Raw genomic sequence first — 137,779 nt, 5'->3', positions numbered from 1 at the left:
ATTTAGTGTACCTGTAGAGTGCGTTTCAGAGTGTATATCTCTGCCCCCAGTGCAGTGCTCTCGTGAATGGCTTTGTCCTTCAGTTCTCTCTCTTTGTCTGCCTCTTCTAGGGCCTGGGTCAACTCACTGTCAAACCTGGAAAAACACATGCATTGGAACGCATGCAAACTCATTATATGGAATCCCTACATACCCTTGTTTGAATGAAGTTTCTTACACATACACACGTGCACACACACGTGCACACACACACGTGCACACACACACACACACCAATACAAACCTACCTCCTCTGTTTGCGGTCCAGCTCGTGAGCGCGACCCTGTAGGCTGTCGGTGAGAACGCGGGCGTCCTGGAGGTCAGAGGTGACACGACGAACCTGACGCTTCAACTCTGTGGCGCTCCTCTTAGACTGCTCCAGCTGGGCCTGTAGGGAGCCCACCTACCCCATGGGGGAGACAGAGAGTCAGCAAGAGACTGGACAACCCTGGACTGTGTGTGAGCTAGTGTTGAGTAATGCTGTGTGTGTGTGTGTGTGTGTGTGTGTGTGTGTGTGTGTGTGTGTGTGTGTGTGTGTGTGTGTGTGCGTGCGTGCGTGCGTGCGTGCGTGCGTGCGTGCGTGAGAGAGAGAGAGAGAGAGAAAGGGTGAGTGTGAGAGTGTGTGAGAGTGTGTGTTTTTGTACATGTGTGTGTGAGAGAGTGTGTGTGTTTGTGTATGTGTGTGTGTGAGTGTGTATTTGTGTATATGTGTGTGTGAGTGAGAGTGTGTGTGAGAGTGTGTTTTTATATATGTGTGTGTGAGGGTGTGTTTGTGTATATGTGTGTGTGTTTGTGTATGTGTGTGTGTGTGTGCTATATACCTTGGTGTCCAGCTCAAGGTGTGTCTGTCTCTCTGCCTCCAGTCTCTCCTCTGTGTGTTTGAGTCGTCTCCTGACATACTCTACCTCAGTCTGGCAGCACTCTAGCTGTAGTGCCATCTCACTCTCTGTAGGGGGAACAGGGGTGGGGGGGGGGGGACAGTGTTTGTGTGTGTGTATGTGTGTGTGTGTAGAGAAAAGTCATGAAGAATTCCAATTACATCAGACCACACCCCATCCTCCCAGATTCCCCACACCTGTTCCCTCCTAAAACGCTAATCCAAACCCCTTAACCGCCAAACCCTAAACTGCCATTACCCAACCTCCATCCAAACCCTCCCCCATGTGTTGCCTGTTCTGTGTGAATAAATGTCAAAACTGTAATTCTGGCATTTATTCTGCATTTTCCCTGATGCCTCATGGTGGCAGTATAACCCAGATCAACAGTTAGTAACATCCAGTGCAGTCAAACCTTCAATTCAGTGAGAGTGAGTTTCACCTATTGTTCAATCCAAATGACAGGCAGTTACCTATAGTAGTTCCCCAGCTTGTCCCTGTCCCAGCCTGGGACTCTTTGCTCTGGACTCTCTGTTTCTCCTCCTCCAACTGTTTCTCCAGCATCACCATGGTGACCTTACACTGGTCCAGCCGAGCCTGAGAAAGGGAAGGAGAGAAAAGAGAGAAAAGGAAAGAGAGAAAAATACTGTACTGTATGGGGCCAGGCACACAACACCTTTAGTCCTTGTGTACTGGAGAGTTATTAGGGTGCTGTTGTAATACTACCTGTAGTTCCTTGTGCACTGGAGAGTTATTAGGGTGCTGTTGTAATACTACCTGTAGTTCCTTGTATACTGGAGAGTTATTAGGGTGTTGTTGTAATACTACCTGTAGTTCCTTGTGCACTGGAGAGTTATTAGGGTGCTGTTGTAATACTACCTGTAGTTCCTTGTGTACTGGAGAGTTATTAGGGTGCTGTTGTAATACTACCTGTAGTTCCTTGTATACTGGAGAGTTATTAGGGTGCTGTTGTAATACTACCTGTAGTTCCTTGTATACTGGAGAGTTATTAGGGTGCTGTTGTAATACTACCTGTAGTTCCTTGTGCACTGGAGAGTTATTAGGGTGCTGTTGTAATACTACCTGTAGTTCCTTGTGTACTGGAGAGTTATTAGGGTGCTGTTGTAATACTACCTGTAGTTCCTTGTATACTGGAGAGTTATTAGGGTGCTGTTGTAATACTACCTGTAGTTCCTTGTGTACTGGAGAGTTATTAGGGTGCTGTTGTAATACTACCTGTAGTTCCTTGTATACTGGAGAGTTATTAGGGTGCTGTTGTAATACTACCTGTAGTTCCTTGTGTACTGGAGAGTTATTAGGGTGCTGTTGTAATACTACCTGTAGTTCCTTGTATACTGGAGAGTTATTAGGGTGCTGTTGTAATACTACCTGTAGTTCCTTGTATACTGGAGAGTTATTAGGGTGCTGTTGTAATACTACCTGTAGTTCCTTGTATACTGGAGAGTTATTAGGGTGCTGTTGTAATACTACCTGTAGTTCCTTGTGTACTGGAGAGTTATTAGGGTGCTGTTGTAATACTACCTGTAGTTCCTTGTGTACTGGAGAGTTATTAGGGTGCTGTTGTAATACTACCTGTAGTTCCTTGTATACTGGAGAGTTATTAGGTTGCTGTTGTAATACTACCTGTAGTTCCTTGTGTACTGGAAAGTTATTAGGGTGCTGTTGTAATACTACCTGTAGTTCCTTGTATACTGGAGAGTTATTAGGGTGCTGTTGTAATACTACCTGTAGTTCCTTGTGTACTGGAGAGTTATTAGGGTGCTGTTGTAATACTACCTGTAGTTCCTTGTGTACTGGAGAGTTATTAGGGTGCTGTTGTAATACTACCTGTAGTTCCTTGTATACTGGAGAGTTATTAGGTTGCTGTTGTAATACTACCTGTAGTTCCTTGTGTACTGGAAAGTTATTAGGGTGCTGTTGTAATACTACCTGTAGTTCCTTGTTTTCCCTGGTGAGTCGTAGTCTCTCTCCTCTCTCCATGTCCAGCGCCTGACTGACAGCTTCACCACGGAAACGCTCGTCACTTAGTTCAGACGACACCGCTGTCACCTAGACGAAACACACCCACACCTGTATTCATAACTAAAGCTTTACTTTACACTTTGTCCACCCCAGCCTATCACTTTAGTGCTCCCTCAAACTTTACACTTGACAGGCCTCCCAAACTTGACATATTACTATCCCTAAATCAAACTTTATACTTTACAGGCCTCCCAAACTATACCCACCTTGGTCTCCAGGATGTCAGTGGTCTGTCTCAGCTCGTTCCTCTCTCTCTCTGACTTCTCCAGCCGTCGTCTCAGAGCCGTGATCTCATCCTGGGAAATCATCAGAGTATTTTATTAAACAACATTCCAAATCTCCAGTGATAAAGCTTAGCTCTTATAACTCTTTGGCATTGAGTCGATTCAAAAGGCTTGGGATCAAGTGGTTACTGTTTGGCTCTGAATCATGAGTAGTCTCTGAATCAACATACTTTTTTTGCTCTGTATCACTTAGTCTCTGAATCGATTCCTACCTCCTTGGCTCTAAGTCTCTGGTCATCCTTGTTAACATCCAGTAGGGGTCGTACTCTACACAGCAGTTTCCACCAGCTCCACTTGGCCACGCCTCTCAGAGTACGGATGTTACTCTGGACACACCTCACTGCCATCTGCTGCACCTGTATGGGGACACACAGAGATACACACAAGTGTTATCGTCAGTACAGAGACAAAGTAGAGTCGCAATTCAACAGCTCAGGCACGAGACATATGTGGCAGGGTCTACAGACAATCATGGACTACAAAAGGAAAACAAGCCACGTCACGGACACCGACGTCTTGCTCCCGGACATGCTAAACACCTTCTTCGCCCACTTTGAGAATAACACAGTGCCATCGACGCGGCTCGCTCCCAAGGACTGTGGGCACTCGTTCTCCGTGGCCGACGTGAGTAAGACATTTAACCTCTCTGGGAAATGTGGGACGCTAGCAACAGCCAGTGGAATAGCAGGGCGGCAAATTCAAAACAACAAAAATCTCATAATTCAAATTTGTCAAACATACAACTATTATATCCCATTTTAAAGATACACTTCTCGTTAATCCAACCACATTGTCCAATTTCAAAAAGGCTTTACGGCGAAAGCATAACATTAGATTATGTTAGGACAGCGCCGAGACAAAAAAAACTACACAGCCATTTTCCAAGCACGGAGAAGCGTCACAAAAACCAGAAATACAGCTAAAATGAATCACTAACCTTTGATGATCTTCATCAGATGGCACTCATAGGACTTCATGTTACACAATACATGTATGTTTTGCTCGATAAAGTTCAGATTTATATTAAAAAAAATAATTTTACATTGGCGTGTAATGTTCAGAAATGTTTTGCCTTCCAAAACTTCCGGTGAATGAGCACATCAATTTACAGAAATACTCATCATAAACGTTGATAAAATATTAAACTGTTATTCATAGAATTATAGATACACTTCTCCTTAATGCAACCGCTGTGTCAGATTTAAAAAAAACTTTACAGCGAAAGCACACTTTGCAATAATCTGAGTACAGCGCTCAGACAACAACTAGCAATACAGATACCCGCCATTTTGGAGTCAACTAAAATCAGAAATAGCATTATAAATATTCACTTACCTTTGATGATCTTCATCAGAATGCACTCCCAGGAATCCCAGTTCCACAATAAATGTTTGTTTTGTTCGATAAAGTCCATCATTTATGTCCAGTAACCTCCTTTTTGTTGGCGCGTTTAGTCCACTACTCCAAATGCAGGAAGCGTGCGCAAAATGTCACGACGAAAAGTCAAAAAAAGTTATATTTGCGTTCGTAGAAACATGTCAAACGATATATAGCATCAATCTTTAGGATGTTTTTATCATAAATCTTCAGTAAAATTCCAACCGGACGATTCCTTTGTCTTCAAAAAAGAAAAGGAACACAGCTAACTCTCACGAGAGTGCGCGCCACTGAACTCATGTCATTCTCTGTCATCTTACTCCCGGACCTCTTATTCTCTCCCTAGTCACAGTAGAAGCATGAACCAACGTTCTAAAGACTGTTGACATCATGTGGAAGCCGTAGGAAGTGCAAAATGACCCCACAGACACTGTATACTGGATAGGGAATCACTTGAAAAACTACAAACCACTTCCTGGTTGGATTTTTTCTCAGGTTTTTGCCTGCCACATGAGTTCTGTTATACTCACAGACATCATTCAAACATTTTTAGAAACTTCAGAGTGTTTTCTATCCAAATGTACTAATAATATGCATATCCTACCTTCTGGGCCCAAGTAGCAGGCAGTTTAATTTGGGCTAGCCCTAGCCGCGTCCTCAGAGCACGCGCAGACCAGCTGGCTGGAGTGTTTACAGACATATTTAATCTCTCCCTATCCCAGTCTGCTGTCCCCATTGTTCCTGTACCCAAGAAAGCGAAGGTAACTGAACTAAATGACTATTGCCCCATAGCAGTCACTTCTGTCATCATCAAATCAAATCAAACTTTATTTGTCACATGCGCAGAATACAACAAGTGTAGTGTACTGTGAAATGCTTACTTACAAGCCCTGCCTTCCCTGTGGCTCAGTTGGTAGAACATGGTGTTTGCAACGCCAGCATGGTGTGTGCAACGCCAGGGTTGTGGGTTCGATTCCCACGGGGGGCCAGTACAAAAATATATATATATATAAAAAAATATATATAAAATCCATGAAATGTATGCATTCACTACTGTAAGTCGCTCTGGATAAGAGCGTCTGCTAAATGACTAAAATGTAAATGTTAACCAACAGTGCAGTTAAAGAGGAAAATATTTACCAAGTAGACTAAAATAAAAAGTAATAATAAAAAGTAACAGAATAACAATAACGAGGCTATATACAGGGGGCACCGGTACAGAATCAGTGTGCGGGGGTACAGGCTAGTTGAGGTAATCTGTACATGTAGGCTATTCAATCGATCACTGCCCGCACCTGCCCGCCCGTCCAGCATCACAACTCTGGACGGCTCAGACTTAGAAAACGTGGACAACTACAAATACCTAGGAGTCTGGTTAGACTGTAAACTCTCCTTCCAGACTCACATTAAGCATCTCCAATCCAAAATTAAATCTAGAATCGGCTTCCTATTTCACAACAAAGCATCCTTCACTCATGCTGCCAAACATACCCTAGTAGAACTGACGATCCTCGACTTCGGCGATGTCATCTATAAAAAAGCCTCCAACACTCTACTCAACAAATTGGATGCAGTCTATCACAGTGCCATCCGTTTTGTCACCAAAGCCCCATATACTACCCACCTATACGCTCTCGTTGGTTGGCCCACGCTTCATACTCGTCGCCAAACCCACTGGCTACAGGTTATCTACAAGTCTCTGCTAGGTAAAGCCCCGCCTTATCTCAGCTCACTGATCACCATAGCAGCACCCACTCGTAGCACACGCTCCAGCAGGTGTATCTCACTGGTCACCCCCAAAGCCAATTCCTCCTTCGGTCGCCTTTCCTTCCAGTTCTCTGCTGCCAATGACTGGAACGAACTGCAAAAATCACTGAAGCTGGAGACTCATATCTCCCTCACTAGCTTTAAGCACCAGCTGTCAGAGCAGCTCACAGATCACTGCACCTGTACGTAGCCCATCTGTAAATAGCCCATCCAACTACCTCATCCCTATACTGTATTTATTTATTTATCTTGCTCATTGCACCCCAGTATCTCTACTTGCACATTAATCTTCTGCACATCTACCATTCCAGTGTTTAATTGCTATATTGTAATTACTTCGCCACCATGGCCTATTTATTGCCTTAACTCCCTTATCTTACCTCATTTGCACTCACTGTATATAGACTTTTTGTTTTCTTTTTTGTACTGTATTATTGACTGTAGGTTTTGTTTATTCCATGTGTAACTCTGTGTTGTTGTATGTGTCGAATTGCTATGCTTTATCTTGGCCAGGTCGCAGTTGCAAATGAGAACTTGTTCTCAACTAGCCTACCTGGTTAAATAAAGGTGAAATAAAATAAAATAAAAAAATTAGGTTGGGGTGAAGTGACTATGTATTGATAACAAACAAACAGCGAGTAGCAGCAGTGTACAAAGGGGGGGGGGGTCAATGTAAATTGTCCGATGGCGAATTGTTCACTAGTCTAATGGCTTGGGGGTAGAAGCTGTTGAGGAGCCTTTTGGTCCTAGACTTGGCGCTCCAGTACCGCTTGCCATGCTGTAGCAGAGAAAACAGTCTATAACTTGGGTGACTGGAGTCTCTGACAATTTTATGGGCTTTCCTCTGACACCTCCTATTATATAGGTCCTGGATGGCAGGAAGCTTGGCCCCAGTGATGTACTAGGCCGTTCACATTACCCTCTGTAGTGCCTTACGGTCAGATGCCGAGCAGTTGCCATACCAGGCGGTGATGCAACAGGTCAGGATGCTCTCGATGGTGCAGCTGTAGAACCTTTTGAGCATTTGGGGATCCATGCCAAATCTTTTCACTCTCCTGAGGGGGAAAAGGCATTGTCGTGCCCTCTTCACAACTGTCTTGGTATGTTTGGACCATAATGTGGTCCAAACATGTGGACACCAAGGAACTTGAAACTCTCGACCCGCTCCATTACAGCCCCGTTGATGTTAATGGGGACCTGTTCGGCCCGCCTTTTCCTGTAGTCCACTATCAGCTCCTTTGTCTTGTTCACATTGAGGGAGAGGTTGTTGTCCTGGCACCACACTGACAGTTCTCTGACCTCCTCCCTATAGCCATCTCACCATTGTCAGTGATCAGCTACCACTGTTGTGTCGTCAGCAAGCTGAATGATGGTGTGCGTCATCTGTGGATCTGTTGGGGCGGTATGCAAATTGGAGTGGGTCTAGGGTGTCCGGGTTGATGGTGATGATGTTAGCCATGACCAGCCTTTCAAAGCACTTCATGGCTACCGACATGAGTGCTATGGGGCGGTAATCATTTAGGCAGGTTACCTTCGCTTCCCTGGGCACAGGGACTATGGTGGTCTGCTTGAAACATGTAGGTATTACAGACTTGGTCAGGGAGAGTTTGAAAATGTCAGTGAAGACACTGGACAGTGTCAGTGAAGACACTGGACATTTGGTCCGTCCATGCTTTGAGTACACGTCCTGGTAATCCGTCTGGCCCAGCGGCTTTGTGAATGTTGACCTGTTTAAAGGTTTTGTTCACATCGGCTACTGAGAGCATTATCTCACAGTCATCCAGAATAGCTGGTGCTCTCGTGCATGCTTCAGTGTTGCTTGCCTCGAAGCGAGCATAAAAGGCATTTAGCTCGTCTGGTAGGCTCGTGTCAATGGGCAGCTCGCGTCTGGGTTTCCCTTTGTAGTCGGTAATAGTTTTCAAGCCCTGCCACATCCGACGAGCGTCAGAGCTGGTGTAGTAGGATTCAACCTTAATCCTGTATTGACGCTTTGCTTGTTTGATGGTTCATCTGAGGGCATAGCGGGATTTCATATAAGCGTCTATGAAGTGCTTTGAGAGACTAGTCAAGGATCATATTACCTCTACATTACCTGTCATTCTAGACCCACTTAAATTTGAATACTGCCCCAATAGATCCACAGACAATGCAATCGCCATCGCACTGCCCTATCCCATCCGGACAAGAGGAATACCTATGTAAGAATGGTGTTCATTGACTATAGCTCAGCCTTCAACACCATCGTACCCTCCAAGCTCATCATTGAGCTCGGGGCCCTGGGTCTGAACACCGCCCTGTGCAACTGGGTCCTGGACTTCCTGATGGGCTGCCCCATGGAGGTGAAGGTAGGAAACAACACTGCCCCTTCGCCGATTCCTCAACAGAGTGGCCCCACAAGGGAGCGTCCTCAGCACCCTCCCGCACTCCCATGACTCCATGGCCATGCATGCTTCCAACTCAATCATCAAGTTTGCAGAGGACACAACAGTTGTAGGCCTGATTACCAACAATGAAGAGACAGCCTATAGGGAAGAGGTGAGGGCCCTGGTGGAGTGGTGCCAGGTAAATAACCTCTCCCTCAACAAAATGAAGGAGCTGATCGTGGACTTCAGGGAACAGCAGAGGGAGCACGCCCCTATCCACATCTATGGGACCGCAGTGGAGAAGGTGGAAAGCTTAAAGTTCCTCGGCGTACACATCATCGACAAACTGAAATGTTCCACCCTCACAGACAGTGTGGGGAAGAAGGCGCAACATCGTCTCTTCACCCTCAGGAGGCTGAAGAAATTTGGCTTGGCCCTCACAAACTTTTACAGATGCACAATTGAGAGCTGCACGTCAACTGCACTGCTCGCAACCACAGGGCTCTCCAGAGGGAGGTGCGGTCTGCCCAACGCATCACCAGGGGCAAACTACCTGCTCTCCAGGACACCTACAGCACCTGATGTAACAGGAAGGCCAAAAAGATCATCAAGGACATCAACCACCCGAGCCACGACCTGTTCACCCCGCTATCATCCAGAAGGTGAGGTCAGTACAGGTGCATCAAAGCTGGGAAAGAGACTGAAAAACAGCTTCTATCTCAAGGCCATCAGACTGTTAAATAGCCATCACTAGCCGGCTACCACCTGGTTACTCAACCCTGCACCTTAGAGGCTGCTGCCCTGTATACATAGCCACTTTAATAATGGAACACTAGTCACTTTAATAATGTTTACAAGCTCCTTTACTCATTTCATATGTATTTACTGTATTCTATTCTACTGTGTTTTAGTCTATGCCACTCCGACATTGCTTGTCCTAATATTTATATACTTCTTAATTTCATTATTTTACCTTTAGATGTGTGTGTCTTGTTGTGAATTGTTAGATATTACTGCAGTGTTGGAGCTAGAAACACAAGCATTTCGCAACACCTGCAATAACATCTGCTAAATATGTGTCCGTCCGTCCGTCCCCAGCTGCAGGTGTAACCCAGGTGTGTTATGTTAGGGTAGGTGTAACAAATCACATCGGTTGGTCACATCCACATATTTAGCAGATGTTATTACAGGTGTTGCGAAATGCTTGTGTTCCTAGCTCCAACAGTGCAGTAATATCTAACAGACACACACACACACACACACACACACACACACACACACACACACACACACACACACACACACACACACACACACACACACACACACACACACACACACACACACACACACACACACACACACACACACACACACACACACACGTTACAACTGCACCTACCTAACCTAGCACAGTACACCTGACAGACATGTTGTACCTAGGCTAATGATTCTGGGTCAGGGGTCAAACTCGCCTTCATTTTGCGGTGTTGTTGTCTAGCCAGGTGTCCCATACAGGCAGCCTGTAGGTGAATTAGCCAGACACTGACCAGCTTGTCTCTCTGCTGGTCCAGGTACTTTAACACACCTCGCTTCATAAACACCTGGGGGGAGGACGGGTAGAAGAAAGGGGAGACAGAAAGAGAGTGGAGAGAGAGAGAAGGGAAGAGAGAGAGAAAGAGAGAGAGGGAGTGAGAGACAGCGAGAGGGAGTGAGAGACAGAAAGAGGGAGAGACAGAGAGAGGGAGGGAAAGTTACTACAGTCAATGTAACTAATCTACAGAGACAGGGTGTGTCAGAGACTAACATTAAGGAGCTCAGTACTCCTAGTCAGAAGCCTCTCTCTCTCACCCTGCCGGCTCCCAGTACGATACTCTTCTTGTTCAGATCCAGTTCTACCAGCAGCTCCTCCACTGCCTTCCTCTCATCCGGGGTGATGAAGACTGAACCATAGCGTTTCATGACCGGAGGAGACAGAGCCTGGAAACGACACCTGAAGTCACTCAGAGTCATATGTTCCGGATAACCTGAGAGAGAGAGATGGAATAGGGTGGGTCAGCCATCGCTATACAGGTGAGCACTATGCTGCCACCAAAATTCCCAAATGATCAACTATATAACCTGTGCAGAATGGCTAACGCTCTGCTAAACTACACTGTGCACATCTATCTGAGGGCTAACTCTAGGCTAACACTAACCTGTGCGGTAGAGCTGCAGGGCAGGGAGGATGTGTGTAGAGTGCAGCTGGGTCCTGAGAGCAGGGATGTCGAATCCTCCACCACCGCTGTCAGTCTTAGCACCCACACACTGCAGGAACACTGGCCTGGCTCGACGAATCAGATTCAATAGAGCATCCTGGAAGGGGGGGTGGCGTGTATTAGGGTAGTTACGGCCTGTAGTTTCACTGATATACAGTGGGAGTGTGTATTAGGTTACTTATGGCCTGAAGCTTGACTGATTATAAAGTGGGAGTGTGTATTAGGGTACTTACAGCCTGTAGTTTGACTGATTATAAAGTGGGAATGTGTATTAGGGTACTTATGGCCTGTAGTTTGACTGATTATAAAGTGGGAGTGTGTATTAGGGTACTTATGGCCTGTAGTTTGACTGATTATAAAGTGGGAGTGTGTATTAGGGTACTTACAGCCTGTAGTTTGACTGATTATAAAGTGGGAATGTGTATTAGGGTACTTATGGCCTGTAGTTTGACTGATTATAAAGTGGGAGTGTGTATTAGGGTACTTATGGCCTTTAGTTTGACTGATTATAAAGTGGGAGTGTGTATTAGGGTACTTACGGCCTGTAGATTGACTGATTATAAAGTGGGAGTGTGTATTAGGGTACTTACGGCCTGTAGTTTGACTGATTATAAAGTGGGAGTGTGTATTAGGGTTCTTACGGCCTGTAGTTTCACTGATATACAGTGGGAGTGTGTATTAGGGTACTTACGGCCTGTAGTTTGACTGATATACAGTGGGAGTGTCGGCGTATGGCGGCCATTCCTCCACTGAAGGTCTTTCTGACGGTGCCACTCCTCTGTAGCGAGCGCTGGCTGCCCCCCTCCACCCCTCCCAAACCACGACACAGAGGGGGCACAGAGGCACGGGGGCCGAATAACGCCTTCACTACCCCACTGGAAATGGAGAGAGAGAAAGAGAGGTAGAGGGGTAAAGAGAGGGAGAAAGAGAGGGAAAGAGAGAAAAAGAGGGAGAGAGAGAAAGAGAGAGGGATAAAGAGAGGGAGAAAGAGAGGGAGAGAGAGAAAAAGAGGGAGAGAGAGAAAGAGGGAGAGAGAAAGAGAAAGAGAGGGAGAGAGAGAAAGCGAGGGAGAAAGAGAGGGAGAGAGAGAAAGAGAGGGAGAGAGAGAAAGAGAGGGAGAGGGGGAAAGAGAGGGAGAGAGAGAAAGAGAGGGAGAAAGAGAGAGGGAGCGAGAAAAAGAGAGGGAAAGAGAGAAAGAGAGGGAGCGAGAAAAAGAGAGGGAGAGAGATAAAGAGAGGGAGAGAGAAGGAAAGGCTGAAGCCAACATTTAATTCATTCAAAAAAAAATGTATTGTATATCATTTCATTAAACACACATATACATCTTTTACACATCTTATAGATCTGAAATAGTTAAATGGATAAAAGCAATATGGTAACATGGCTAGAGGTTAGTAACCAGGGCGAAGGGTGGATCTGAGATTCGGCAACACTTACACAGAGGAATTCTGCAGCAGTGAGATGGCGTTGAGAGCAGAAGGGTTGTTCTGGACCAGGCTGAACCATCCCGTCAGGTCATATCTGACCGGGTCAGAACCCATCAGGTGGCTCACCTCACACTGCAGGGGCTGTTCACACTGACGCACTGAGGACAGACAAACCAGAGTTTAGGACAGAACTTCTATGCCACCATACAACAGAATCACATGTCCACTGCTGACACAATATCTTCTGTATCACTGAAACTGACAAAACACTGACATACACACTCTCGCCCAAACTCTTACACTCACACAGCAACAAACGAACACAGACACCCCCACTTCTCTCTTTCTCTCTCTTCCTCCCACCCACCCTAAGGGCTTTATTGGCATGTTTACATTTCCAAAGCAAGTGAAATAGATAATAATCAAAAGTTAAATAAACAATAACAATGAACAGGAAACATTAGACTCACATTTCAAATGTCATTATCTCACTATCCACTCTCCCCACTCCTCCCCCCCCACTCTCCCCACTCTCCACTCTCCCCACTCTCCACTCTCCCCACTCTCCCCACCCTCCACACTCTCCCTCTCCCCCTCTCCCCACTCTCCACTCTTTCCACCCTCCCCACCCTCCCCACTCTCTCTCCTCTCCCCACTCTCCCACTCTCTCTCCACCCTCCCCACCCTCCACTCTCTCCACTCTCCCCACTCTCCCCACTCTCCCCACTCTCCACTCTCCCCACTCTCCCCCCCCACTCTCCCCACCCTCCACTCTCTCTCCTCTCCCCACTCTCCACTCTTTCCACCCTCCCCACCCTCCACTCTCTCCACTCTCCCCACTCTCCCCACCCTCCCCACCCTCCCGTCTCACCAGTAGAGCTGTAGTACTGGCAGACTCTCTCCAGGACAGTGTTTTCTGTCGATCCTGGAGTCACCATCTCCTCATCCAGAACCCACAGCAGTCCTCTGGGGTCTCCCTCCGCCCCTCGTACCTACCACACACACACACACACCATGTTCATCTGGCGAGGCTAGTCTGTGCCCGGAACACTGTGCCCGGAACAGTGTGTGGCACACTGGACGATTAGTGGAAGTTCTCAGAATGGGTATAGGAGCTGTAGTCTCTCTACAGTTGGTTATTGATGTGTGCTGTGTGTGTTACGTGCAGGTAGCAGATGGTTGTGTGTGTGTTAGGTACAGGTAGAAGATGGTTGTGTGTGTGTTAGGTACAGGTAGAATATGGTTGTGTGTGTGTTAGGTACAGGTAGCAGATGGTTGTGTGTGTGTTAGGTACAGGTAGAGGATGGTTGTGTGTGTGTTAGGTACAGGTAGCAGATGGTTGTGTGTGTGTTAGGTACAGGTAGAAGATGGTTGTGTGTGTGTTAGGTACAGGTAGAAGATGGTTGTGTGTGTGTTAGGTACAGGTAGAGGAGGTTGTGTGTGTGTTAGGTACAGGTAGCAGATGGTTATGTGTGTGTTAGGTACAGGTAGAAGAGGGTTGTGTGTGTGTTAGGTACAGGTAGCAGATGGTTGTGTGTGTGTTAGGTACAGGTAGAAGATGGTTGTGTGTGTGTTAGGTACAGGTAGCAGATGGTTGTGTGTGTGTTAGGTACAGGTAGCAGATGGTTGTGTGTGTGTTAGGTGCAGGTAGCAGGTGGTTGTGTGTGTGTTAGGTACAGGTAGAAGATGGTTGTGTGTGTGTTAGGTACAGGTAGCAGATGGTTGTGTGTGTGTTAGGTACAGGTATCAGATGGTTGTGTGTGTGTTAGGTACAGGTAGAAGACGGTTGTGTGTGTGTTAGTTACAGGTAGAGATGGTTGTGTGTGTGTTAGGTACAGGTAGCAGATGGTTGTGTGTGTGTTAGGTACAGGTAGAAGATGGTTGTGTGTGTGTTAGGTACAGGTAGAAGATGGTTGTGTGTGTGTGTTAGGTACACGTAGCAGATGGTTGTGTGTGTGTTAGGTACAGGTAGAAGATGGTTGTGTGTGTGTTAGTTACAGGTAGAAGATGGTTGTGTGTGTGTTAGGTACAGGTAGAAGATGGTTGTGTGTGTGTTAGGTACAGGTAGAAGATGGTTGTGTGTGTGTTAGGTACAGGTAGCAGATGGTTGTGTGTGTGTTAGGTACAGGTAGAAGATGGTTGTGTGTGTGTGTTAGGTACAGGTAGAAGACGTTTGTGTGTGTGTTAGGTACAGGTAGCAGATGGTTGTGTGTGTGTTAGGTGCAGGTAGCAGGTGGTTGTGTGTGTGTTAGGTACAGGTAGAAGATGGTTGTGTGTGTGTTAGGTACAGGTAGCAGATGGTTGTGTGTGTGTTAGGTACAGGTATCAGATGGTTGTGTGTGTGTTAGGTACAGGTAGAAGACGGTTGTGTGTGTGTTAGTTACAGGTAGAGATGGTTGTGTGTGTGTTAGGTACAGGTAGCAGATGGTTGTGTGTGTGTTAGGTACAGGTAGAAGATGGTTGTGTGTGTGTTAGGTACAGGTAGAAGATGGTTGTGTGTGTGTGTTAGGTACAGGTAGCAGATGGTTGTGTGTGTGTTAGGTACAGGTAGAAGATGGTTGTGTGTGTGTTAGTTACAGGTAGAAGATGGTTGTGTGTGTGTTAGGTACAGGTAGAAGATGGTTGTGTGTGTGTTAGGTACAGGTAGAAGATGGTTGTGTGTGTGTTAGGTACAGGTAGAAGATGGTTGTGTGTGTGTGGTAGGTACAGGTAGAAGATGGTTGTGTGTGTGTTAGGTACAGGTAGCAGATGGTTGTGTGTGTGTTAGGTACAGGTAGCAGATGGTTGTGTGTGTTAGGTACAGGTAGCAGATGGTTGTGTGTGTGTTAGGTACAGGTAGCAGTGGTTGTGTGTGTGTTAGGTACAGGTAGAGATGGTTGTGTGTGTGTTAGGTACAGGTAGAAGATGGTTGTGTGTGTGTTAGGTACAGGTAGAAGATGGTTGTGTGTGTGTTAGGTACAGTAGCAGAGGTTGTGTGTGTGTTAGGTACAGGTAGAGATGGTTGTGTGTGTGTTAGGTACAGGTAGAAGATGGTTGTGTGTGTGTTAGGTACAGGTAGCAGATGGTTGTGTGTGTGTTAGGTACAGGTAGCAGATGGTTGTGTGTGTGTTAGGTACAGGTAGCAGATGGTTGTGTGTGTGTTAGGTACAGGTAGAAGATGGTTGTGTGTGTGTTAGGTACAGGTAGCAGATGGTTGTGTGTGTGTTAGGTACAGGTAGAAGATGGTTGTGTGTGTGTTAGGTACAGGTAGCAGATGGTTGTGTGTGTGTTAGGTACAGGTAGAAGATGGTTGTGTGTGTGTTAGGTACAGGTAGCAGATGGTTGTGTGTGTGTTAGGTACAGGTAGCAGATGGTTGTGTGTGTGTTAGGTACAGGTAGAAGATGGTTGTGTGTGTGTTAGGTACAGGTAGAGATGGTTGTGTGTGTGTTAGGTACAGGTAGCAGATGGTTGTGTGTGTGTTAGGTACAGGTAGCAGATGGTTGTGTGTGTGTTAGGTACAGGTAGAAGATGGTTGTGTGTGTGTTAGGTACAGGTAGCAGATGGTTGTGTGTGTGTTAGGTACAGGTAGCAGATGGTTGTGTGTGTGTTAGGTACAGGTAGCAGCTGGTTGTGTGTGTGTTAGGTACAGGTAGCAAACGGTTGTGTGTGTGTTAGGTGCAGGTAGAAGATGGTTGTGTGTGTGTTAGGTACAGGTAGAAGATGGTTGTGTGTGTGTTAGGTACAAGTAGCAGATGGTTGTGTGTGTGTGTTAGGTACAGGTAGCAGATGGTTGTGTGTGTGTTAGGTACAGGTAGAAGATGGTTGTGTGTGTGTTAGGTACAGGTAGAAGATGGTTGTGTGTGTGTTAGGTACAGGTAGCAGATGGTTGTGTGTGTGTTAGGTACAGATAGAAGATGGTTGTGTGTGTGTTAGGTACAGGTAGCAGGTGGTTGTGTGTGTGTTAGGTACAGGTAGAAGATGGTTGTGTGTGTGTTAGGTACAGGTAGCAGATGGTTGTGTGTGTGTTACGTACAGGTAGCAGATGGTTGTGTGTGTGTTAGGTACAGGTAGAAGATGGTTGTGTGTGTGTTAGGTACAGGTAGCAGATGGTTGTGTGTGTTAGGTACAGGTAGAAGATGGTTGTGTGTGTGTTAGGTACAGGTAGCAGATGGTTGTTTGTGTGTTAGGTACAGGTAGCAGATGGTTGTGTGTGTGTTAGGTACAGGTAGCAGACGGTTGTGTGTGTGTTAGGTGCAGGTAGAAGATGGTTGTGTGTGTGTGTTAGGTACAGGTAGCAGATGGTTGTGTGTGTGTTAGGTACAGGTAGCAGATGGTTGTGTGTGTGTTAGGTACAGGTAGCAGATGGTTGTGTGTGTGTTAGGTACAGGTAGAAGATGGTTGTGTGTGTGTGTTAGGTACAGGTAGCAGACATTTGTGTGTGTGTTAGGTACAGGTAGCAGATGGTTGTGTGTGTGTTAGGTACAGGTAGCAGATGGTTGTGTGTGTGTTAGGTACAGGTAGCAGATGGTTGTGTGTGTGTTAGGTACAGGTAGAAGATGGTTGTGTGTGTGTTAGGTACAGGTAGTAGATGGTTGTGTGTGTGTTAGGTACAGGTAGAAGATGGTTGTGTGTGTGTTAGGTACAGGTAGAAGATGGTTGTGTGTGTGTTAGGTACAGGTAGAAGATGGTTGTGTGTGTGTTAGGTACAGGTAGAAGATGGTTGTGTGTGTGTTAGGTACAGGTAGAAGATGGTTGTGTGTGTGTTAGGTACAAGTAGCAGATGGTTGTGTGTGTGTGTTAGGTACAGGTAGCAGATGGTTGTGTGTGTGTTAGGTACAGGTAGAAGATGGTTGTGTGTGTGTTAGGTACAGGTAGAAGATGGTTGTGTGTGTGTTAGGTACAGGTAGCAGATGGTTGTGTGTGTGTTAGGTACAGGTAGAAGATGGTTGTGTGTGTGTTAGGTACAGGTAGAAGATGGTTGTGTGTGTGTTAGGTACAGGTAGCAGATGGTTGTGTGTGTGTTAGGTACAGGTAGCAGATGGTTGTGTGTGTGTTAGGTACAGGTAGCAGATGGTTGTGTGTGTGTTAGGTACAGGTAGAAGATGGTTGTGTGTGTGTTAGGTACAGGTAGCAGATGGTTGTGTGTGTGTTAGGTACAGATAGAAGATGGTTGTGTGTGTGTTAGGTACAGGTAGCAGGTGGTTGTGTGTGTGTTAGGTACAGGTAGAAGATGGTTGTGTGTGTGTTAGGTACAGGTAGCAGATGGTTGTGTGTGTGTTAGGTACAGGTAGAAGATGGTTGTGTGTGTGTTAGGTACAGGTAGAAGACGGTTGTGTGTGTGTTAGTTACAGGTAGAGATGGTTGTGTGTGTGTTAGGTACAGGTAGTAGATGGTTGTGTGTGTGTTAGGTACAGGTAGAAGATGGTTGTGTGTGTGTTAGGTACAGGTAGAAGATGGTTGTGTGTGTGTTAGGTACAGGTAGAAGATGGTTGTGTGTGTGTTAGGTACAGGTAGAAGATGGTTGTGTGTGTGTTAGGTACAGGTAGAAGATGGTTGTGTGTGTGTTAGGTACAGGTAGCAGATGGTTGTGTGTGTGTTAGGTACAGGTAGCAGATGGTTGTGTGTGTGTTAGGTACAGGTAGAAGATGGTTGTGTGTGTGTTAGGTACAGGTAGAAGATGGTTGTGTGTGTGTTAGGTACAGGTAGAAGATGGTTGTGTGTGTGTTAGGTACAGGTAGAAGATGGTTGTGTGTGTGTTAGGTACAGGTAGAAGAGGGTTGTGTGTGTGTTAGGTACAGGTAGCAGATGGTTGTGTGTGTTAGGTACAGGTAGAAGATGGTTGTGTGTGTGTTAGGTACAGGTAGAAGATGGTTGTGTGTGTGTTAGGTACAGGTAGAAGATGGTTGTGTGTGTGTTAGGTACAGGTAGCAGATGGTTGTGTGTGTGTTAGGTACAGGTAGCAGAGGGTTGTGTGTGTTAGGTACAGGTAGAAGATGGTTGTGTGTGTGTTAGGTACAGGTAGAAGATGGTTGTGTGTGTGTTAGGTACAGGTAGAAGATGGTTGTGTGTGTGTTAGGTACAGGTAGCAGATGGTTGTGTGTGTGTTAGGTACAGGTAGAAGATGGTTGTGTGTGTGTTACCTGTAGAGCAGGCTGGTCTATGGAGGACACCACCTCAGCAGGACTGGTCTCTGGAGCTTCAAAGTCTACATGAACTTTGTCCTGGAACAACAGAACAGCACACACTCTTAGCAGTCATACAGGAGAACAAGTATCACATTACTTGAGTGTGTGTATGTTACTGTACCTGTGCGTATCTTTCCAGTGTGTGTGTGAAGGTGTGTGTGTAGTAGTACTCCAGCAGTCTCTCTTGTAGGTAGTTATGACAGAGTTCAGACCAGCCTGCAGCCCTCTCCTCTGCACTGTGTCTGGGGTTGCGGAGGCCTGGAGTGTCCACCACCATCACAGAGGCTAATGTCAGCTGCTGAGAGCTCAGGGCCCTGGTGGGAAACAGGAGGAAACACCCAGGGCTCACCTCACCACTACCACATATACTCAGGTATATAGATACTACACTGCCTGAGGGGGCTCTACATCACAACTCCACAAACAGATGACTCTTGATCCTCTGTACTATACTAGTCTTGAACAGGCCAAAATAAAAGGTGTGTGTGATGACAGAACGTGTGTGTGATGACAGAATGTGTGTGTGATGACAGAACGTGTGTGTGTACCTGTTGATAAGTGACACTATAGCCGTGAAGAGTTCTTCGTACAGTCCAGAAGCCATGCCATCTACACACTGAGTAGCGCTCATCCTGGGACCTAGACAGAGAGAGAGATAGAGAGAGAGGTGGGGCAGACACACAGGATGAGGCAGAGTGGCCAGCCTGTTCTCATAGACTAGACGTAATATAGTAAATGTAAATCCAGGACACTCAAATCAGTATGATATCAGTTAGCAATTTTTCAACTACTTAGTACTTTTTAACTACTTAGCATGCTAGCTAACCCTTCCCCTAACCTTAACCCCTTTAGCAAACCTTTCCCCTAACCCAAACCTTAATCCTTTATGCTAAATCCTAACCTTAGCCCTAACCCCTAGCCTGGCTAACGTTAGCCAGCTAGCTAACGTTAGCCACCTAGCTAGAATTCATAACATATCATACATTTTACAAATTCGTAACATATATTACGTTTTGCAAATTTGCAACATATAATATGAATTGTAATTCATAACAGATCATACGAAATGAATGATGGACATCCACAAATTAATACATACCATATGAAACGTAACATGTCATACTAACTGGATTTGCTTATAGAATAATACGAAATGCTCTGAGACCAGGTTGGAGTGACAGAGTGTGTGTGTGTGGCCTGCCTGCTTGCGAGTACCTGTGTGTCTCTATCTTACCCTCCTCTGCATCAGTAGTAGCGTGTCTTTCTCTGCCACCCCCAGTGGCTCTCTGCAGCAGTTGTCTGAGGTGGTGTTTGAACACTGCTGTGTGGAGCTCCTCCCCCTCACACCCCAATACACTGCTGGCCACCTGGGCACTGTCGAAACTCACAAACGCCCTACGCCCCACTGGGGTGAGGAGGGGAGGTGGTGAGAGGAGGACAGGGGAAGGGAGGGAGTGGAGAAAAAGGGGATGGAAAAAGAAAAGAAGAGGGTGGAAAACAGAAAGAGAAAGTATTGGTATGACTGTCATGTTTTCATAGGTCCTACTAACCGCTAAACTATATAAAGTATAATCTACAGTGTCTTCAGACTATATAAAGTATAAACTACAGTGTCTTCAGACTATATAAAGTATAATCTACAGTGTCTTCAGACTATATAAAGTATAATCTACAGTGTCTTCAGACTATATAAAGTATAAACTACAGTGTCTTCAGACTATATAAAGTATAATCTACAGTGTCTTTAGACTATATAAAGTATAATCTACAGTGTCTTCAGACTATATAAAGTATAATCTACATTGTCTTCAGACTATATAAAGTATAATCTACAGTGTCTTTAGACTATATAAAGTATAATCTACAGTGTCTTCAGACTATATAAAGTATAATCTACAGTGTCTTCAGACTATATAAAGTATAATCTACAGTGTCTTCAGACTATATAAAGTATAATCTACAGTGTCTTCAGACTATATAAAGTATAAACTACAGTGTCTTCAGTTCAGACTATATAAAGTATAATCTACAGAGTCTTCAGACTATATAAAGTATAATCTACAGTGTCTTCAGACTATATAAAGTATAATCTACAGAGTCTTCAGACTATATAAAGTATAATCTACAGTGTCTTCAGACTATATAAAGTATAATCTACAGTGTCTTCAGACTATATAAAGTATAAACTACAGTGTCTTCAGTTCAGACTATATAAAGTATAATCTACAGAGTCTTCAGACTATATAAAGTATAATCTACAGTGTCTTCAGACTATATAAAGTATAATCTACAGAGTCTTCAGACTATATAAAGTATAATCTACAGTGTCTTCAGACTATATAAAGTATAATCTACAGTGTCTTCAGACTATATAAAGTATAATCTACAGTGTCTTCAGACTATATAAAGTATAATCTACAGTGTCTTCAGACTATATAAAGTATAATCTACAGTGTCTTCAGACTATATAAAGTATAATCTACAGTGTCTTCAGACTATATAAAGTATAATCTACAGTGTCTTCAGTTCAGACTATATAAAGTATAATCTAGTGTCTTCAGTAAAGTATTCACACCCCTTGACTTTTTAAAAATGTTATTGCGTTAAGTCTTATTCTAAAATGGATTAAATTCACATAAAACCTCAGCAATCTACACACAATAACCCATAATGAAAAAGCAAAAACAGGTTATTTACATAAGTATTCAGACCCTTTGCTATGAGACTCGAAATTGAGCTCAGGTGCATCCTGTTTCCATTGATCATCATTGAGATGTTTCTACAACTTGATTGGAGTCCACCTGTGGTAAATTCAATTGATTGGACATGATTTGGAAAGGCACACACCTGTCTGTATAACATCCCACAGTTGACAGAGCATGTCAGAACAAAAACCAAGCCATGAGGTCGAAGCAATTGTCCATAGAGCTTCGAGACAGGACTGTGTCATGGCACAGATCTGGGGAAGGGTACCAAAACAAATTATGCAGCATTGAAGGTCCCCAAGAACACAGTGGTCTCCATCATTCTTAAATGGAAGAAGTTTGAAACCACCAAGACTTCCTAGAGCTGGCCACTCAGCCAAACTGAATAATCGGGGGAGAAGGGCCTTGCTCAGGGAGGTGACCAAGAACCCTATAGTCACTCTGACAGAGCTCCAGAGTTCCTCTGTGGAGATGGGAGAACCTTCCAGAATGACAACCATCTCTGCATCACTCTACCAATCAGGCCTTTATGGTAGAGTGGCCAGACGGAAGCCACTCCTCAGTAAAAGGCACATGACAACCCGCTTGGAGTTTTTGAATGTCCTTGAGTGTCCTCTGAATGTCCTCTGAATGTCCTTGAGTGGCCCAGCCAGAGCCCGGACTTGAACCCGTCTCTGGAGAGACCTGAAAATAGCTGTGCCAAGGTGTGCCATGCTTGCAGTGTCATACCCAAGAAGACTCGAGGCTGTAATCACTGCCAAAGGTGCTTCAACAAAGTACTGAGTAAAGGGTCTGAATACTTATGTAAATGTGATATTTCAGTTTTTAGTTTTTAATACATTTGCAAACATTTAAAAAAAAAACTGCTTTTGCTTTGTCATTATGGGGTATTGTATGTTGATTGATGAGGGGAAAAAACAATTTAATCAATTTTCGAATAAGGCTGTGACCTTGCAAAATGTGGAAAAGTTCAAGGGGTCTGAATACTTTCCGAAGGCACTGTAGTATATGGTATGGAGAGAGAGATGATGGTACAGTCTATCGTATAAACTCTATACCTTTACATGCCCCCGCTGCTCCCAGATGGTACAACCCTGCCAGGACATGCCATATTGCTCGTTGCTCATTGGCCGAGAAGCCCAGCGTTTCCATGGCAACCAGCAGCTTGGTGAAGGCCACTGATGCACGCTGCTTTTCTTCCACCTGATGGAGGGATGGAAGGAAAGGAGGGAGGAGGACACAGATGGTAGGAAGCAGGGCCTATTAGTATGTATGTGAGGTAAGTAAGCAATATGGCCAAAAAACACAAAGGTTAGCAACATTTCCTGGTTACCTTGGTGGGAGGGACTATTCCAAAACAGTTGGCCTCTGGGAATTGGTGCATCTGCAGCTCCGTCCTATCAGGAGGAGACAGGAAGTCATGTAAGAGTGAGTGAGTGAGTGAGTGAGTGAGTGAGTGAGTGAGTGAGTGAGTGAGTGAGTGAGTGAGTGAGTGAGTGAGTGAGTGAGTGAGTGAGTGAGTGAGTGAGTGAGTGAGTGAGTGAGTGAGTGAGTGAGTGAGTGAGTGAGTGAGTGAGTGAGTGTGTGTGTGTGTGTGTGTGAGTGAGTGAGTGAGTGAGTGAGTGAGTGAGTGAGTGAGTGAGTGAGTGAGTGAGTGAGTGAGTGAGTGAGTGAGTGAGTGAGTGAGTGTGTGTGTGTGGTGTGTGTGTGTGTGTGTGTGTGTGTGTGTGTGTGTACCTCATCTCTGTACTGAGTCCAGCCAGCATTTGGGAGAAGACCAGGAAGTTACTCTCTCCCTCCATCTTCTGACACACCCTCCACTTCTCTAACATCATAGTCTGGAGGAGAGGAGAGAGGAAGAAATGATCAGGCATTGAGACAATGATATTGTACATAGCAGTATAAGAAATACACTTTGATATTGGGCAACAATTTGTGTGTGTGCATGTTTGTGTTTGTGTGTGCGTGCCTGTGTGTGTGTGTCTGTGCTTATATGTGTGTGTGTGTACCTGTAGGTGTCCGGCAGAGGCCAGTCCAGCATGGTTGAAGTCCAGAGAGAGAACCATGGCGAAGCGAGAAGAGGCATCACTGTGCTGAGAGCTCACACACCCAAACGACCTCAGGACTGTGAACACTGCCTGGATACGCTCCACTGGACACACACACACACACACACACACACACACACACACACACACACACACACACACACACACACACACACACACACACACACACACACACACACACACACACACACACACACACACACACACACACACACACACACACACACCCCGGAGAGATAACATTATACACAATGTGCTATTTCCTCCAACACTCCAACACACATATACATTATACACAAATACTTTATATCACATGACATTCCGCATGCACGCAGGAACACACAGGTACTAACCACTGATGCTGTCTCCGGCAGTGCCAGCCTGTTTGAGGAGTGTGTGTGTGAAGGCTTGGCAGGAGGTGGTCTTGCCTGTGCCGCTGCGTCCCACCGCACACACACTCTGGTCCCTGCGGGTGCTCACCATGGAGACATAAACACGCCTGACTAGAGCGGCCAGGGCAGGGGGAGCGTCCCAAACACTGTCCCCACGACGGGAGCGAGGGGTCTAGGGAGAGGAGACATCAATATTCAATTATCATCTGGTTTCAATGGAACTACATGAAAAGAACGTGTGTGTGTGTGTGTGTGCTCACCTTGCCGTGTTGGTTCAGCGGAGGCCAGAAGTTGATCAGGTTGGGTCCTGCGTGTGTGAGAGGCAGGCTGGCTTTAGCTCGACTGGTTAACGTGTGGAGTGCTCCACACTCATTCACACTCTGCAGATCACTCAAGTCTTCACACAGGTCCAACTCAGAGGGATTCAACTGGAGAGAAAAAGAGAGGGACAGAGAGAGAGATGTCAGAAATTAGAGATATTGTAGAGAGAAAGACCATGTGAGAGAGGGATCGAGAGAGAGGAAAAATAGAGAGAGGGTAAAGGAAAGACTGAGGAAGTCAGGGGAGAGAGAGAGACTACCTTGTGGATGTCGTGCTCCATGACATCATGCAGTGTTCCATCTGTCTCCATTCTGACTCTCACTAGGCCTGCTGGGAGATCTGGGGTTCCCTCGTCTGGCTTCAGCTGAGTGGCTGGAACACAGAACCCACCAATCACAGAAAGCTCAGTATAAACCTACTAATGGGAAGTCTCAGGACAAATCCATTAGTCACTAAAAGATGACTTTGATGTTTATCATTAACCATGTTTCCATCCACAGATTTTTGGCAAGTAAGGCTACACTGTATTAAAAAAAAGCACGAAAGCTGTGATGGAAACAGGAAGTGTTGGAACAATTTCAGAAATTTCGACAGACAATTTGTTTGTTTGACTTTGTGGGATCTTTTAGTGTCTGTAAAATTAATTATGGAAAAATTGCAGTTGGAAATGATTTCTTGCCCAATTGTTGATAGAATAACCATCATATGGAGGTAAATTTGAAGTCACACATGGAAAGAAACACTACAAAAGTATGCGGACACCTTCAAATTAGTGGATTTGTCTATTTAAGCCACACTCGTTGCTGACAGATGTGTAAAATCGAGCACACCGCCATGTAATCTCCATAGACAAACATTGGCAGTAGAATGGTCTTATTGTCATAGGATGCCATCGTAATAAGATGCCACCTTTCCAACAAGTCAGTTCGTCAAATTTCTGCCCTGCTAGAGTTGCCCCAGTCAACTGTAAGTGCTGTTATTGTGAAGTGGAAATGTCTAGGAGCAACAATGGCTCAGCCGCGAAGTGGTAGGCCACACAAGCTCACAGAACGCGACCGCGAGTGCCACATACTTTACAACACTGCTGTAACTAAGTAAAAATACTTGAGTACTACTTAAGTCGTTTTTTGGGTTATCTGTATTTTACTTTGCTATTTTTATTTTTGACAGCTTTTATTTCACTACATTCCTAAAGAAAATACTTTTTACTCTGTATATTTTCCCTGACACCCAAAAGCTCCCAAATGCTTAGCAGAACAGGAAAATTGTCTAATTCACACACGTATCAAGAGAACATCCCTGGTCATCCCTACAGCATCTGATCTGGCGGACTCACTAAACACATGCTTCATTATGTCTGTGTGTTGGAGTGTTCCCCTGGCTATCCGTAAAAAATAAAAAAAATATATAAAATGAAAATGGCACAGTCTGGTTTGCTTAATATAAGGAATTTGAAATGATTTATACTTTTGATACTTAAGTATATTTTAGCAAATACATTTACTTTTGATACTTAAGTATATTTCACTTTTACTTGAGTAATTTTCTATTAAGGTATCTTTACTTTTACTCAAGTATGACAATTGGGTACTTTTTCCACCACTGAGTTACAGTGAAGGGAAATCTTAATGCTACAGCATAGATAGAATGACATTCTAGACGATTCTGTGCTTCCAACTTTGCAGCAACAGTTTGGGGAAGGCCCTTTCCTGTTTCAGCCCCCGTGCACCAAGCGAGGTCCATACAGAAATGCTTTGTCGAGATCGGTGTGGAAGAACTTGACTGGCCTGCACAGAGCCCTGACCTCCATCCTATCGAACACCGTTGGGATGAATTGGAACACCGACTGCGGGCCAGGCCTCACTAATGCTCTTGTAGCTGAATGGAAGCAAGTCCCCGCAGCAATGTTCCAACATCTAGTGGAATGCCTTCCCAGAAGAGTGGAGGTTGATATAGAAGCAAAGGGGGGACCAACTCCATGATTTTGGAATGAGATGTTCGACGTCAGGTGTCCACATACTTTTGGTCATGTAGTGCATGTTGTGTTGTCCTCTTACTACAACTTCAAAAAGCATGCACAGTTTATTAGGCTATAGATGAAATAAGTTATATGACGAACTTCACAGGGTGGTGAAAGTGCACAGTGATGAGCTTGATGCTCCTTTCCAATAAATATCGAGGGTCTTCATTTGTATGCTAGTGACATGACGATGATTCACTTAGCTGCCAATTAACAAATAAGAATGATCTTGCTCTTATCCATCTCAACATATAACCTGTCATCTTAATCAGCAAACTGTTGTCTAGAGAACATGAGCAAAACCAGACTGAGCAAGTTTGCCATTTTTTGAAACAGTTTGTGTGAAAAACCATTGATTGAGTGGAAAATGCTATGGAAACACAATGAATTCATGTTTTTTATTCAGTACATGATAACTTTAGCGCAAAAGTGTTTTTTAGGTGCACTACGTCACCACGCACAGCCTTTAATCCGCAACAAGTCAATTTTGATGGAAACAGAATCTGGTGGGAAAATGCGCATATTTTCTTAGTAAGATTTTATTATATTCGTGTGAAAATTGGTTGCAAATTGGATGGAAACCTAGGTAGTAAAAGGGATGCAGTCTTCTACAGTAAATACCGTTAACACTACAGTAAGCACTGTAGATTTGTCCCAACAGGATTTATTGTTGTTTTTGTGGAGAGAGATGAGGTCTTAGTGAGTTTCCTGGTTGTGGCTCTAGTCTGTATTCTCAGTAATATTCTCAGTATTACTCCCACAGCACAGCTACACAGGGATTATCAGGCAGGGTTTATGTACCAGGGGCTTAAACTTTGATATGCATCCCTAATCTTTGATCACCAGTGTGAGTGTGTGAGTGTGTGTGTGTATCAGTATATGCGTGTGTGTATATGTGGGCATATGAAAAACTAATAGGATTAATGCTGAGTGGCAAGATATTCTACAGTAAACTACAGTAGAGTACATCAAAATACTGCTATAGTACATCAAATACTATTGGTATAGTACGTCAGGATACTAGTAGCTGTCAAGATGTCTCCCGCAGTATGAAGGGTTGGATACAGGAGGACAGTGGTAAAGCAAGGTACTATTAATACACAACCAATGCAACCCAATACCTCAGAACACACAGCAGTCTACCACACTGCATCACCATTACACTACATTACCACCACTTACCTAGGGAGAAGCCCTCCTTGTGGACGTACCACACAGTGCCAATCTCATACCACACATCCCTCACCTGAGAGAGAGAGAGAGAGAGAGAGAGAAAGAGAAAGAAAGGGGAGAAAGAAAGTGAGAGATGCAAAATCCTATGTGTATTCTACGGCATGCAGTGTGTGTGTGTTCTGTGAGTAAGTCGAGGTTCCAGTGTGTGTCTGTGTGTGTCTGTCAGTGCGCATGTGTGTGTCTGCTACATTGTTTTCAATGTAACCCGGGAGTAAGCAGCACCGCTCTGCGAGAGGCTTGACGTGTTCATTTTGCGACGCCCCAGTGGAGCAAGTATGTAAGGGAGTGTGTGTGTGTGTGTGTGTGTGTGTGTGTGTGTGTGTGTGTGTGTGTGTGTGTGTGTGTGTGTGTGTGTGTGTGTGTGTGTGTGTGTGTGTGTGTGTGTGTGTGTGTGTGTGTGTGTGTGTGTGTGTGTGTGTGTGTGTGTATGGTATGCACAGTAGATATCCTATGATAGGTCCACGTGACATCATACCTCTTTCCTCTTGTGTTGTGTTAAGGTAGTGTCTGCTTGTTGCCCCTCAGGCTCCAGTCTCTCTTCTATCACTCCCTCTTTCTTCTCCTCTTTCTGCTTCTCTTTCTTTCCTTCCATCTTTGGCTTATTGGCATCATTTGTCACCTTCTCTTTCCCTGACTTCACTTCCTGCCCCTGCAGCTCTGATGTAACTTCTTGTTTTTGCTTCAGCTGCTCTGTTGTCATTTCCTGTTTCTGTGGCTCTGAGGTCACTTCCTTTTTGGCTGTGTCCCCCATGGGTGGGCTCTTGATTTCGGGGGAAATTATTTGCCGGGACGAGGAGGTCTTGAGATCTGATTGGTTGGAGTGGCGGCCTCGCTCTCCATTGACCAAATGCTCATTTCGTAGGGCCATCTCAGCTTCCAGGATTGGTGGAGTCTGGTCTGGGAGGAGGAACTGCTGCACCAGGTTGTCACTCAGTTTACTGGGCTGGAAAGAAACAAGATGGACGCCACCCCGGTAAGTAAAAACACATAGCACCCTCCTGCCTTTACTTCACCATTGGCTGACTTGCTGTCGACCCTCTGAAAAAACAGGTTATTCTTTTCCAATTGTCTCTCTCGCGTTCTAACCCGACCCTTCCCTCCATCCCTTTCTATCTTCTCCTCTTTAATCTGTACTTTCCCTCCCTCACTCTCTCCATCCCCCTCCTTCAATTCCACTCTCTTTCACCCCTTCATCTCTCTCTCTCTTACCGCCTTCTCTTCTTTGACCTCAGGTTCTTTTTGTTTGGTCTCCTTCTCTGTCTCCCTGACCAGCTGTTTGAGGAAGCCTCCTGGTAGGGCTGACAGAGGAGGCGGAGGAGAGGTGGGCTCTTCCTTCTTCTCCTTTATCTGTAGAGTGGAATGGAGGGATGGAGAGGGTAAGACTGATATGACAGACACAGGCCTTGTTCAAATACAAATGTACACATTCATCCTTTCATCCTTGTAGAAAAGAGGATGTATTTTCACAGTATGTATTTGAACCTATATTTGACAGTTGATGTAATTTGAACAGGGCCACAGACCAATGCTTCCATGCAGAGTCAGATATACTGTTAGAAATAGATGCAATGCAGTCTATGCTCAGCACAGGCTCAACAGCTATATACTGTGATAGCAGGATAGCTCACACACACGCACGCATGCACGCACGCACGCACACACACACACAAACACATGCTACTGTGGAACAGCAAATATCATCTACTTTGAGGACTGCAGATCAGTTGAGTTCACAGAGTTTCCTCTTGGCCACAAACAGGTGTGAATTACTGACACAGATTATATCAACGGTGTGTAACTACTTAACAACTAGTGAATGACTAGTCATTCAATACCACCAGAGGTAATGGTCTGATTAGATTTAACCTGATGTTACTGTGGAGACAGGAGGACAGAAAGGTCAGTAAGATAGCTCTCCTCTCTCTCCTGTCCTCTGCTCAGACGTGGTCTAAAGATGTTACTGGTCCATAATGCTGACATATAGAGACATAAGAATGACATCGGGATTGGTAATAGAGTGAATTCAATTATTGAGTGAGTGAGTGAGTGAGTGAGTGAGTGAGTGAGTGAGTGAGTGAGTGAGTGAGTGAGTGAGTGAGTGAGTGAGTGAGTGAGTGAGTGAGTGAGTGAGTGAGGGAGTGAGGGAGTGACTGAGGGAGTGAAGGAGGTAGGGGTGTGTGTGATGCTCTGGTTACTGTAGGTACACACAGGAGTGGTTGTATTTGCAGATGGGAGATGCAAAGCAGGGTGTGGGACATATGGTAGTCCACACATAGAACAACAAATCCAGAACACACAGGCTGATAATTCTAGACTACAAACATCTTCAACATGACTCACTAGAACACACAACTAGAACACAAACAGAGTAAAGACCATTCCAGACTATTCTAGGACACAAATGCCTCATGCCACATCATCTCTGCACCTCCCTTCTGCTCCCAGAGCTTTAAGCGTGAGGAAAGCGCCATGGCAACGGCTGCTGGGGGAGGAGTCAGGGGTGAGGGGTCAAACAGTCAGAGGTCAGCGTGATGTGATGTCAGAGTGGGGGTGGGACAACACATAAACGGTGACACTGTGAACCTGAGATGGAGAGAAACAAGAATGAGAGAAAGAGGGATGGAGAAAGGAAAAAATAGAGAGGGAGAAAGATAGGCAGAGAAGAAAGAGGGAAATTCACTCTTCAATTTTTGTTTTATACCTACAACCTAAAATGGTTCTTTGGCTGTTCACATAGCAGAACCTTTTGCAGAACCCTTTTGTTTCCAGGTAGAAACCTTTTAGTTCCAGGTAGAACCCTTGTCGGTTCCATGTAGAACCCTTTCCACAAAGGGTTCAACATGGAACCCAAAAGGATTCTACCTGGACCAAATAAGGGTTATTATGCGGACAGCCGAAAAACCCTTTTGGAACCCTTTTTTCTACAAGTATAGGGATGGAGAGAAACAGGCAAGCGAAGACAGAGGGAAGATGGAGAGAGAGATGGAGATGGATAAAGTATACATTGAAAGATACACTTTATATACAAAAGTATGTGGAAACCCCTTCAAATTAGTGGATTCGGCTATTTCAGCCACACCTGTTACTGACAAGTGTACACAATCGAGCACACAGCCATGCAATCTCCCAACATTGGCAGTAGAATGGCCTTACTGAAGACCTCAGTGACTTTCAACGTGGCACCGTCATAGGATGTCACATTTCCAACAAGTCAGTTCGTAAAATTTCTGCCCAGCTAGAGCTGCCCCAGTCAACTGTAAGTGCTGTTATTATGAAGTGGAAATGTCTGTCCTCAGTTGCAACACTCACTACCGAGTTCCAAACTGCCTCTGGAAGCAACGTCAGCACAAGAACTGTTCACCATCTGGCAGTCCGACGGACGAATCTGGGTTTGGCGCATGCCAAGAGAACTCTACCTGCCTGAATGCATAGTGTCAACTGTAAAGTTTGGTGGAGGAGGAATAATGGTCTGGGGGTGTTTTTCATGGTTGGGGCCCCTTAGTTCCAATGAAGGGAAATCTTAACGCAACAGCGTACATTCTAGACAATTCTGTTCTTCCAACTTTGTGGCAACAGTTTGGGGAAGGCCCTTTCCTGTTTCAGCATGACAATACCCCCGTGCACAAAGTGAAGTCCATACAGAAATGAATTGTTGAGATCGGTGTGGAAGAACTTTACTGGCCTGCACAGAGCCCTGACCTCAACCCCATCAAACACCTTTGGGATGAATTGGAACACTGACTGCGAGCCAGGCCTAATCGCCCATCATCATAGCTCGACTTCACTAATGCTCTTGTGGTTGAATGGAAGCTAATCCCTGCATCAATGTTCCAACATCAAGTGGAAAACCTTCCCAGAAGAGTGGAGGCTGTTATAGCAGCAAAGGGGGGACCAACTCCATATTAATGCCCATCATTTCAGAATGAGATGTTTGACGAGCAGGTGTAGTGTATGTTGAGCAGTGTTTCTCAAACAGTAAGTTCAGAATCACGTGTTATGGTGCACCATGTTTTCTGATGACATGTAGTAACCACTGCTGACAACACATGATGAAACACCTCACGGTGTGGTGGAATACATGACAGGTGGCAGATCACTCAACGCCAGCCACACACAAATCAGCTGTCTCTCAGAAATATCACTCTTTCTAGTGAAGTCATACGCACACAAGCACTCTCACATATCTAGACAACTGCACAACCTCTCACAAACTACTGTTTCTTCCCTCACCAACACTCCCCACCTGGGTCTCGTGTACAGCTCTCCTTTCCTCTGGTTTCTGCCTGACTCAGCTGTCCGATCCATTGGACTTCTCAGACACATACACCCCTGACCTCTACTCCCCTGGGCCCAGTTTCACAAAACCTTCTTTCAAAGAAATTTCTTCTTAACTGCCATTTTGTTCTTAACTATAGACTTAAGAATAACATTAAGCAAAGTTCCTACTACTCAAAAAGGTTATTGGAAATTATATTGCACTTCTTATGTTTCTCCATAATTAAGCAAAAAGTTTAAAAGAAATGTGATTATTGAAAATTAAGTTATTGGAAATGTCCTTAATTCCAAGATAGCTAAACCCTTGTCTTAAACTCAGGGTAGTGAGAGAATACGCTCACGAAAGCAATTGAACATGTTTAATTCACTCACAAACTTCAACTGAAAGTTTCAGTATTGATTATTTTAAACCCAAAAACATGTTTAGAACAGTAATCTCAGTAGGAAATATGCTAACATGATTGCCATTGCTAGCTAGATAGCTAGCTAAAACGGTTGCCTAGCAACACACATTTTAAAAACATTTTTTTGAAGTTATTTGCAGTTTGTAAGAAAATTATTAAATCTAAAGATATTGTTGAGGAATTACAATTAAAAACGATCTTATCTTCTTGCTTTTTTTTTTCTTAGGAAGCTTCTTAAGTTTTTGCGTAAGAAGTGTTTTGTGAATCTGGGCCCTGGCCCTTACAGACAGACAGACAGACAGACAGACAGACAGACAGACAGACAGACAGACAGACAGACAGACAGACAGACAGACAGACAGACAGACAGACAGACAGACAGACAGACAGACAGACAGACAGACAGACAGACAGAGGATGTCAGTTGGGTGAAGGGCAGTTCAGGTGGTGTGTGTGAGGAGGGAGAAAAGGCTTTAAGATTTTATGAAAATATTGGGTATTGCAAGTACAGTATATCCAAGGTCAGAAAGACTGTGGCTGGTTGGTTTAGGAGTATGACACAGACTGGCAGGCAGACCTGTTGTGGACAGTCTCTGATCAACACAACACCAATGAAGCCTACGTCAACTCATCTCTGAGGGTGATGATGTCTGTGAGTATGACATCCAGACCGCCATCTTAATAGATATTTATACTTCAGTGTTCACCTGTTGATTCACCACAACACATTTCTGGGTGATATGTAAGCAACCGTTTTAACTGTGTCAGATCTGTTCAGCCATCATGCTGTGTCCATGGCATGATCCCGCGAACAGTGGCTCAATTCCGAAGCTTTCCAAACTTTTATCTCCCACCTGAAGCGACTCCAATTTTCTTGTGATCCACCAAATCAATAGTGACAACCCTGTCAACTTGATAAAACATGAGATAACACATCCTATATGGGGAAGTGTTATATTCTGCCTTTAACAGCAGTCACACTTTCAGGCAGCTACTGTACACCAGGCCCTCTACCCTGTCCTCTCCTCTACCCCTCTACCCTGTCCTCTCCTCTACCCCTCTACCTTGTCCTCTCCTCTACCCCTCTACCTTGTCCTCTCCTCTACCCCTCTACCCTGTCCTCTCCTCTACCCCTCTACCCTGTCCTCCTCTCTACCCCTCTACCCTGTCCTCTCCTCTACCCCTCTACCCTGTCCTCCTCTCTACCCCTCTACCCTGTCCTCTCCTCTACCCCTCTACCTTGTCCTCTCCTCTACCCCTCTACCTTGTCCTCTCCTCTACCCCTCTACCCTGTCCTCCTCTCTACCCCTCTACCCTGTCCTCTCCTCTACCCCTCTACCTTGTCCTCTCCTCTACCCCTCTACCCTGTCCTCTCCTCTACCACTCTACCTTGTCCTCTCCTCTACCCCTCTACCCTACCCTCTCCTCTACCCCTCTACCTTGTCCTCTCCTCGACCCCTCTCCTCTACCCCTCTACCCTGTCCTCTCCTCTACTCCTCTACCATGTCCTCTCCTCTACCCCTCTACCCTGTCCTCTCCTCTACCCCTCTACCTTGTCCTCTCCTCTACCCCTCTCCTCTACCCCTCTACCTTGTCCTCTCCTCTACCCCTCTACCCTGTCCTCTCCTCTACCCCTCTACCTTGTCCTCTACTCTATCCCCTACCCTAGCCTCTCCTCTACCCCTCTACCCTGCCCTCTCCTCTACCCCTCTACCCTACCCCTACCCTCTCCACTTTCCACTACCCCTCCTCTCTACACTCTCTTCATCCTACCCCTCTACTCTACCCTCTTTCCCCTACCCCCTCTCCCCTACCCCTGTCCTCTCTCTCTACCCTACCCAGCCCTTCTTTGTCTCTTTTCCCCCATCCTCTCTCTCCTTTTCCCTTAACCTGCTCTCCCCTATCTGTCCCCCAGTCCAAAGATCCACTCAGGGCTCTAGAAATAAAGTCATGAGAACAAACTCTGTCTCTGTCTTATATTTTCTGACATTTCACACAAATACACACTAAACTCAAAGTTCACCTACCTTGTGATGGGTAATACTCAACACAGGAACTCCAAATGTACTGCTTTAGAATCCTAATCTTGTGAGGCCAAAGAGAGAGGCTCACTGTCCCACTGTCAAACAGAAACACACACCGACACACACACTCAGACAAGCCGAATGGGGCACCCAGCAATGCAGTCAGAAATAGAGTGACACAGACAGCCATCTCTCTCTCACACACACACACACACACACACACACACACACACACACACACACACACACACACACACACACACACACACACACACACACACACACACACACAGTTCTATTATTATGACACACACACACAGATAAGGGAGGCAGCTGGCTTGCCACCAGATTGAGCTATAAATATAGTGGGACTGGGGGAGGTGGTAGGGATACTACCCTGTTAGGAGAACTGGATTTTAGCAAATGACAAGGGAGAGAGAGGACAGAGAAAGAAAGAGAGAAAGAGTGAGAGGTGAGAGAGAGAATACAGTTGGGGCAAAGCAATGGGTAAAAGATGATGCTGTAGCAAACTAAGGCATCCTGCATCTTCATTTGTCTAAGGTTTAGACTTTAGGTCTAAACAACCCAACAGATAAATGGCATATAGAAACTGAGGCGAGAGAGTGGAAAGCTGGAATGAATGTATTGGCTATTGGGATTTGGACATAAGAGTGATGGATTGCTGTTGATGTTGTTAGACTGAAACAAACACACACACAAACTCTAAGCCCAAAGCCCATTCCATAGCAACTGCTAGAAAAAGCCATGTATCTCTGAATTGGGTTACGTTAACCCTTACCCTTTTCCAAACCTTAATCTAATTCTCCTAACCTGCTACGTTACTTCTCCTAGCCTGCTGTGTAAATTGACCTAACCTGATGCGGAAAGTCAATTCTGGCCAATTCTGACATAAACTGTATCCCATCTAGTCAAAACCGTTCTAACCTGACTGACAGCTACAGCTGAGAGAGGAAGAGCCTCATAAAGCAAGACAGGGGATTGGATTAAGATGGCCGAGTTCACCAGGGAGGAGTGAAAATTTGTTTTATAAGCAGGCTGCCTCCAGGGATGAGTTGGGTGCCTCGTTCAAAGCCGATGGTACAGAATAAAGTGACATATGTCAAGCACGTGGAGTAATGATTTATAATTCCGAGTTTTCACATGCATACAGTGCATTCGGAAAGTATTCAGACCCCTTCACTTTTTCCACATTTTGTGACGTTACAGCCTTATTCTAAAATGGATTGAATATATTTTTTCACCAATCAATCTACACACAATACCACATAATGACAAAGCGAAAACAAATTTGGCAAATCTATAAAAAAAAATCTAAAACAGAAATACCTCTTTTTACATAAGTATTCAGACCCTTTGCTATGAGACTCAACATTTTGCCCAGGTGCATCCTGTTTCCATTGATCATCCTTGAGATGTTTCTACAACTTGATTGGAGTCCACCCGTGCAAATTCAATTGATTGGACATGATTTGGAAAGGCCCACACCTGTCTGTATAAGGTCCCACAGTCGACAGTGCATGTTAGAGCAAAAACAAAGCAATGAAGTCGAAGGAATTGTCCGTATAACTCAGAGACAGGATTGTGTCGAGGCACAGATCTGGGGAAGGGTCCCCAAGAGCACAGTGGCCTCCATCATTGTTAAATGGAACCACCAAGACTCTTCCTAGAGATGGCCGCCCGGCCAAACTGAATAATCAGGGGAGAAGGGCCTTGGTCAGGGAGGTGACCAAGAACCCGATTGTCACTCTGACGGAGCTCCAGAGTTCCTCTGTAGAGATGGGAGAACCTTCCAGAAGGACAACCATCTCTGCAGCACTCCACCAATCAGGCCTTTATAGTAGAGTGGCTAGACAGAAGCCACTCCTCACTTTTCCTAAAGGACTCTCAGACCATGAGCAACAAGATTCTCTGGTCTGATGAAACCAAGATTGAACTCTTTGGCCTGAATGCCAAGTGTCACATCTGGAGGAAACCTGGCACCATCCCTACGGTGAAGCATGGTGGTGGCAGCATCCTGCTGTGGGGATGTTTTTCAGCAGTAGGGACTGGGAGACTAGTCAGGACCGAGGGAAATATTAATGGAGCAAAGTACAGAGAGATCCAGGTTGGATGCTCCCCATCCAACCTGACAGAGTTTGAGAGGATCTGCAGAGAAGAATGGGAGAATCTCCTTAAATACAGGTGTTCCAAGCTTGTAGCGTCATACCAAAGAAGACTCGAGGCTGTAATTGCTGGCAAAGGTTCTTCAACAAAGTACTGAGTAAAGGGTCTGAATACCAATGTAAATGTGATATTTCAATTTGCTCAAATTTCTACAAACATGTTTTTGCTTTGTCATTATGGGGTATTGTGTGTAGATTGGTGAGAAAAAAATAACAATTTAATCCATTTTAGAATACGGCTGTAGCATAACAAAATATGGAACAAATGAAAGGGTCTGAATATTTTCTGAATGTACTGTTAGTGTTTGTTTGCTTTGATAAAATCCCCATATGTCCTTCATCTGCTTTCCCAATGAAAACTAGTTTGAAAATGTGAACATATATTTTATGGAAGACATGTTGTATGTTGCTGAATGATGTACCATGATGTACTGTTCCATCTGAGAGGGGCGCTACTTCCTCACTGGTTTGCCTGGTCACATCACGTTCCATAGACCGGTGCACCCTGTTTCAGCCAAACTGAACTTCAGGGTGAGGAGCTAGGTGAAGTAAAGAGAGGAGTGAGGTGGACAGAAGAGGTGGGGACAGGGGAGGAAAAAGGACTGGAAGCACTGACCTATCCCAAGAATCCCCCAGCGCCCTCTTGGGCACACAGTGTGCAGAACAGGTTTCAGGAGGGCACATCAAGTATTATGGTATCAAGGGTTCAGTGTCAGGTACTTCTCCAAGTTTCTACATTAAATGTGTTATAAAACAGGGGTACATTTATTCATACTGATTCAGTAGCTGGATGTTATTGAAAAATGGTCAGATTGTTTGAACATGAACACATTAAAAGAGCTACAGCACATGACACCTGCCCGTCTAACATCTCATTCCAAAATCATGGTCATTAATATGGAGTTGGTCCCCCTTTGCTGCTATAACAGCCTCCACTCTTCTGAGAAGGCTTTTCATTAGATGTTGGAACATTGCTGCAGGGACTTGCTTCCATTCAGCCACAACAGCGTTAGTGAGGTCGGGCACTGATGTTGGGCGATTAGGCCTGGCTCGCAGTCGGTGTTTCAATTCATCCCAAAGGTGTTCGATGGGGTTGAGGTCAGGGCTCTGTGCAGGCCAGTCAATTTCTTCCACACCAATCTCGACAAACCATTTCTGTATGGGGCATTGTCATGCTGAAACAGGAAAGGACATTCCCCAAACTGTTGCCACAAAGTTGGAAGCACAGAATCATCTAGAATGGTGAAGCGGGATTCATCACTACAGAGAACGCGTTTCCACTGCTCCAGAGTCCAATGGCAGCGAGCTTTACACCACTCCAGCCAACGCTTGGCATTGTGATCTTAGGCTTGTGGCTGCTTGACCATGGAAACCCATTTCATTAAGTTATTGTGCTGACGTTGCTTCCAGAGGCAGTTTGGAACTCGGTAGTGAGTGTTGCAACCGAGGACAGATGATTTTTACGTGCTTCAGCACTCGACGGTCCCATTATGTGAGCTTGTGTGGCCTACCTCTTCGCGGCTGAGCCGTTGTTGCTCCTGGACATTTCCACTTCACAATAACAGCACTTCACCGGGGCAGCTCTAGCAGGACAGACATTTGACGAACTGACTTTTTGGGAATGTGACATCCTTAGACGGTGCCACGTTGAAAGTAACTGAGCTCTTCAGTATGGCAATTCTACTGCCAATGTCTGTTTATGGAGATTGCATGGCTGTGTGCTGGATTTCATGCACCGGTTAGCAACAGGTGAGGCTGAACTAGCCCAATCCACTAATTTGAAAGGGTGTCCACATACTTGTGTGTATGTATAGTGTATACGTAATATTTATGCATTGTAATTCAGAAAATGTCTTTAATATATCTACAGTAATATTGGAATGAAAACAAATTGAGCCCACACAAAATTGCATTCTAATGGTGCAGCCTTCTTATTGGTCTACAAAATCTTGTCAATTCAACAACGAACCAGTCAATCTGACAAGAGATTTGGTGGCCACAGGCAATTTCATTCGTTGTTGAATTGTTACACGTAATACTTTTAACTCATAGCAATTCTTAACGTTCCCTTGATATCGTTATATAATACAGTTGAATTCGGAAGTTTACATACACTTAGGTTGGAGTCATTAAAACTTGTTTTTCAACCACTCCACAAATTTCTTGTTAACAAACTATACTTTTGGCAAGTCGGTTAGGACATCTACTTTGTGCATGACACAATTTTTCCAACAATTGTTTACAGACAGATTATTTCATTTATAATTCACTGTATCACAATTCCAGTGGGTCAGAAGTTTACATTCACTAAGTTGACTGTGCCTTTAAACAGCTTGGAAAATTCCAGAAAATAGGTCATGCTTTAGAAGCTTCTGATAGGCTAATTGACATCATTTGAGTCAATCCATCACCTGTGGATGTATATCAAGGCCTACTTTCAAACTCAGTGCCTCTTTGCTTGACATCATGGGAAAATCAAAAGAAATCAGTCAAGACCTCAGAAAAAAAATGGTAGACCTTCACAAGTCTGGTTCATCCTGGGAGCAATTTCCAAACGCCTGAAGGTACCACGTTCATCTGTACAAACAATAGTACGCAAGTATAAACACCATGGGACCACGCAGCCGTCATACCGCTCAGGAAGGAGACGCGTTCTGTCTCCTAAAGCTTAACGTACTTTGGCGTGAAAAGTGCAAATCAATCCCAGAACAACAGCAAAGGACCTTGTGATGCTGGATGAAACTGGTACAAAAGTATCTATATCCACAGTAAAACTAGTCCTATATCAACATAACCTGAAAGGTCGCTCAACAAGGAAGAAGCCACTGCTCCAAAACCGCCATAAAAAAGCCAGACTACGGTTTTCAACCGCACATGGGGACAAAGATTGTACTTTTTGGAGAAATGTCCTCTGGTCTGATGAAACAAAAACAGAACTGTTTGGCCATAATGACCATCGTTTGGAGGAAAAACGGGGAGGCTTGCAAGCCGAACACCCCCATCCCAACCGTGAAGCACAGGGGTGGCAGCATCATGTTGTAGAGGTGCTTTGCTGCAGGAGGGACTGGTGCACTTCACAAAATAGATGTCTTCATGAGGATGGAAAATTGTGTGGATATATTGAAGCAACATCAAGACATCAGTCAGGAAGTTAAAGCTTGGTCGCAAATGGGTCTTCCAAATGGACAATGAAGCATACTTCCAAAGTTGTGGCAAAATGGCTTAAGGACAACAAAGTAAAGGTATTGGAGTGGCCATCACAAAGCCCTGACCTCAATCCCATAGAAAATGTGTGGGCAGAACTGAAAAAGTGTGTGAGCAAAGTGGCCTACAAACCTGACTCAGTTACACCAGCTCTGTCAGGAGAAATTGGCCAAAATTCACCCAATTTATTGTGGGAAGCTTGTGGAAGGCTACCTGAAACATTTGACCCAAGTTAAACAATTTAAAGGCAATGCTACCAAATACTAATTGAGTGTATGTAAACTTCTGACCCACTGGGAATGTGATGAAACCAATAAAAGCTGAAATAAATCATTCTATTATTATTCTGACATTTCACATTCTTAAAATGGTGATCCTGACTGAACTAAAACAGGGAATGTTTACTAGGTTTGAATGTGAGGAATTGTGAAAAACTGAGTTTAAATGTATTTGGCTAAGGTGTATGTAAAGTTCCGACTTCAACTGTATGTAGTGTACTGTAGTGGCTCAACAAATCACACTTTAGACAAAGCAACACGAAAAAAAAATGTTTTTATTTATTTCTGAACTGTTTTATATAAGCAGTCCAACACATATGCTCTACCTGTCTTGGAAACAAAACAAAATTCATTCAAACAAAATAATTTTTAACAATTATTGAATAATATTATCAATAATAATGATCATTGTCGTCATAACTTCAATCGTAAGAGTAACCCAAAGCCAGTAGTATTTGTGTTTGTTTGTGGTACATGTAAAAGAGTGATGTGTGTGGACCAGTTTTCTACAGCGAGATGTCTGGTGTGAGCTCGCAAACAGGAGGCGCCATTTCCCCAAAACACAATAAATATGAAAGAGCAAGAGTCCGGTATTCAAACAAAAATAATCATCTGGTAACTCGCAGGTTCAATAGCTAAAGTCTTTATGTGCAAGATCCGAGCCAATGTCTTCACCACAAACAGATTGATATACATCAAAATCCCAACCCTCCCCAGCCCATCTGAACATAAATCTACATCGTTAATCTTTTTAAATAATCCTACAGCTTTTGTCATTTCATATACACATATATTCATATATATACTTGAATTTGTTAGTTTTTATCCTTATTTATATGCCATCCTTTTTCATTATCTAGTGCGTGTGTGTGTGTGGGTTTGTTTGACAAAAACATCTCCACTAAATAAACATACTGACAAGCGATTGAATGCAGCACGCACACACACACACCAACTGAACCCATTACAAACAAGCCGTGTGTGTGACAGGTGAAGGTGCCAAAAGCCAGATTCACTCCATGCTAGGACAAACACAGACACCTCTGCTCCCCAGCACCTTTAAAAGACACATTCCTCAGATTCAGGGGTTGAGTGAGTGTGTGGCCAAAGGCTGGTGCTGTGAGGGGGGTCAAAGTTGAGAGAGGAGAATTCTCATTGGTCCAGAACAGTCAGCCAAACAGCAACAGGTATTTGGCACATTGAACATCAAGTAAGTAACACAATGGCTTAAAAAAGGTGCTACAAAGTCGTTTCAACAAAAACTAAACCCATTCATTTGGTTTAAAAACAATTAAAAGACACCATGAAAGGTGACAGGTATCTCTAAAACAACATCACTTCCCCCTGGCTTGTAAAGGCTATTAAGAATACCCCCCAGCCCCACATGCAGGTCACAGCTGAGGAAATGCATGGTTATAACAGACAAGGAACATTGTACTGCATGAAAAAACAAAACCCTGAAATTACAATTGAGTGAACAAATTGTTTCACCTCTTCCCCCTCTCTCTTTTTTAAAACATCTCCCAGCTGTGCGTTCATGTCATTCAGTTAAACATGTCATGACTCCAGCCTGCAGCACAACTGGTTCTAAAACTGTGAAACATAAAGCTGCATTCTGGGTCACAATCAGAAATCATTTAAAGGAAAGTTCAAACCAGCCTGACGTGAGTCAACAACCTAACACCTCTCTCTCTCTGCACTGACGTCCCTATTCAGCCATTCCTGTGTCTGTCTGTGTGTCTGCATGTGTCTGTGTGTAAATCTGCGTGTGTGTGTGTGTAAAATCTACATCTGGATGGCTGCAAGACTATGGCATACACACAAATTAGGACTGCCCTGATAGAATCACACAGCACAGTATTTGGCCCTCAGAGGTTCACAGATGCACACACACACACAGTCCCACTGAGGTATGCACACTGCCAGATGCACACACAGTCCCACTGAGGTATGCACACTGCCAGATGTACACACAGTCCCACTGAGGTATGCACACTGCCAGATGCACACACAGTCCCACTGAGGTATGCACACTGCCAGATGCACACACAGTCCCACTGAGGTATGCACATTGCCAGATGCACACACAGTCCCACTGAGGTATGCACATTGCCAGATGCACACACACACACAGTCCCACTGAGGTATGCACACTGCCAGGTGATTGAAAGCTGTCAGCCCCCCCATAGAGAAGAGGACAGACAGACATGTATTGTAGAGTAGTACTGTTTTATACAGGAGATACAGAGAAAGACTTGGGCTATATACACATACTGTGGCCCATAAAGACCGCTAGTCAGTCAGTAGATCCCTCCATCTCTGTCGGTTTGACGGTGTGTCCTTCATACACACCATCCCCTGTTCCTATAGTTACGAGTACAAGCGTTCCCCGGTCTCCATGGTTACCAGCAGCTGTACAGGAGCCAGTCGGGGAAGTTTGTCCATTGTCACAAGAGTTCCGTGCCAGTGAGATCTGTATCCGGGGGCGATGCCTGCTTTCAAACGGGTCCTCAGGTGACTCAAGTAAATATTGACGTTGGCACTTTATGCACTTCAGTGATGGAGGGAGGGAGGACACGAACAAAGGGTAAAAGTCTCTTCCAAATTCAAAGCAGCTTTCTTCCTCTCCTTTTTCATTCTCTGTTGAAGGAATGCAACCTGCTTCCACATCTATGGCCCCACACACAGAAACACACAGGGACAATAGCACACACACACACACACACACATACAGCAACACACAGGGACAATAGCACACACACACACAGCAACACACAGGGACAATAGCACACACACACAAACAGCAACACACAGGGACAATAGCATACACACACACACACACACACACACACACCACACACACACACACACACAGCAACACACAGGGACAATAGCATACACACACACACACACACACACCACACACACACACAGGGACAATAGCATACACACACGCGCACACACAGGGACAATAGCATACACACGCACACAGGGACAATAGCATACACACACACAGAAACACACAGGGACAATAGCACACACACACACACACACACAGCAACACACAGGGACAATAACGTACACACACACACACACACAACACACACACACACACACACACACACACACACACACACACACACAGCTCATTGCCATTCTCTTGGTATGTCCCAGCAGGTCTTTGCTCCAGTTCTCCTTCTGCTTTTCTCTCCTCCGCGTCATCTCTCCTCCCCTCCGTATGAGCCCGCAGGAGAGGAATGTCATTGGTCCAGCACCCTCTCTCCAAGCGATGCCATTGGTCCAGATCTTCACCTCCTGTTTTAGGTCCCGCCCCTCCACTACAGTCAGACAATCCTGTGGAGAGTGGCTGGCAGGTGTGTGGCTCAGGTCCAGTCTCAAGACGAGGCTGGGGAATGAGTGATGAGGGAGACGTAGAGAAAAGGAGAAGAGGGTCCTAGTCTTCAGTCTCCTACTCCAGGGCTGCTTTCTGCTGCTCTGCCAGGTTGACTGGGTGGAATGCCAGTCCATTGGGGTGAGTGTGTGGTGTGCCATCACTGAGAAGGGTCGACCCCCAGGCTACAGTGCGAGACGGAGGGGAAAAAACACTCTGGCTCTCTTTAGGTACATGCACATCTCTTTCCCTTCATCAATGCATGGTCCCATGGTACGCTTTGGCTTTCAGAGGAGAGAGGCTGGCGGCTTGGTCCATACACAGTCCAGGGCGAGAGTGTGGGGGTGTTACTGTATGTGTGTGTGTGTGTCTAGGGCTGGGGGGGGCGGGGTCATAGGGGATGTAAGATGTGGAGTGTGTGTGTGCAGGTGTGTGGCCTACAGGCCGTTGCTGTTGTGGTGTGTGAGGGGAGGTTTGGAGAGCTCCACTCCCCCAGCCCGTCCCTTCCCGATGACCTTAGGGGCTCGACGCAGCAGCTTCTGGGCCTCAGTGAACGCCTCGGTCAGCTCCTTCTTCCACTGGACAAACTCTGGGTCACTCTGCACACAGGAAACACACATATTACACACCTCCCACTTCACTAACTTACACAATCATTTCTAGAGAGAGAGACCGTGAAACAGGAAGAGACGTACCTCACACTGCAGGACAAACTGCTTCCCTCCTTTGATGCGCAGCAGGATGCACTTCCTGTCTTTAATCTGCGTCTCCTCCACCGTCACAATCTGCTCCATCGTCAGCAGGTTTTGCTGCGGAACATACACCAACCAATCACAAATTCACTTCGGGGAGGAGAGGAATCAATCACAGACAAGCTGGGTATGAGATGAACCAATCAAAATGGAGCTATAGAGGAGAGGGCTCTTTGGAACTGAGCTGCAGAATAAGGACACTCCTCTAAACTCTGAACACTCCAATCCATGTACAGGGCCACTGCAGGAGGAGAGGAAGAGAGGAGGGTGGGCCAGCAGTGGTCAAACTTCCCTTTCTCTCTTATACAGAATGTTTTTATCCAGGCCTACAGAATGTTAATGTTTTAATCCAGGCCTACAGAATGTTTTTAATGTTTTAATCCAGGCCTACAGAATGTTTTAAATCCAGGCCTACAGAATGTTTTAAATCCAGGCTACAGAATCTTTTAATGTTTCTATCCAGGCCTACAGAATGTTAATGTTTTAATCCAGGCCTACAGAATGTTTTAAATTCAGGCCTACAGAATGTTTTTAATCCAGGCCTACAGAATGTTTTTAATGTTTTAATCCAGGCCTACAGAATGTTTTTAATGTTTTAATCCAGGCCTACAGAATGTTTTTAATGTTTTAATCCAGGCCTACAGAATGTTTTTAATGTTTTAATCCAGGCCTACAGAATGTTTTAATGTTATAATCCAGGCCTACAGAATGTTTTAATGTTATAATCCAGGCCTACAGAATGTTTTAATGTTATAATCCAGGCCTACAGAATGTTTTAATGTTATAATCCAGGCCTACAGAATCTTTTAATGTTTCTATCCAGGCCTACAGAATGTTTTTATCCAGGCCTACAGAATGTTTTTATCCAGGTCTACAGAATGTTTTAATCCAGGCCTACAGAATCTTTTAATCCAGGCCTACAGAATAATTTAATGTTTTAATCCAGGTCTACAGAATCTTTTAATCCAGGCCTACAGAATCTTTTAATCCAGGCCTACAGAATCTTTTAATCCAGGCCTACAGAATAATTTAATGTTTTAATCCAGGCCAACAGAATGTTTTAAATCCAGGCCAACAGAATGTTTTAAATCCAGGCCTACAGAATGTTTTAAATCCAGGCCTACAGAATGTTTTTAATCCAGGCTACAGAATCTTTTAATCCAGGCCTACAGAATGGAGCGAGGACAGACAACCTTCATGCACTGGCAGACAGATGAACAATGACAAAGAATACACACACCCATCACACCACACCCATCACACACGCCACACCACACCACACCCATCACACACGCCATACCACACCCATCACACACCACACCACACACACATCACACACACCACACCCTTCACACACCACACACGCCACACCCATCACACACCACACCACACCCATCACACACCACACCCATCACACCACACCCATCACCCACCACACCACACACCCATCACACACCCATGAAAGCACATGCTTGTAAGTGGAAACAGACAGACGACCACATACGTGAAGAACAGAAGAAGCACACCAACTGAAACGCACAGTAAAAGGGGATTGGGTAAAGTAGAGGTGTGGGTTGCTCACCCGTGACTCCCCCTCTCCCCTCCACTCCACTCGGTTGGGGAACAGGTAGAAGTATCGGCGCTGCCACTGCGTCAGGAAGGGGTTCCCCAGCTTCAACATGTAGCCGTGCATTATACAGTCCTTCCCCAGGGCATAGTCTGAAACACAATAAATACACCATTACCACAATACAAACACACATGGAATGAAAGCCAGCGTCAGCAGGTACAAGGAAAAGCTTACCCACATGATGTGTGTGAGGTAGGGCTGCACAATGATAAAACACAGTGTTCCACAGTACCTACTGTCTTACAAGAGTTTTGTTACAACACAAGTCATATCATCAATACAAAAATATTGCAATATGACATTCAGTCCATATCGTGCATCTCTAGTGTGTGTGTGGAGACGTGCGTTGTGTGTGGAGACGTGTGTGTGTGGAGACGTGCGTCGTGTGTGTGGAGACGTGCGTCGTGTGTGTGTGTGTGGAGACGTGCGTCGTGTGTGTGTGTGTGGAGACGTGCGTCGTGTGTGTGTGTGTGGAGACGTGCGTCGTGTGTGTGTGTGTGGAGACGTGCGTCGTGTGTGTGTGTGTGGAGACGTGCGTCGTGTCTGTCCTCCTTACCCTCCTCGTGGCCCAGCTGTTTGTTCTTGGCCCTCTTGCGGGCCTCGTTCTTGTCCGTGTCAGAGTTGACCGCCTCGTACACCGTCTCAGCCACCTCCTGCTGCCAGCGCTCTGAGATGACCAGGGGGAAGTTCTTATACAACTCCTGGTCACTGTCCAACAACTGGAGAGAGGGAGAGAGGTGAAAGTAAAGAGAAAGAGAGGTGAAAGGGGAAAAAAACAGTTAGAGAGGTGAAAGGGGAGAAAAAGAGGGAGAGAGGTGAAAGGGGAGAGGAAGAGGGAGAGAGGTGAAAGGGGAGAGGAAGAGGGAGAGAGGTGAAAGGGGAGAGGAAGAGGGAGAGAGGTGAAAGGGGAGAGGAAGAGGAAGAGAGGTGAAAGGGGAGAGGAAGAGGGAGAGAGGTGAAAGGGGAGAGGAAGAGGGAGAGAGGTGAAAGGGGAGAGGAAGAGGGAGAGAGGTGAAAGGGGAGAAAAAAGGGAGAGAGGTGAAAGGGGAGAGGAAGAGGGAGAGAGGTGAAAGGGGAGAGGAAGAGGGAGAGAGGTGAAAGGGGAGAGGAAGAGGGAGAGAGGTGAAAGGGGAGAGGAAGAGGGAGAGAGGTGAAAGGGGAGAGGAAGAGAGGTGAAAGGGGAGAAAAAAGGGAGAGAGGTGAAAGGGGAGAAAAAGAGGGAGAGAGGTGAAAGGGGAGAGGAAGAGGGAGAGAGGTGAAAGGGGAGAAAAAGAGGGAGAGAGGTGAAAGGGGAGAGGAAGAGGGAGAGAGGTGAAAGGGGAGAGGAAGAGGGAGAGAGGTGAAAGGGGAGAGGAAGAGGGAGAGAGGTGAAAGGGGAGAGGAAGAGGGAGAGAGGTAGGGGAAGAGGGAGAGAGGTGAAAGGGGAGAGGAAGAGGGAGAGAGGTGAAAGGGGAGAGGAAGAGGGAGAGAGGTGAAAGGGGAGAGGAAGAGGGAGAGAGGTGAAAGGGGAGAGGAAGAGGAAGAGAGGTGAAAGGGGAGAGGAAGAGGGAGAGAGGTGAAAGGGGAGAGGAAGAGGGAGAGAGGTGAAAGGGGAGAAAAAAGGGAGAGAGGTGAAAGGGGAGAAAAAGAGGGAGAGAGGTGAAAGGGGAGAGGAAGAGGGAGAGAGGTGAAAGGGGAGAAAAAGAGGGAGAGAGGTGAAAGGGGAGAGGAAGAGGGAGAGAGGTGAAAGGGGAGAGGAAGAGGGAGAGAGGTGAAAGGGGAGAGGAAGAGGGAGAGAGGTGAAAGGGGAGAGGAAGAGGGAGAGAGGTGAAAGGGGAGAGGAAGAGGGAGAGAGGTGAAAGGGGAGAGGAAGAGGAAGAGAGGTGAAAGGGGAGAAAAAGAGGGAGAGGTGAAAGGGGAGAGAATGAGGGGCAGAGAGAGAGAAGGTTAAGTGAAGTCATGCCTGAGATAACCACCAGTCCTTGTGAGATCTGCTAAGCTGTGCAGCACCACTGTAATTAAGGCAACCTGGAACGCCCCCAACGTTCCTAATACTGTTGTGTAATGTTAAACCTCTGTTGGAAGGACTTTCTCTCTCAACACTGATAGTCACGTTACACCTCAGCCTCCGTGTGTGTGTGAGCGTGAGCATGTGTGTGTGAGCATGTGGAGCATGTGTGTGAGCATGTGTGTATGTGCGTGTGTGAGCGTGTGAGCATGTGTGTGAGCATGTGCGTGTGTGAGCATGTGTGCATGTGTGTGTGAGCATGTGTGCATGTGTGTGTGAGCATGTGTGTGTGCATGTGTGTGTGGGCGTTGCAGTATGATGTAGGTATGATCCTGTATATCAGGATTACCGGTTTAGCAGTTATATAATGCTGTGGATTTGACCTTGATGCCCTGGGTGGTTTCATGAGATAAGGGTAGTGTGTGTTGGAGCTTTACCTTGATGCCCTGGGTGGTTTCATGAGATAAGGGTAGTGTGTGTTGGAGCTTTACCTTGATGCCCTGGGTGGTTTCATGAGATAAGGGTAGTGTGTGTTGGAGCTTTACCTTGATGCCCTGGGTGGTTTCATGAGATAAGGGTAGTGTGTGTTGGAGCTTTACCTTGATGCCCTGGGTGGTTTCATGAGATAAGGGTAGTGTGTGTTGGAGCTTTACCTTGATGCCCTTGAGATAAGGGTAGTGTGTGTTGGAGCTTTACCTTGATGCCCTGGGTGGTTTCATGAGATAAGGGTAGTGTGTGTTGGAGCTTTACCTTGATGCCCTTGGTGTCCTCCTCATCAAAGGAACCAATGTCAAAAGCATCTGCTGCATTTACCTCTCCTCTAGGAGGGATGAGAGGCGGAGAATACTGGAGGAGAGGAGAGAGGGAGGGGGAGGAGAAGGAAGAGGGGGGAGAGAAAGGGGAGAAGTATTACAGAAGAAAAAAAAAGAGGGTGAGTGAACAAAACAACTACTACATTCCTACAGCAGAGGAGTAACCATGGCAACAGATGGAGAGAAAGAGAACAGGGACGACTGTCCAGACTGGGAGGCTTTATAACGAACCTGGTCACCTGATTCAACACACACACACACGCCTTACCTTCTGGAGATACACTTGCTGCCAGTCAATGCCTTTGAAGAACAGATGCTCCTTCACCTCTGGGGCCCTGTGTGTGTGTGTGTGGTGTGTGTGTGTGGTGTGTGTGTGTGTGTGTGTGTGTGTGTGTGTGTGTGTGTGTGTGGGGGGGGGGGGGGGGGGGGGGGGGGGGGATGGAGAGAAAGGGAGCGAGAGAGAAAAAGCCAGGTCATTCTCACATTGGAACAGTTCCATGTCCTAACAGCAGGTGGCAGTATTTCCAACAGAACCAAACTCCAAATTCAAACTGTGCTCTACAAACTAGGTTACGGACTATTATAATTTATAGGCCTTTTATAGTATTCACACTTTGCCTTATACCCGCCACAAGGTTGGACAGAGAACCAATGGAAATGTTCAATCATGTTGCTCAGGACAGGTGCATGGTAACTATTGGTGCATTAAAAAACAAATGTCTAGCCCAGAACAGTTAAATACTGTTTATGGAGTATGCAGTCCAAGGTTGAAGTTTCTTAAAACCTAACATTAACATCAATGATTGTAAAACGATGTCAGGTGTTTGGGTGTGTGTGGTTGTGCGCGCGTGTACCCTCGTCCCAGGCAGCCCAGTCTTTTCACCACGTCTCTCTGCAGCAGACCGTCCAATAGACCCTTCAGCTCTACAGAGAACGAGTCTGGCAACTCCACGTTCTACGGAGAGGAGAGAGAGAGAAAGAGGAGGAGATTAGTCTCATTTCCTGCTTTAATAAGATAAAATACTGACTTGATTTATCATGACAATAAAGTTTATTCAATATGTATTGAAAATTGAGAGGGAAGAAGAGGATGTGAAATCCATCATTCCTTGTTCTAGTATGTCCACAGTCCTCCTCCATAACACTCTCATTCCAAGCCCTCTAACTTTGGTGATCATTTATCTAATAAAACCATTCAATCAGAATTCCTAACAGGGATTATATAGATTACTCAGATTAAGTGGCTGGATTAAAACCTAATCTGATTTAATCTCGATTGACAATACTTTCCTTGTTTAGCCCCTCCTAACAGAGGGGTGTTCTCTCTGCTCTGATACTCCATAGTCTTCTACAGTAGACATACTCTAGTCAAGACCAGGGGTGACCAACCCTCTTCAAGGAGAACTACCACATGTGCAGGTTTTGGTTCCAGCCCTGCTCTAACACCTGATCCAGCTAATCGTGGTCCCGAGGAGTAGCTGCAACAAAACCCTGCGGGAGGGTAGCTTCTCAAGAGGGTTTGGCACGGCTGGTCTAGGCCTCCCCTCGTAGTCTATGCTAGGGGACACACCCTCTAGGACTTTCTTTCTCCCCAATTTCATGGTATCTAATTAGTAGTTAATCCCATCGCTGCACTACCGTACGGACTCGGGAGAGGCGAAGGTCGAGAGCTGTGCGTCCTTCGAAACACAACCCAGCCAAGCTTCTTGGCACAATGCTCGCTTAACCCGGAAGCCAGCCGCACCAATGTGTCAGAGGAAACACCGTACACCTGGCGACCGTGTCAGCGTGCATTGCGCCCAGCCTGCGACGGGATCCCTGCCGGCCAAACCCTCCCCTAACCCGGACGACGCTGGACTAATTGTGCGCCACCCCGTTCGCGGCCGGCTGCGACAGAGCCTGGACTCGAGCCAGGATCTCTAGTGGCACAGCTAGTACTGCGATGTAGTGCCTTAGACCACTGCACCACTCAGGACGCTCCCTCTATGGTGTAATCTGATGCTGTTTGTAGCAGGCAGAGAGAGGGATGCAAATTCACCCTCTTTCCTGCCAGAACCTCTTCTGAATTCTCCCTCCCCTGCCTCTCTCTGATTCCCTGGTCATTATGATACAGACTTGGCAGGAGGAGTTTTCAACAACTGTGAAGATGATATCTCCAGGATATGTAATGCTTTGGGGGTGTGTGTGCGATTTTGCTTCAGTGTATTGAAGGATAAATCCTTATTATGCGTGTACAGGGCCTTCAGAAAGTATTCACATCCCTAGACTTTATACATGTTGGTGTGTTACAATCTGAATTCAAAATGGATTAAACAGATGTTTTGTCACTAGCCTACACACAATACCCCATAATGTCAGTGGATTATTTTCTTTTCCAAATGAATAAAAAATGTCAAGTTGAAATGTCTTGAGTGAATGTATTCAAACCCTTTGTTATGGCAAGCCTAACTACGTTTAGGAGTAGAAATAATAAGTCCCATAATAAGTTGCATGGACAATAATAGTGTTTAACATGAATTTTGAATGACTCCCTCATCTCTGTATCCCACACATACAATTATCTGTAAGGTCGAGCAGTGAATTTAAAACAGACTCAACCACAAAGACCAGGGAGGTTTTCCAATGCCTCTAAAGAAGGGCACCTATTGATACATTTAAGTCATTTACATTTAAGTCATTTAGCAGACGCTCTTATCCAGAGCGACTTACAAATTGGTGCATTCACCTTAAATATCCAGTGGAACAACCACTTTACAATAGTGCATCTAAATCTTTTAAGGGGGGGGTTAGAAGGATTACTTTATCCTATCCCAGGTATTCCTTGAAGAGGTGGGGTTTCAGGTGTCTCCGGAAGGTGGTGATTGACTCCGCTGTCCTGGCATCGTGAGGGAGCTTGTTCCACCATTGGGGTGCCAGAGCAGCGAACAGTTTTGACTGGGCTGAGCGGGAACTGTGCTTCCTCAGAGGTAGGGAGGCGAGCAGGCCAGAGGTGGATGAACGGAGTGCCCTAGTTTGGGTGTAGGGCCTGATCAGAGCCTGAAGGTACGGAGGTGCCGTTCCCCTCACAGCTCCGTAGGCAAGCACCATGGTCTTGTAGCGGATGCGAGCTTCGACTGGAAGCCAGTGGAGAGAGCGGAGGAGCGGGGTGACGTGAGAGAACTTGGGAAGGTTGAACACCAGACGGGCTGCGGCTGGTAGATAAACAAAATAAAAAAGCTGACATTGAACATCCCTTTGAGCATGGTGAAGTTATTAATTACACTTTGGATGGTGTATCAATACACCCAGTCCCTACAAAGATACAGGTGTCCTTCCTGAATCAGTTGCTGCGAGGCCAATGGTGACTGTAAAACATTTACACAGTTTAATGGCTGTGATAGGAGATAACTGAGGATGGATCAACAACATTGTAGTTACTCCACAATACTAACCTAAATGACAGAGTGAAAAGGAAGCCTGTACGGAATAAAAAATATTCCAAAAAGGCACTAAAGTACCCACCCTTCTTGAACTAACACTCATACTTTACTGTTTTGGTTCATGTATTGAGGAAAAATGTAATTACTATTACTATGACTGTGATATGTGGTTGTCCTGCCTAGCGATCATAAGATGCACTAACTAAAGTCCTTCTGGAGAACAGTCTGCTAAATTACTACAATGTCAAAGTAATACTGCAAAAAATGTGGCAAAGCAATTCACTTTTAGTCCTGAATACAAAGTGTTACGTTCGGGTCAAATCCAATACACCACCACATTACTGAGTACCACTCTCCATATTTTCAAGCATAGTGGTGGCTGCATCAGTACGGATCAGTTTCTGGCGCCGACAGAGATGGCCGCCTCGCTTCGCGTTCCTAGGAAACTATGCAGCATTTTTTTTTTTTTATGTGTTATTTCTTACATTGTTACCCCTCTTAGGTTTTATTACATACAGTCGGGAGGAACTATTGGATATAAGAGCAACGTCAACTCACCAACATTACGACCAGGAATACGACTTTCCCGAAGCGGATCCTCCGTTTGGTCCACCACCCAGGACAATGGATCGGATCCCAGCCGGTGACCCAAAACAACGACGCCGTAGAAGGGGCAGACGGAGCGGTCTTCTGGTCAGGCTCCGTAGACGGGCACATCGCGCACCGCTCCCGATCATACTACTCGCCAATGTCCAGTCTCTTGACAACAAGGTAGACGAAATCCGAGCAAGGGTTGCCTTCCAGAGAGACATCAGAGACTAACGTTCTTTGTTTCACGGAAACGTGGCTCACTCGAGACATGCTATCGGAGTGGGTACAGCCAGCTGGTTTCTTCACGCATCGCGCCGACAGAAACAAGCATCTCTCTGGTAAGAAGAAGGGTGGGGGTGTATGCCTTCTGATTAACGAGACGTGGTGTGATCATAACAACATACAGGAACTCAAGTCCTTTTGTTCACCTGACTTAGAATTCCTCACAATCAAATGCCGACCACATTATCTACCAAGAGAATTCACTTCAATCATAATCACAGTCGTGTATATTCCCCCCCAAGCAGACACATCGACGGCCCTGAAAGAACTTCATTTGACTCTATGTAAACTGGAAACCACATATCCTGAGGCTGCATTTATTGTTGCTGGGGATTTTAACAGGCTAATCTGAAAACAAGGCTAATCTGAAAACAAGGCTAATCTGAAAACAAGGCTGATCTGAAAACAAGGCTAATCTGAAAACAAGGCTCCCTAAATTCTATCAGCATATCGATTGCACAACCCGGGCTGGTAAAACCCTGGATCATCGTCATTCTGACTTTTGTGACACATATAAGGCCCGCCCCCACCCTCCTTCCGGAAAAGCTGACCACGACTCCATTTTGTTGCTCCCAGCCTATAGACAGAGACTAAAACAGGAAGCTCCCGCCCTCAGGTCTGTTCAACGCTGGTCCGACCAATCGGATTCCACGCGTCAAGATTGATTCGATCACGTGGACTGGGATATGTTCCACATAACAACGAACAACAACATTGATGAATACGCTGATTCGGTGAGCGAGAATATTAGCAAGTGCATCAGTGATGTTGTACCCACAGCGTCTATTAAAACCGCTTTTAATCAGGGCGAGGTGACCGGAAACATGACCGAATACAAACAGTGTAGCTATTCCGTCTGCAAGGCAATCAAACAAGCTAAGCGTCAGTATAGAGACAAAGTGGAGTCGTAATTCAACGGCTCAGACACGAGAGGTATGTGGCAGGGTCTACAGTCAATCACGGATTACAAAATAAAAACCAGCCCCGTCGCGGACCACGATGTCTTGCTCCCAGACAGACTAAACAACTGCTTTGCTCGCTTTGAGGACAATACAGTGCCACTGACACGGCCCGCTACCAAAACCTGCAGGCTCTCCTTCACAGGTGGCCAACGTGAGTAAAACATTTAAACGTGTTAACCCTCGCAAGGCTGCAGGCCCAGACGGCATCCCCGGCCGCGTTCTCAGAGCATGCGCAGAACAGCTGGCTGGTGTGTTTACGGACATATTCAATCAATCCTTATCCCTGTCTGCTGTTCCCACATGCTTCAAGATGACCACCATTGCTTTCTTGGGAACAGGAACAAAGGTAACTGAGCTAAATGACTACCGGCCTGTAGCACTCACTTCGTCATCATGAAGTGCTTTGAGAGACTAGTCAAGGACCATATCACCTCCGCCCTACCGGACACCCTAGACCCACTCCAACTTGCTTACCGCCCGAATAGGTCCACTGACGACGCAATCACCATCACACTGCACACTGCCCTAACCATCTGGAAAAGAGGAATACCTGTAAGAATGCTGTTCATTGACTACAGCTCAGCATTTAACACCACAGTACCCTCCAAACGCGTCATTAAGCTGGGTCTCGACCCCACCCTGTGCAACTGGGTCCTGGACTTCCTGACGGGCCGCCCCCAGGTGGTGAGGGTAGGTAACAACATCTCCACCCCGCTGATCCTCAACACTGGGGCCCCACAAGGGTGCGTTCTCAGCCCCCTACTGTACTCCCTGTTCACCCATGACTGCGTGGCCATGCACGCCTCCAACTCAATCATCAAGTTTGCAGACGACACAACAGTGGTAGGCTTGATTACCAACAACGACGAGATGGTCTACAGGGAGGAGGTGAGGGCCCTCGGAGTGTGGTGTCAGGAAAATATCCTCACACTCAATGTCAACAAAACAAAGGAGATGATCGTGGACTTCAGGAAACAGCCTCAGGAGGCTGAAGAAATTTGGCTTGTCACCGAAAACACTCACAAACTTTTACAGATGCACAATCGAGAGCATCCTGTCGGGCCGTATCACCGCCTGGTACGGCAGCTCCTCCGCCCACAACCGTAAGGCTCTCCAGAGGGTAGTGAGGTCTGCACAACGCATCACCGGGGGATAACTACCTGCCCTCCAGGACACCTACACCACCCGATGTCACAGGAAGGCCAAAAAGATCATCAAGGACAACAACCACCCGAGCCACAGCCTGTTCACCCCGCTATCATCCAGAAGGCGAGGTCAGTACAGGTGCATCAAAGCTGGGACCGAGAGACTGAAAAACAGCTTCTATCTCAAGGCCATCAGACTGGTAAACAGCCATCACTAACATTGAGTGGCTGCTGCCAACATAGAGACTCAATCTCTAGCCACTTTAATAATTAGATGTAATAAATATATTACTAGTCACTTAAACAATGCCACTTTACACAATGTTTACATACCCTACATTACTAATCTCGTATGTATATACTGTACTCTATACCATCTACTGCATCTTGCCTATGCCGTTCGGCCATCGCTCATTCATATATTTTTATGTACATATTCGTATTCATTCCTACACTTCTGTGTAAAAGGTAGTTGTTGTGAAATTGTTAGGTTAGATTACTTGTTAGATATTACTACATGGTCGGAACTAGAAGCACAAGCATTTCGCTACACTCGCATTAACATCTGCTAACCATGTGTATGTGACCAATAAAATTTGATTTGATAATGTTACGGGTATGTTTGTAATCAGTAAGGTCTGGGGAGTTTATCAGGATAAAATAAGAAATGGAACGTCGCTAAGCACAGACAAGGTCCTAGAGGAAATCCTGGTTTAGTCTGCTTTCCACCAGACACTGGGAAAAGTATTCACCTTTCAGCAGGACAATAACCTAAAACACAAGGGCAAATCTACACTGGAGTTGCTTACCAAGAAGACAGTGAATGTTCCTGAGTGGCCGAGTTATAGTTTTGACTTAAATCTACTTGAACATCTATGGCAAGACCTGAAAATGGTTATCTAACGATGTTCACCAACCAATTTGACAGAGCTTGAAGGATTTAGAAAAAAATACTTGGGGAAATGTTGCACAATCCAGGTGTGGACAGCTCTTAGATGTACCCAGAGACTCACAGATGTAATCGCTGCCAAAGGTGCTACAAAGTACTCACTCAGGGATGTGAATACTTATGTAAATGAGATATTTCTGTATTTCATGGTAAATAAATTGGCAAACATTTAAAAAAAAATATATATATTTAATCCATTTTGAATTCAGTCTGTAACAACATGTGGAATAAATCAAGGGGTATGAATAATTCTGTTCTGTGTCAACATGGACTAACCACATGCTGTGTGTTTTAGTGCGCATAAGGACATCTCAATGAGTGTGTGTGCGCTTCAGTGCACGTAAAAACATGTGTGTGCACACTGTAGTGTACACAAAGATCTATCATAGTGTGTGTGTGTGTGTGTGTGCACGTGCGCATAAGGAGGCCTTACCATAGTGAGCGTCATCCGGTCAATCTCATGTTTGTCTTTGGTCTTGTGCTGTCTGAAGGGACTGTGCCTAGAGAGAGAAAACAGAGAAGGCTGTTAGTGTTACTGTAGTGGAAGGAGTGAAGGAGTGTGGGAAACGGTGAAACAGTGAACCAAGTCATGTGAGTGATGTCACATTGACAAGCTAGTCCTCAGCAGATCGCATGTATATCAATTTAATTCAATTCATTTCATTTCAATTCAAGGGGCTTTGTTGGCATGGGAAACATGTGTTAGCATTGCCAAAGCAAGTGAAGTAGATAATATACAAAAGTAAAATAAACAATAAAAATGAACAGTAAACATTACAAAATAATAAAGACATTACAAATGTCATATTATGTATATATATACAGTGTTGTAACAATGTACAAATGGTTAAAGTACAAAAGGGAAAATAAATAAACATAAACATGGGTTGTATTTACAATGGTGTTTGTTCTTCACTAGTTTCCCTTTTCTTGTGGCAACAGGTCACACGTCTTTCTGCTGTGATGCACTCTGTAGTATTTCACGCAGTAGATATGGGAGTTTATCAAAATTGGGTTTGTTTTTGAATTCTTTGTGGATCTGTGTAATCTGAGGAAAATATGTGTCTCTAATAGGGTTATACATCGGGCAGGAAGTTAGGAAGTGCAGCTCAGTTTCCAACTCATTTTGTGGGCAGTGTGCACATAGCCTGTCTTCTCTTGAGAACCAGGTCTGCCTACGGTGGCCTTTCTCAATAGCAAGGCTATGGTCACTGAGTCTGTACATAGTCAAAGCTTTCCTTAAGTTTGGGTCAGTCACAGTGTTCAGGTATTCTGCCACTGTGTGCTCTCTGTTTAGGGCCAAATAGCATTCTAGTTGCCTCTGTATTTTTGTTAATTCTTTCCAATGTGTCAAGTAATTATCTTTTTGTTTTCTCATGATTTGGTTGGGTCTAATTGTGTTGCTGTCCTGGGGCTCTGTGGGGTGTGTTTGTGTTTGTGAACAGAGCCCCAGGACCAGCTTGCTTAGGGGACTCTTCTCCAGGTTCATCTCTCTGTAGGTAATGGCTTTGTTATGGAAGGTTTGGGAATCGCTTCCTTTTAGGCGGTTGTAGAATTTAACGGCTCTTTTCTGGATTTTGATAATTAGTGGGTATCGGTCTAATTCTGCTCTGCATGCATTATTTGGTGTTCTACGTTGTGCACAGAGGATATTTTTGCAGAATTCTGCATGCAGAGTCTCAATTTGGTGTTTGTCCCATTTTGTGAATTCTTGGTTGGTGAGCGGACCCCAGACCTCACAACCATAAAGGGCAATGGGTTCTATAACTGAATCAAGTATTTTTAGCCAGATCCTAATTGGTATGTCGAATTTTATGTTCCTTTTGATGGCGTAAAGGCCCTTCTTGCCTTGTTTCTCAGATCATTCACAGCTTTGTGGAGGTTACCTGTGGTGCTGATGTTTAGGCCGAGGTATGTATAGTTTTTTGTGTGCTCTAGGGCAACGGTATCTAGATGGAATTTGTATTTGTGGTCCTGGGAACTGGACCTTTTTTGGAACACCATTATTTTTGGTCTTACTGAGATTTACTGTCAGGGCCCGGGTCTGGCAGAATCTGTGCAGAATATCTAGGTACTGCTGTTGGCCCTCCTTGGTTGGTATCTCTCTCTCGTCTTTGAAGTGTTCAAACACACTGACACACACCCTCCCTCCCCCTCTTTCTCAGTCCCTCACTTCACACCATACCTAGCAATCGTTACGGGCCCCTAAACCCAGCTGCCTGCCTGCCTCTGAAGTGTGACCTACTGAGCCCAGACCACTGGCATTTACACAATCCACATCAAACACACAGAGAGATGTGCAACCACTGCATAACAGCAGAACCTGAGACAGAGCTGCATTTCCTGACAAAATGTAAAAAATATAGAACAATTAGAGAGTGTCATTTCCCCAAATTTGTAACCGTTATTCAAGGCAGAGAGAGCGCGCGCCACAGAGCGAGAGAGAGCGCGCGCCACAGAGCGAGAGAGAGCGCGCGCCACAGAGCGAGAGAGAGCGCGCGCCACAGAGCGAGAGAGAGCGCGCGCCACAGAGCGAGAGAGAGCGCGCGCCACAGAGCGAGAGAGAGCGCGCGCCACAGAGCGAGAGAGAGCGCGCCACAGAGCGAGAGAGAGCGCGCCACAGAGCGAGAGAGAGCGCGCCACAGAGCGAGAGAGAGCGCGCCACAGAGCGAGAGAGAGCGCGCCACAGAGCGAGAGAGAGCGCGCCACAGAGCGAGAGAGAGCGAGCGCGCACGCGCCACAGAGCGAGAGAGAGCGAGCGAGCGCGCCACAGAGCGAGAGAGAGCGCGCCACAGAGCGAGAGAGAGCGCGCCACAGAGCGAGAGAGAGCGCGCCACAGAGCGAGAGAGAGCGCGCCACAGAGCGACGAGAGCGCGCCACAGAGCGAGAGAGCGCGCCACAGAGCGAGAGAGCGCGCCACAGAGCGAGAGAGGCGCGCCACAGAGCGAGGAGAGCGCGCCACAGAGCGAGAGAGCGCGCCACAGAGCGAGAGAGAGCGCGCCACAGAGCGAGAGAGAGCGAGCGCGCACGCGCCACAGAGCGAGAGAGAGCGAGCGCGCACGCGCCACAGAGCGAGAGAGAGCGCGCCACAGAGCGAGAGAGAGCGAGCGCGCACGCGCCACAGAGCGAGAGAGAGCGAGCGAGCGCGCCACAGAGCGAGAGAGAGCGCGCCACAGAGCGAGAGAGAGCGCGCCACAGAGCGAGAGAGAGCGCGCCACAGAGCGAGAGAGAGCGAGCGCGCACGCGCCACAGAGCGAGAGAGCGAGCGAGCGCGCCACAGAGCGAGAGAGAGCGCGCCCGCGCCACAGAGCGAGAGAGTGCGCCCGCGCCACAGAGCGAGAGAGAGCGCGCCCTAGCCACAGAGCGAGAGAGAGCGCGCCCGCGCCACAGAGCGAGAGAGAGCGCGCCCGCGCCACAGAGCGAGAGAGAGCGCGCCCGCGCCACAGAGCGCGCCCGCGCCACAGAGCGAGAGAGCGCACGCGTGCGCCACAGAGCGAGAGAGCGCACGCGTGCGCCACAGAGCGAGAGCGCGCCACAGAGCGAGAGAGAGCGCGCGCCACAGAGCGAGAGAGAGAGAGAGCGCGCCACAGAGCGAGAGAGCACGCCACAGAGCGAGAGAGCACGCCACAGAGCGAGAGAGCGCGCCACAGAGCGAGAGAGAGCGCGCCACAGAGCGAGAGAGAGCGAGCGCGCCACAGAGCGAGAGAGAGCGCGCCCGCGCCACAGAGCGAGCGCGCCCGCGCCACAGAGCGAGCGCGCCCGCGCCACAGAGCGAGAGAGAGCGCGGGCGTGCGCCACAGAGCGAGAGCGCGCCACAGAGCGAGAGAGAGAGCGCGCCACAGAGCGAGAGAGAGCGAGCGCGCCACAGAGCGAGAGAGAGCGCGCCCGCGCCACAGAGCGAGCGCGCCCGCGCCACAGAGCGAGCGCGCCCGCGCCACAGAGCGAGAGAGAGCGCGGGCGTGCGCCACAGAGCGAGAGCGCGCCACAGAGCGAGAGAGAGAGCGCGCGCGCGCCACAGAGCGAGAGAGAGAGCGCGCGCGCCACAGAGCGAGAGAGAGCGCGCGCGCCACAGAGCGAGAGAGAGCGCGCGCGCCACAGAGCGAGAGAGAGAGCGCGCCACAGAGCGAGAGAGAGAGCGCGCCACAGAGCGAGAGAGACACAGAGCGAGAGAGAGCGCCACAGAGCGAGAGAGAGCGCGCGCGCCACAGAGCGAGAGAGAGCGCGCGCGCCAGAGCGAGAGAGAGCGCGCGCGCCACAGAGCGAGAGAGAGCGCGCGCGCCACAGAGCGAGAGAGAGAGCGCGCCACAGAGCGAGAGAGAGCGCGCCACGGCGGGGGCGCGCGCGCCACAGAGCGAGAGAGAGAGCGCGCCACAGAGCGAGAGAGAGCGCGCGCGCCACAGAGCGAGAGAGAGCGCGCGCGCCACAGAGCGAGAGAGAGCGCGCGCGCCACAGAGCGAGAGAGAGAGCGCGCCACAGAGCGAGAGCGCGCCACAGAGCGAGAGAGAGAGCGCGCCACAGAGCGAGAGAGCGCCACGAGCGAGAGAGCGCCGCGCGAGCGAGAGGCGAGAGAGCGCGCCACAGAGCGAGAGAGCGCGCCACAGAGCGAGAGAGAGACACAGAGCGAGAGAGAGAGCGAGAGAGAGCGTGACAGAGCGAGAGAGAGAGCGAGAGAGAGAGCGTGACAGAGCGAGAGAGAGGGAGAGAGAGAGAGAGGAGACAATCAAGGCTGGATGGAGGGATCACGGGAGGAGAGAGATTAAGGGAGAGAAATTAGAGTGATATGAGGGGATTCAGCAGACTGACCAACAGAGAGAGAGACTGAGGGATGAAGAAAGTGATTGATTATCATGTGGTAGTGGGTGGAGAGAGAGATGGAGTGAGAGAAAGAATGATAGAGGGAATGTAGTGATGAAAGGATAAAGAGAGGTGGAGGAATAGAGGCGGGTTGGAGAGACAAGAGAGGGATAGAGGTGTGTGTGTGTGTGTGTGTGTGTTCTTACCCTCTGAGCAGTTTGAAGAGCATGCAGCCCAGGGAGAACCAGTCAGCACTGCTGTCGTACGCTGTCCCCTTCTGAAGCACCTCTGGGGCCATGTATCCATGGGTACCACTGTCACACACCAGGGGACCGTTAGCATCAGACACACACCCATGGTCAGGATCCTCACAACACAACAGGGGCACGGTTGTAGGGCTGCATACTTACACGCTGGCGTGAGGTTTCTTCTTGGAGAAGTCACAGGCCAGACCCAGGTCTGAGATACGCACATGACCATGCTCATCCAATAGGATGTTAGCAGGCTGAGAGAGAGAAGGGGCGGGTATACAGGAAGAGGTTATTGACATTGATAACAACGTAGGAAACAACCAATAACTTTAGAAGAACTGGGCTGTGACATGAAGACAGCGAGAGTTAGACTAGAGGTCAACAAATGTAATATCTTCCATTAGTGGGCCAGCCAGCACACCATAGCAGAACCTCTGTTTCTAACTTGATCAACGGACATGAAAACATTTGAATTTAGAGTGGCATCTCTCCCTTTACAGGAAGTATACTGCTTATCTTCAGCCATTTGACCCAGCTGATAACACACACAAACTCTTCTGTCCCAAAACGGCCTGTGCACGTTATATTTCCTAAGAAGCCTTCCCATGAGAAATGTGTTTATTACTAGTAATAAAGCTGCTCTCTGATTCTGCAGACTGTAATAACGAGAGAGAGAGAGAGAGAGAGAGAGAGAGAGAGAGAGAGAGAGAGAGAGAGAGAGAGAGAGAGAGAGAGAGAGAGAGAGAGAGAGAGAGAGAGAGAGAGTGATATATATATATATATATATATATATACAGGGACACAGGAGTCAGGTCTCTAGACAGAACAACTAGAAAGAGGGGAGGTGAGTAAAAGGTGTAAGGAGAGTCCTACCTTGAGGTCTCTGTAGACGACGAAGCGGTTGTGCATGTGTTCTAGTCCCAGGATGATCTCTGCTGCGTAGAAACGCATCTCCTTCTCACTGAACACACCGTGCTGAGACAGGTGGTAGTGTAGGTCCCCTCCTACACACACAGTTAATACACGTCACTGACTGTAACCGTAACCTCCTACACACACAGTTAATACACGTCACTGACTGTAACCGTCCCTTCACACACACACAGTTAATACACGTCACTGACTGTAACCGTCCCTCCTACACACACAGTTAATACACGTCACTGACTGTAACCGTCCCTTCACACACACAGTTAATACACGTCACTGACTGTAACCGTCCCCTCCTACACACACACAGTTAATACACGTCACTGACTGTAACCGTCCCCTCCTACACACACAGTTAATACACGTCACTGACTGTAACCGTCCCTCGTACACACACAGTTAATACACGTCACTGACTGTAACCGTAACCTCCTACACACACAGTTAATACACGTCACTGACTGTAACCGTCCCTTCACACACACAGTTAATACACGTCACTGACTGTAACCGTCCCTTCACACACACAGTTAATACACGTCACTGACTGTAACCGTCCCCTCCTACACACACAGTTAATACACGTCACTGACTGTAACCGTCCCTTCACACACACAGTTAATACACGTCACTGACTGTAACCGTCCCTCGTACACACACAGTTAATACACGTCACTGACTGTAACCGTCCCCTCCTACACACACACAGTTAATACACGTCACTGACTGTAACCGTCCCCTCCTACACACACACAGTTAATACACGTCACTGACTGTAACCGTCCCTCCTACACACACACAGTTAATACACGTCACTGACTGTAACCGTCCCCTCCTACACACACACAGTTAATACACGTCACTGACTGTAACCGTCCCCTCCTACACACACACAGTTAATACACGTCACTGACTGTAACCGTCCCCTCCTACACACACAGTTAATACACGTCACTGACTGTAACCGTCCCTCCTACACACACAGTTAATACACGTCACTGACTGTAACCGTCCCTTCACACAGACACAGTTAATACACGTCACTGACTGTAACCGTCCCTCCTACACACACAGTTAATACACGTCACTGACTGTAACCGTCCCTCCTACACACACACAGTTAATACACGTCACTGACTGTAACCGTCCCCTCCTACACACACACAGTTAATACACGTCACTGACTGTAACCGTCCCTTCACACACACAGTTAATACACGTCACTGACTGTAACCGTCCCTCCTACACACACACAGTTAATACACGTCACTGACTGTAACCGTCCCTTCACACACACAGTTAATACACGTCACTGACTGTAACCGTCCCTCCTACACACACACAGATAATACATGTCACTGACTGTAACCGTAACCTCCTACACACACAGTGAATACACGTCACTGACTGTAACCGTCCCTCCTACACACACACAGTTAATACACGTCACTGACTGTAACCGTCCCTTCACACACACAGTTAATACACGTCACTGACTGTAACCGTAACCTCCTACACACACAGTTAATACACGTCACTGACTGTAACCGTAACCTCCTACACACACAGTTAATACACGTCACTGACTGTAACCGTCCCTTCACACACACACAGTTAATACACGTCACTGACTGTAACCGTCCCTTCACACACACAGTTAATACACGTCACTGACTGTAACCGTCCCTTCACACACACAGTTAATACACGTCACTGACTGTAACCGTCCCCTCCTACACACACAGTTAATACATGTCACTGACTGTAACCGTCCCTCCTACACACACAGTTAATACACGTCACTGACTGTAACCGTCCCTTCACACACACACAGTTAATACACGTCACTGACTGTAACCGTCCCTTCACACACACACACAGTTAATACAAGTCACTGACTGTAACCGTCCCTCCTACACACACAGTTAATACACGTCACTGACTGTAACCGTCCCTCCTACACACACACAGTTAATACACGTCACTGACTGTAACCGTCCCTTCACACACACACAGTTAATACACGTCACTGACTGTAACCGTCCCTCCTACACACACACACAGTTAATACACGTCACTGACTGTAACCGTCCCCTCCTAAACACACAGTTAATACACGTCACTGACTGTAACCGTCACCTCCTACACACACAGTTAATACACGTCACTGACTGTAACCGTCCCCTCCTACACACACAGTTAATACACGTCACTGACTGTAACCGTCCCCTCCTACACACACAGTTAATACACGTCACTGACTGTAACCGTCCCCTCCTACACACACAGTTAATACACGTCACTGACTGTAACCGTCCCCTCCTACACACACACGTTAATACACGTCACTGACTGTAACCGTCCCCTCCTACACACACACAGTTAATACACGTCACTGACTGTAACCGTCCCCTCCTACACACACAGTTAATACACGTCACTGACTGTAACCGTCCCTCCTACACACACACAGTTAATACACGTCACTGACTGTAACCGTCCCTCCTACACACACACACAGTTAATACACGTCACTGACTGTAACCGTCCCTCCTACACACACAGTTAATACACGTCACTGACTGTAACCGTCCCTCCTACACACACAGTTAATACACGTCACTGACTGTAACCGTCCCTTCACACACACACAGTTAATACACGTCACTGACTGTAACCGTCCCCTCCTACACACACAGTTAATACACGTCACTGACTGTAACCGTCCCTCCTACACACACACACAGTTAATACACGTCACTGACTGTAACCGTCCCCTCCTACACACACAGTTAATACACGTCACTGACTGTAACCGTCCCTCCTACACACAGTTAATACACGTCACTGACTGTAACCGTCCCTCCTACACACACAGTTAATACACGTCACTGACTGTAACCGTCCCCTCCTACACACACAGTTAATACACGTCACTGACTGTAACCGTCCCTTCACACACACACAGTTAATACACGTCACTGACTGTAACCGTCCCCTCCTACACACACAGTTAATACACGTCACTGACTGTAACCGTCCCCTCCTACACACACACAGTTAATACACTTCACTGACTGTAACCGTCCCTCCTCACACACACAGTTAATACACGTCACTGACTGTAACCGTCCCCTCCTCACACACAGTTAATACACGTCACTGACTGTAACCGTCCCCTCACAGACACACAGTTAATACACGTCACTGACTGTAACCGTCCCCTCCTACACACACACAGTTAATACACGTCACTGACTGTAACCGTCCCTTCACACACACACACAGTTAATACACGTCACTGACTGTAACCGTCCCCTCCTACACACACAGTTAATACACGTCACTGACTGTAACCGTCCCTTCACACACACACACAGTTAATACACGTCACTGACTGTAAGCCGTCCCCTCCGTACACACACAGTTAATACACGTCACTGACTGTAACCATCCCTCGTACACACACAGTTAATACACGTCACTGACTGTAACCGTCCCTTCACACACACACACAGTTAATACACGTCACTGACTGTAACCGTCCCCTCCTACACACACAGTTAATACACGTCACTGACTGTAACCGTCCCTTCACACACACAGTTAATACACGTCACTGACTGTAACCGTCCCTCCTACACACACAGTTAATACACGTCACTGACTGTAACCGTCCCTTCACACACACACAGCTAATACACGTCACTGACTGTAACCGTCCCTCCTACACACAGTTAATACACGTCACTGACTGTAACCGTCCCTCCTACACACACAGTTAATACACATCACTGACTGTAACCGTCCCCTCCTACACACACACAGTTAATACACTTCACTGACTGTAACCGTCCCTTCACACACACACAGTTAATACACGTCACTGACTGTAACCGTCCCTTCACACACACACACAGTTAATACACGTCACTGACTGTAACCGTCCCTTCACACACACAGTTAATACACGTCACTGACTGTAACCGTCCCCTCCTACACACACACAGATAATACACGTCACTGACTGTAACCGTCCCTCCTACACACACAGTTAATACACGTCACTGACTGTAACCGTCCCTCCTACACACACAGTTAATACACGTCACTGACTGTAACCGTCCCTTCACACACACACAGTTAATACACGTCACTGACTGTAACCGTCCCTCCTACACACACAGTTAATACACGTCACTGACTGTAACCGTCCCCTCCTACACACACAGTTAATACACGTCACTGACTGTAACCGTCCCTTCACACACACACAGTTAATACACGTCACTGACTGTAACCGTCCCCTCACACACACACAGTTAATACACGTCACTGACTGAAACCGTCCCTCCTACACACACACACACACACACACAGTTAATACACGTCACTGACTGTAACCGTCCCTCCTACACACACACACACACACAGTTAATACACGTCACTGACTGTAACCGTCCCTCCTACACACACAGTTAATACACGTCACTGACTGTAACCGTCCCTCCTACACACACAGTTAATACACGTCACTGACTGTAACCGTCCCTCCTACACACACACAGTTAATACACGTCACTGACTGTAACCGTCCCTCCTACACACACAGTTAATACACGTCACTGACTGTAACCGTCCCTCCTACACACACAGTTAATACACGTCACTGACTGTAACCGTCCCTCCTACACACACAGTTAATACACGTCACTGACTGTAACCGTCCCTCCTACACACACAGTTAATACACGTCACTGACTGTAACCGTAACCTCCTACACACACAGTTAATACACGTCACTGACTGTAACCGTCCCTCCTACACACACAGTTAATACACGTCACTGACTGTAACCGTCCCTCCTACACACACAGTTAATACACGTCACTGACTGTAACCGTCCCTCCTACACACACAGTTAATACACGTCACTGACTGTAACCGTCCCTTCACACACACACAGTTAATACACGTCACTGACTGTAACCGTCCCCTCCTACACACACAGTTAATACACGTCACTGACTGTAACCGTCCCTTCACACACACACAGTTAATACACGTCACTGACTGTAACCGTCCCTCCTACACACACAGTTAATACACGTCACTGACTGTAACCGTCCCTTCACACACACAGTTAATACACGTCACTGACTGTAACCGTCCCCTCACAGACACACAGTTAATACACGTCACTGACTGTAACCGTCCCCTCCTACACACACACAGTTAATACACGTCACTGACTGAAACCGTCCCTCATACACACACACACACACACACAGTTAATACACGTCACTGACTGTAACCGTCCCTCCTACACACACACACACAGTTAATACACGTCACTGACTGTAACCGTCCCTCCTACACACACAGTTAATACACGTCACTGACTGTAACCGTCCCTCCTACACACACAGTTAATACACGTCACTGACTGTAACCGTCCCTCCTACACACACACAGTTAATACACGTCACTGACTGTAACCGTCCCTCCTACACACACAGTTAATACACGTCACTGACTGTAACCGTCCCTCCTACACACACACAGTTAATACACGTCACTGACTGTAACCGTCCCTCCTACACACACACAGTTAATACACGTCACTGACTGTAACCGTCCCTTCACACACACAGTTAATACACGTCACTGACTGTAACCGTCCCTTCACCACACACACACAGTTAATACACGTCACTGACTGTAACCGTCCCCTCCTACACACACAGTTAATACACGTCACTGACTGTAACCGTCCCTCCTACACACACAGATAATACACGTCACTGACTGTAACCGTCCCTCCTACACACACAGTTAATACATGTCACTGACTGTAACCGTCCCTTCACACACACACAGTTAATACACGTCACTGACTGTAACCGTCCCTTCACACACACACACAGTTAATACACGTCACTGACTGTAACCGTCCCTTCACACACACACACAGTTAATACACGTCACTGACTGTAACCGTCCCCTCCTACACACACAGAGTTAATACACGTCACTGACTGTAACCGTCCCTCCTACACACACACACAGTTAATACACGTCACTGACTGTAACCGTCCCTTCACTACACACACAGTTAATACACGTCACTGACTGTAACCGTCCCTCCTACACACACACAGTTAATACACGTCACTGACTGTAACCGTACCTCCTACACACACACACAGTTAATACACGTCACTGACTGTAACCGTCCCTCCTACACACACAGTTAATACACGTCACTGACTGTAACCGTCCCTCCTACACACACACAGTTAATACACGTCACTGACTGTAACCGTCCCTTCACACACACACACAGTTAATACACGTCACTGACTGTAACCGTCCCCTCCTACACACACAGTTAATACACGTCACTGACTGTAACCGTCCCTTCACTACACACACAGTTAATACACGTCACTGACTGTAACCGTCCCCTCCTACACACACACAGTTAATACACGTCACTGACTGTAACCGTCCCTCCTACACTCACACACACACAGTTAATACACGTCACTGACTGTAACCGTCCCCTCCTACACACACACAGTTAATACACGTCACTGACTGTAACCGTCCCCTCCTACACCACACAGTTAATACACGTCACTGACTGTAACCGTCCCCTCCTACACACACAGTTAATACACGTCACTGACTGTAACCGTCCCTCCTACACACACAGTTAATACATGTCACTGACTGTAACCGTCCCTTCACACACACACAGTTAATACACGTCACTGACTGTAACCGTCCCTTCACACACACACACAGTTAATACACGTCACTGACTGTAACCGTCCCTCCTACACACAAGTTAATACACGTCACTGACTGTAACCGTCCCCTCCTACACACACAGTTAATACACGTCACTGACTGTAACCATCCCTTCACACACACAGTTAATACACGTCACTGACTGTAACCGTCCCTCCTACACACAAGTTAATACACGTCACTGACTGTAACCGTCCCCTCCAACACACACAGTTAATACACGTCACTGACTGTAACCATCCCTCGTACACACACAGTTAATACACGTCACTGACTGTAACCGTCCCTTCACACACACACACAGTTAATACACGTCACTGACTGTAACCGTCCCTCCTACACACACACAGTTAATACACGTCACTGACTGTAACCGTCCCTCCTACACACACACACAGTTAATACACGTCACTGACTGTAACCGTACCTCCTACACACACAGTTAATACACGTCACTGACTGTAACCGTCCCTCCTACACACACACAGTTAATACACGTCACTGACTGTAACCCTACCTCCTACACACACAGTTAATACACGTCACTGACTGTAACCGTCCCTCCTACACACACAGTTAATACACGTCACTGACTGTAACCGTCCCTTCACACACACACAGTTAATACACGTCACTGACTGTAACCGTCCCTTCACACACACACAGTTAATACACGTCACTGACTGTAACCGTCCCTCCTACACACACACACAGTTAATACACGTCACTGACTGTAACCGTCCCTTCACACACACAGTTAATACACGTCACTGACTGTAACCGTCCCTCCTACACACACACAGTTAATACACGTCACTGACTGTAACCCTACCTCCTACACACACAGTTAATACACGTCACTGACTGTAACCGTCCCTCCTACACACACAGTTAATACACGTCACTGACTGTAACCGTCCCTTCACACACACACAGTTAATACACGTCACTGACTGTAACCGTCCCTTCACACACACAGTTAATACACGTCACTGACTGTAACCGTCCCCTCCTACACACACAGTTAATACACGTCACTGACTGTAACCGTCCCTCCTACACACACAGTTAATACACGTCACTGACTGTAACCGTCCCCTCCTACACACACAGTTAATACACGTCACTGACTGTAACCGTCCCTCCTACACACACACAGTTAATACACGTCACTGACTGTAACCGTCCCTTCACACACACACAGGGGCGAGTCAGCACGACACAGGGGCGAGTCAGCACGACACAGGGGCGAGTCAGCACGACACAGGGGCGAGTCAGCACGACACAGGGGCGAGTCAGCACGACACAGGGGCGAGTCAGCACGACACAGGGGCGAGTCAGCACGACACAGGGGCGAGTCAGCACGACACAGGGGCGAGTCAGCACGACACAGGGGCGAGTCAGCACGACACAGGGGCGAGTCAGCACGACACAATAAGAAGTATGACTCGATCAACATGATCTAGATTCCCCCATAGACACACACTCAGGATAACACAGCACACATATTGACATCAGTGTATGTTTAGAGCTGTAGTCTAATCGATAGCTCAGTCATTGTGTTAATTGCTGTCTAAATGTGATCCATTGTCTGTCTGTCTGTCTGTCTGTCTGTCTGTCTGTCTGTCTGTGTGTGTGTGTTAACTTGGCCTCCCTGTAGCTCAGCATGGTGTTTGCAACGCCAGCATGGTGTGTGCAACGCTAGGGTTGTGGGTTCGATTCCCACGGGGGGCCAGTACAAAAAAAAAAATGCATGAAATGTATGTATTCACTGTAAGTCGCTCTGGATAAGAGCGTCTGCTAAATGACTAAAATGTAAATGCAAACTGCTGTCTAAATGTGATCCATAGTCAGTCAGTCAGTGTGTGTGCTCTGAATCCATTGGAGATTGTCTGTAGATGGGGATGTAGCCTACTTAACCAGACACACACACACACACACACACGTCAGAGACTGTCAGTTGCGCGTCAGCCCAGAGGGAGCAGAGGCATCAGTGATGTCCCGTTCTGTGTGACCGTGTACTTCAACATGATCCTCAGTGGGACATGTACAATCAGACTCCTCATGCTGACTGGTGTCTCACCTGCAGGTTGAACCAGGTGAGACCTGCCACCTTTCAGGGGTCAGAAGTCTTACCGTTCATCAGATCCAGAATGAAACAGAGTTTGTCTGGAGTGTGGAAGGCGTACGTCATACACACTATGAACGGACAGTCCTAGAGAGAGAGGGAGGGGATGAGGGAAAGTAAGAGGGAAGAGATGTTTTTAAATGATATTGTCAGACAGGTCAATCTGAAAATGATACTCCCTTGTAGTGTGTATGTGAATGTACATATGTACAGACAGGAAGCGGTGTGTTAGACTCACCCCTGTGCTGACAAGGGACAACATGATTCTCTCGTTCAGAGCCAGAGTCTCTCCCTGCTTCATCTTGATCCTCTTCTTATCCAAACACTTCATGGCATACCTGATACACACATACACACACGTCTTCCAGCTTACTGGTGCTGTACTGCTGAGAACCCACTGTTCCTGTACGATCTTTAATCCCCTCCAGTCATTTACTGTGTGAATGTTTATTTTCTCCACTCTAACCATCCCTCTTTCTCTGCAATTGTTCATGCTCCTGCACTACTCACATCTTGCCGGTGTCAGCCTTTCTGCAGCCGTACACCTCCCCGAAACCCCCTCGACCAATGATACGATGGACACTGAAGTCATTCATCGTCAACTGAAGAGAGGAGAGAGAGATAAGAGAGAGTGAGGGGGAGATGTAGAACGAGCGAGATGGAGAGAGAACAAGACAGAGAGAGAAGCTGACGTGATATTACACTTCAGACAGTAGGCAATAAGAAGAAAGGCCTTTCACAGGCAAATCATCACCACAATCCATACAGGAAGTTAGAATATCACCCACACATACAAAATACAACTCACATGGATGTTCAGCTCCACATTCTTCCACTGGCAGAAACGAGTGAACTTGTCACTGATGAAAGAGAGAAAAAAGAAAGATGAGGAGAGGTAGAGAGAGAGAAAGAAGGAATGAACGAGTGACGCAGCGGACTAAGGCACTGCATCCCTGGTTCGAACCCTGGTTCGAATCCAGGCTGTATCACAACCACTGTCATTGGGAGTCCCATAGGGAGGCGCACAATTGGCCCAGCGTCGTCCGGGTTTGGCCGAGGTAGGCCGTCATTGTAAATAATCATGTGTTCTTAACTGACTAGCCTAGTTAAATAAAGGTTAAATAAAACATGTATAAAATAAATAGTCCCCGGCCTACTGACCGTGGGAGTGTGGAGAAACTCCTTTCCGTTTCGACACAAATGGATGAATGGATAATAAAGCACTTTCTTCTAAATCTGGAGACAATTAAAAAATGTATTACTCTGGCCAGTATGCAACAAATGTATTCTACCCCCCTCCTCCCCTGTCTCACCTCTCTATGAACTTGCAGAAGATCATCCCTCGCAGACTGTCACAGATCTCCACGATGTACGGCTGAACACAAACAGGAGTTCGTGAGTCTGTGCGTTTCAACGTTTTATTGTCAATGCACAGGATACAGCAGGTGTAAAACAATACAGTGAAATGCTTAACTTGTGAGTTCTTGCCCAACAATGCACAATAAATGTAGTGATATAGATAAGAACGTGAAATACGAGAAGAAAAAAAGGTCAATGCCAGTACCATCATTACAATGTGCAGGGCTACTGGAGTGATTGAGGTAGATATGTTCATTTAACAGGGCTACTGGAGTGATTGAGGTAGATATGTTCATTTAACAGGGCTACTGGAGTGATTGAGGTAGGTATGTTCATTTAACAGGGCTACTGGAGTGATTGAGGTAGATATGTTCATTTAACAGGGCTACTGGAGTGATTGAGGTAGGTATGTTCATTTAGCAGGGCTACTGGAGTAATTGAGGTAGGTATGTTCATTTAACAGGGCTACTGGAGTGATTGAGGTAGATATGTTCATTTAACAGGGCTACTGGAGTGATTGAGGTAGATATGTTCATTTAACAGGGCTACTGGAGTGATTGAGGTAGATATGTTCATTTAACAGGGTTACTGGAGTGATTGAGGTAGGTATGTACAGTACCAGTAAAAACGTTAGGACACAGTTACTCATTATTTTTACTATATTGTAGAATAGTTAAGACATCAAAAGTATGAAATAACACACATGGAATCATGTAGTAACCCCAAAAATATATTTTAGATTCTTCAAAGTAGCTACCCTTTGCCTTGATGACAGCTTTGCACACTCTTGGCATTCCCTCAACCAGCTTCATGAGGTAGTCACCTGGAATGCATTTCAGTTAACAGGTGTGCCTTGTTAATTTGTGGAATTTCTTTCCTTCTTACTGTGTTTGAGCCAATCAGTTGTGTTGTGACAAGGTAGAGGTGGTATACAGACGATAGCCATATTTGGTAAAAGACCAAGTCCATATTATGGCAAGAACAGCTCAAATAAGAAATGACAGTCCATTACTTTAAGACATTGAAGGTCAGACAATTTGGAACAGTTCAAGAACTTCAAGTGCAGTCGCAAAAACCATCAAGCGTTATGATGAAACTGGCTCTCACGAGGACCACCACAGGAAAGGAAGACCCAGAGTTACCTCTGCTGCAGAGGATAAGTTCATTAGAGTTACCAGCCTCAGATTACAGCCCAAATAAAGAGTTCAAGTAACAGACACATCTCAACATCAACTGTTCAGAGGAGACTGTGTGAATCAGGCCTTCATGGTCCAATTGCTGCAAAGAAACCACTACTAAAGGACACCAATAGGAAGAGACTTGCTTGGGCCAAGAAACAAGCAATGGCCATTAGACCAGTGGAAATCTGTCCTTTGGTCTGATGAGTCCAAATGTAAGATTTTTGGTTCCAACTGTGTCTTTGTGACACCGTGAATCATGGAGGAGGTGTGATGGCGCTTTGCTGTGCTTTGCTGTGATTTATTTAGAATTCAAGGCACACTTAACCAGCATGGCTACCACAGCATTCTGCAGCGATATACCATCCCATCTGGTTTGCGCTCAGTGGGACTATCATTTGTTTTTCAACAGGACAATGACACAACACACCTCCAGGCTGTATAAGGGCTATTTGACCAAGAAGGAGAGTGCTGGAGTGCTGCATCAGATGACCTTGCCTCCACAATCACCCGACCTCAACCCAATTGAGATGGTTTGCGATGAGTTGGACCGCAGAGTGAAGGAAAAGCAGCCAACAAGTGCTCAGCATATGTGGAACCTCCTTCAAGACTGTTGGAAAAGCATTCCAGGTGAAGCTGGTTGAGAGAATGCCAAGAGTGTGCAAAGCTGTCACAGGCAAACGAGTGGCTACTTTGAAGATTCTAAAATATATATTTTTTGGTTACTACATGATTCCATATGTGTTATTTCATAGTTTTGATGTCTTCACTATTATTCTACAATGTAGAAAATAGTAAAATAAATTGAATGAGCAGGTGTGTACAAACTTTTGACTGGTACTGTACATGTAAACAGGAGTACTGGAGGGATTGTGGTAGACATGTACATGTAAACAGGAGTACTGGAGGGGTTGTGGTAGACAAGTAAACAGGAGTACTGGAGGGATTGTGGTAGACATGTAAACAGGAGTACTGGAGGGATTGTGGTAGACATGTACATGTAAACAGGAGTACTGGAGGGGTTGTGGTAGACATGTAAACAGTAGTACTGGAGAGATTGTGGTAGACATGTACATGTAAACAGGAGTACTGGAGGGATTGTGGTAGACATGTACATGTAAACAGGAGTACTGGAGGGGTTGTGGTAGACATGTACATGTAAACAGGAGTACTGGAGGAGTTGTGGTAGACATGTACATGTAAACAGGAGTACTGGAGGGATTGTGGTAGACATGTAAACAGGAGTACTGGAGGGATTGTGGTAGACATGTAAACAGGAGTACTGGAGGGATTGTGGTAGACATGTAAACAGGAGTACTGGAGGGATTGTGGTAGACATGTAAACAGGAGTACTGGAGGGGATTGTGGTAGACATGTAAACAGGAGTACTGGAGGGGTTGTGGTAGACATGTAAACAGGAGTACTGGAGGGATTGTGGTAGACATGTAAACAGGAGTACTGGAGGGGTTGTGGTAGACATGTAAACAGGAGTACTGGAGGGGTTGTGGTAGACATGTAAACAGGAGTACTGGAGGGGTTGTCGTAGACATGTAAACAGGAGTACTGGAGGGAGTTGTGGTAGACATGTACATGTAAACAGGAGTACTGGAGGGGTTGTGGTAGACATGTAAACAGGAGTACTGGAGGGGTTGTGGTAGACATGTACACAGGAGTACTGGAGGGATTGTGGTAGACATGTAAACAGGAGTACTGGAGGGGTTGTGGTAGACATGTAAACAGGAGTACTGGAGGGTGGAGGGATTGTGGTAGACATGTAAACAGGAGTACTGGAGGGATTGTGGTAGACATGTAAACAGGAGTACTGGAGGGGTTGTGGTAGACATGTACATGTAAACAGGAGTACTGGAGGGGTTGTGGTAGACATGTAAACAGGAGTACTGGAGGGATTGTGGTAGACATGTAAACAGGAGTACTGGAGGGATTGTGGTAGACATGTAAACAGGAGTACTGGAGGGGTTGTGGTAGACATGTACATGTAAACAGGAGTACTGGAGGAGTTGTGGTAGACATGTACATGTAAACAGGAGTACTGGAGGGGTTGTGGTAGACATGTAAACAGGAGTACTGGAGGGGTTGTGGTAGACATGTACATGTAAACAGGAGTACTGGAGGGATTGTGGTAGACATGTAAACAGGAGTACTGGAGGGATTGTGGTAGACATGAAAACAGGAGTACTGGAGGGGTTGTGGTAGACATGTACATGTAAACAGGAGTACTGGAGGGGTTGTGGTAGACATGTACATGTAAACAGGAGTACTGGAGGGATTGTGGTAGACATGTAAACAGGAGTACTGGAGGGATTGTGGTAGACATGTAAACAGGAGTACTGGAGGGATTGTGGTAGACATGTAAACAGGAGTACTGGAGGGGTTGTGGTAGACATGTAAACAGGAGTACTGGAGGGGTTGTGGTAGACATGTAAACAGGAGTACTGGAGGGATTGTGGTAGACATGTAAACAGGAGTACTGGAGGGGTTGTGGTAGACATGTAAACAGGAGTACTGGAGGGGTTGTGGTAGACATGTAAACAGGAGTACTGGAGGGATTGTGGTAGACATGTAAACAGGAGTACTGGAGGGTTTGTGGTAGACATGTAAACAGGAGTACTGGAGGGATTGTGGTAGACATGTACATGTAAACAGAAGTACTGGAGGGGTTGTGGTAGACATGTACATGTAAACAGGAGTACTGGAGGGATTGTGGTAGACATGTAAACAGGAGTACTGGAGGGATTGTGGTAGACATGTAAACAGGAGTACTGGAGGGGTTGTGGTAGACATGTACATGTAAACAGGAGTACTGGAGGGATTGTGGTAGACATGTACATGTAAACAGCAGTACTGGAGGGATTGTGGTAGACATGTAAACAGGAGTACTGGAGGAGTTGTGGTAGACATGTACATGTAAACAGGAGTACTGGAGGGATTGTGGTAGACATGTACATGTAAACAGGAGTACTGGAGGGGTTGTGGTAGACATGTAAACAGGAGTACTGGAGGGGTTGTGGTAGACATGTAAACAGGAGTACTGGAGGGGTTGTGGTAGACATGTAAACAGGAGTACTGGAGGGGTTGTGGTAGACATGTAAACAGGAGTACTGGAGGGGTTGTGGTAGACATGTAAACAGGAGTACTGGAGGGGTTGTGGTAGACATGTAAACAGGAGTACTGGAGGGGTTGTGGTAGACATGTAAACAGGAGTACTGGAGGGATTGTGGTAGACATGTAAACAGGAGTACTGGAGGGATTGTGGTAGACATGTAAACAGGAGTACTGGAGGGATTGTGGTAGACATGTACATGTAAACAGGAGTACTGGAGGGATTGTGGTAGACATGTAAACAGGAGTACTGGAGGGGTTGTGGTAGACATGTAAACAGGAGTACTGGAGGGATTGTGGTAGACATGTAAACAGGAGTACTGGAGGGATTGTGGTAGACATGTACATGTAAACAGGAGTACTGGAGGGATTGTGGTAGACATGTAAACAAGAGTACTGGAGGGGTTGTGGTAGACATGTAAACAGGGGTACTGGAGGGATTGTGGTAGACATGTACATGTAAACAGGAGTACTGGAGGAGTTGTGGTAGACATGTACATGTAAACAGGAGTACTGGAGGGATTGTGGTAGACATGTAAACAGGAGTACTGGAGGGATTGTGGTAGACATGTAAACAGGAGTACTGGAGTGATTGTGGTAGACATGTAAACAGGAGTACTGGAGGGATTGTGGTAGACATGTAAACAGGAGTACTGGAGGGGTTGTGGTAGACATGTACATGTAAACAGGAGTACTGGAGGGATTGTGGTAGACATGTAAACAGGAGTACTGGAGGGGTTGTGGTAGACATGTACATGTAAACAGGAGTACTGGAGGGATTGTGGTAGACATGTAAACAGGAGTACTGGAGGGATTGTGGTAGACATGTAAACAGGAGTACTGGAGGGATTGTGGTAGACATGTAAACAGGAGTACTGGAGGGATTGTGGTAGACATGTAAACAGGAGTACTGGAGGGGTTGTGGTAGACATGTAAACAGGAGTACTGGAGGGATTGTGGTAGACATGTAAACAGGAGTACTGGAGGGATTGTGGTAGACATGTAAACAGGAGTACTGGAGGGATTGTGGTAGACATGTAAACAGGAGTACTGGAGGGATTGTGGTAGACATGTAAACAGGAGTACTGGAGGGGTTGTGGTAGACATGTAAACAGGAGTACTGGAGGGGTTGTGGTAGACATGTAAACAGGAGTACTGGAGGGGTTGTGGTAGACATGTACATGTAAACAGGAGTACTGGAGGGGTTGTGGTAGACATGTAAACAGGAGTACTGGAGGGGTTGTGGTAGACATGTAAACAGGAGTACTGGAGGGGTTGTGGTAGACATGTAAACAGGGGTACTGGAGGGATTGTGGTAGACATGTAAACAGGCGTACTGGAGGGATTGTGGTAGACATGTACATGTAAACAGGAGTACTGGAGGGGTTGTGGTAGACATGTAAACAGGAGTACTGGAGGGGTTGTGGTAGACATGTAAACAGGAGTACTGGAGGGATTGTGGTAGACATGTAAACAGGAGTACTGGAGGGATGTGGTAGACATGTACATGTAAACAGGAGTACTGGAGGGATTGTGGTAGACATGTACATGTAAACAGGAGTACTGGAGGGATGTGGTAGACATGTACATGTAAACAGGAGTACTGGAGGGGTTGTGGTAGACATGTAAACAGGAGTACTGGAGGGGTTGTGGTAGACATGTACATGTAAACAGGAGTACTGGAGGGATGTGGTAGACATGTACATGTAAACAGGAGTACTGGAGGGGTTGTGGTAGACATGTACATGTAAACAGGAGTACTGGAGGGGTTGTGGTAGACATGTACATGTAAACAGGAGTACTGGAGGGATTGTGGTAGACATGTACATGTAAACAGGAGTACTGGAGGGATTGTGGTAGACATGTACATGTAAACAGGAGTACCGGAGGGATTGTGGTAGACATGTACATGTAAACAGGAGTACTGGAGGGATGTGGTAGACATGTACATGTAAACAGGAGTACTGGAGGGATGTGGTAGACATGTACATGTAAACAGGAGTACTGGAGGGGTTGTGGTAGACATGTACATGTAAACAGGAGTACTGGAGGGATGTGGTAGACATGTACATGTAAACAGGAGTACTGGAGGGTTGTGGTAGACATGTAAACAGGAGTACTGGAGGGGTTGTGGTAGACATGTACATGTAAACAGGAGTACTGGAGGGATTGTGGTAGACATGTACATGTAAACAGCAGTACTGGAGGGATTGTGGTAGACATGTAAACAGGAGTACTGGAGGAGTTGTGGTAGACATGTACATGTAAACAGGAGTACTGGAGGGATTGTGGTAGACATGTACATGTAAACAGGAGTACTGGAGGGGTTGTGGTAGACATGTAAACAGGAGTACTGGAGGGGTTGTGGTAGACATGTAAACAGGAGTACTGGAGGGGTTGTGGTAGACATGTAAACAGGAGTACTGGAGGGGTTGTGGTAGACATGTAAACAGGAGTACTGGAGGGGTTGTGGTAGACATGTAAACAGGAGTACTGGAGGGGTTGTGGTAGACATGTAAACAGGAGTACTGGAGGGGTTGTGGTAGACATGTAAACAGGAGTACTGGAGGGATTGTGGTAGACATGTAAACAGGAGTACTGGAGGGATTGTGGTAGACATGTAAACAGGAGTACTGGAGGGATTGTGGTAGACATGTACATGTAAACAGGAGTACTGGAGGGATTGTGGTAGACATGTAAACAGGAGTACTGGAGGGGTTGTGGTAGACATGTAAACAGGAGTACTGGAGGGATTGTGGTAGACATGTAAACAGGAGTACTGGAGGGATTGTGGTAGACATGTACATGTAAACAGGAGTACTGGAGGGATTGTGGTAGACATGTAAACAAAAGTACTGGAGGGGTTGTGGTAGACATGTAAACAGGGGTACTGGAGGGATTGTGGTAGACATGTACATGTAAACAGGAGTACTGGAGGAGTTGTGGTAGACATGTACATGTAAACAGGAGTACTGGAGGGATTGTGGTAGACATGTAAACAGGAGTACTGGAGGGATTGTGGTAGACATGTAAACAGGAGTACTGGAGTGATTGTGGTAGACATGTAAACAGGAGTACTGGAGGGATTGTGGTAGACATGTAAACAGGAGTACTGGAGGGGTTGTGGTAGACATGTACATGTAAACAGGAGTACTGGAGGGATTGTGGTAGACATGTAAACAGGAGTACTGGAGGGGTTGTGGTAGACATGTACATGTAAACAGGAGTACTGGAGGGATTGTGGTAGACATGTAAACAGGAGTACTGGAGGGATTGTGGTAGACATGTAAACAGGAGTACTGGAGGGATTGTGGTAGACATGTAAACAGGAGTACTGGAGGGATTGTGGTAGACATGTAAACAGGAGTACTGGAGGGGTTGTGGTAGACATGTAAACAGGAGTACTGGAGGGATTGTGGTAGACATGTAAACAGGAGTACTGGAGGGATTGTGGTAGACATGTAAACAGGAGTACTGGAGGGATTGTGGTAGACATGTAAACAGGAGTACTGGAGGGGTTGTGGTAGACATGTAAACAGGAGTACTGGAGGGGTTGTGGTAGACATGTAAACAGGAGTACTGGAGGGGTTGTGGTAGACATGTACATGTAAACAGGAGTACTGGAGGGGTTGTGGTAGACATGTAAACAGGAGTACTGGAGGGGTTGTGGTAGACATGTAAACAGGAGTACTGGAGGGGTTGTGGTAGACATGTAAACAGGGGTACTGGAGGGATTGTGGTAGACATGTAAACAGGCGTACTGGAGGGATTGTGGTAGACATGTACATGTAAACAGGAGTACTGGAGGGGTTGTGGTAGACATGTAAACAGGAGTACTGGAGGGGTTGTGGTAGACATGTAAACAGGAGTACTGGAGGGATTGTGGTAGACATGTAAACAGGAGTACTGGAGGAGTTGTGGTAGACATGTACATGTAAACAGGAGTACTGGAGGGATGTGGTAGACATGTACATGTAAACAGGAGTACTGGAGGGATTGTGGTAGACATGTACATGTAAACAGGAGTACTGGAGGGATGTGGTAGACATGTACATGTAAACAGGAGTACTGGAGGGGTTGTGGTAGACATGTAAACAGGAGTACTGGAGGGGTTGTGGTAGACATGTACATGTAAACAGGAGTACTGGAGGGATGTGGTAGACATGTACATGTAAACAGGAGTACTGGAGGGGTTGTGGTAGACATGTACATGTAAACAGGAGTACTGGAGGGGTTGTGGTAGACATGTACATGTAAACAGGAGTACTGGAGGGATTGTGGTAGACATGTACATGTAAACAGGAGTACTGGAGGGATTGTGGTAGACATGTACATGTAAACAGGAGTACCGGAGGGATTGTGGTAGACATGTACATGTAAACAGGAGTACTGGAGGGATGTGGTAGACATGTACATGTAAACAGGAGTACTGGAGGGATGTGGTAGACATGTACATGTAAACAGGAGTACTGGAGGGGTTGTGGTAGACATGTACATGTAAACAGGAGTACTGGAGGGATGTGGTAGACATGTACATGTAAACAGGAGTACTGGAGGGTTGTGGTAGACATGTACATGTAAACAGGAGTACTGGAGGGATGTGGTAGACATGTACATGTAAACAGGAGTACTGGAGGGTTGTGGTAGACATGTACATGTAAACAGGAGTACTGGAGGGATGTGGTAGACATGTACATGTAAACAGGAGTACTGGAGGGGTTGTGGTAGACATGTACATGTAAACAGGAGTACTGGAGGGATGTGGTAGACATGTACATGTAAACAGGAGTACTGGAGGGATGTGGTAGACATGTACATGTAAACAGGAGTACTGGAGGGGTTGTGGTAGACATGTACATGTAAACAGGAGTACTGGAGGGATGTGGTAGACATGTACATGTAAACAGGAGTACTGGAGGGTTGTGGTAGACATGTACATGTAAACAGGAGTACTGGAGGGATGTGGTAGACATGTACATGTAAACAGGAGTACTGGAGGGTTGTGGTAGACATGTACATGTAAACAGGAGTACTGGAGGGATGTGGTAGACATGTACATGTAAACAGGAGTACTGGAGGGGTTGTGGTAGACATGTACATGTAAACAGGAGTAAAAGTAACTAGTAGCAGGATAAATACCAACGGTCATGATAATAATAATAATAATAATAATAGAACTAGTGTAGGAACCCCACACAGGAGTTAGATTGGTGCTGCAGTTTGTGTGCATGTTCCTTACCTGGAAGAGAGAGGGAGGCACCTGTTTCTTGGCCAGGTGAGTCTGAACATGGTCCACTGCTTTCTTAGAGAAGGCCTGAGAGAGAGGAGGGAATCGAGAAGAGTATGGGGGGTGGTGGAGAGAGAGAGGAGGGGGAATGGAGAAGAGTATGGGGGGGTGGAGAGAGAGAGGAGGGGGAGTGGAGAAGAGTATGGGGGTGGAGAGAGAGAGGAGGGGGAGTGGAGAAGAGTATGGGGGGTGGAGAGAGAGAGAGGAGGGGGAATGGAGAAGAGTACGGGGGTGGGTGGTGGAGAGAGAGAGGAGAGGGAATGGAGAAGAGTATGGGGGGTGGGTGGTGGAGAGAGAGAGGAGGGGAATGGAGAAGAGTATGGGGGGTGGGTGGTGGAGAGAGAGGAGGGGGAATGGAGAAGAGTATGGGGGGGTGGTGGAGAGAGAGAGGAGGGGGAATGGAGAAGAGTATGGGGGGTGGGTGGTGGAAAGAGAGAGGAGGGGGAATGGAGAAGAGTATGGGGGGTGGAGAGAGAGAGGAGGGGGAATGGAGAAGAGTATGGGGGTGGAGAGAGAGAGGAGGGGGAATGGAGAAGAGTATGGGGGGTGGGTGGTGGAGAGAAAGAGGAGGGGGAATGGAGAAGAGTATGGGGGGTGGGTGGTGGAGAGAAAGAGGAGGGGGAATGGAGAAGAGTATGGGGGGTGGGTGGTGGAGAGAGAGAGGAGGGGGAATGGAGAAGAGTATGGGGGGTGGTGGAGAGAGAGAGGAGGGGGAATGGAGAAGAGTATGGGGGGTGGTGGAGAGAGAGAGGAGGGGGAATGGAGAAGAGTATGGGGGGTGGTGGAGAGAGAGAGGAGGGGGAGTGGAGAAGAGTATGGGGGTGGTGGAGAGAGAGGAGGGGGAATGGAGAAGAGTATGGGGGGTGGAGAGAGAGAGGAGGGGGAATGGAGAAGAGTATGGGGGGTGGAGAGAGAGAGGAGGGGGAATGGAGAAGAGTATGGGGGGTGGAGAGAGAGAGGAGGGGGAATGGAGAAGAGTATGGGGGTGGAGAGAGAGAGGAGGGGGGGTGGAGAAGAGTATGGGGGGTGGAGAGAGAGAGGAGGGGGAATGGAGAAGAGTATGGGAGGGTGGTGGAGAGAGAGAGGAGGGGAATGGAGAAGAGTATGGGTGGTGGAGAGAGAGAGGAGGGGGAATGGAGAAGAGTATGGGGGGTGGAGAGAGAGAGGAGGGGGAATGGAGAAGAGTATGGGGGGGTGGAGAGAGAGGAGGGGGAATGGAGAAGAGTATGGGGGGGTGGTGGAGAGAGAGAGGAGGGGGAATGGAGAAGAGTATGGGGGGTGGAGAGAGAGAGGAGGGGGAATGGAGAAGAGTATGGGGGGGTGGTGGAGAGAGAGAGGAGGGGAATGGAGAAGAGTATGGGGGGTGGGTGGTGGAGAGAGAGAGGAGGGGGAATGGAGAAGAGTATGGGGGGGTGGAGAGAGAGAGGAGGGGGAATGGAGAAGAGTATGGGGGGTGGGTGGTGGAGAGAGAGAGGAGGGGGAATGGAGAAGAGTATGGGGGGTGGAGAGAGAGAGAGGGGGAATGGAGAAGAGTATGGGGGGTGGAGAGAGAGAGAGGGGGAATGGAGAAGAGTATGGGGGGTGGAGAGAGAGAGGAGGGGGAATGGAGAAGAGTATGGGTGGTGGAGAGAGAGAGGAAGGGGAATGGAGAAGAGTATGGGGGGATGGTGGAGAGAGAGAGGAGGGGGAATGGAGAAGAGTATGGGGGGTGGAGAGAGAGAGGAGGGGAATGGAGAAGAGTATGGGTGGTGGAGAGAGAGAGGAAGGGGAATGGAGAAGAGTATGGGGGGTGGAGAGAGAGAGGAAGGGGAATGGAGAAGAGTATGGGGGGTGGAGAGAGAGAGGAAGGGGAATGGAGAAGAGTATGGGGGGTGGAGAGAGAGAGAGAGAGGGGGAATGGAGAAGAGTGTGGGGGGTGGAGAGAGAGAGGAGGGTCATGTGACAGTCATTTCCAGTCCAGTATACCATGTAAAGTGTTTTAGATTGGTTGGGGTGTTGCATTGTGTGTATTCATGTCAACTTCCTCCCTGAGAGAGGAGACAGTTTTAGGGGAGTTTGTTACACTGTGTTCCATGTTGACCTTACATGTGAACAGGAGAGGAGTTCCTTCATGATGTATCCATCATAGATCTGTCTGCTACGACACAACCTCTCCTCTTCAGAATCCAGCTTCTCATAATCCTTAATCTGATACACACACACACAGGGTTAATACACACACACGCCTCTGAAACACCATGGAATCAGCCTAATCTCAAACATCTCACATGGCCTTTAATACAACTGACACACTAGACTTCTGCTCTCTAACCACTGACCAGAGACAGACAGAGGGGGGAGAGAGTGAGACAGACAGAGGGGGGAGAGAGCGAGAGAGACAGAGGGGGGAGAGAGCGAGAGAGACAGAGGGGGGAGAGAGCGAGAGAGACAGAGGGGGGAGAGAGCGAGAGAGACAGAGGGGGGAGAGAGCGAGAGAGACAGAGGGGGGAGAGCGCGAGAGAGACAGAGGGGGGAGAGCGCGAGAGAGACAGAGGGGGGAGAGAGCGAGAGAGACAGAGGGGGGAGAGCGCGAGAGAGACAGAGGGGGGAGAGCGCGAGAGAGACAGAGGGGGAGAGAGCGAGAGAGACAGAGGGGGGAGAGCGCGAGAGAGACAGAGGGGGGAGAGCGCAAGAGAGACAGAGGGGGGAGAGCGCAAGAGAGACAGAGGGGGGAGAGCGCAAGAGAGACAGAGGGGGGAGAGCGCAAGAGAGACAGAGGGGGGAGAGCGCGAGAGAGACAGAGGGGGGAGAGCGCGAGAGAGACAGAGGGGGGAGAGCGCGAGAGAGACAGAGGGGGGAGAGCGCGAGAGAGACAGAGGGGGAGAGAGCGAGAGAGACAGAGGGGGGAGAGAGCGAGAGAGACAGAGGGGGAGAGACCGAGAGAGACAGAGGGGGAGAAAGCGAGAGAGACAGAGGGGGAGAAAGCGAGAGAGAGAGAGGGGGGGGAAAGCGAGAGAGAGAGAGGGTGGAGAGAGCAAGAGAGAGAGAGGGGGAGAGACCGAGAGAGACAGAGGGGGAGAAAGCGAGAGAGAGAGAGGGTGGAGAGAGCAAGAGAGACAGAGGGGGGAGAGAGCGAGAGAGACAGAGGGGGAGAGACCGAGAGAGACAGAGGGGGAGAAAGCGAGAGAGAGAGGGGGGAGAAAGCGAGAGAGAGAGAGGGTGGAGAGAGCAAGAGAGAGAGATAGAGGTGTGTGTTTCTCTCACTTCTTCATAGAACTTGAGTTGTGGTACGGCCTCATCTATTTCATTCAAACAAAAATCCTTGAACAGCAGAAACCCTGAAACAGAGAACACACTCACAGTCAGGGTTGTTTCTGTCACATTATGACATCAGCTTTATGTGTGTGTGTGTGTGTGTGTGTGTGTGTGTGTGTGTGTTTTGACCTAACTAAAAGTAGGAAAGGTAATGTCACTGCCAACAAAGCTTCTGGGGTCTGCACACACCTTTCATTTTGAGAAGTAGGCCTTTCTAGTGGATTAGCCTTAGTAAGAGAACAATGTCCTCATCTCATCGAGCAAATCCCCTATCAGACACACACATTGCAATGTGCTTGAAATGGACCACAATTACAGGGGGTGAGCGTCATCTTACATCTCTATTGTCTGCATATTATCTACGTATCACTGACACTAAAACGTTTACACACACACACAATCTACTGAAGCCCATCTGAACAGCTCGCAAAAAAGCCCTTGTGTTGCCACGGTAACCGCCTCGTAGCCGTCACGGCACGTGTGCATGTGTTGTTACAGCCAATACACTACATCATCATCAGTAGAGATATTTCACATCTCAGATGACAATCAGTGAAAATAAAACTTCATGTCTGTTGTGGAAGTAGATTTTTGCTTATTATAGTAAATATATATGTGGCTGGTTTCAGGAAGCTAGGCGGCGTATGTTGGTGTCACTACTTCACAGGAGAGCCATTTGAACGTATGCAAATAGAGAACACACACAAGGCTGATGTATAAAACACCTCCGGATTACATCTTCAAATTAAGGGCAACCATGGCATCCGTGACAGAGAGGGAGAAGCCTTCATCCATGTATACGGGTAAGATAGTCTAGCTAGCTACATTTTCAGATATTACAGGTTTCAACTTGTCAGAAAGTCGTTTTCATTTCGTTTTAAGTTAAAGTATACTGTTAGCAAGCTGGCTAACGTTACGTGTATGACCTGTTTAGTAATATTATTCGTATCTCAGAGCCATTTGCATTGCTAGTTATAGCCTAATATTAGCTAGCTAACGCTGAACCTGGTTGGTGAGTTACATGCAGGGTAGTAACGTTATGAGTTGGGATTATGGTTAATTGTTTAGCTAGCTAGCTACATGTCTAAACAAAAGATTCCACTTCGCAAGTATCTATTTCAATAGAATGGTTATGTCGTCACTGCGACAACTGTCGATAGACGTAGCTCTGGCCATCTACTCCGACTTCAGATGTCCGGTGTCAGTAAGCCTTGGCAAAAAAAAGCGTTATTAAATTGTTGCCAGCAGCACAGTTACAGTCACCAATGCTCTGGATAACATGAAAACAGCCTAACCTGCTCTTCTAGGGAGAGTAAAATGGTCAGAGTGAGGTGTACTCTCATTTGTATCTGGAGGTAGCTAGCAAGTTAGCCAACGTTAGCCAGTTAGCTTGACTGCTGTTGTCAGATCAGAACGCTAGGATCAACCCTACTCCTCGGCCAGAGCATCCAGTGTGCATTCTGACCGCTCCGTGTTTACCAACTGCCAATCTGACACCGCTCTGAGTTTACCAACGGCCAATCTGACACCGCTCTGAGTTTACTAACGGCCAATCTGACACCGCTCTGAGTTTACCAACTGCCAATCTGACACCGCTCTGAGTTTACCAACTGCCAATCTGACACCGCTCTGAGTTTACCAACGGCCAATCTGACACCGCTCTGAGTTTACCAACTGCCAATCTGACACCGCTCTGAGTTTACGAATGCCGAGAGCACACTCTGGCACTCCAGATTAAATTTAGGAACACAACCGTAGTATAAACCAGCCTTTAGTCTAGAGATCTTTGGTTGTTTAGTACATGGCCTCACATGTGAATCCTTAAAGAGATGGATGGGGCTAAAGCTTTAGAGGGTGTGAACGATGCTGAATAGGTGTAGACAAAGAGTTCTCCAGTTAAAATATAAACATGGAGCTGTTTTGTCGTATAAAGTGACTGACAATATGGCGTTGTCAGTACTCTGTGAACATCCTCCTGTGTGTCGGTCTGTCTCTCCCTGTAGCATTAGCCAATTAGCATTACTGCTGCTAAAATAGACAGCTAATGAGATGACACAGGAACAACCTTACATAGAAAAACACACGAGGCTGGGCACACCCCTCTGAGGTGAAAAACACACGAGGCTGGACACAACCCTCTGTGAGGTGAAAAACACACGAGGCTGGGCACACCCCTCTGTGAGGTGAAAAACACACGAGGCTGGGCACAACCCTCTGTGAGGTGAAAAACACACGAGGCTGGGCACACCCCTCTGTGAGGTGAAAAACACACGAGGCTGGGCACACCCCTCTGTGAGGTGAAAAACAACAACTAGCCTACAAGCTTTTCTCTTGAGACTTTAATCACCTCCCTCTTCCCCCTTTCCTCCAAATCATTATTTATTTCGCCACCTGGTCTCGCACTCTGCAGTGGGAGAACTGGTATGGTTTATGCTTTTGTTACTTCTAGGCTGGACTACTGCAATGCTCTACTTTCCGGCTACCCGGATAAAGCACTAAATAAACCTCAGTTAGTGCTAAATACGGCTGCTAGAATCCTGACTAGAACCAAAAAATTTGATCATATTACTCCAGTGCTAGCCTCCCTACACTGGCTTCCTGTTAAGGCAAGGGCTGATTTCAAGGTTTTACTGCTAACCTACAAAGCATTACATGGGCTTGCTCCTACCTATCTTTCCGATTTGGTCCTGCCGTACATACCTACACGTACGCTACGGTCACAAGACGCAGGCCTCCTAATTGTCCCTAGAATTTCTAAGCAAACGGCTGGAGGTAGGGCTTTCTCCTATAGAGCTCCATTTTTATGGAATGGTCTGCCTACCAATGTGAGAGACGCAGACTCAGTCTCAACCTTTAAGTCTTTACTGAAGACTTATCTCTTCAGTAGGTCCTATGATTAAGTATAGTCTGGCCCAGGAGTGTGAAGGTGAACGGAAAGGCTGGAGCAACGAACCGCCCTTGCTGTCTCTGCCTTGCCGGTTCCCCTCTTTCCACTGGGATTCTCTGCCTCTAACCCTTTTACAGAGGCTGAGTCACTGGCCTACTGGTGTTCTTCCATGCCGTCCATGGGAGGGGTGCGTCACTTGAGTGGGTTGAGTCACTGACGTGGTCTTCCTGTCTGGGTTGGCGCCCCCCCCCCCCCCCTTGGGTTGTGCCATGGCGGAGATCGTTGTGGGCTATACTCGGCCTTGTCTTAGGACGGTAAGTTGGTGGTTGGAGACATCCCTCTAGTGGTGTGGGGGCTGTGCTTTGGCAAAGTGGGTGGGGTTATATCCTGCCTGTTTGGCCCTGTCCGGGGGTATCATCGGATGGGGCCACAGTGTCTTCTGATCCCTCCTGTCTCAGCCTCCAGTATTTATGCTGCAGTAGTTTATGTGTCGGGGGGTTAAGGTCAGTCTGTTATATCTGGAGTATTTCTCTTGTCTTATCTGGTGTCCTGTGTGAATTTAAATATGCTCGCTCTAATTCTCTCTTTCTCTCTTTCGGTCTTTCGCTCGGAGGACCTGAGCCCTAGGACCATGCCTCAGGACTACCTGGTATGATGACTCCTTGCTGTCCCCAGTCCACCTGGCCGTGCTGCTGCTCCAGTTTCAACTGTTCTGCCTGCGGCTATGGAACCCTGACCTGTTCACCGGACGTGCTTGTTGCACCCTCGACAACTACTATGATTATTATTATTTGACCATGCTGGTCATTTATGAACATTTTAACATCTTGACCATGTTCTGTTATAATATCCACCCTGCACAGCCAGAAGAGGACTGGCCACCCCTCATAGCCTGGTTCCTCTCTAGGTTTCTTCCTAGGTTTTTGGCCTTTCTAGGGAGTTTTTCCTATGGAGTTTTTCCTAGCCACCGTGCTTCTTTCACATGCTTTGCTTGCTGTTTGGGGTTTTAGGCTGGGTTTCTGTACAGCACTTTGAGATATCAGCTGATGTACGAAGGGCTATATAAATAAATTTGATTTGAATTTGATTGGTTTACAGATGGTACATACATTGACCTAAAAACACAGGGACAAGAACACTACTGATTAAAGAGTCAATGACGCACTATCAAACGCAACGTGATAAACTGATTGTGAGCTGTTAGGCTGTGCTTCTTGGTGGAGAATTACAGCCTAACAACGGCCAGTGGGAAATCCCTGCCTACGTAGAAACCTTGAAAAAAACTAAGCTACTATAGGTTAGGAGAGAGGATAGGAGAGATGAGGATGGAAGTAAGAAGAATGGTAGATGAGAAGGGATCAGGGGAGAGCGGATGATAGGAGATTGGCATTTTCTCTTCTCTATGATTGAGTTACTATCACTCCACACACACGTCAACTCTGTCCTCCATAACAAAGGAAGAAGAGGTTATTTAATGCATGGGGCCATCTCACGGTAACACACACACTATATGACTGAGTGTGCGGTTGTTAACGGAGCTGGTGTGAGCAGTGTCTCTCCGTAACCTCAGGAGGTAGAGACCAAAAGGCAAAGTGGAAAAGAGAAGAGAAAGATAACCTGCTTACCACCGCTGTGCTTATTGATTCAGTTAAAGGCTATTTGATTAGCTAGCTACTATATCGTGCATCCCTATCAGTGAATATTCCGGAATCGGACGATATTAGCTAAAAATGCCAACATCGGTATCAGCCCGATGTCCAGTTTAACGCTGATGTGCAAAACCAATGTCAAAGCTGACGTACATACCTATATAACATAGGTACATGACATAATGACGCTACACGTGCAACACACCATTCCTAACCTAGCCCACAATGTCTGCTGTGTGGATCAAGCAGTCAACAAGTCAAGCAGTCATTTGAAAGAGTAAGAACATTTCAGCGAGACAACTCACAGGTCAAATTCATTAAATGCCAAGATAATGGAATTCATTGCCTTTGACAATCAACCCTTCTCTGTCGTGGATGATGTTGGCTTTCAGCGACTGGTCGAGCACTGGTACACGTTGCCCTACCGGAGTTACACAGTAATAGCGTCACTGCTATTAGCTTCACAACATACTATGGAAAGCCGATTGGGTCTTTGTGTCAAAAAAGATAGGTCAAATAACAGAATTTGATGTGTTAAATAAGCTTTTAATTTGACATGTCAAATAACACAGTTCTATTATAGAATGTTGTGTGTTCTGAATTTGCACGTGCAAGCCAAACGCCACCACTATTATCAGTAGCATGGTCAAAGCTGTACAAAAAAGTCTGCAAACAAGCAAACACCAGCCACGAACGATGTGTTTACAATACCGCGTTGGTAATAAAGCATTATTTGCTCGACCACAACTTCTGGGGTAGCTAGCTTTAGCTGGTACTAAGCTAGTGTGTAACCTTTATTTAAATAGGCTTTAGCTGGTACTAAGCTAGCACCAATACAACCAGCCTGAAAACAATGACCAGTAGAAACTGCAGTCATTTTCATTATTCTTAGCAATGATTTAGGAATCCTTGTGAGTAAGTATTAGCTAGGTTGCCACTTGTTGTTCGCCTATTGAAATTGAACTTCAGTTCATGAAAATAAATAGCTAGCCAGCTACTTAACCCTGTTGCCCAAAGCTAATGTTATAAGCAGCCAGCTAGCTTCATATGGCTAATGAGGCTCAACCGGACCTGGTTATGTTTTGTGAAGGTAGCCACAATAAGGATTAGGTACAATAGTGGAATTTGCAGTTGGCCTTCAAAATAAAAGTATCTCTTTGAAAGTGATGCAGAAGGTTACAATTTGTGGATCCGTGCCATATTTAGACAAGGTAATGTTAAAAAAAGGTTGTAATGTGAAGCAATGAAATGGGGTATCAGTCTACTCGGTGACACCCAGAGAACACAACTGTGAAGAGTTTACGCAAATGTTAGCATTGTAGCTCTTATCTCAGGACTCTCACTGTGAAATCACCTCCCCAGTCAGCATATTGTGTGTATTGACATTCATATTGCTCGGTACAGCTTTACCGAATGATTGGGGATCAATGAAATGGGGTATCAGTCTACTCAATACCCAAGATATTTTTTCCCAAAGTCCTCAGAGTTATCAGACTCCAAAACACCCACGCAGTATTGTTTTCCCTCTGGAATAGTGTTCAATACACATAGGTTGACAATAAATGTGGCTCAATTCACTGTTGTTACAGAGTCCCGCAATAAGAGCTATGACGCTAATGTTCTCTGGGTGTCACTGAGTAGACTGATACCCCATGTCATTGATCTACAATCCATAGGTAAGGCTGTACAGTGAAATAAGTATTTGTCAAATTAATAAAAATTGTCTTTTGATGATGTTATATAACATTCCAAGCTCGTTTAGCATGATCTATTCAATTATGGCATAATTATACTATTTGTATTCATTTGCATCACTGTCAATGGACATACTTTTATTTTGAAGGCTAACCGCAAAGTCCACTATTGTGGCTAGCTTCACATAGATGGGTCCGACCACCATTAATAAATAATAACAGTCTTATAAATTAGGGTTATTTTAGATGACACCTTGCTATATAGTTAGCTAGCTAAGTATAGCTACTGAAACAGATGATGTATTTTTGCTATGTTTTTGGGGAAGAACATTGTTTGCATCCATGAGCTAGCTAGCTTTTTCATGACCAGCACTGTAGGTGCTCGAGACGACTTTACCAGCATCATAGCATACATATCCATGAATCGTTGTGACATATGAAATACGAGTAATAGTGTAATCAATGTGTAATAACTACGGAAAAAATGAACGCGTTAGATTATGTGACGTGCCGTCATATTCAGGTCCTGATTGGTCTACAAGCTTATTTGGCACATCAAATATTGTTATTTGACACGCAAAGACCCAAACAGCATTCCATAGTATGAGAAATCCTGGAGGAGAATGAAACGACTGAACAAATGAACAACGAAACACAGCAAGTGAAAGAAATAGGTTTTGATTATGTTTTACTGGTAATGGGGACATACGTAAATGCCAACAAAATAACTTTTTGGTCAGTGTGGTGTGTGTGTGTGTGTGTGTGTGTGTGTGTGTAACCTTTTATTTAACTAGTCAGTTAAGAACAAATTCTTATTTACATTGACGGCCTACCCCGGCCAAACCCGGACGACACTGGGCCAATTGTGCGCCGGCCTATGGGACTCCCAATCACGGCCAGATGTGATACAGTCTGGATTCGAACCAGGGACTGTAGTGAGGCCTCTTGCACTGAGATGGAGTGCCTTAGACTGCTGCATCCGTGTGTGTGTGTTAACTATTTGACTGTACTAGAATGCTTAAACGGTCCCAAAAATTGTAAATATCGGTATCGCATTTTTTGGCAAGGAAAATATTGAATATCTGCCAAAAATGTCATATCACTACTAGCTACACATGCACTCACGCACACACAGATACACCCCCCCTATACGCTCACACACAGATACACCCCCCATATACGCTCACACACAGATACACCCCCCCCCCTATACGCTCACACACAGGTACAACACCCCCTATACGCTCACACACAGGTACACCCCCCCTATACGCTCACACACAGATACACCCCCCCCTATACGCTCACACACAGATACACCCCCCCTATACGCTCACACACAGATACACCCCCCCTATACGCTCACACACAGATACACCCCCCTATACGCTCACACACAGATACACCCCCCTATACGCTCACACACAGATACACCCCCCCTATACGCTCACACACAGATACACCCCCCATACGCTCACACACAGATACACCCCCCCTATATGCTCACACACAGATACACCACCCCCCCCCCCTATACGCTCACAAAGATAAACCCCCCCTATACGCTCCCTGTGGCTCAGTTGGTAGAGCATGGTGTTTGCAACGCCAGCATGGTGTGTGCAACGCCAGGGTTGTGGGTTCGATTCCCACGGGGGGCCAGTACAAAATAAAATGTATGAAAATGTATGCATTCACTACTGTAAGTCGCTCTGGATAAGAGCGTCTGCTAAAATGACAAAAATGTAAATGTAAACACAGATAAACCCCCCTTATACGCTCACACAGGTACACCCCCCTATACGCTCACACAGGTACAACCCCCCTATACGCAAAAACAAAGGTACACCCCCCCCATACGCTCAAATACAGGTACACCCCCCCATACGCTCACACAGGTACACCCCCCCTATACGCTCACACAGATACACCCCCCCTATACGCTCACACACAGATACACCCCCCTATACGCTGACACACAAATACACCCCCCTATACGCTCACACACAGATACACCCCCCTATACGCTCACACACAGATACACCCCCCCTATACGCTCACACACAGATACACCCCCCTATACGCTCACACACAGATACACCCCCCCTATACGCTCACACACAGATACACCCCCCCATACGCTCACACACAGATACACCCCCCCATACGCTCACACACAGATACACCCCCCTATACGCTCACACACAGATAAACCCCCCTATACGCTCTCACACAGGTACACCCCCCCTATACGCTCACACAGATACACCCCCCCTAAACGCTCACAGATACACCCCCCCCTATACGCTCACACAGATACACCCCCCCTATACGCTCACACAGATACACCCCCACTATACGCTCACAAAGGTACACCCCCCTATACGCTCACACAGGTACACCCCCCTATACGCTCACACAGGTACGCTCACACAGGTACACCCCCCCTATACGCTCACACAGGTACACCCCCCCTATACGCTCACACAGATACACCCCCCTATACGCTCACACACAGATAAACCCCCCCTATACGCTCACACACAGATACACCCCCCCTATACGCTCACACACAGGTACACCCCCCCTATACGCTCACACACAGGTACACCCCCCCTATACGCTCACACAGGTACACCCCCCTATACGCTCACACAGGTACACCCCCTATACGCTCACACAGGTACAGCCCCCCTATACGCTCACACACAGATACCCCCCCCCTATACGCTCACACACAGATGCACCCCCCCCTATACGCTCACACACAGATGCACCCCCCCCTATACGCTCACACACAGATACACCCCCCCCCCCATACGCTCACACACAGATACACCCCCCCCCCTATACGCTCACACACAGATGCACCCCCCCCATACGCTCACACACAGATACACCCCCCCCCCTATACGCTCACACACAGATGCACCCCCCCCATACGCTCACACACAGATACACCCCCCCCCCCTATACGCTCACACACAGATACACCCCCCCCATACGCTCACACACAGATACACCCCCCCCCCTATACGCTCACACACAGATGCACCCCCCCCATACGCTCACACACAGATACACCCCCCCCCCCATACGTTCACACACAGATACACCCCCCCTATACGCTCACACACAGATACACCCCCCCTATACGCTCACACACAGATACACCCCCCCTATACGCTCACACACAGATACACCCCCCCTATACGCTCACACACAGATACACCCCCCCTATACGCTCACACACAGATACACCCCCCCTATACGCTCACACACAGATACACCCCCCCTATACGCTCACACACAGATACACCCCCCCCCCCTATACGCTCACACACAGATACACCCCCCCCCCCTATACGCTCACACACAGATACACCCCCCCCCCTATACGCTCACACACAGATACACCCCCCCCCCCTATACGCTCACACACAGATACACCCCCCCCCCCCTATACGCTCACACACAGATACACCCCCCCCCCTATACGCTCACACACAGATACACCCCCCCCCCCTATACGCTCACACACAGATACACCCCCCCCCCCTATACGCTCACACACAGATACACCCCCCCCCCTATACGCTCACACACAGATACACCCCCCCCCTATACGCTCACACACAGATACACCCCCCCCCCCCTATACGCTCACACACAGATACACCCCCCCCCCCCCTATACGCTCACACACAGATACACCCCCCCTATACGCTCACACACAGATACACCCCCCCTATACGCTCACACACAGATACACCCCCCCCCCTATACGCTCACACACAGATGCACCCCCCCCATACGCTCACACACAGATACACCCCCCCCCTATACGCTCACACACAGATGCACCCCCCCCATACGCTCACACACAGATACACCCCCCCCCCCTATACGCTCACACACAGATACACCCCCCCATACGCTCACACACAGATACACCCCCCCATACGCTCACACACAGATACACCCCCCCCCTATACGCTCACACACAGATGCACCCCCCCCATACGCTCACACACAGATACACCCCCCCCCATACGTTCACACACAGATACACCCCCCCTATACGCTCACACACAGATACACCCCCCCTATACGCTCACACACAGATACACCCCCCCTATACGCTCACACACAGATACACCCCCCCTATACGCTCACACACAGATACACCCCCCCTATACGCTCACACACAGATACACCCCCCCTATACGCTCACACACAGATACACCCCCCCCTATACGCTCACACACAGATACACCCCCCCCTATACGCTCACACACAGATACACCCCCCCCCCTATACGCTCACACACAGATACACCCCCCCCCCCTATACGCTCACACACAGATACACCCCCCCCCCCTATACGCTCACACACAGATACACCCCCCCCTATACGCTCACACACAGATACACCCCCCCCCCCCTATACGCTCACACACAGATACACCCCCCCCCCCTATACGCTCACACACAGCTACACCCCCCCCCCCTATACGCTCACACACAGATACACCCCCCCCCTATACGCTCACACACAGATACACCCCCCCCCCTATACGCTCACACACAGATACACCCCCCCCCCATACGCTCACACACAGATACACCCCCCCCCCATACGCTCACACACAGATACACCCCCCCCCCCTATACGCTCACACACAGATACACACCCCCCCCCCATACGCTCACACACAGATACACCCCCCCCCCCCCTATACGCTCACACACAGATACACCCCCCCTATACGCTCAAACACAGCTACACCCCCCCATACGCTCACACACAGCTACACCCCCCCACACACAGCTACACCCCCCCACATACAGCTACACCCCCCCCACATACAGCTACACCCCCCCACATACAGCTACACCCCCCCACATACAGCTACACCCCCCCCACACACAGCTACACCCCCCCACACACAGCTACACCCCCCCACACACAGCTACACCCCCAATACGCTCACACACAGCTACACCCCCCCACATACAGCTACACCCCTCCACATACAGCTACACCCCCCCACATACAGCTACACCCCCAATACGCTCACACACAGCTACACCCCCCCACATACAGCTACACCCCTCCACATACAGCTACACCCCCCCACATACAGCTACACCCCCCCACATACAGCTACACCCCCCCACATACAGCTACACCCCTCCACACACAGCTACACCCCCCCACATACAGCTACACCCCCCCACATACAGCTACACCCCTCCACATACAGCTACACCCCCCCACATACAGCTACACCCCTCCACACACAGCTACACCCCCCCACATACAGCTACACCCCCCCACATACAGCTACACCCCTCCACACACAGCTACACCCCCCCACATACAGCTACACCCCCCCACATACAGCTACACCCCCCCACATACAGCTACACCCCTCCACATACAGCTACACCCCCCCACATACAGCTACACCCCTCCACATACAGCTACACCCCCCCACATACAGCTACACCCCCCCCCCACACAGCTACACCCCCCCACACACAGCTACACCCCCCCCTATACGCTCAAACACAGCTACACCCCCCCATACGCTCACACACAGCTACACCCCCCCACATACAGCTACACCCCTCCACATACAGCTACACCCCCAATACGCTCACACAGCTACACCCCCCCACATACAGCCACACCCCCCCACATACAGCCACACCCTCCCACATACAGCCACACCCCCCCACATACAGCCACACCCCCCACCCTCTTAAAGAATGTGTTGTGGAGGTATAGCAGGAAAAGACAGTGAGATGGTCCAGGGTGACAGGGTTGATGTGCATGGTGAAGCATCATTTCCCTCTGTAGTACAGAGCTAACTCTCCCACCATCACTACACACTTCTGTCTGCAACAGCATCTCTATCTCACCAGCCCAGCGAGAGAGAGAGCAAGAGAGAGCGACTATCAATTTTGCTGCCAACTAACGGACCCTCATTAAGCGGTCATGCATACAAGGACCAAACGTTTCGTTTTCGAAATGATAGTTTCCGGATTCGACCATATTAATGACCAAAGGCTCGTATTTCTGTGTATTATGTTATAATTAAGTCTATGATTTGATAGAGCAGTTTGACTGAGCGATGGTAGGCAGCAGCAGGCTCGTAAGCATTCATTCAAACAGCACCTTTGTGCGTTTTGCCAGCAGCTCTTCGCAAGTCTTCAAGCATTGCGCTGTTTATGACTTCAAGCCTATCAACCCCCGAGATTAGGCTGGTGTAACCCATGTGAAATGGCTATCTAGTTAGCCGGGTGCGCGCTAATAGCATTTCAAACGTCACTCGCTCTGAGACTTGGAGAAGTTTTTCCCCTTCCTCTACATGGGTAACGCTGCTTCGAGGTTGGCTGTTGTCGATGTGTTCCTGGTTCGAGCCCAGGTAGGAGCGAGGAGAGGGACGGAAGCTATACTGTTACACTGGCAATACTAAAGTGCCTATAAGAACATCCAATAGTCAAAGGTATATGAAATACAATAATCCCTATAATAACTACAACCTAAAACTTCTTACCTGGGAATATTGAAGACTCATGTTAAAAGGAACCACCAGCTTTCATATGTTCTCATGTTCTGAGCAAGGAACTTAAACGTTAGCTTTTTTACATGGCACATATTGCACTTTTACTTTCTTCTCCAACACTTTGTTTTTGCATTATTTAAACCAAATTGAACATGTTTCATTATTTATTTGAGGCTAAATGATAGTATTTATGTATTATATTAAGTTAAAATAAGTGTTCATTCAGTATTGTTGTAGTTGTCATTACAAATAAAAATAAAAATAAATAAATAAATAAAATTAGATATATATATATATTTTTTAAAAATCGTCAGATTAATCGGTATCGGCTTTTTTTGGCCCTCCAATAATCAGTATCGGCGTTAAAATCATAATCGGTCGACCTCTAGTACAAAGCCAATAATACACACTGAACAAAAACAAACAAAATGTAAAGTGTTGGTCCCATGTTTCATGAGCTGAAATAAAAGATCCCAGAAATGTGCACAAATGTGTTTACATCCCTGTTAGTGAGCATTTCTCCTTTGCCAAAACAATCCATCCACCTGACAGGTGTGGCATATCAAGAAGCTGATTAACAACTCAGTCAATTGCCGCACCGGTGAGTCAATTTAAGTTACATTACAATCCACCAGTTTAAACTAGAAACATGGAGGGTGTTTTGCATTGGATGAGTCTCAATCCACAGCATCCGCCAGTGTCGAGCTGCGGCGAAAGATGGCGAGCTAGAGCGGTGTTTGTCAGACCATGAGACATCCCTCACGGCCCTTTTTGCCATTTCTGAACGTGCTATTCAATGCGCTTTAGTAGTAAAGGCCAAATAACTGTTTATTATATAAGACCTAATGGGGTACTAAAATTCTAAATCAAATCGCTAAATGATCCAGAGTATGACCATCTTAAAACGATTTCATGTCAGCTTCCTCCGGTTTCTTCACCTGTGGAATCATCTGAGACCAGCCACCAGGACAGCTGATGAAACTGTGGATTTGCACAACCGAAGAATTTCTGCAAAAACCATCTTAGGGAAGCTCATCTGCGTGCTCGTCGTCCTCACCAGGATCTTGACCTGACTGCAGTTCGGCGTCGTTACCGACTTTAGTGGGCAAATGATGACATTTGATGCCCACTGACACACTGGTGAACCCCGGTTTCAACTGCAGTTTCCTGAAGTCAACGTTGTGAACAGTGTCCCATGGTGGTGGTGGGGTTATGGTATGAGCAGGCATAAGCTATGGACAACAAACACAATTGCATTTTATTGATGGTAATTTGAATGCACAGAGATACCGTGAGGCACATTGTCGTGCCATTCATCCACCGCCATCACCTCATGTTTCAGCATGATAATGCACAGCCCCATGTCGCAAGGACCTGTACACAATTCCTGGAAGCTGAAAATGTCCCAGTTCTGTAGTGATACATAAGGCAAATGGTAGATACACCAGACACTGATTGGTCGAAGCCCCTATCTACTTTTTAAAGGTAACAGATACATATCTGTATTCCCAGTCATGTGAAATCCATAGATTAGTGCCTCGATTGATTGATTTCTTTATATGAACTTTAACTCAGTAAAATCTTTCAAATATTTTGTGAGTGTAATGTTCTGCTCGTTTATTTCCCTTTTGTTTTAGTAGTGTTGTGGCCAACATTTTACTAACAATAACAGGCCAAGTATCACGATAGCGAGTAGTATTGCGCTACCACAGGGAGAGAGAGGCCTGGTATCCTGTCCCCCCCAGATGCTTGTTCCAGTTGTGTAAACATGCTGCACATGTGCTATGCAAAAAAAAATGTCACTGATATTCACACTTCCACTCAATACAAACACATTAAATTAACTTCACACTGTATAATACAATACTGCATAGAATGGCTGATTTGCTCATATTTGCAAAGGCCTACCTGTGATTTGGCTGGAGGAATATACATGCATAATGATCTGCATGTCAATGTGGCAGTATGGGGAAAACACTGCATGAAACAATCATTATTTACTCTTCAGTTAAACAGACTATCCCTCTGTCTCCCTCTCTCTCAAACACACACTCTCTCTCACAAACATATACACACACTGCTCCCAACTTTAAAAACATTAGGCACCAAACAGAATTTAAGAATCACCAGAAAGCAATAGATTGTTTATATATTTTAGGCGTACATTATGCCTATAAGAATCCTACAGTGCATTCGGAAAGTATTCAGACCCCATCCCTTTATCCCTCATTTTGTTACGTTACAGCCTCTTTCTAAAATGGATTCATATTTTTTTCCTCATCTTCACACAATACCCCATAATGACAAGGAGAAAACAGGTTTTTTTGCAAATGTATTCAAATTCAAAAACAGAAATACATTATTTACATAAGTATTCAGACCTTTTGCTATGAGACTCTAAATTAGCGATGCACTGATACGACATTTTTGGCCGATATCCGTTATTTTCCTTGCAAAAAAAAAACAAAAAACATACCGATAACCAATATTAAATTTTTTTGCAGCCTTTTAAGCATTCTAGTACAGTTAAATAGTTAACACACACACACGGTCTAAGGAACTGCATCTCAGTGCAAGAGGCGTCACTACAGTCCCTGGATCACATCTGGCCGTGATTGGGAGTCCCATAAGGCGGTGCACAATTGGCCCAGCGTCGTCCGGGGTAGGCCTTCAATGTAAATAAGAATTTGTTCTTAACTGACTTGCCTAGTTAAATACACGTCACACACACACACACACACACACACACACACACATAAAAAAGTTATTTTGTTGGCATTTACGTATGTCCCGATTACCAGTACAACATAATCAAATCCTATTTCTTTCACTTACTTGCTGTGCTGTTTCTTTGTTCAGTCTCAACCAGGAGTTCATCATACATGTCAAGCAGTGAAGTTTCAGCTCTGTCTGTCCGTGGCCTCTCTTCCTCGGTGCACATTGTCACTGTGTCCATTTCCATCTTGTCCAGCTGTGTATGTAACATTTCACGTAAACCCTGTTTCTTGTCTGCATCGAAGTAGCGGTCCTTGTACCTAGCATCGAGCATGCTGGTGACACAGTAAAGAGGCTCAGAGAGAATGCCGCCGACTCACTTGTTCACAGCCTTGAGTACTTTTAAAAGTTTTAACCCCACGGTCTGTGTCTGCAGTTTTGTTGAGCAAGCGTTTCAATGCCATGACAGAGGGTATCACGTCTGCTGCAGACAGTTCATGAGCTTATTTCTCCAGTCTGTTGTTCGAATGGAGCTAGGAGTGTGTTCATGTTTCCAAGTTTTAAACATGTTCTCAAATACCATGGAAATGGCAGCAGCAGTATGACAACCAGCACATTCATGAGCGTGCAATACTACTTTCCTCAGTACGAAATCCTAGACAATCCACTGTGCTGTCAGACTCAGCATGCTCATGGGGCTGATATCGTTGGTCCAAATGTCAGTCGTGAAGCCAGAGCCCGGACTTGAACCCGATCGAACATCTCTGGAGAAACCTGAAAAAAGCTGTGCAGCAATGCTCCTTATCCAACCTGACAGAGCTTGAGTGGATCTGCAGAGAGGAATGGGAGAAACTCCCCAAATACAGGTGTGCCAAGCTTGTAGCGTCATACCCAAGTAGACTCAGGCTGTAATCACTGCTTCAACAAAGTACTGAGTAAAGGGTCTGAATACGTATGTAAATGTGATTTCAGTTTATTTTATAAAATGTGCAAACATTTCTAAAAAGCTGTTTTTACTTTGTCATTATGGGGTATTGTTTATAGATTGATGAGGGGAAAAAACGATGTAATCCATTTTAGAATAAGGCTGTAACATAACAAAATGTTGAAAAAGTCTGAATACTTTCCGAATGCACTGTACCTTTAAAATACATCTCATGAGTAGTGAAGCAGACCCTTCTCCTTTCTTCCTGTGCCAATCAAATCTGCCTAAGACCTACTGCCAAGTTAGCAGGTTGTTAGCTTGGTAACATGACTGAACAATGGTTTGTCAAAGCAATAATTACCAACCCGGGATTAGTTTAAAAAACGCCCAGCGACATAGTTGGTTAAATTAAATTAAATGCGTGAAAAATGGCAAAGGAAGAGGAAAGTTAGCTCTGGTAATATGGGGGATTTGTGTTCATTTGAGCTAGAGACACGCCCTTTACTTTGCTGTAAAGCTGCAAGCATGCTTTTGAAGAAGCTGTGCTCCATTTGTTCCCTATGGCACTCACCAAGACAGAGAAATTGCAGAGCCTACTCAGACTGGCCTGTGCTCTTGGTCCTACCAGGGATCAAATGATACAATCGCTCAACTTTGCGGCTCATTACAGCTGCCACGCGTGATAGGTGCATGAAAGTCAAGTGGACATTATCGGACCGACGCATACAAGAGACTAGTGGCCGTTGCTTCAAAACATTCATCTGAATTTATAAACAAAACAAACTTTGCCATTTTCTAACAGGCGCCAGCGGGTTCCTCAGATCGGTAGGGCAATATTAAACCATACTACAGTATTCTAAAACGTTGGTATCATGAGGTGTTGATTCCATGATATTACCGTGGTACCGGTATACACCGTGCAACAATATTTTGTTTGTCTATTTCACTTGCTTTGGCAAAGTAAACATGTTTCCCATGCCAATAAAGCCCTTTGAATTGAGAGAGAACAAACTCCTTCCTGCTCCCCCTTCCCTCTCGCCTTTATCTCTTCTCCAGACCCTACGCATCATTTCCTCATAAGCCCAAGCCCCTCCCTCCCTTTCCTCCTTGGTTCCTGTCAGTGGCACACAGACACACCAGGGAACAAGGATTCTGCCTTCCTAAGACCTCTACGCACACACAAACTATTGTACACATGCACATACATTTGTAAACACGCACAAACTCACACACACATTAGGGTTAGTGTGTGTAGAGAGGATCCTTGTTTGCAGAGAGGGCGTTTGTGCATGCAAAGCACACAGTCGTTGGTTGGTGGGTGTTATTCAGTGGAATAAGGTTAGAGGAGAAAGAGCGAGAGATTTTACATCGCTGGAGTCAGGGATTAACCTGAATCACAGGACACTTCAGCAGTCACCAGCTAAATCAACAAATGGCCTTCTCACAAAACACACACACAGCAAAGCCCACACACACATACACACATACACACACACACACACATACACACACACACACACACACACAGCAAAGCCCACACACACACACACACACTCCTAGGATGAGACATAGGCTTCTCTGTGCTTTGTGTCATTACTGGAATCACCTGAACTGACTAAATTTAACCTGCTGATTAAGCCGCCCGAACTCACAGCTCAACACGGTCCACACACACACACACACACACACGTCTCCTCCCCTTCCTCCATCTCCACTCTTTCACTCCAGTCCTTTTAACCGAAGCGGTTGATTCTGGACCAGGCCCGTGATGTAGGAAGATAGGTAGGGCTCTCTTCTTTCTCCCCGTCTTTCCTTCACTATCTGTGTTGACAACCCGCCTGCTCTCTGTTCTGTCCTTTCATCTCTTGTCACTATTCAGGAAGTGTGTCCATGCTCAAACCTCCCACACACACACACACACACACACGTACTAACCCAGGAAAACCCCTCAACTACATTCACTTTGAGTCACTCAGACAGCATAAGCTGCAGAAAAATGTATAGAATTGCAGGAAATGAGCTTTAAAACTGCTACATTTTGTACATTGTCATTTCGCAACTGCGGCCACTTTCTCTTCCCCACACACACTCTCTCACACACACACTCTCTCACTCAGTCAAACCGTCTCCCTCATTCAATGTCATTATAAGCCTGTGAAGTAATACATCAAAAAAAGTACACTACACACACACACACACACACACACACACACACACACACCCCCCCGCCCCCTCACATCTAAAGCTCAAACACACACACTGACTCCCTGGCTCCATGCTAGCTGTCCTCCACATTGAAGGTCAGTCCATGTATAATGCATCACACACACTGGCTCGTCTGCTACCACACAGTGACCATCAATCAGGAACACCGAACATTTCCACAACACCTTCTCTCACTCTAAACTACTTTCAGTCTTTCCACTGATCTCAACCACTCTCCCTCTTTCTATACCCTCATTCCTCTTTTCTCTCCCATCCAAACCTCCCCCGGGTTTTTTTCTCTCTCTCCCTCTCTCCCTCCCTCCCTCCCCTCCACACTCCCTCCTCTTTCTCCCCTCCACACTCCCTCCTCTTTCTCCCCTCCACCCTCCCTCCTCTTTCTCCCCTCCACCCTCCCTCCTCTTTCTCCCCTCCACCCTCCCTCCTCTTTCTCCCCTCCACCCTCCCTCCTCTTTCTCCCCTCCACCCTCCCTCCTCTTTCTCCCCTCCACACTCCCTCCTCTTTCTCCCCTCCACACTCCCTCCTCTTTCTCCCCTCCACACTCCTCTTTCTCCCCTCCACACTCCTCTTTCTCCCCTCCACACTCCTCTTTCTCCCCTCCACACTCCTCTTTCTCCCCTCCACCCTCCTCTTTCTCCCCTCCACCCTCCTCTTTCTCCCCTCCACACTCCTCTTTCTCCCCTCCACACTCCTCTTTCTCCCCTCCACCCTCCTCTTTCTCCCCTCCACCCTCTCCTGAGGTAGAGTCAGGTCTGGCGAGGGCTTTCAGACTTGTCTAGCACAAGGTCATGAAATTAGCTCAATGTGAAAACTCACTCTGCCAAAATCCTCACAGCTCACCAATCACTCACCCTCTCCCAGAGACACAATCAAATACACACACAATAAGACTTACAGTAACAGCAGGCTACACACACACAGGCTCCAACTCTGTCTGGGAAACACATTTCACACCAGTCCAGAGTTTATAAACACACGGGCCTGATGCCAAGAGCTGGACAGAAAGAGTGAGAAAAGAGGGGAGGAATGGGGGTGGGAAGAGAAAGAGGGGGATGAGAGAATAGAGGATGGATATTGTCATTTAGGGAAACAGTGGTTTGAGGGAGAGCAGCAGTAAGACAGTAGTGTTGGCTCTATCAAACTATACACTGGTTCCAGTGCCCCTCTCTCTATGGTCCAAAACAGTGTTGTGTGAGTTTGAGTGTGTGTGATCGACCGGCCAATTAATCCACCCAGTCCCTCAGCAATTAGACCCGTCTGCTGGAGCACAGAGACACCAATCAATGAGCCACTACCCTGACACACGCTCAAGCACACACACACACACAACTGCCAACACTTTGACACACACACACACACACACACATCAGTATACGCATGAGCTGACACACTAACAAGATAAACAGTGATCATCATCATACCAGCGAGCAGTGGCAGAGAGAGAGGGAGGGTGTGTGTTCTTCACTCCTAAAGAGAGAGGATAGGAGACATGGTGAGGGAGGGGAGAAGAGAGGATAGGAGACATGGTGAGGGAGGGGAGAAGAAAGGATAGGAGACATGGTGAGGGAGGGGAGAAGAAAGGATAGGAGACATGGTGAGGGAGGGGAGAAGAAAGGATAGGAGACATGGTGAGGGAGGGGAGAAGAAAGGATAGGAGACATGGTGAGGGAGGGGAGAAGAAAGGATAGGAGACATGGTGAGGGAGGGGAGAAGAAAGGATAGGAGACATGGTGAGGGAGGGGAGAAGAAAGGATAGGAGACATGGTGAGGGAGGGGAGAGGATAGGAGACATGGTGAGGGAGGGGAGAGGATAGGAGACATGGTGAGGGAGGGGAGAGGATAGGAGACATGGTGAGGGAGGGGAGAGGATAGGAGACATGGTGAGGGAGGGGAGAAGAAAGGATAGGAGACATGGTGAGGGAGGGGAGAAGAAAGGATAGGAGACATGGTGAGGGAGGGGAGAAGAAAGGATAGGAGACATGGTGAGGGAGAGGAGAAGAAAGGATAGGAGACATGGTGAGGGAGGGGAGAAGAAAGGATAGGAGACATGGTGAGGGAGGGGAGAAGAAAGGATAGGAGACATGGTGAGGGAGGGGAGAAGAAAGGATAGGAGACATGGTGAGGGAGGGGAGAAGAAAGGATAGGAGACATGGTGAGGGAGGGGAGAAGAAAGGATAGGAGACATGGTGAGGGAGGGGAGAAGAAAGGATAGGAGACATGGTGAGGGAGGGGAGAAGAAAGGATAGGAGACATGGTGAGGGAGGGGAGAGGATAGGATAGGAGACATGGTGAGGGAGGGGAGAAGAAAGGATAAGAGACATGGTGAGGGAGGGGAGAAGAAAGGATAGGAGACATGGTGAGGGAGGGGAGAAGAAAGGATAGGAGACATGGTGAGGGAGGGGAGAAGAAAGGATAGGAGACATGGTGAGGGAGGGGAGAAGAAAGGATAGGAGACATGGTGAGGGAGGGGAGAGGATAGGAAAGGATAGGAGACATGGTGAGGGAGGGGAGAAGAAAGGATAGGAGACATGGTGAGGGAGGGGAGAAGAAAGGATAGGAGACATGGTGAGGGAGGGGAGAAGAAAGGATAGGAGACATGGTGAGGGAGGGGAGAAGAAAGGATAGGAGACATGGTGAGGGAGGGGAGAAGAGAGGATAGGAGACATGGTGAGGGAGGGGAGAAGAAAGGATAGGAGACATGGTGAGGGAGGGGAGAAGAAAGGATAGGAGACATGGTGAGGGAGGGGAGAAGAAAGGATAGGAGACATGGTGAGGGAGGGGAGAGGATAGGAAAGGATAGGAGACATGGTGAGGGAGGGGAGAGGATAGGAAAGGATAGGAGACATGGTGAGGGAGGGGAGAAGAAAGGATAGGAGACATGGTGAGGGAGGGGAGAAGAAAGGATAGGAGACATGGTGAGGGAGGGGAGAAGAGAGGATAGGAGACATGGTGAGGGAGGGGAGAAGAGAGGATAGGAGACATGGTGAGGGAGGGGAGAAGAGAGGATAGGAGACATGGTGAGGGAGGGGAGAGGATAGGAAAGGATAGGAGACATGGTGAGGGAGGGGAGAAGAGAGGATAGGAGACATGGTGAGGGAGGGGAGAAGAAAGGATAGGAGACATGGTGAGGGAGGGGAGAAGAAAGGATAGGAGACATGGTGAGGGAGGGGAGAAGAAAGGATAGGAGACATGGTGAGGGAGGGGAGAAGAAAGGATAGGAGACATGGTGAGGGAGGGGAGAAGAAAGGATAGGAGACATGGTGAGGGAGGGGAGAAGATAGGATAGGAGACATGGTGAGGGAGGGGAGAAGAAAGGATAGGAGACATGGTGAGGGAGGGGAGAGGATAGGAAAGGATAGGAGACATGGTGAGGGAGGGGAGAGGGAGGGGAGAAGGATAGGAGACCTGAGGAGAGAAAAGGCATGGAGACCTGGGCAGAAAGGTGGGAGACCTGGGCAGAAAGGTGGGAGACCTGGGCAGAAAGGTGGGAGACCTGGGCAGAAAGGTGGGAGACCTGGGCAGAAAGGTGGGAGACCTGGGCAGAAAGGTGGGAGTCCTGGGCAGAAAGGTGGGGACCTGGGCAGAAGATATGAGGAGAAGAGGCACAAAGAGGCCACTGTAGACTATTGAGACTGCCCCACCCGTCATGCCCGATAGCCTCGGGCAGCCCCAGTGCATTGTGGGTTGTGGATCCATCTAGCATCTGGCCTTTATCGCTCTCGTTTAATGTTCCCTTCTCCATTTCCTCTCCTCCGCCATTCTCATCAGATTTTTTTATTTCTCCTTTAATCCATTTCTCCCTGTCGTCGAGAGTTCTGCCGAGTTCCCATGGCAACCGACAGTTGCTAAGCAACGTAAAACTCTCCATCATCCATTCCAGTACTGTGACAGATGGAGAGAGAGAAAGAGGGAGAGAACGACAGGGCAAGAGTAAAAGAAACATACAGAGAGAAAGAATTCAGACAAAGAGAGAGGAAAGGGAGTGAAAGAAAGCTATGGGGGTCTCTGGAACACAAATAAGGAGCCAGCCCTTCCACCCAGAGAACCAATCATAGCTTAGTGTTCCAGTCACAAGAGAGCCAATCACATTCAGCCATCTTGAACACGGTGTACATCAGCTTTGTGCACCAGCCTGTAAACAAAGTCTCACACAGCCATATGACTGCTAACGTGTGTATCTGAGGAGCCACTCTACTCTCAGGCCCTCACAGGCACTCTGGCATGAGGGGTGGGGTGATCTCAGTACCGCAATGCAGTATCCACATATTCCCAGTAACCCAGTGAGAGTCAGACAGTGGGGACAGCAGAGTTTAAACATGGAGAGCGCGTGACAGAGCGATGAGAGTGTGAGAGTGAGAAATAGTGAACGAGAGCGAGAGAGATAGTGAATGAGAACGAGAGAGATAGCGAATGAGAACGAGATAGCGAATGAGAGCGATAGAGATGGAGAGCAAGGGCTGGATGTCTAACGTGCCAGAGGCCTCCTAACCTCCCCACATGCTCTGGTACTGACATGTGGGGACATGGTCTAACACACGGCCTAGGCCCTAGGGAAACACAGCTGTGTGTATGCACACACATACACTAAATACACACACACACACACACACACACACACACACACCACACACACACACACACACTAAATATACACACACAAGTTTGTAGACACCGCTTCAAATGAGTGGATTCAGCTATTTCAGCCACACCTGTTGCGGACAGGTGTATACAAACGAGCACAAAGCCATGCAATCTCCATAGGGAGACATTGGCAGTAGAATGACCTTACTGAAGAGCTCAGTGACCTTCAACGTGGCAGCGTAGGATGATCCTCCTCTCTACCCTCTCAGGGGTGGGCATCCAGGCCGCTCCTACCAGGTGACGTGGAGAGGATCTGTGTTTGCACCACGTATTCTCACTAATGGTGTCCCCCAGGGCTCGCTTCTAGACCCTCTCTTCTCTCTATACACCAAGTCACTTGACTCTGTCATATCCTCACATGGTCCCTCCTATCATTACTATGCGGATGACACTCAACTACTTTTCTCCTTCCCCCCTTTTGACACCCAGGAGCGACACGCCTGGCAGATACTTTTGTGTGTGTATATATATATATAGTGTATGTGGACACCCCTTCGAATTAGTGGCTATTTCAGTCACACCTGTTGCTGACAGGTATATCAAATTGAGCACACCGCCATGCAATCTCCATAGACAAACATTGGCAGTAGAATAGCCTGTACTGAAGAGCGCAATGACTTTCAACATGGCACCGTTATAGGATGCCACCTTTCCAACAAGTCAGTTCGTCAAATTTCTGCCCTGCTAGAGCTGCCCCAGTCAGCTGTAAGTGCTGTTATTGTGAAGTGGAAAAGTCTAGGAGCAACAACAGCTCAGCTATGAAGTGTTAGGCCACACAAGCTCACAGAACGAGACCACCAAGTGCTGAAGCCGTAGTGTGTAAAAATAGTCGGTTACAACTCTCACCACAGAGTTCTAAACTGCCTCAGGAAACGTCGGCACAAGAACTGTTAGTCGGGAGCTTCACGAAATGGGTTTCCATGGCCAAGCAGCCACACACAAGCCTAAGATCACCGTGTGCAATACCAAGCGTCGGCTGGAGTGGTGTAAAGCTCGCCGCCATTGGACTCTGGAGCAGTGGAAATGCGTTCTCTGGAGTAATAAATCACGCTTCACCATCTGGCAGTCTGATGGACGAATCTGGGTTTGGCGGATGCCAGGAGAACGCTACCTGCCCCAATGCATAGTGCCAACTGTAAAGGTTAGTGGAAGAGGAATAATGGTCTGGGGGTGTTTTTCATGGTTCAGGCCCCTTAGTTCCAATGAAGGGAAATCTTAACACTACAGCATACAACGATATTCTAGATGATTCTGTGCTGGCCCGACTTCACTAATGCTTGTGGCTGAATGGAAGGAAGTCCCTGTAGCAATGTTCCAACATCTAGTGGAAAGCCTTTCCAGAAGAGTGGAGGCTGTTATACTGTAGCAGCAAAGGGGGGGACCAACTTCATATTAATGCCCATGGTTTTGGAATGAGCCGTTCAACGAGCAGGTGTCCACATACTTTTGGTCATGTAGTGTATGTGAGTGCGAGGATGTGTCTAAACCCATTCACAGCTAAAGAGGATATGAGGTGAGAGAGAAGGAAGAGAGAGTGAGCAAGAGATCGCAAGAGAGACCACAATAACCCCCCTGCCATTATGCAATACTACCCCCCACCAACTCCTATTCTCAGTGTTAGCCAATACCATGACTAGAGCACCATGCTCACCATGACTAGAGCACCATGCTCACCATGACTAGAGCACCATGCTCACCATGACTAGAGCACCATGCTCACCATGACTAGAGCCCCATGCTCACCATGACTAGAGCACCATGCTCACCATGACTAGAGCACCATGCTCACCATGACTAGAGCACCATGCTCACCATGACTAGAGCACCATGCTCACCATGACTAGAGCACCATGCTCACCATGACTAGAGCACCATGCCCACCATGACTAGAGCACCATGCTCACCATGACTAGAGCACCATGCTCACCATGACTAGAGCACCATGCTCACCATGACTAGAGCACCATGCTCACCATGACTAGAGCACCATGCTCACCATGACTAGAGCACCATGCCCACCATGACTAGAGCACCATGCTCACCATGACTAGAGCACCATGCTCACCATGACTAGAGCACCATGCTCACCATGACTAGAGCACCATGCTCACCATGACTAGAGCACCATGCTCACCATGACTAGAGCACCATGCTCACCATGACTAGAGCACCATGCCCACCATGACTAGAGCACCATGCCCACCATGACTAGAGCACCATGCTCACCATGACTAGAGCACCATGCTCACCATGACTAGAGCACCATGCCCACCATGACTAGAGCACCATGCCCACCATGACTAGAGCACCATGCCCACCATGACTAGAGCACCATGCTCACCATGACTAGAGCACCATGCTCACCATGACTAGAGCACCATGCTCACCATGACTAGAGCACCATGCTCACCATGACTAGAGCACCATGCTCACCATGACTAGAGCACCATGCTCACCATGACTAGAGCACCATGCTCACCATGACTAGAGCACCATGCCCACCATGACTAGAGCACCATGCAACCATGACTAGAGCACCATGCTCACCATGACTAGAGCACCATGCTCACCATGACTAGAGCACCATGCCCACCATGACTAGAGCACCATGCTCACCATGACTAGAGCACCATGCTCACCATGACTAGAGCACCATGCCCACCATGACTAGAGCACCATGCTCACCATGACTAGAGCACCATGCCCACCATGACTAGAGCACCATGCTCACCATGACTAGAGCACCATGCTCACCATGACTAGAGCACCATGCTCACCATGACTAGAGCACCATGCTCACCATGACTAGAGCACCATGCTCACCATGACTAGAGCATGCACACACACGGATGACACATACAGCTGGGTAGGTAGAATGTATAGCAGTTAGCAGAGGCCTGTCATCACGGCTGGGTGCAAGCTACACTTATCAGTTGTTAACCACAGCCCAACATCAGCAGACTGACTAAACACTCCAAGATCACCATAAACAAACAGTGACGGCAGCAATCCAGCGTCAGTGCTGTGGTTAGGTAGGTCGGCGATGGGGAAAAATACTAATTGATACAGTTACATATCGGGATATTATTTTTGACGATATATCCTAGTTTGCTGTTTTCATAAGCGATCAATAAAACATTTCTCATGTCTCTCGTCAGCAGACATATGGTGAGCAATGTCTGGAACATCCAATCCCAATGAAATCACAGTATCGAATGGCAATACATCTAGAATCATGAGAATCTCAACGCACATCTTATTGCTACTAAATATCGTGATAATGTCGTATCGTGATAACGTCGTATCGTGATAATATCGTGATAATATCGTATCGTCAGGTCCCTGGCAATTCCCAGCCCATGACCCTGCTACCACACCGAGAGAGAGGGAGAAATAAAGCGAGGAGGTAGCGAGTGAGTGACAAGTAGAGAGAGAGAGAATTAGCGCAGCAGTCTCTGAGGGGAGGTGAGAGAGAGCAGCAGTAAGTAAAGCTAGTGAGCTGCAGGGCTCTGGTCCCCTGGTACAGACAGCTGCTACTGTCTCAGACAGTGAGACTAGTGGAAACCAGGCGACGCAGCGCACTACTGTGACAGGTGGCTGAGACTTGGTCCTGGCTACAAGCACAGGTTCAGTTTACAAAATGGCTTTTGGGTCACAGTTCCAAAAGCTTTACATGTGTCAGAGTGCTTTAGGTTGGCCACAGTGGATAACCCTTTGGTTACCACTGATCACCACTATCTGTTAGCATGTGAAGAGCTGGAACAGGCTTAGCCAATCAGCAGCCTCATACAGATGGCATCTCGGAAAGGGAAGTAGAGTGTTGTCAGGCAAGACAGGACACACACTAACTCCATCACCAACGTATCCCATGACAACGGCTTAGGGCTGGCCAATATCTAATTCATTTGATGACTTCAAATGTATGTTGTTGCAGGATATGCCTTGAGCTTATTTTGGACAGAATTTGGCAAGAGTGAAACCTCTCACTTCGCTTCTTCCTCTCTGTTACACACAGACACCAAGCCCCTCCCTCTGCCACTCGCACAACAAAGATAATCACATCTTCCTCTCTGACAAGCGGTTTGAAATCGCTATTTCAATTTGAGGTTTGGTCCAACAGAATCAGTCATATGGACACAAACACATTGAGACATTATTTAACTGTAATAAAGGACAAGTTAACCTTTCTGACGATGCCCTTTTTATGTCTCAACTCCTCACATTGCGAGAGCAGACATTACTAAAACAGGAGTATCAATGAACATTGATTGTGGAAAAAGGCTCAGTTTGTCGCGCGTGGCATTGCAATACCGCTAGCAGCATTATAGACACAGACTGTTAAACTTTGTCTGGTCAGTGTTTTAGAAATATGCAATGAGCAGAAAAAGTCAATATAAGGAATTGGCAACTCGTTGTCAGTCTGAGAAATAAGGCAGAGCACTTGATTTCAACATGTGAACAAAGTGGACATGCTAGCACGCTGTTCAAACAGCTGGAGACGGACAGCAGGGTGTGTTTACAACTATTCAACTGTTTAGCCTTGTTAGCTAGCAAATACATCCAAGTTGGCTAAACTTGGTACAAAGACTGCTATAAAGACTAGCTGGCTACTCACTAGCACTTGGGCTTGTGAGATTGATATGAGACAGGTGACATTTTTCTAGAAAACCTGCTACAGGAAGTCCATGCATTGTGCATGGTTCCGATTACATTAGTAACAAAAAGGGCATTGTCACAGACAAACTTGAAAGCCGGATCAGTGATTGAAAAAAGCAGGTTAAACTAGTTTAAGAAAATAATGATAAGGTCTTATGGTTGTAGAAGGCTTATATTTATCCTAGGTATAACTTCACAAGCCCTGAATTCATTAGACTGTTTGAAATGCAGTGTATTTTAACTTTAAAATTGTACAACAAAGCTTATTCAGAGAAATCATTTAGGCCATATTGCCCTTCCTACCACAGCTCTCCTCCCAGAACACATTCTTGTGTGTGTGTGTAATTCTATTGTGTCTGACGTGGTGCTATAGTTCTCATGGTTGTTTGGTTACTGAAAGACAACTGTACTCCATCACACAGACTACTCACCGATCTTCTGGTTGAAGATTTTGTCGAACGTCAGCTCATCTCTTTCCTCCAGGTACTTCTGCATCACACTGCGAATACTGCGAGAAAGAGAGAGGGGCGAGAAAGAGAGAGGGGCGAGAAAGAGAGAGGGGCGAGAAAGGGGAATACAACATAAGAAACGTACTTCTCGTCATCCCCTGTAGGACATAAGGTTACAATGAGCTCCACATTGTTAGAAAACTAAAGCATATTTGAAGGGACACACACACAGAAAGGACATAGGTGAAATCAGAGTACGGACTCCCAAATCCCCACTACAAAACCTATTTCTATTCCTCCCTGCCCAGGCTCAACTCTCCTAATTTCACCAGCGTCATCTCTCCTGTCATCCTTTCAGCTCTCCTCCCTGTTCCCCTCCACCTCCATTCCTGATCCCTGCCCTGGTTTGGGCCTCTCCCTTCCTGCCACCTGTCCCCTGACAGAGGGGAGGCCCGGGGGAGAGCAGAAAGGTGAGGAGCAGGGGAGTGGTGGGGGTAGGGGGAACAGACCAGCAGCTTGCCCTGGGAGAGGGTGTTAATGAGAGGAGGACTGGGGAGAATGAATCAATTAGCACCCTCTCCACGGGCCCATTCTCACACACACACACACACACACACACACACACACACACACACCACACACACACACACACACGAGAAGGGATGGGAACGTTACCACGCACATGGCAGAAGGAGGGTAGCACTTTCCATATGACAGCACATTGGCCAGACAGACACCTGGCCCAAGACGAATTGGTTTAAACAAGAGAGGAGAGAGGTTAAGGAGAGAATGAGAGAGATGGAAGGAGGAGGGAGAGGAGAGAGCGAACGAACGAGATCTTGGATGTGTCTATTACTGCCAGTGAGCCAGTGGCAACGAGTGTGTGCTGATATGATCCAGAACCACAACAAATGTCTTTGTTTTTTCATCTCTTTAATCTGTCTTTTGACAAACTGTTTAGTGATTACCAGCGTCTATTGTTCATTGTATTGTTGATAAATGCAATGAGGTTTATTCTGTGATTCCCCATGGATCGATGTTCCCCTGATATCCTTAGCGTTGTGTGAATGGTTTTTCCACAGTAACGGAATTATGGTTTGTTAAACTTTGAAATCAATGGTTTGTGTTTGGCATACAGTTTAAAGTGAAAAATCTGAGTCTCAACGTAATTCCGTTACTGTGGAATTGCCCTTCTACTGCATTGGGATGGCTGGCCCAGAACGGGCAGGTTCAGATAGTATGATCCTTTTATTCAGTCCTAACTAGCACATCATAACAAGTGACTGATGCTAGTAGGCTTGGGCGGTATACAGATTGTCAGACCTTCATACAGGATATTTGGTCATATCGGCACTGAACACAAAGTGCGCTATTTTCAAACCCCACTGAGCCTTTGTAAGCCAAAGTTTAGCAATGCTAACAAGTACAAGTAAAATCCCATTGAGAACGCTAACTAAATGCTAACGAGCATTGTGAAAACGTTATAAGGTCTCTGACCAAAACTATTTTCAGGACAGACATCCCAGCTCATGAACTTATACAAGTCCCAAAAACATGCTACTCACAGTTTGCTGCACCCACAAAACAAATATTAGACAGCAAGGCTCTTGATCCAGGAGGAGATTCTCTGCTGTTACCAGCAAGCAAAGCTTGATTTTGGAAGACGCTAACCACTTTGCTAGATTGCTAACTACTGTAGCAAGTGAATTAGCAAATCAAATGCACAACTGCAGAGCACGTAGCACATTTTAGACAGTTAAAATAATTAACCTAATAGTTAAGATGTCTAGCTGGCAAACATTTAGTTGTGAATACCATACCGTAACTCTAAAGTTTATTGGTCACATACACATGGTTAGCAGATGTTAATGCGAGTGTAGCGAAATGCTTGTGCTTCTAGTTCCGACAGTGCAGTAATATCTAACAAGTATTCTAACAATTTCCAAACAACTACCTAACACACACATCTAAAGAGGTGAATGAGAATATGTAAGTATATGGATGAGCGATGGCTGAGCGGCATAGGCAAGGTGCAGTAGATGGTATAAAATACAGTATATACATGTGATATGAGTAATGTAAGATATATAAACATTATTAAAGTGGCATTATTTAAAGTGGCATTGTTTAAAGTGACTAGTAATCCATTTATTAAAGTGGTCAGTGATTGGGTCTCAATGTAGGCAGCAGCCTCTCTGAGTTAGTGATTGCTGTTTAGCAGTCTGATGGCTTTGAGACAGAAGCTGTTTTTCTCTCTCAGTCCCAGCTTTGATGAACAGCATTCTTACATAGGTATTCCTCTTGTCCAGATGGGATAGGGTAGTATGCAGTGTGATGGCGATTGTATCGTCTGTGGACCTATTGGGGCGGTAAGCAAACTGAAGTGGGTCTAGGGTGGCCAGTAAGGTGGAGGTGATATGATCCTTGACTAGTCTCTCAAAGCACTTCATGATGACAGAAGTGAGTGCTTCTTGGGTACAGGAACAGGAACAATGGTGGCCATCTTGAAGCATGTGGGGACAGCAGACTGGGATAGGGAGCGACTGAATATGTCCGTAAACACTCCAGCCAGCTGGTCTGCGCATGCTGAAGACGCGGCTAGGGATGCCGTCTGGGCCAGCAGCCTTGCGAGGGTTAACACGTTTAAATGTTTAACTCACATCGACCAGGGAGAAGGAGAGGGGTGCAGTCCTTGTTAGCGGGCCGCGACAGTGGCACTGAAGGTGTTTAGTTTGTCTGCACGTCGGTGTTCGTGACTAGATCACCTGGTGTGTGATGCACAACAGTCAGAGACTCAAAGCTCCAGTCTCATCGTTGTGGGCTTGTAAACAAACACCACATGACTGGGTACCACCGGTAAGCACCATATTGAAAAATATAAATGAAGAATGCGGTCTTCTTTATCTCCTAACGTATTTACTTAAAAAGTAGCTACAAATATTCAAATTTATAATAAAAATACTCCGGCATACACAGTATACTGCCCAAGCCTAGATGCTAGCACCAAGTATAACAGTGGTTGATAGAGGAGACACTAAATACTAGCTATATGATCTAAGCCGGTGTTTACCACAGACCTTATTTTCAGCATTTATCCAAAACCCTACAAAAACACCTTTTATTTTTCCCATAGGCTTTGTCCAACGAACCATGACAGAGTTATTGCCTACAAAAAGATGCCATTACTACCTCTATAGCTTATAGTCTAGTTGGACTGTAACACAGAAAACAATGTTTTGTGATAACTGCACTCTGATTTAAAAAGAACATTCAGTTAGGGGTTTTTCTTAACGTTAATGATCCCAATTTCATTACACACTCCTACTAGTTTATAACACAGTGGCTAATGCTAGCCTAGCAACAATGCTAAAACCAGGGTAAGAATTTAACCAATAGTACTAGTAGTAACATAGCGGGGCCTGGATCTGTGCCTACAGGTCAACTTGTACGCAGTCCAGTAATAGCTCTCTGTCTAACTGAGCCACAAGAACCAGGAAGTTGACTCTTCCTCATTCACTGGAGGCCAGGGGTGAGACATAAGCATGCCTGCCTGCTGCAGAAACAACTAGCCTAGCTAACCCCTAGCTAGCTAACCCCTAGCTAGCTAACCCCTAGCTAGCTAACCCCTAGCTAGCTAACCCCTAGTCCCTGGTGGACACTTGTGGAGAGCTGATCGAAATAAGCAATTTAGTGCAAATTCCTCTGAGTAGCCAATCAGGGGATTAGGTGGAGCTACTACAATAATGTAACAATCCAATTATTTCAGATGCATGAAGTGCCTTTGCCCTATGGAGTAGGGGGCTAGGGGTTGTTTCTGGACAGGGCCATACAGACTGTCCTGTCAGAATCTACTCTCTGCTACACTGGCCAATCACTATCCACTCTCTGCTACACTGGCCAATCACAATCTAGAACCCACTCTGCTATATTGACCAATAACAATCCACTGACTCTTCTAGACTGGTGCACACTTACACATTTTGCACTTCCCTTCTCAGATGTAAAAAGGATAGGACTTGTATACTGTAGACCAGGGGTGTCAAACTCATTTTTCCCCGGTGGCCGCATTCAGTCTTCAACGAGGTCCAGACGGCAGCACTGACAAATGGTTATATTTCCAAAGAATTGTCATCTATCCATTGTTATTGGAATGTGATGCTCCCTGACTGTCCTCCCCCTCTGGATCTGAACCTGCCTCCTGTAACTACTGTACTCCAACAACCCCTCCCTCTCTCTGTCATACCTCTTTATCCTTGTAGATAATTCCCTCTTCCCCCACCTCCTACCGCACAACACACGCGTCTCTCCTGCTGAGCTCTCTTCAAACAGTACCAGTGCCGTTCCTCTCCCCTCCCCCTCCCTATCGCTTCCAGTGCTGCCGTCAAAATCTCACCTCTCTGCCAGCAGGCAAAGCCTCGGCACAAAGAGAATGTAGCAGCGATGCGCGATCCACAACGTCACCAACAAGCAGCCTAATTCAGATCGTTTTCTTCACTCATTGGTCTTTTGACCAATCAGATCAGCGCTGAAAAATAGCTGATGTGAAAATATCTGATGTGATTGGTCAAAAAAACAAAAAAGATCAGATTTGGGCTGCCTGTGTAAATGCCAACATATACATCTCCAAACACACAAACACCCACTCCAAACATACACACAGCTCTAAACACAAAACACACACACACTACTCCAAATGCCACACAAACACAACTCCAAAGACCACATACGCACAGCCCCAAGTACATACATATACAGAGCTGAAACACACACACACACACACACACACACACACACACACACACACACACACACACACACACACACACACACACACACACACACACACACACACACACACACACACACCACACACACACACACACACACACACACACACACACACACACACACACACACACACACCACACACCCGACACACACCACACGCCCCGCTCCAAATCACTCACACACACACCAACGCTTGCTCTCAGCGCTCCTCTTTTCCTCTCTAGCCTATATCCCTCTCTCCCTCCCTCCTTCCCCCCCAGTATCTCCCTCTCTAGCCTATACCCACCCTCTCCCTCCCTCCTTCCCCCCAGTATCTCCCTCTCTAGCCTATACCCACCCTCTCCCTCCCTCCCTCCTTCCCCCCGTCTCTCCCTCTCTAGCCTATACCCACCCTCTCCCTCCCTCCTTCCCCCCCAGTCTCTCCCTCTCTAGCCTATACCCACCCTCTCCCTCCCTCCTTCCCCCCAGCATCTCCCTCTCTAGCCTATACCCACCCTCTCCCTCCCTCCCTCTTTCCCCCCCAGTCTCTCCCTCTCTAGCCTAGATCCCCTCCTCCCAGTCTCTCCCTCTCTAGCCTAGATCCCCCCTCCTCCCAGTCTCTCCCTCTCTAGCCTAGATCCCCCCCCTCCCAGTCTCTCCCTCTCTAACCTAGATCCCCTCCTCCCAGTCTCTCCCTCTCTAGCCTAGATCCCCCCTCCTCCCAGTCTCTCCCTCTCTAGCCTAGATACCCCCCCTCCCAGTCTCTCCCTCTCTAGCCTAGATCCCCCCCTCCTCCCAGTCTCTCCCTCTCTAGCCTAGATCCCCCCTCCTCCCAGTCTCTCCCTCTCTAACCTAGATCCCCCCTCCCAGTCTCTCCCTCTCTAGCCTAGATCCCCCCCTCCTCCCAGTCTCTCCCTCTCTAGCCTAGATCCCCCCTCCTCCCAGTCTCTCCCTCTCTAACCTAGATCCCCCCTCCTCCCAGTCTCTCCCTCTCTAACCTAGATCCCCCCTCCTCCCAGTCTCTCCCTCTCTAACCTAGATCCCCCCTCCTCCCAGTCTCTCCCTCTCTAACCTAGATCCCCCCTCCCAGTCTCTCCCTCTCTAACCTAGATCCCCCCTCCCAGTCTCTCCCTCTCTAACCTAGATCCCCCCTCCTCCCAGTCTCTCCCTCTCTAACCTAGATCCCCCCTCCCAGTCTCTCCCTCTCTAGCCTAGATCCCCCCTCCTCCCAGTCTCTCCCTCTCTAGCCTAGATCCCCCCTCCTCCCAGTCTCTCCCTCTCTAGCCTAGATCCCCCCTCCTCCCAGTCTCTCCCTCTCTAGCCTAGATCCCCCCTCCTCCCAGTCTCTCCCTCTCTAGCCTAGATCCCCCCTCCCAGTCTCTCCCTCTCTAACCTAGATCCCCCCTCCCAGTCTCTCCCTCTCTAACCTAGATCCCCCCTCCTCCCAGTCTCTCCCTCTCTAGCCTAGATCCCCCCTCCTCCCAGTCTCTCCCTCTCTAGCCTAGATCCCCCTCCTCCCAGTCTCTCCCTCTCTAGCCTAGATCCCCCCTCCTCCCAGTCTCTCTAGCCTAGATCCCCCCTCCTCCCAGTCTCTCCCTCTCTAGCCTAGATCCCCCCTCCTCCCAGTCTCTCCCTCTCTAGCCTAGATCCCCCCTCCTCCCAGTCTCTCCCTCTCTAGCCTAGATCCCCCCTCCTCCCAGTCTCTCCCTCTCTAGCCTAGATCCCCCTCCTCCCAGTCTCTCCCTCTCTAGCCTAGATCCCCCCTCCTCCCAGTCTCTCTAGCCTAGATCCCCCCTCCTCCCAGTCTCTCCCTCTCTAGCCTAGATCCCCCCTCCTCCCAGTCTCTCCCTCTCTAGCCTAGATCCCCCCCCCTCCCAGTCTCTCCCTCTCTAACCTAGATCCCCCCTCCCAGTCTCTCCCTCTCTAGCCTAGATCCCCTCCTCCCAGTCTCTCCCTCTCTAGCCTAGATCCCCCCCTCCCAGTCTCTCCCTCTCTAACCTAGATCCCCTCCTCCCAGTCTCTCCCTCTCTAGCCTAGATCCCCCCTCCTCCCAGTCTCTGCCTCTCTAACCTAGATCCCCCCTCCCAGTCTCTCCCTCTCTAGCCTAGATCCCCCCCTCCCAGTCTCTCCCTCTCTAACCTAGATCCCCTCCTCCCAGTCTCTCCCTCTCTAGCCTAGATCCCCCCCTCCCAGTCTCTCCCTCTCTAGCCTAGATCCCCCCTCCTCCCAGTCTCTCCCTCTCTAGCCTAGATCCCCCCTCCTCCCAGTCTCTCCCTCTCTAGCCTAGATCCCCCCTCCCAGTCTCTCCCTCTCTAACCTAGATCCCCCCTCCTCCCAGTCTCTCCCTCTCTAACCTAGATCCCCCCTCCCAGTCTCTCCCTCTCTAACCTAGATCCCCCCTCCTCCCAGTCTCTCCCTCTCTAGCCTAGATCCCCCCTCCTCCCAGTCTCTCCCTCTCTAACCTAGATCCCCCCTCCTCCCAGTCTCTCCCTCTCTAACCTAGATCCCCCCTCCTCCCAGTCTCTCCCTCTCTAACCTAGATCCCCCCTCCTCCCAGTCTCTCCCTCTCTAACCTAGATCCCCCCTCCTCCCAGTCTCTCCCTCTCTAGCCTAGATCCCCCCTCCTCCCAATCTCTCCCTCTCTAACCTAGAACCCCCTCCCAATCTCTCCCTCTCTAGCCTAGATCCCCCCTCCTCCCAGTCTCTCCCTCTCTAACCTAGATCCCCCCTCCTCCCAGTCTCTCCCTCTCTAACCTAGATCCCCCCTCCTCCCAGTCTCTCCCTCTCTAGCCTAGATCCCCCCCTCCCAGTCTCTCCCTCTCTAGCCTAGATCCCCCCTCCTCCCAGTCTCTCCCTCTCTAACCTAGATCCCCCCTCCTCCCAGTCTCTCCCTCTCTAACCTAGATCCCCCCTCCTCCCAGTCTCTCCCTCTCTAGCCTAGATCCCCCCCTCCCAGTCTCTCCCTCTCTAACCTAGATCCCCCCTCCTCCCAGTCTCTCCCTCTCTAGCCTAGATCCCCCCTCCTCCCAGTCTCTCCCTCTCTAGCCTATACCCCCCTCCCAGTCTCTCCCTCTCTAACCTAGATCCCCCCCCCCTCCCAGTCTCCCCCCCTCTAGCCTAGATCCCCCCTCCTCCCAGTCTCTCTAGCCTAGATCCCCCCTCCTCCCAGTCTCTCTAGCTTAGATCCCCCCTCCTCCCAGTCTCTCTAGCCTAGATCCCCCCTCCTCCCAGTCTCTCTAGCCTAGATCCCCCCTCCTCCCAGTCTCTCCCTCTCTAGCCTAGATCCCCCCTCCTCCCAGTCTCTCCCTCTCTAGCCTAGATCCCCCCTCCTCCCAGTCTCTCCCTCTCTAGCCTAGATCCCCCCTCCTCCCAGTCTCTCCCTCTCTAGCCTAGATCCCCCCTCCTCCCAGTCTCTCCCTCTCTAGCCTATACCCCCCTCCCAGTCTCTCCCTCTCTAGCCTAGATCACCCCCCTCCCAGTCTCCCCCCCTCTAGCCTAGATCCCCCCTCCTCCCAGTCTCTCTAGCCTAGATCCCCCCTCCTTCCAGTCTCTCTAGCTTAGATCCCCCCTCCTCCCAGTCTCTCTAGCCTAGATCCCCCCTCCTCCCAGTCTCTCTAGCCTAGATCCCCCCTCCTCCCAGTCTCTCCCTCTCTAGCCTAGATCCCCCCTCCTCCCAGTCTCTCCCTCTCTAGCCTAGATCCCCCCTCCTCCCAGTCTCTCCCTCTCTAGCCTAGATCCCCCCTCCTCCCAGTCTCTCCCTCTCTAGCCTAGATCCCCCCTCCTCCCAGTCTCTCCCTCTCTAACCTAGATCCCCCCTCCTCCCAGTCTCTCCCTCTCTAACCTAGATCCCCCCTCCTCCCAGTCTCTCCCTCTCTAGCCTAGATCCCCCCCTCCCAGTCTCTCCCTCTCTAGCCTAGATCCCCCCTCCCCCCAGTCTCTCCCTCTCTAGCCTAGATCCCCCCTCCTCCCAGTCTCTCCCTCTCTAGCCTAGATCCCCCCTCCTCCCAGTCTCTCCCTCTCTAGCCTAGATCCCCCCTCCTCCCAGTCTCTCCCTCTCTAGCCTAGATCCCCCCTCCTCCCAGTCTCTCCCTCTCTAGCCTAGATCCCCCCTCCTCCCAGTCTCTCCCTCTCTAGCCTAGATCCCCCCTCCTCCCAGTCTCTCCCTCTCTAGCCTAGATCCCCCCTCCTCCCAGTCTCTCCCTCTCTAGCCTAGATCCCCCCTCCTCCCAGTCTCTCCCTCTCTAACCTAGATCCCCCCCTCCCAGTCTCTCCCTCTCTAGCCTAGATCCCCCCTCCCCCCAGTCTCTCCCTCTCTAGCCTAGATCCCCCCTCCTCCCAGTCTCTCCCTCTCTAGCCTAGATCCCCCCTCCTCCCAGTCTCTCCCTCTCTAGCCTAGATCCCCCCTCCCAGTCTCTCCCTCTCTAGCCTAGATCCCCCCTCCTCCCAGTCTCTCCCTCTCTAACCTAGATCCCCCCTCCTCCCAGTCTCTCCCTCTCTAGCCTAGATCCCCCCTCCTCCCAGTCTCTCCCTCTCTAACCTAGATCCCCCCCTCCCAGTCTCTCCCTCTCTAGCCTAGATCCCCCCTCCTCCCAGTCTCTCCCTCTCTAACCTAGATCCCCCCTCCCAGTCTCTCCCTCTCTAGCCTAGATCCCCCCTCCTCCCAGTCTCTCCCTCTCTAGCCTAGATCCCCCTCCTCCCAGTCTCTCCCTCTCTAACCTAGATCCCCTCCTCCCAGTCTCTCCCTCTCTAGCCTAGATCCCCCCTCCTCCCAGTCTCTCCCTCTCTAACCTAGATCCCCCCTCCCAGTCTCTCCCTCTCTAGCCTAGATCCCCCCTCCCAGTCTCTCCCTCTCTAACCTAGATCCCCCCTCCCAGTCTCTCCCTCTCTAGCCTAGATCCCCCCTCCCAGTCTCTCCCTCTCTAACCTAGATCCCCCCTCCTCCCAGTCTCTCCCTCTCTAACCTAGATCCCCCCTCCTCCCAGTCTCTCCCTCTCTAGCCTAGATCCCCCCTCCCAGTCTCTCCCTCTAGTCGGATTATTATCATAGCCAATTTCAGGAGATAACACATGTTTTCCATCGATAATCTTTTAAATCCTTATCAAATTAAAACAAATCATTTCCATAAAGCCATCTGAACCCAGGCAGGGGTCAGACAATTCAGATCTAATACTTGTTTCTGGAAGGGTGGGTTTGCAGAGTAGGCAAACAGCCAGTCACTATGTTCACTTTAGACAGTTGTGTTTGCAAGGACGAGCCAATGCAACACAGCCACTGCAGTAGTAATGTTGCTGACCCTCCTGACGGTATTAACGCCCTCTCTCAATCTGCTGTGGTATTACCCACTGTGCTGTATTGGTAATCCTGGCTTCAGCACACACACGACTAAAGCAGCATATTCATAAAGAGCAGGCCATGTATACCATACTACTTCAGTCATTGTTAAAGCAAACCCCACTATCACCCTAATGACACACTCTTTTATCACAGAAGAATAGTGTCTTATCTCCTCAGCCCTGTAAACAAAACTTAATGGACGATTAGCAATCAAATTCAAATTCTACAAGCTCAACACACACACACACACACACACACACACACACACACACACACACACACACACACACACACACACACACACACACACACACACACACACACACACACACACACACACACACACACACACACACACACACACACCAAAAGTAGAAGACGCAGTAGACAGTACAGAGATTGACCTCTGAGGAGAAACCTCTTCCAAATATGATTTGAAGAGGCAATCTTTTCCATTTGAGATTGAGGCCTGCCCGCACAATTCTAATGTGTGTGGTGAGATCTACACCACATGAGGAATCAACCCATCTGAGGATTAACTAGGATTTCTGAGTAAATGGTATTGACATTAAGGTCTGAAAGGCATTTGCCCATTGGGAAAGTCGTAAGATACTAAGACAAAGAGTAAGATACTTGCCCGAAAATGTTATGTAGCAATTTTCTACACACAGGGGAGGAACCAGAACGAATGGAATTCTCTGCATTTTGGTTGTTGAAAGTTTTTTTTAAATATGAAAAAACCTGCCCAATGGGGCCAGCCTCAGAGCAGGCTCAACTTGCAGGACGGACCAGGACGGACCAGGACACTTGGCCCAGGCAATAGGGAAACCCTTAATGTCAATCCCTGCTTTAATGTTGGGGCTGTGAACTTGCTCTGCACATGGGGAAACCAACGGAAGGCCTACTCAGTTTAACAACACAGCTAGTTCACTAGCTCAGGGTCTGATACAGCTGAGACTGGGAGAATGAGGAAGTCACAGAAGCCTGGCTGACTGGATAGAACGCATATAGACACTGTCACAGAAGTAGCCTCTCTTAATTGTAATACAAACACTAACAGAAGTAGCTAAATAATAGTTTCTCAGTACCGGAACATCTCAGGTTCCTGCCAAGCAGTTACACACCTGATTGTACCAATCAAAGCCTTGGTTGAAGACTATGATGATTAGTTCATCAGATGAACCAGGAGCGTTAAAACTCTGCTGGAACTAAAGTTCCCACCATCTACATCAGGCACTGTGGAAAACACTCTGGCTGTAATAGTAGATCAATGTAGAAAAGTAAAAGAACAACATTAGTCTAAATGGATTCAAGGCTGCAGTTTGGACCTGTTCATTGACCACATCTAAAGCAAACAAATCAACCAGTGGCTTTACCAAATGGCCATGGTGCGATTCAGCCTTGTCTGAACACACACAGCGGGGTCTGTAAACACAGTCATCCCTTAGTAGGCTAACTTTGGCCCAGTACGTGATTTGATTTCATCAATAGATGTGACTAAACATATTGAATTTCACAAAAAGGGATGTGATGTTTAGGGCCAGTTTCCTGAACCCAGATTAAGCCTACTCGTGGACTTAACAGCTTTATCGTTTGAGAATCTGTCAGAAGTACTAAGGCCAAGACTAGGTACACTCTGGGTCTGCGAAACTGGTCCCTGTGTTGCTGATCTGATCTCTCGAGGTGAGGATGTCTGTCTGTACTACAACTCCTATCAGGCAGTGGGGTGCTGCTGCAAACACCAGGGTGGCAAAAAGTTAAGACAGAAATATATGGACAGGTCTAGGACAAGGAATAGGCCTAAAGCTCTTTTCATTACTTAACTTCAAGTGCAATGTTACAAAAAGTTCTGAGACTGTATTTTGTAGAATATAAATGATTTTCTGTCAGGTAGAATAGTGAATCGTGTCAGATCTACACTTTACATGTGTAGGCTATATGATGAACAAATGATAAACCTAATACAGAATTGCTCGGATTAGAGCAAATTCATAACATTATCAGAAAGAACTTTGACAAAGTGATTGCATCTATGGTCATTGCGCAGCATGACACTGAATATTATGACTGAGAAAAGTCCATAAAGCAATCAATGGGTGGAAGAGATGGCATAACATGCTGTGCTTCTGAAGCTTGGTGAGGACTAGGACTAAGCTTGGTGAGGACTAGGACTAAGCTTGGTGAGGACTAGGACTAAGCTTGGTGAGGACTAGGACTAAGCTTGGTGAGGACTAGGACTAAGCTTGGTGAGGACTAGGACTAAGCTTGGTGAGGACTAGGACTAAGCTTGGTGAGGACTAGGACTAAGCTTGGTGAGGACTAGGACTAAGCTTGGTGAGGACTAGGACTAAGCTTGGTGAGGACTAGGACTAAGCTTGGTGAGGACTAGGACTAAGCTTGGTGAGGACTAGGACTAAGCTTGGTGAGGACTAGGACTAAGCTTGGTGAGGACTAGGACTAAGCTTGGTGAGGACTAGGACTAAGCTTGGTGAGGACTAGGACTAAGCTTGGTGAGCACTAGGACTAAGCTTGGTGAGGGACTTAGGCTTAGACGTTATACAGCCTGAGCCTAAACTACAAGTCAGACACTTGTTAACATTATCACACGTTCATTATGTCCATCTCCTTTGAGCTGTACGTTTCACATGTACATACACACTGAGAAATCCATCGGTGTCAACTCTACACTGACAAAACACTCCACCACATCCTCTTTCCCTTAGTCTGACTGTAACAGCTCACTAGACAGCCAAACCCTGACCTTAAAAATGTACAGCTCTACGCTCAACTGATGCATGCAGGTTTTTCAGAAGAGGGATAAAGGTAAAATAGTTTTTTAGTTATAGTAAGGTATTTTATTTGCAAAGTAGGTATTCTCACATATGGAAAATGCTTATAGAAAGCAGTTTAGCATGAATCTTCTCTAAAGGTCAGACAACAGGGCCTCTCCACACTACCAACTACACCTAAGAGGGGGATACCATCTTTGTATGGGCTGCTACAGAGAAATACAGTATATATACTGTAAATAAGAATGTGTTCTTAACTAATTAATAGCCTAGTTAATACCAAAAAGTATGTGGACACCCCTTCAAATGAGAGGATTCAGCTATTTCAGCCACACCCGTTGCTGACTGGTGTATAATTTTTTTTTTTAAATCGAGCATACACATGCAATCTCCGTAGACAAACATTTGCAGAAGAATTGCCATACTGAAGAGCTCAGTGACTTTCAACATGGCACCGTCATAGGATGCCACCTTTCCAACAAGTCAGTTCATCAAATGTCTGCCCTGCTAGAGCTGCCCCGGTCAAATGTAAGTGCTGTTATTGTGATGTGGAAACAGCTAGGACAACAAAGGCTCAGCTATGAAGTGGAAGGCCCAACAAGCTCAAAGAATGGGACCGCCGAGTGCTGAAGCGTGTACAAATCATCTGTCCTCGGTAGCAACACTCACTACCGACTTCCAAACTGCAACGACAGCTCAACAACTGTTCATCGGCCGCACACAAGATTACCGTGCACAATGCCAAGCTCCGGCTGGAGTGGTGGCGCACTGTAAACGCGTTCTCTGGAGTGATGAATCACGCTTCACCATCTGGCTGTCATCGGACAAATCTGCTAAGCTAAGTCTTTACAGAAATGGTTAGTCGAGATCGGTGTGGAAGAACTTGACTGGCCTGCACAGAGCCCTGATCTCAAACCCATCGAAAACCTATGGGAACGGCGACTGCGAGCCAGGCCTAATCGCCCAACATCAGTGTCCGACCTCACTAACGCTCGTGGCTGAATGGAAGAAAGTACCTGCAGCAATGTTCCAACTTCTAGTGGAAAGCCTTCCCAGAAGAGTGGAGGCTGTTATAGCAGAAAAGGGGGGACCAACTCCATATTAATGCCCATGATTTTGGAATTAGATGTTTGATGAGCAGGTGTCCACATACTTTTGGTCATGCAGTGTAGCAGTTAGCTCCAACAATACTACCTAACTGGCGTCATACTGACAGAAGGTGTTGCTATGGTGGCATCAAAGGCCATGCACACATCACACTCAATTTCCATCATCTCACATTTGCCTTCAATGTAGCTGCCTGCCTGTGGGCTTGTATTTGTTATAGAAAAAACTGTGCGTTTATAAATAGCTGTCAAAAACACCAGTGATTGCCATAGGGGTTCGATTCCCAAGGGGACCAGTACGACAATAGATGCACTCACTACTGTAAGTCGTTCTGGATAAGACCATCTGCTAAATGTGAAAAATGGAACTGGGGAAATTCAGGCAGTTGAAGGGGAGAGATATGCAGATGTGAATGGAAGGATACAGAAGACTCCTCCCACCATCTCTTATCTTTCATTGCATCATTCCATCAAAAACATATACTGGTAGGCCTAACATATTACTGTATCAGATGAAAATAACAGCATATTATTTACATTCTAAGCCACCAGTAAAACAAACAGAAGCTGCCACCGGATGGAGGAGGTGGTAATGATGGGTGGTTTTGGTGCTAGCTGGAATGATTCTTGGTCTGGTCTTCAGAACACATTGTTAATGAGCTTCATTAAAATTATATAATTCTCGATTGCATTACGTCAGATGCAGATTGGCCTAATGTGGATTTGAGGGCTAGTGCCTTGAATGGTAGGGACCCTGGAGTCGCCAAACGGAGACAGTTGACAAATAGTTTCCTATTAGCGAGTTACTGTAACTGACCGACAGGTTTCAATGAGATAGGGCTTCCATCTCCCTATTTGGCCATACACACATACATCAATTTGACAGGTAGACAAACATTGACTGACCGAAGCAGACCCTACAGGACAGTTACATGTACCTGGATTCAGGGAGTATGATTTTCTTGCTCGCTCGGGCCGCTGGAGTAGACTTGCTCTTCTCCATCGCCATCAAATAGCTGACATCGGCGAGAACTGCTTCGAGGTCCGCCATCTTCAACCCTGGTTCGACCGAGTCGATACAACACCAGCCGTGGGAAGGTTTTTTCTTGTTGAAAAATAAAGCAAAATGTCCACTGAAAATGGTTAGAATCTAGATCCAACCTGGGCGACCGAGGCAGCTATGCGGATGACAGGGGCGACCATCGAATGAAGCGTGTCGTTTTCTTCCTCTAGGTTCGGCACACACGGTCCCTCAAAACACAACCATTGTTACACAAAAATAAAAGTATTTATCATCTGGGTATTTTTTTGTGTGCCAAAAATGATAGTGCTTTCAATGGCCAGACAAGATTGATGAGAGATTTCGTTGACCACCTTTCTGAGAGCTTCACTTATTTAGATGGCCCACCTGCTAGATGTGGCGAACTAGATAATAACTGTAAAACCCCACTGATCCTAGCCACATAGTTTGTTTTATCTTCTTGAAAAGCTAAAATTGTGATATTGCGGTACGTGATACTCCAGCAAGACGTATGCTTCAAGATCCTAATTGCGTCTCGTCGCATCTGCTTCAAAATAAAACATGACTTTATGCGTCGACAAAGATGGGTTGTATCACTTCTATCGAATTGGTATTCGATAAAGACATCCTCGTGTGACAACGATGACAGGGGTAGAAAGCTAAAATAACAAGAGCAAGCCAGCTCGCCTGTATCACACAAAAAAACTACTGCCGAATGAATGGTGGAGATACTAGCGAATACAGTAGTTCGGTTCAGGTCCAAACGTTTTCACCAACACGAAGAATCAAAACAATTGTCTTATTGGCATAGGATCCTACACAGAGATATCAGAAAGAGGACATCAAACCACAGATGCAGGTTGCTAGCTGAATATCCAGCACGCAAAAACTATGCTGAAACAATGTGCTAGATACCCGACTAAAATCTCCTTTAGCTAACTAACGTCGGCGACAACTATCGAACTGAGCGATCAAGAGAACAAGCGTTCAGTTGTTGGCGCTGACTTCACGTTAGATGCCACATTTCAAATGGACATTCAGCCAGCTAGATTCTCAATGTACGTGGTCGACAAGGGAGAAGTGTTATTACTATCTGCTGTGGAACCCGGTGCTACTGGTAGCGAGTTAGCCAATAGATAGCTGGATGAGATAGTTCATATAGGAAGCATATGTAACAAACTAGCGCTAGCTAACACAACAGCTTTATCGCAACGAAACCCCAGTCATCCAGTTCGCTAGCTCGCCATCTCAGTTAGGTAACGAATCCTGATCTTCAGCCAAATCCATGTTATTTCACAAGAGACCAACGAAACCGCACAAAATGAGCCATAGTAATTTATTTCACCCCAGTGTGTGGGCTCTATGGAGACAGTGGCTAGCTAGCTATAATGGGGGAGGGGGCGCTGGAGGAAATTGGCAAGTTAAGTTAACCTTAGCTTGGTGACCGTCCACGGTACCTCGCGACCGAGTCTTCAACTAGAAGTAGATTTTTTGTTGTTGTTGCGATCAACAGCTTGCAAACTAGCTGACGAACAGGCAATGAAATATAAACGAAGAACCTAAGTACATATAACTTGGTAATATTTGCTGCCCGTCAGTGACTTCCCCCGTAAAGTTGTAACCATCAACCGTTTGTGCTCCTCAATCTGCACAAGCCGCAGCTGAGATCTGTGCATTCGACAGACTGACGACGCGGGACAACGTTTGATATCTTGCTTGTTTACGGTCCTCCAAGAGGCACCGATTTCCTCTTGTTATCCCCTTTGAGTCCGAATAAGAACAGTTGACTTTACTCCATTTCGCTGGCTGTGTTGTGTATTCTCAGAAACAAGCCCTACCTAATTGTAAAAGCCCCACTTCCTCCAACTGCGACTAAGCATCCTGGAAAACATGTAATGGAGCAGGACCACTCATGGACGCGGACCTAGATGATTATAAATGCCCTATTACGATTTGAATCAAATTAAAACCATTATATAAAATGAGCAATAGTTTGTTTAACTTTATATTTTTATTTTTAACAGTGTTACCTGCAAATGAAGATTACATAATAGGATCAAAGAGGAGGTCGGTAGGCTGTCATTATGGGCAATTCTTTTTAATATTACATGAATAATATATAACAGACACTTCTGGGTGATAACTTGCTGGATCAATCCAATGGACCAATCCCTGAATCAACAGTCAATTAACTCATCTGTGGACCTTGAAACCCTGTTATTGTAAGTCTAAGTTGGAGACCCATTCCTTTGCTAATTTGTTCTAAATTGAGGCTATCAATTACTCCGATTTTGTAGCATAGGCCGCTATATAGACCTACACATATTTAATCGAGAAACTCGATTTTTTTCTGATATCCAGTACAGACCTGGGTTCAAATACATGTGTATTTGAGAATAAGTATTTCTAATAGATTTCTCTGTATTAGAGTATTTTCAAATACACAGCCAAAAACAAGTTTGAGTATTTGATTATTTGAATGGTCATTTGTAAAAAAAATAAAAATAAATAACAATACAAAAAAAAATATATATATATATTTCTTTTAATAATTTTTTATTATTATTATTATTTTTGTGTATATATATATATATATATATATATATATATATATATATATATTATATATATATATATATATATATATATATAAACTCAGCAGAAATTGAATAATGTGTCCCTGAACAAAGGGGGGTCAAAATCAAAAGTAACAGGCAGTATCTGGTGTGGCCACCAGCTGCATTAAGTACTGCAGTACATCACCTCCTCATGGACTGCACCAGATTTGCCAGTTCTTGCTGTGAGATGTTACCCCACTCTTCCACCAAGGCACCTGCAAGTTCCAGGACATTTCTGGCCCTAGCCCTCACCCTCAGATCCAACAGGTCCCAGACGTGCTCAATGGGATTGAGATCCGGGCTCTTCGCTGGCCATGGCAGAACACTGACATTCCTGTCTTGCAGGAAATCACGCACAGAACGAGCAGTATGGCTGGTGGCATTGTCATGCTGGAGGGTCATGTCAGGATGAGCCTGCATGAAGGGTACCACATGAGGGAGGAGGATGTCTTCCCTGTAACGCACAGCGTTGAGATTGCCTGCAATGACAACAAGCTCAGTCCGATGATGCTGTGACACACCGCCCCAGACCATGACGGACCCTCCACCTCCAAATCAATCCCGCTCCAGTGTACAGGCCTTGGTGTAACGCTCATTCCTTCGACGATAAACGCAAATCTGACCATCACCCCTGGTGAGACAAAACCGCGACTCATCAGTGAAGAGCACTTTTTGCCAGTCCTGTCTGGTCCAGCGACGTTGGGTTTGTGCCCATAGGCGACATGGTTGCCGGTGATGTCGGGTGAGGACCTGCCTTACAACAGGTCTACAAGCCCTCAGTCCAGCCTCTCTCAGCCTATTGTGGGTCCTGTCTCCCTGTAACGCTGTCTTAGGCGTCTCACAGTACGGACATTGCAATTTATTGCCCTGGCCACATCTGCAGTCCTCATGCCTCCTTGCAACATGCCTAAGGCACGTTCACGCAGATGAGCAGGGACCCTGGACATCTTTCTTTTGGTGTTTTTCAGAGTCAGTAGAAAGGCCTCTTTAGTGTCCTAAGTTTTTATAATAATTGTGACCTTAATTGCCTACCATCTGTAAGTTGCTAGTGTCTTAATGACCGTTCCACAGGTGCATGTTCATTAATTGTTTATGGTTCACTGAACAAGCATGTGAAACAGTGTTTAAAGATCTGTGAAGTTATTTGGATTTTAACAAATTATCTTTGAAAGACAGGGTCTATAACAATACTCTACCAATTTCTATTTGACAGTATTTTCAAATACTTACTGTATTTTAAATGCTATTTTCAAATACCTGGGTTAAATACTTTCCACGTGTATTTCCAAATAGGCCTATATTAAAATATATCTGAATACTTACTTCAAATGTATGTGAAAGTAATTCATATTTTTAAAATAGTATGAACCCACCTCTGATCCAGTAGTTTAGACAAATGGCATTTTAACATGAATTGACCATAAGTCATTATATAGCTATAAAATACAAATTACTTACAAATGTTGTTGTGCTTTAGAGTATAATACAGTGATTCCTTGTGGACAAGCATTTAAAAAATGAAAAGCAAATTCTCATGAAAGCATGGCAAAATTGGGCTTCCACTGTCCACCAGACTCTTCTCATAGCAAGCCTGTCGCGGAACGACGGTTTGTGTTATGTCGTCAGTATGATGTATGATTATTATTTTAACAAATTCATAATACAAATATCAACAACTTACATTGCTACATCAAACATGTCTAACAAAACAAAACACAGGTATTAACAAGAAAGTGCTAAAACAAAAAAAATCAATAAAATAATTTACTAAAATAAACAATTATAGTGCAATTGTATTCACTCTGACAAAATCTCAATGATTCAGGAAGATGTTATTCTTGTTGTTATTCACTAGGGATAATGTCTTAACAAGATAATTAAATTCAATCAAAAATATGTGTAATTTTGCTATAGAATTCTGGAATTTGTGTTTGTGTATAAAGTATTTGGCAACAAGAATAACAAAAATTAACAATAATTTCAATGGTCTTGTTATCATTGCAATAGTAACATATTTTATCCTTCATGTCAAAAACATGGGTAGTGTTCTTAATGGTAAATAAGTATTCTGCAAGGTTTTCCCAAAATTCTGACACAAATTTACATTCAAAGAACAAGTGAGTCAGATTCTCACCTTCTTTTTCACAAAAAAAACGCAGATATCATCAATAGCCACACATTTGGACAACATATAATTACATGGATATATCTTATGTAGAATTTTAAAGTGCAGTTCCTTAAATTTGTTTGGTATACAATATTTGTAAGGCCTTAACCAAGCTTTTTTCCAGACAATGTCCGGAATAAGCATGTTCCAGAAGAATGTGCCTCTAGGCGTAAGTTGGTTCTCTGAATGTGGAATTTCTCTTATGTATTTATACAACAAGATTTCTCAAGTAAGCCCACGCCTTCCAAACTGAGTTCTGGATAAGCTTTGTGATCATTACCAAAGCTAAGATGAGTTTTCATTAGTTTAGTTAGACCACTGGGAATGGCTTAGATCACAGAAATAAACTCTCTGAAAGGTATTGGAAACTCATTCATTTACATTACATTTAAGTCATTTAGCAGACGCTCTTATCCAGAGCGACTTACAAAATGGTGCATTCACCTTATGATATCCAGTGGAACAACCACTTTACAATAGTGCATCTAAATCTTTTAAGGGGGGGGGGGGGGGTTAGAAGGATTACTTTATCCTATCCTAGGTATTCCTTAAAGAGGTGGGGTTTCAGGTGTCTCCGGAAGGTGGTGATTGACTCCGCTGTCCTGGCGTCGTGAGGGAGCTTGTTCCACCATTGGGGTGCCAGAGCAGCGAACAGTTTTGACTGGGCTGAGCGGGAACTGTGCTTCCTCAGAGGTAGGGGGGCCAGCAGGCCAGTGGTGGATGAACGCAGTGCCCTTGTTTGGGTGTAGGGCCTGATCAGAGCCTGAAGGTATGGAGGTGCCGTTCCCTTCACAGCTCCGTAGGCAATCACCATGGTCTTGTAGTGGATGCGAGCTTCAACTGGAAGCCAGTGGAGAGAGCGGAGGAGCGGGGTGACGTGAGAGAACTTGGGAAGGTTGAACACCAGACGGGCTGCGGCGTTCTGGATGAGTTGTAGGGGTTTAATGGCACAGGCAGGGAGCCCAGCCAACAGCGAGTTGCAGTAATCCAGACGGGAGATGACAAGTGCCTGGATTAGGACCTGCGCCGCTTCCTGTGTGAGGCAGGGTTGTACTCTGCGAATGTTGTAGAGCATGAACCTACAGGATCGGGTCACCGCCTTGATGTTAGTGGAGAACGACAGGGTGTTGTCCAGGATCACGACAAGGTTCTTAGCACTCTGGGAGGAGGACACAAGGGAGTTGTCAACCGTGATGGCGAGATCATGGAACGGGCAGTCCTTCCCCGGGAGGAAGAGCAGCTCCGTCTTGCCGAGGTTCAGCTTGAGCTGGTGATCCGTCATCCACACTGATATGTCTGACAGACATGCAGAGATGCGATTCGCCGCCTGGTTATCAGAAGGGGGAAAGGAGAAGATTAATTGTGTGTCGTCTGCATAGCAATGATAGGAGAGACCATGTGAGGATATGACAGAGCCAAGTGACTTGGTGTATAGCGAGAATAGGAGAGGGCCTAGAACAGAGCCCTGGGGGACACCAGTGGTGAGAGCGCATGGTGCGGAGACAGATTCTCGCCACGCCACCTGGTAGGAGCGACCTGTCAGGTAGGACGCAATCCAAGCGTGGGCCGCGCCGGAGATGCCCAACTCGGAGAGGGTGGAGAGGAGGATCTGATGGTTCACAGTATCAAAGGCAGCAGATAGGTCTAGAAGGATGAGAGCAGAGGAGAGAGAGTTAGCTTTAGCAGTGCGGAGAGCCTCCGTGACACAGAGAAGAGCAGTCTCAGTTGAATGCCCAGTCTTGAAACCTGACTGATTAGGTTCATTCAATGTTATAAATTGTTCATATGTAAGAATATTACCCCTGTTGTCAAAAACATCAAGAACAAAGTCAATATTCCTCTCATGCCAGCTGAGGTAGAACAATTACTTATTCCTTACAGTTTGGTCTGAATTATTCCACAAAATAGCTTTATGTGGGGGAAAATTGTGCAGGAAACATATTTTCCTGGCCATTAAAGCTTGGTGGTGAAACCTAGCCAATTCAGCGGGTAATCTTTCAGGAATATAATTACATTTCAGTAAAAAATTGAAGACCTCCCAACTTATTAAACACATTACTTGGAATGAAATACCATATTGTATCAGTATTGATCAAACATCTTTTCAACCAGACGAGCTAAATCACTTCTATGCTCGCTTCGAGGCAAGCAACACTGAGGCATGCATGAGAGCATCAGCTGTTCCGGACGACTGGGTGATCACGCTCTCCGTAGCCGATGTGAGTAAGACCTTTAAACAGGTCAACATACACAAGGCTGTGGGGCCAGACGAATTACCAGGATGTGTGCTCCGGGCATGTGCTGACCAACTGGCTGATGTCTTCACTGACATTTTCAACCTCTCCCTGATTGAGTCTGTAATACCAACATGTTTCAAGCAGACCACCATAGTCCCTGTGCCCAAGAACACAAAGGCAACCTTCCTAAATGACTACAGACCTGTAGCACTCACGTCCGTAGCCATGAAGTGCTTTGAAAAGCTGGTCATGGCTCACATCAACACCATTATCCCAGAAACCCTAGACCCACTCCAATTTGCATACCGCCCAAACAGATCCACAGATGATGCAATCTCTATTGCACTCCACACTGCACTTTCCCACCTGGACAAAAGGAACACCTATGTGAGAATGCAATTCATTGACTACAGCTCAGCGTTCAACACCATAGTACCCTCAAAGCTCATCACTAAGCTAAGGAACCTGGGATTAAACACCTCCCTCTGCAACTAGATCCTGGACTTCCTGACGGGCCACCCCAGGTGGTGAGGGTAGGTAGCAACACATCTGCCACGCTGATCCTCAACACTGGAGCCCCCCAGGGGTGCGTGCTCAGTCCCCTCCTGTACTCCCTGTTCACCCACGACTGTATGACCAGGCACAACTCCAACACCATCATTAAGTTTTCAGACGACACAACAGTGGTAGGCATGATCACCGACAATGACGAGACAGCTTATAGGGAGGAGGTCAGAGACCTGGCCGGGTGGTGCCAGAATAACATCCTATCCCTCAACGTAACCAAGACTAAGGAGATGATTGTGGACTACAGGAAAAGGAGCACCGAGCACGTCCCCATTCTCATCGACGGTGCTGTAGTGGAGCAGGTTGAGAGCTTCAAATTCCTTGGTGTCCACATCAACAACAAACTAGAATGGTCCAAACGCACCAAGACAATCGTGAAGAGGGCACGACAAAGCCTATTCCCCCTCAGGAAACTAAAAAGATTTGGCATGGGTCCTGAGATCCTCAAAAGGTTCTACAGCTGCAACATCGAGAGCATCCTGACCGGTTGCATCACTGCCTGGTACGGCAATTGCTCGGCCTCTGACCGCAAGGCACTTCAGAGGGTAGTACGTACTGCCCAGTACATCACTGGGGTAAAGCTGCCTGCCATCCAGGACCTCTACACCAGGCGGTGTCAGAAGGCCCTAAAAATCGTCAAAGACCCCAGCCACCCCAGTCATAGACTGTTCTCTCTACTACCGCATGGCAAGCGGTACCGGAGTGCCAAGTCGAGGATAAAAAGGCTTCTCAACAGTTTTTACGCCCAAGCCATAAGACTCCTGAACAGGTAACCAAATGGTTACCCGGACTATTTGCATTGTGTGCCCCCCCCCCCAACCCTCCCAACCTCTCTTTTACGCTGCTCCTACTCTCTGTTTATCATATATGCATAGTCACTTTAACTATACATTCATGTACATACTACCTCAATTGGCCCGACCAACCAGTGCTCCCGCACATTGGCTAACCGGGCTATCTGCATTGTGTCCCACCACCCGCCAACCCCTCTTTTTACGCTACTGCTACTCTCTGTTCATCATATATGCATAGTCACTTTAACCATATCTACATGTACATACTACCTCAATCAGCCTGACTAACCAGTGTCTGTATATAGCCTTGCTACTCTTATTTTCAAATGTCTTTTTACTGTTGTTTTATTTCTTTACTTACCCACACACACACCTTTTTTTTGCACTATTGTTTAGAGCCTGTAAGTAAGCATATCACTGTAAGGTCTCTACACCTGTTGTATTCGGCGCACGTGACAAATAAACTTTTTTTATTTGATTTGATCTTGAAAGTGTTATTTATGTCAACAAAATCCAACACTTCCAGACCTCTTTCAGCTCTTTTAATAGAGAGGACTGACTTTTTTAGTTTGTGAGACTTATTTTTCCAGATGAAGTCAAGAAAGGTCTTGTTGATCTCTTTACAAGTAGAGTGCTTTACAAATAAAGATAATGAGGGGTACACAAAATGAGACAGTCCCTCTGCCTTGGACAGAAGTACTCTCCCAAGTATAGAAAGATCCCTTTGTAGCCAATTATTAAATATATATTTTGTTTTCTTAATTTTAGGAGAGAAATTCATATGTTGTCTGACTAAGTGGTTTTTTGACAGATGTATTCCTAAATATTTAACACAGTCCTTTACAGGAATATCTTCTATTTATTTATCATCAGAGTCATATAAACATAAGATTTCACATTTAGAAACGTTCAGTTTTAATCCAGATGCAATAGAGAATGCAGTGATAGCATTAAGGCCACCTGGTCTTTGTCTCTTAAAAAAGAGTAGTATCATCAGCCAGTTTGGGAAATGTTGATTTATTTGTTAAAAATGGTTAAGCCATGCAGGTATGCATTATTCAGAATATCTAGAGATAGAAGTTCCACAACCAAAATGAATAAAAATGGTGAAATTGGGCATCCCTGTCGTACATTTCTGTTGATACTGAATCTTTTGGATGTATTAAGGTTTTGTAACACAGAAC

General features: G+C 47.0%; 2 protein-coding genes and 1 long non-coding RNA gene across 6 annotated transcripts in view; 1 reads left to right on the top strand and 2 right to left on the bottom strand.

The window, feature by feature from the left end:
* myo18b (myosin XVIIIB) overlaps positions 1 to 34,228 on the bottom strand; it is a 60,860-nt gene extending 26,632 nt beyond the window's left edge. Inside the window, exons 1-29 of one of the 3 annotated variants that reach the window (XM_082955679.1) lie at positions 34,045 to 34,228; positions 29,773 to 29,921; positions 28,548 to 28,687; positions 27,814 to 28,281; positions 27,288 to 27,351; positions 24,345 to 24,457; positions 24,025 to 24,192; positions 23,726 to 23,936; positions 23,313 to 23,455; positions 23,041 to 23,141; positions 22,637 to 22,700; positions 22,362 to 22,506; positions 19,833 to 20,003; positions 19,147 to 19,237; positions 18,720 to 18,912; positions 18,554 to 18,634; positions 13,305 to 13,425; positions 12,444 to 12,591; positions 11,698 to 11,881; positions 10,947 to 11,103; positions 10,600 to 10,775; positions 10,224 to 10,352; positions 3,454 to 3,597; positions 3,164 to 3,253; positions 2,865 to 2,984; positions 1,388 to 1,511; positions 861 to 985; positions 288 to 442; positions 12 to 135 (exon numbers count right to left, since the gene is read on the bottom strand). In XM_082955679.1, coding sequence (XP_082811805.1) covers positions 12 to 135; positions 288 to 442; positions 861 to 985; positions 1,388 to 1,511; positions 2,865 to 2,984; positions 3,164 to 3,253; positions 3,454 to 3,597; positions 10,224 to 10,352; positions 10,600 to 10,775; positions 10,947 to 11,103; positions 11,698 to 11,881; positions 12,444 to 12,591; positions 13,305 to 13,425; positions 18,554 to 18,634; positions 18,720 to 18,912; positions 19,147 to 19,237; positions 19,833 to 20,003; positions 22,362 to 22,506; positions 22,637 to 22,700; positions 23,041 to 23,141; positions 23,313 to 23,455; positions 23,726 to 23,936; positions 24,025 to 24,192; positions 24,345 to 24,457; positions 27,288 to 27,351; positions 27,814 to 28,281; positions 28,548 to 28,687; positions 29,773 to 29,809 — 3,987 coding nt within the window. In that variant the 5' untranslated portion in view covers positions 29,810 to 29,921; positions 34,045 to 34,228. The remainder of the gene's footprint in view (positions 1 to 11; positions 136 to 287; positions 443 to 860; positions 986 to 1,387; positions 1,512 to 2,864; positions 2,985 to 3,163; positions 3,254 to 3,453; positions 3,598 to 10,223; positions 10,353 to 10,599; positions 10,776 to 10,946; positions 11,104 to 11,697; positions 11,882 to 12,443; positions 12,592 to 13,304; positions 13,426 to 18,553; positions 18,635 to 18,719; positions 18,913 to 19,146; positions 19,238 to 19,832; positions 20,004 to 22,361; positions 22,507 to 22,636; positions 22,701 to 23,040; positions 23,142 to 23,312; positions 23,456 to 23,725; positions 23,937 to 24,024; positions 24,193 to 24,344; positions 24,458 to 27,287; positions 27,352 to 27,813; positions 28,282 to 28,547; positions 28,688 to 29,772; positions 29,922 to 34,044) is intronic. The other 2 variants (XM_082955676.1, XM_082955681.1) reach the window with 2 other exon arrangements.
* Positions 13,421 to 15,136, top strand: LOC145858005 (uncharacterized). The gene is made up of 3 exons (XR_014378728.1): positions 13,421 to 14,176; positions 14,304 to 14,755; positions 14,883 to 15,136. It is a non-coding gene; the product is annotated as an uncharacterized LOC145858005 (long non-coding RNA).
* A 5,733-nt stretch (positions 34,229 to 39,961) lies between the features above and the next one.
* On the bottom strand, positions 39,962 to 130,090 carry LOC106568375 (G protein-coupled receptor kinase 3). 2 transcript variants are annotated; one of them, XM_045692215.2, is made up of 21 exons: positions 128,130 to 130,087; positions 113,178 to 113,254; positions 84,733 to 84,806; positions 83,575 to 83,676; positions 81,442 to 81,516; positions 71,859 to 71,920; positions 71,354 to 71,405; positions 71,056 to 71,147; positions 70,784 to 70,883; positions 70,554 to 70,632; positions 61,545 to 61,675; positions 60,831 to 60,925; positions 60,627 to 60,734; positions 56,060 to 56,126; positions 49,133 to 49,233; positions 48,547 to 48,613; positions 48,217 to 48,312; positions 46,036 to 46,198; positions 45,432 to 45,568; positions 43,793 to 43,906; positions 39,962 to 43,696 (listed from the first exon to the last, which is right to left on the bottom strand). In XM_045692215.2, exons 1-21 carry the CDS (start codon positions 128,240 to 128,242, stop codon positions 43,535 to 43,537), a joined length of 2,067 nt encoding a protein of 688 aa, XP_045548171.1. In that variant the 5' UTR covers positions 128,243 to 130,087; the 3' UTR covers positions 39,962 to 43,534. The 2 variants fall into 2 exon arrangements, with proteins under 2 accessions (XP_045548171.1, XP_082811800.1); XM_082955674.1 differs by lacking the exons at positions 39,962 to 43,696; positions 43,793 to 43,906; positions 45,432 to 45,568; positions 46,036 to 46,198 and adding an exon at positions 46,886 to 48,119 and having other exon boundaries at positions 48,163 to 48,312; positions 128,130 to 130,090.
* Positions 130,091 to 137,779: the final 7,689 nt, after the last annotated feature.

This window comes from Salmo salar, chromosome 01 (assembly GCF_965601325.2).
Source record: "Salmo salar chromosome 01, fSalSal1, whole genome shotgun sequence".
Classification (NCBI taxonomy): domain Eukaryota; kingdom Metazoa; phylum Chordata; class Actinopteri; order Salmoniformes; family Salmonidae; genus Salmo; species Salmo salar.
Note: the sequence above shows the minus strand (reverse complement) of the source record. Positions and strands in the feature narration are given on the sequence as shown.

Coding starts and splice junctions, on each gene's coding strand:
- LOC106568375 (XM_045692215.2), bottom strand. CDS start 128,242: ATGGCGGACCTCGAAGCAGTTCTCGCCGATGTCAGCTATTTGATGGCG. Junction 71,148..71,353: donor ATGTGGAGCTGAACATCCAT/GTGAGTTGTATT, acceptor TCCTCTCTTCAG/TTGACGATGAATGACTTCAG. Junction 70,633..70,783: donor TGTCCCTTGTCAGCACAGGG/GTGAGTCTAACA, acceptor CTCTCTCTCTAG/GACTGTCCGTTCATAGTGTG.